The sequence below is a fragment of the Coenobita brevimanus genome, chromosome 45 (assembly GCF_032717465.1).
Source record: "Coenobita brevimanus isolate Jiangsu-jjx chromosome 45, ASM3271746v2, whole genome shotgun sequence".
Classification (NCBI taxonomy): Eukaryota; Metazoa; Arthropoda; class Malacostraca; order Decapoda; family Coenobitidae; genus Coenobita; species Coenobita brevimanus.
The window spans coordinates 40736305-40841151 of NC_136998.1; the positions used below are offsets into that span (position 1 = coordinate 40736305).

Consider the following 104847-nt stretch of genomic DNA (forward strand, 5'->3'; position numbering starts at 1 on the left):
AAGAGAGGAAAATGTGATAAGAAACAGAGGCTTGAGTGTTGCAGCTGTGCGAGGCTTACATGAAGGAGCGTTAGTGCCAACTCTAACATATGGGTGTGAGACTATGGTATGGCATGAAAAAGAAAAGTCAAGAGTGAGAGCAGTGGAGACGGGACTGCTGAGGAATGTATGTGGAGTACAGAGGGTGGATAGGATACGAACTAATGTGATTTGTGAAAGGTGTGGAGTGAGGAAGTCAGTGGACACCAGAATCGAAGAGTGTGTCCTGAGATGGTATGGTCATGTGGAAAGAATAGATAACAACAGAGTGGTGAAAAAAGCAAATTTGAAGGAGGAAGGAGGTGAGGTAGGTCAAGGAGAAGGTGGAGAGATATGGTGGATGAGTGTTTGAGGAAGTGAGATTTGGAAGTCGGTGAGGCTAGGGAACTGACAAGAGATCGAGCTGGCTGGATGAATGTTGTGAGGAGAAGTGTATGATCAGGGATTTTGGCACTGCTTGTGAGCATGGCAGTGTCTGGATTGACTCGATCAGATATGTTTGTGTGAAGCTGCAGAATGTGGTGAATGTTTTTGGTGTATCCGGTAGAGCCAGGATTCCAGGGGCTTGAATGACAAGTGAATGGAAGTGTGGCCTATTTGGATTGGGCAAGTTTGTGCTGTCTGGACATTGCTACTCCTCACCCTGCCCTTGGATGGGAAAGGAGGTCCAGATGATGATGATGATGATGATTATACTTTACCTTAGTACTGTATTATCATGTATGTTACTGATGTTAAGTATGTTGATATTCAAGCAACATAAATAGGATACATGGGAATGTTAAGGTGTAATATACAAAATAAATCACTCAATGTAGTGCTGCTCTCAGGTGTCAGCCCTTTCCTCTCTGCCATCCTTCTTTCCTTCCATCCTTGTCTCTCTTTCTTTCCTTCAGTCTTTCCTTGTCCTTCTGCCTATGGGCAACTACACTTCCTCTTCTGTCTTTCTTTCCTTCAGTCTTTCCTTGTCCTTCTGCCTACGGGCGACTTTACACTTCCTCTTCTGTCTTTCTTTCCTTCATTCTTTCCTCTTCCTCCTGCCTGTGGATGACCCTTCACTGAGTGACAAGCCAAATGGTTTCCTGTGCACCAGGAAACCATTTACGACACTGGGTGGTAACCATATAACCAAATTTTGGCACCTAGTGGTTTAGTGGGTAATTATTGCACGCCAGTCGGATTGAGCCGGTGAAGGTTTATATCCAAGGGGTGGTTGGGGTTTATTGCTCATGTAATGCCACTCAGGGATGAATGAGGCTGGTCACTCTCATCTTATATGTCAGGACCAACTGCCTCGCCCTGGGCTCCTACGCTCCTCATGGGGCAACATAGACTTGGATGATGGATGGATGAATCACCAAAAAAAAGTTGTGACAGATCCCTTCTGTGCCACTTGAGTATTGCCACTGGTGTTATGATATTGCCATTTTCTTGCTCAAATCCCTGGCTTGGCTGTCTCTGCAGAACCTCATCGCATATCTTTCAGAGGCAGACCAAGGATGATGTGGGATGAGGCCCTGCATGGACACCTTTGAACAAGGAAATGTCTTAAGCTCGTCATACACAGAGAGCTGCCACTGGGTAAAAGGACATACCAGTATACATACAAAGGTGCTCAGTGGTCTCTACAGGTAAACACTATTATAGTCTTGGGTTTCCTGTTACTGAATGGCTCTTTGGGCACTCACCATCCACTCACTCAATGTAGTGCTGCTCTTAGGTGACTGCCTTTCCTCTTGTCCTTCCTTCCTCTTCTGTCTGTCTGTCTTCTTCCTTCTGTCTATGGGTGACACTGCACCAAGTGACAAGTCAAGTGGTTTCCTGTACACCAGGAACCCATTTACTACGCTGGGTGGTAACCATTTAACCAGATTATGGCGCCTGGTGGTTTAGTGGGTGATTAAGGCATTCCAATCGGATTGAATCTGGGCAGGTTTATATCCAAGGGATGGTTGGGGTTTATTGCTCATGTAATGCCACTCAGGGATGAGTGAAGCTTGTCACTCATCTTAGATGTCAGGACCAACATGCCTAGCCCCAGGTTCCTACGCTCCTCATGGGGCAACACAGGATTGGATGATGGATTTTTTTTTTTTCTGCAGTAGTTATTATAGATTGTAAGTTAATCATGGTATGTGACTTACTAGTGAAGGGCATACTGTTCACACTTCTGCCACTGTCCCTCTTTACACACTTACTTTCACGGGCCGTATTCTTGGATAAGTTAGGCTTCTGAGTACCTCTTCCTTGTTTGTTTATTTTGTGTAATACAGCTTATTATTCTCATGTATATTGCATCCATTCTGTATTAATTTTGGTTGCTTAAATTACAGTCAAAAATGCATTACCATATGAAATAATGTCTGTAAGGATGAGGTACATTGAAGACTAACTGACAATAATGTGGGATTTGGTCTGAGATTAATCTTGTAAACGTACCGTATCCTGTCAGGTACCAGACAGGGTTTATTTTTACATTTTATACTGTAAGTGACCCTTAGTAAGTATACCTAAATATACAATTTTATATTGAACTTCACTTTTATTTCTCACATGTTGTGTGTGTGTGTGTGTGCACACGTGTGTGTGTGTGTGTGTGTGCACACGTGCATGCATGTGTGTGTGTGCGTGCACGTGTGTGAGCATGCGTGCATTTGTTTGTTTCTGAAGGAATAGCTTCTAGACAGGGAGGATTATGTACTTCACCAATCAAAGGTCTATGAACCATTACTGATTGGTTTTGGTATTTTATGAATTACAAAAAAAATTTTGTCCCTAAGTTCTAAACAAAGGTGTCTGGCTTCTCATATAAAGCATTTTGTCAGTTACCCAGTGTTTATTGTTTACAATGTTGACTAATAATACAGTAACCAGATTATTATTGTTACAAAGATTATTACACAACTCAGAGTTAATTTTTCCTAAGTTTCCTTCAATACAAAGAGCTCTTAAGAGAAAACACAGTGTAATTTCAATTGAACATTACCAGTAATAATGAATATTGTGTAAACTATCATTTCACTGCTTGAGGTTTTCCATGGCTGAATGAAATCCAGTACTGGCCAGAAAAAACTGTTTATGGTGCCTGAACCATACACAAGGTTTTAAAACTATGATTCAGTCCAGTGCTATTACGTTATTTTCAGTAATGCTACCATGAACACTGTTCCTAGTACACTTTTTAGGTACCTGGTACTGCCTAATACTTGTATTAATGTCCCGTACAGCTTTACGCATCTGGCATTCTTTATTTGAGCTACTTTGTTCCATCTTTCTAACTCCCCTTTACTCTGAAATTTAATACTTAAATCTTATATACCAAATCGAGCTGAGCTTTGCAGTCTCCTGGGAGTGCCAACATCAAACACCTGTTGTTTACGTGTTGACTCTTGCTGCCTCTGTTTCTCCTGTGCCCGAGCCTTGAGTGTGTCCTGGGCTCTGTCCATTTCTGCCTCCATTGCAGCCTTGTGTGCCAAGGCCTGCCGCCGTTTCTCCATGCGCGATGCTCCACCTTCATTGATGCTGTAGAATTTGTCCCCTACCTCAGCTAACCAGCCCCCCTCCACAGCTGTGACACACTGCATGTATTCTTTGCTGGTCATCACTAGTTCATGATACACAATATAGTCTGGAGTGTAACCCATGCCAAAGAGTGCAGAGGTGGGATGGAGGTGGCAAGGTGTCCCTGTACGTAAGTTGACATACTCTCCAATGCCTTTAAGCCTGCATGCCTGGTGGAAGTATGCAGCACAGATACATTTCCTCACCAGGTCCTCATCCATCCCACAACTGACCACCTCCAGCTTCTGTTGCTCCATGATGTCATGTAGCTGCTGTCGAACTTCACGTACCTTCTTCAGAGCCTTGAAATGCAAGAAATGCTTGTTGCACCAGTTCATTGAATATTTCTGCAAGCGCCACTGCCGGTAAATGTTGAGGTAAGTCAAGTGGTCAGACTCAGGTACCTGGAATTTTTCACGCATAGCATCAGCCTCTTCCTCCCGGCCTTTAGGACGATAAAATAATGATGGTACCGACAACATGGAAACGATAGTAAGTATCTCTTCAGAGCAGTGCATGTCCACCCCAGCAAGCAACATTTTTGAGAGAGCTGGATCAAGGGGAAACTCCACCATTGCTCGTCCCAGCTTGGTGAGAACCCCAGTGTTATCAAGTGCTCCCAGGGTCCACAACTGATACTGAGAGTTAAGCAAGTTGTCCTGAGGTGGAGGGTCCATGAAGTGGAACTTTAAAAGATCTTCCACTCCAAGAGATTTAAGGAGTAGTACGACGTTGGCCAAGTTGGTACGCTGTATCTCCGGAACAGTGGTAGCCAGGAGTTCATCTTTGTACTGACGCTCGGTGTAAAGACGATAGCACATGCCTGGGCCTGTGCGTCCAGCCCTACCTAGTCTCTGATTGGCATTAGCTTGGGACACTGGGTACACCTGCAGCCCATCCATACCCACACGTGGATTGAAAACCTTAAGCTTGCAGTACCCAGAGTCTACCACATACTTGATCCCATCTACAGTGAGTGAAGTTTCAGCAATGTTGGTGGCAACTACACATTTACGCAGGCCATCAGGGGCACGCTGAAATATCTTTGCCTGGAGATCTGATGGTAACTGAGAGTATATTGGTAGCACAGCCAACTGTGGGGCATTGTCGATCTCGTCCAATTTTTCAACTATGAGTTCACAAGTGACCTCGATATCCTCCTGCCCTGGCATGAAGACCAGAATATCCCCTTCATCAGCCTGTAAGTGGATCTGGAGTGCTTGCTTGACTGCTGCCTCTACATAATCCTCCACCACATTGCGAGAGAAAAAAGTCTCAACAGGGAAAGTGCGGCCGGGAATAGTAAAAACTGGTACCTCTCCAAAGAATGTTGCAAATTTCTGGGCATCCATGGTGGCTGAAGTAACTATGAGTTTAAGGTCCTGTCGCCGACCCACAACCTCCCGCAGCAGGCCAAAAAGAACATCAGTGCTGAGGGAACGTTCATGAGCTTCGTCCATAATGATGGCACTGTAATTGTCCAAGTCACTCTCTCGTAGTGACTCACGCAATAATATACCATCAGTCATGTATTTAATCAGTGTGTTTTCGCTAGTGCAATCCTCAAAGCGAATGGCATACCCAACCTCCTCGCCCAAGTGCGTGCCCATCTCATCAGACACACGTTTTGCTACAGACATGGCTGCCACTCTGCGAGGTTGAGTGCAACCAATCATTCCAAGTTTACTGTATCCTTCCTCATGTAGGTACTGAGTGAGTTGAGTTGTTTTGCCACTTCCTGTCTCCCCTACGATAATAACGACAGAATTCTCTCGGATGATTCTTAAAAGCTCTTCCCTCACTGCAAATACAGGTAGATACTGGCGCTGTTCCTTGATAGTTTTCTTCTTGGCAAAATCACTGCTGGCCTCTGTAGCTTCCTTCATGTGCTCAGCAAACTTCTGATCAGCCTTGTAGTCCGTCTCTCCCTCTTCAATTTTCCGATCATCTGTCACATCCTCTTTCTTGACACCTATGAGATTGCCAAGCTGAGTGCCTGCCAACTCCCACTCCTTCTTGGCTGCCTTACGACGCTCCCTTTGCTCTCGTCGCGCCTTGACCACCGATGAACCCTTCCTTGACACAATGGCCATGTCTGAGGTAGAGTCTTTAACAGGGATGACTGGTTCTGGCTGTTTGGTGAATACAATGCGCCCATCCAAGAATGGTGGGACTATGTTATGCACCAATATGTGGACACGATTTGTAAACTCCTCCTCAAAATCTTCATCGTGGTCAATTTTCTGGACTACTCCACTTGTAAGCATTCGGTTAGTTTCCCACAACTCATTGTCTTTGTGGATCTGCCTTTGTTTGGCACTCATTTTCCTCTTGTTCTTCTCCACTTTCTCTGTCTTCTTCCTCTCATACTCGGCTGAAACATTGGCAAAGGGGTTGTTGGTATCATCATAGCCCTGGTCCATGTCGTACCACTGGCGATCCAGTCTTTTCTCCTCTTCCTCCCACTTCTCCCTCTCTTCATCATTCTCAAATTCCCTCACCTCTCTGCCTTCCCTCTCAGACATCCAGGAATTGTATTTGTATGAGGGTGTTGGCAATGGAGTCTTGTCACTGTTAGGCCTCCTTCCCAGTGGTGATCTCTCTCTGCTCTCTCTAATTGACCTGTGACTGCTGCGTATTGACCAGTCATTGTCTCGAGACCGATGATGTGATGCATTTGGGGTTGGCATGTCCCAGGAGGATACCTTTGATGGGGTATCATCATCATCCCAGGAGCAGTGTGAGGGTGTGTCCCGAACCCCTGGGATCACGGGGGTCTCCGGGGCATCAGAAAACCTCGGGGTGCGGTTAGATCTCTCCGACCAGTCCCCTGTTGACAATTCAGACCTCTCTGGATAGCTTCCTCGTCTTTCGCTGTTTCTGTCACGCCTGTCGCTGTAATCTCTACTTCTTCTGTCACTGTAGTCTGTCTCTCGTCTACTGCCATAACTTTTGTCAGAACTTCTCTTGTAACTGTCCCTATATCTATCTCTCCTGTCTCTATACCCTCTGTCTCTACTGTGATTACTTTCATGCATTTTGTCTCTTCTTTTATCCTTTGTTGATGCACTGACATACTTATCTCTATTTTTCTTATGCTTTTCAATCAGTCTGTCTTTTGCTTCCTTACTCACACCACCAGTATAAGTTGGTGTTTCATCATATTTCGATCGATACTCCCTCTCCTTCCCTTTACTACCATCCTCCTTATGTCTGTTCCTGGATGAACTCTCATCATCACTGTCACTATCAGAGTCCATTTTCTTGTCCTTGGATTTTCCCTTTTCAGCGTTCTCATCCTCACGTATCTTTCTTTTAAGTGCTGCCAGTTTATCAAGTCCGAGCACTGAGCCTCTGACTGGAAGTGCTGGTTTCTTAAAAGTGGCATCATCATCCTTTTTCTTGCGAATGATGAGGCCACCTATGCCCCCACTCGTGCCCTCCAGTATGTGTGCCATGTTCACCTGAAACATATGGTAAAAAGAAAGTTTGCATTAATTTTCAATACACATGTATACAAACTGTGTTAGTACAATAACTAGCTTATGCTTGCTGTTCCTGTTGTGGCTCCACCTTAAACTGGACCACCCCTACAAAATTTGCTCCCCCAACTCAAACTAGGCTTAAAAGGTAAGTCTTACCATAGTTCAAGGACATAATATAATGAAAATCGGTAATGTTGGTTACATCTAATACTACATCCTTTTTTTTTTTAAGTTTTATGCTGTGTCCCCTTTTTTCGATAAGGGCTAAGACATTGCCTGTGACTTTGGTTTTGGAGCTTGTAGCACTTTCTGCCGTTTTCTCAGTCGCCTTGGACTGCACACCCGAGGTCGTCTGCTAGCTCCTGAGAACGATTTGGTTTTCTCAGTGGCGTTTCCGAGGCCTGTGACATGGCCATTATTGGAACAATCGGGTGGAAGCACCTGACTGTTAATCGGGCAGGGTACACCGTCCAAGCTGGGCAGGCTGTTGTAAAATTTACATTTATTCTTTAAAATAATATACAAAAATACATCTGGTATGTACAGTACTGGGTAAAGTCAGTACATAGTATTTCGATGTTTTGGTGCAGAGTATTGTTAAAAATTTGTACTGTCAAATGTTTTACAAGACTATGGTGCAGCCACAATAATACTAGCTATCGTCAACAAACCAGCTCCATCGTCTGCCTTGGCTGCAAGTCACCACTATAGGGGGTTGGAAAAAGTAATATGTACCAATTGTACATTCAGATATATGCTTAAAACAACACCAAAGCATGTTTCCTGCCTTAATTAAGATGCCTTAAACCATTGGTAATGTGGGTAAATGTTCCGTAAGTGAGTGACCTTGACTCCTCCTGCTGACCAATCATTCAAAACACTTTTAAAATGATTTTGGCCACGCAAAAAACTACCCAAAATATACCTATATTTATGCAAAATTAAATATGATTGGTCACTAATTGGTAGTAAAGTACTGCTAACTACCACAGGCGGGCCTGGTCAGTATTGCCAGCTCAGTACTGGTCACTCAGGCGGTAGGTTCCGAGGCTCGGGCGCTCCCACTCGAGAAATTCATTGACTGAGAAAACCAATCTCAGTTATCGGGTGCTGGCGTCCGAGGCTCGGGAGCGGGTGCCCGATTCGGGTGCTTAGGCGACTGAGAAAACAGCTGTTTATGCCCGGATGGCGGATGCCCTTCCTGTCTACCAATGACCCTTGAGTGGACTAGAACCTCCGACCCTTCGGTCAGAGCATTCAAACCCATTAGGCCTCGGCTGCTGATCATAATTTCTGTGTTGAAAAGTATATGTATAACCACAAACTAGAACTCCGTGTTCCTAAATATCAATTTCACAACCCCTGTACCACACCTGGCAAAAGAAACTGGTTGCAATACTCTCTGCGCTGAGGATAACCAAGAGATCGTGCGGGGACATGGATAACAAAGTTATAAAGCTCTGCTCAGAACATATACTCACCTTACGAACGCAGATAACTTAAAAATATTGTTGAAATTAAAGGAGAATCACAGAGCTCCATGTTCCATATAAACAAACGTATAAGTACAATGGTTCACATACAGTAGAAGATCTTGTGAATATCATTGACGTGTAATGCAGCTCAGTTTTGCAAAGCCATTCTAAAATCTATACCTATTTAGCTGTTAGAGTGAATCAAATTAATAAATATTTACAGTTATAATATATATTAATTACTCTAGTAGATAAGAACAAGTATCATTGTTTCGGTTACTTTTTAAGCACCATTTTGCATGATATTTAACCCTGCTCACGGTATATTATAATTTCATATAATCCCTTCAAGGATGAAAATCCAACATCTTATTATGGCGTTAGTATGAAATCCTTCCGAAATGATCACCTTGCCGGACTTTCCAGGTTCAAGTTAGATCGAGGTGTATAGCCAGTATAGTCTTTCCAACGGCACACATCTTCACTTTTCGTCTGTATGTTTCTGTTTTGTTTTCCTTCAGTTCTTTTTCTTTCTTCTTCCACATATCATACAGTTGTTCTTTTTTTTTTTCAATATTCTCTGCTTGAAATAATTGTCCAATCACCAGTTCTTTGTCGTCTGTTCTGGGTCTCTGTAGCTCTACTATACTGTTTCTCACTTCCTATGAACTAGGGTAAAATAGTATAAAATGGGGCAGGTTTTCTTCTAAGTTCTATCTGGCACAGCTTACTCGACTCTCTCGGCTCTCGAGAGTCGAGAGCGTAGCGGCCATGTTGTGTTGAGGGCTGGTTACGGCGTATCGCAGATTTCCCTCTTTCTTCTCGGAAACTACACTCTAAACACCCAGTTGTGCTCAGTTAGTCGTTAGGAACAGGTAAGTGGAAGGGATGTGCTTAATTATTTTGCCAAGGGGAGTGTGTTAGATTTAAGGGGATGTGAGTTACGGCCGCTTTGTTTGGACGCTAAGGTGGTACGTCAGCGTGAGGATGCCAAGGTCACAAAATATTTTAACTAATTGCCCGCAGACAGAGACCTGGCTGTGAATGTGAGGCCTGTCAGGATGAATTTTGTGTTTGTGTTTAAGGTTGATTGAGTTATTGGTAAAACGCGTGAAGAAGTTGCCTGACCATTTTTCTTTCAAATACGGTAGTTAGGCCTAACATACCGTAATGTGAAAGTTATTTTGCAGTTAGTTAAGTAAGCCTTTTCTGTGTGTATAGCAGTTTTATGTAACTACTTGGAAGGGTATCTGAGCACACACCAAAAATTTGGTACGGTATGTTGGTCTTGAATTGCAATTTCTAGCAGCCATGGGCAAAGCAAATTGCATCCCTGTTATATGTTGTTAGGCTTCCCTCTCTCCGTCCTGCACCATACTTGATGAAATAAACCTGTATTGACACAGGAAAATCAACTCACGTATTACCATCACTGTGCAGGTAATTAAACCTGGGACTTTGTGGCCACCCCTTATGGGCATCTTGCTGTAGATAGACTTGCAGGTGAGAGCCAGGCACTTTACCATGATCAGGTAATTACCATTAGTAAAGGTCATTAGGTACCCAGTGAGGGTAATGAGACTCTTTACCAAGGTCCCTCCTCCTAAGATGAGTCACTAAGCAGATAGGCTACTCATATGTATGGGCTTCAAACCATAGTTTTAATATGAAAATTTGTACTTGTTGACATCTAGCTCATGCTTCCATCCTTGGGCCAGTCTTGCAATGAAGGTATTGATATTGGAAGAACTAACAGTTTCTTGGATTAATTTGTTCCTTGATTGAGTGACTTAATCCTGGTGAGGGACACCTTTCATGTGGTGATACCAGCATAACCAGGTGGCTCTGTTGCCTTGGTATTCAAACTTCCCTCACTTCTCTCCCTATGCCCCTAAAGACAGATGGTGGACCACTGGAGAAAGATAATTAGCCTGCAGTCCACTGAGTTCACATTGATGAGCCTGGGGTTTAGTACTGCCATCATTACTACAACATATTATACTGTACTGCTACTCTACTACTACTGCTACTTTTACACTCACAATGTCAGTCATATTCCCCATTCTTTCTTTGCAGTCAAAGCACCTCAGACTAACACTTTCCAGCGCATCAACATCAACATCATTACATCCCACCTTAACTTCCGTGTTGGCCTGTCTGTCTCTCTTCGTAACTGTACATAGTCTTCTCACATGCTGTTATTGTTTCAGGTAATTCTCACATGCTGTTATTGTTTCAGATCAGCATGACCCAGTATTTACCGCCAAACCTGCTGGCGCTGTTTGCACCGCGGGATCCAATACCGTACCTGCCGCCAGTGGATAAGTTGACGTGGGAGAAACGCACAGATGGTTACGCGGGTGTGTCACAACTTATGACCAGGTTTGAGGTAGGGCATATAACAGAAGAATGGATTTTATGTATGGTCTTTTATGTTTATATGTACATGTAGGGACCATTATTTTATATTGAGACCATTAATTATGCTTCCATTTATACTGTTATTTACATTTAGAGACCATTATTTTTGCATATATTTAGAGACCATTATTTACATTTAGACTATTACAGTAAAACCTCAATATAACGGACTTCAGTACTATTACATTAAAACCTCAATATAACGGACTTCAATAGACCAGAATTCACGCTTATCGGAATCGAGAAGCTAACGGACTGAATTATTATATATTGGAAAAAGTCCAATAAAGCCAGAAGCAGTCTGGACTGCCTGACCACTTCAGCTATGTTCACCACATTGAGGTAAATAAAAGTCATGTTTATCAGTGTACAGTACAGTATTAGTATATTACACCATTTGATTATTGTAGTGAATGTATAATACAGTACAGTACTGCAGTGGTAGTGAAAACAGTTTAAAAACCATTGGTGTGATGCATACTAATGTCCTGGGATAGCAGGGAGAAGTCTGGATGTCGCTTTTATTGCAATTTTGTTTTTTTTGGAATGTCTTGGGCCCCAATTAGTCTGATATAGTGAGGTGTTACTGTATTTATATTTAGATTTAGAGATCATTGTTTACATTTACATTTACTTAGAGACCTAGCTCACCTGATTGACTTCCCTACTTTGTGGTGTTTGAGAGGGATGCCTACATGTGGTAGCATTGAGATAACTGGGTGGCTCTATTGCCTGGTTATATAAACATGTCTCATTTCCCTTATCCCCCCTCAAAAGAGGATGGTGGAGTACTGGAAGAGTGCTTCGTCCTTCAGTCCACTAGGTTCACTTTCAAATGAACCTGGGGGGTACAATTACTACTGATGGTACTACTACAGTTACTCCTTACTGGTACTTCATACAGGACCCCAAGGACACGCCTCCACCCACTCGAGTGGAGACGCGGGATGAGCGACTGGAACGTAAGCGTCGGGAGAAAGCCGAACAGATGCAATATAAGCTGGAGCAGGAAATAGCACTTTGGGACCCACACAACAACGAAGCCGGCACTACGGACCCGTATAAGACGCTGTTTGTATCACGTATCAACTATGACACATCGGAGTCTAAGCTTCGCAGGGAGTTTGAAATATATGGACCCATTAAGAAGGTCAGTTTGTAATGCATTTACCTAATCTGAAAGATCCCAAACCCCTTTCAGCTCAGTTGGTGGCCAGATGGAGTTGTAATCGGATTGGAGGATTGATTTAATTTCAGCCTTATAACCAAGGTTTATTGAATTTCATGCAGTCATGAAATGTTATTCAAATCGTGGGAGTGGCTTAGTTCTAACAGGTGGAAACAAACTGACCAGCAGGGGTTTTGTGCCTTTAAATGAAAAAGAATGTTTCATATAATACAAGTTTACTGAGGGTGTGCAGTAGAAATTTATTACAGCGTGAAAACTAGACAGGGAGTGTGAATAGTCCCTGTAAGGTCAATGTCAGGCATGGGGCGATTACAGGGGTATTGTAATCAATTACGATCACTTTGCAAACTTCAGATTGCGATTATGATTACAGTAAAAGTAAGAGTAATCGATTATGATTACCATTACATAAGAAATAATCATGATTACAATCATGTACTGTTATGCACTATATAATTATGAGCACGTTTCTTTTATACTTGACACTGATTAAGTAAATAGCTGAAGTTAGTTTTAAAAGCAAAAACGTCGACCAGTAATATAAAACTGATATTTTCTAGGGATATATATCTTATATGCAAATCATTTGAATAAGAATTGCCTGCTTAAGGAAGAACATAGGGTTAAGCTCTGCAGAACCTATGGCAACTGTTACTCTGGGGAAAAATATACTGTACAGTGCTATGTCAGTAAGTTGTTCATCATCATCATCATCATCATCCAGACCTCCTTTCCCACCTAAGGGCAGGGTGAGGAGTAGCAGTGTCCAGACAGCACAAACCTGCCCATTCCAAATAGGCCACACTTCCATTCACTCATCATTCCTGGCTCTGCCGGATTTTGACATCACAAAAGCGCCAGGCACACGCAAGGTGAAAGTCACTTGTCTCAGGCAAGATGGCGGCCCTGGCGTGCGGCGCATTGTAATGGTTCAGGTCCCGCCACCCCTTCAAAGCCCTGTCTTTTCAACTTGTTCATGTGTGCCCCCCTGTTATCGTCACCTCTCAGCCAAACATCATACTACAGTAGACATTGTGTAGCACCAGGCCAACTTTACACAAGTGTGATTACTGTACTGTATTGTGTTGTTGCAACGATTTACTGTACGCGAGTAACTCTGCCTGCACTGGTGTGATAGTGTTTCTTTTAGTGAATTACTGTACAGTACTGTGGATTTGTGTGCCCAGTGGCAACATCAGTGCCAGTGTAGGCCTCAGTGCTATGGGTGGTGCAGTTATGGGCCCCAGTGCTAAGGTTGGTGCAGGTATGGGTCCCAGTGCTATGGTTGGTGCAGGTATGGGCCCCAGTGCTATGGTTGGTGCAGGTATGGGTCACAGTGCTATGGTTGGTGCAGGTATGGGTCCCAGTGCTATGGTTGGTGCAGGTATGGGTCCCAGTGCTATGGTTGGTGCAGGTATGGGTCCCAGTGCTATGGTTGGTGCAGGTATGGGTCCCAGTGCTATGGTTGGTGCAGGTATGGGCCCCAGTGCTATGGTTGGTGCAGGTATGGGTCCCAGTGCTAAGGGTGGTGCAGGTATGGGCCCCAGTGCTATGGTTGGTGCAGGTATGGGTCCCAGTGCTAAGGGTGGTGCAGGTATGGGTCCCAGTGCTATGGTTGGTGCAGGTATGGGCCCCAGTGCTAAGGGTGGTGCAGGTATGGGCCTCAGTGCTATGGTTGGTGCAGGTATGGGCCCCAGTGCTATGGTTGGTGCAGGTATGGGCCCCAGTGCTAAGGTTGGTGCAGGTATGGGCTGGATTCCCCTCCCCCTAACCTGCTCCTGTGTGACTCAGAGGCTGACCACTAGTGCCTGTAAACACAGGCTGTCCCCCAGCCTCAGGGGGGACGACTTGGACCAACACAGGAAGGAATGAAGGTGGGTTGTCATTTATGGTTCAGTCTTAGATAGGTGACTTTGGGAAGTTGAGTTGACGTAACCCCCTTTTATAATGGGTTTCAATCTCCCAATTTACGATAAAATCGGTATATATACGATAAGGTATGACCTGACGTAACCCCATCGTAAGACGAGTAGTGACTGTACAGGGACATGGAGGGAGGGTAGGGGGGTAATACCCTCCCCCCCAGATGACAGGGGGGGGCATGGGGGGGATCCACATAGGAGGGGGGATGCATGAGGAAGGGGTGGGAGGGGTGATGGTGGTGGTGAGAATGGTGGGAGGTAGGGTAGTAACAAGGTACAGTGAACTTCTGATAATCTGGCATCAGATGGTTCAGAAAACCCGATGGTTTGGAATTTTCAGTCCAGGGTCAGTTTTAGCTTTTTGGGGTAAAAAAATTGAGAAAAATCAGGAAAAAATTGAAAAATAGCTGAAAGCAGTGAGCCGAACTATCCAGTTCCGCACCTGAAACAGCCTATATCTGCACTGCACTACAAAGGTATGTAAAGAAAGCTATCATTTTTTAGTTATTTTAATTTATTATTATTTTTTGGGTGTGTTTAGAACATTTTCAGGTACCTGTCTAATAGTTTGGAAAATCTGATTATCCGGAAAGTCCGTGGGCTACTGCATTCCGGATTAAAGGACTTTTACTGTACAGTAGTGGAGGAGAGCTACATGGCGAGAGGGAGATGGGGGGTACACCCCCCACCACCTTGTTACGGGCCTGGGTCCCCCCTCCGGTGTGTCCAACACTTAGTTCTGATTGGTTACAAACCATCTATGTCAGCTGGGGTGGAGCCAGCTGCCGCCAGTTTTTTGTGGATGTTGCACGATCGGTGTTGCTCTTCCTTTTAAGAAATTGCGCAGAAAGCTCGATAGATGAGCTTAGTACTTTAGGGGTTAACATAAATACATCTCAAGCTGGCACATTTGTAATCTCTCATTCCACTCTGTCACATTTCATTCCTCAACAAAGCAACTCCTTCCTTGCATCTTCCTGACCCATTCATGCCCAATCTTACACATTTCACACCCTCACACTTCTCCACATCACACCCCTTCATCTTTGTTTCACACAGTGTCATCATAGCATATCTCACACACCTGAACACATTCACCACTTCCACTCTCTTGCTTTTCTCATCCACATCTCTCACATTCCACATGGCCATGCGAATCTGCCCATTTGGTTGGGGGCCCAGGGCAGGTATTGTGCCCTCCAAGGCTCTCCGAAACGTTTGTCATGATTAAATGATTTTAGATAGGGGAATCTGGTGGACACTTAACTTGGCCAGACACCCCTGTCATATGGTTACCACCCAGCTTAGTACTGTAAATGGATTTCTCAGGAAACCATTTGTCTTGTTACTCAGTGTAGAGACCATAAGGCATCCCTACATTGAGTGAGTGGATGATGGGCACCCCACCTACATTTGATCTTTCTCCTCAATAGATTGTGATGATCCACAGCTTCAAGACAGGCAAGCCTCGAGGGTATGCGTTCATCGAGTATGAACATGAGCGAGACATGCACTGTGAGTACCCCACCTCTGCCCCTACCACACCCCAGACCCCTGTTGGCATGTAAACACTTGTTTGCATCTCATGTACATTTCCCCTTATTTACCTAAGTCTTCCATATTTTCATTTTGAGAGACCGAATGATGAGTGGGTGATTGTACAATATATTGAATGCATGAGTAAATAACTGAATGCAGTGAAGGTGTGAAAAACAGTGAATGCAGTGAAAGCATGAATAACAGTTGTTTGCATCTGACTGCTATGCATCCTCTACTTAATCCTGTGTATTTTTATTTTGGGATGCTTGGATGGTGAGTGCATGGACATATTTTGAAAGCTGGAATCAATGTAACTCTTATGATGTGGATGGACGTGCTGGATTTGTTGTGGTAGAATGGCTGTGAATCTGTATTTTCATTTTCTATTTTATTCAGCACTGACTTGTATATGAATTAGGTTGTCCTAATTCCTTAACCTATTCAGCCTGAGGATGTCATTAATGTTTTTACTGTCAGTCAGCACAGATTGTTTGACGCTATGATTCTTCTTGAGAAGTCCCCTTTTTGAGATTGGCTTTGGTACAGTTGATGTATTACTGTATATAGATTGGATGCTAAACCAGTTGACAAAAGCAGCTAATTTTACTTCCTAACAGTTGCTGCAAACTGTTGGGAGGTTGGTTAAAATGATAAAAAAAGTGATGTCATTGTGCTGAAAATGGTTAAGGAGTTTAGATGATATGTGAATGTGTGAGGGTCTTTTACGAGATATTTTCTGGCCTTGTGTTATTGAAGGCTTGTGTTCCTGAGTGCTCCACAGACTACCAGTCTCGCATCAGAGGTCACCAGCCGAGGTCATTGAGGTCAACCATGGTATATATTGTATCATATTATTTTGATGTGCCACATCTTTCACCTTTGGTCCATTCCTTCCTTCAAGAAAAAATTGTTTACAAGTGATGAAAGATGCGCTGTTTCTGATATGCCACCTCTTTCACCATTATTCCATTCCTTTCTTCTCTAAAAAGAAGACAAAGATTATTCCATTCCTTCTTCTCTTTAGAAACAGACAAAAGGAAATTGTTTACAGTATAATGTTGCATCTCTATTTTCCTTTTTCTTTCATGAGGTCCCACACTAATGCCTTTTGTTTCGTTCGCCCTGTACAGCCGATCTTCCGTGCTGGCTTTGTACGCGACCTATGAGCGCTCACTGGCTCTAGGTTTGTATGTGTGGTAAGCCCAACACACAGGAACAGGCAGATTTAGGGCCATGTTCTAAGTGGCAGAGGAGGCTTTGTAACATCTCATTCTTAAGACTGTCTCAGGCTAAGAGCTACACGAGCCATGCTGTGTTTGTATGCTGTGTGTCTTTGAATTACAGCTGAGTTTAATCAGTGGGGTAATTCGCACGAGCAGCTGTGCTATGTGGTGTAAATAGTATAGTGTCTGGTGTGAGTTACATCACTGAATAAGCTTGGCTGTAATCCAGAGACACATAGCACACTCATGTAGCTTGTACAGTTTTTGGTGTGTGATGGTCTGTAGTGGTTCATTTTGCATATTACACCTTAATAGTTTGCATCAGTAACATACAAAAAGATATTGAGGTGTACTGTGCAGAATAGATTGTTAAGGATGATGTGTTAGGAAACATCCAAAGCCACCTAGATTATGACCATGTAGCCCATATTCTCATCTGTAAAGTAGGCCCCGTAGCACCTCATCCTTGCTCCTGTGTTTCTCTGTATTGCATGTTAACATTCTCAAGTATGGTGCTTAAGCAGACATAATGACTAAAATATAAGTAGCATACAAGAGAATATAAATGTAATATGGAAAATAAATTGCTAAGGAAGAGGTGTTAGAAAGTCTTCAGAGTTGGTGAGAATATGACCCTCTTTCTTGAAGAAAAATGTGGCCAAGCCTCAAATTCATACAGACACTCTCCCAATAATTCATGACTCAGTTTAGTGCGCTCTTCAAGCCTTTTTTAAGCATCAGACTCACTGGGGTTCCATTTCTATAAACTAAAATAACAGAATCAGCTTAAGCTGGATAATCAGTTAGACCCTCAAGGATTTTTTAAAGTAATTTAAGGAGTGCCACTTTATGCATAATTGGCTGAAGAAAAGTGCTAGTAGGTTTGAATATCAGGGTGCGGGTACAAGGAGTGTTGGTTTGGGTGTGGTGGTGTGGTGTATTGTGGGGTAAGGTTGGGCAGAGAAGAGCAGTTTAGGGTAAGGCAGAATAGAGGAAGGCAGGGTAAGGTCTTCACTTAGATCAGGTAGCATTATTCAAGAGACAACTAGGGAAATTTGGGACAAATCTGAATGTGCTGTAAGCTGGACCTAACAGTAATAGTTGCAGTGTTTGGTTAATCAGGCATAGTATACATACAGCTCATGTGTTTTGGAAGCAGTTTAGGATAAGTGGTGCAGCCTAACTTCAAAGTTTTGGCTGACGTGATGTGATTGAAGAAAACTGGCAAGTTTTAAAAGAAATAAATTAACTATTGCTTTGGACGTATATAATGTAGGTATAGATTGTACATAATATAGTCTGCATCATCTGAATCCCCAGATGGGATGAATCCAGCTTAGAATGTAACAGTTATGGAGTGGAATTCACCTGGTGCAGAGTAGAGAGGTTGTTTCTTCAGTGTTTCACAAGGGTTGGCTTCTTCAGGGAAATGCCAACCTTAGTGGATTGAAGACACTGGGTCCATACTGTGCACTTTGTGTCTTTGTTTCCTGAGTACTTAGTTGTGAGGGTAGTTAGGGATGGCATTTGGCAGTGAGTGCAGCTGTAGAGGAGATGGGAGGTGAGAGTTGTGGATTGGTGTGGGTGCAGCACGTGTGAGGAGAGAGTTAAGAGGATGTTGGGTTGGTAAGTGTTGTGTCTGCCAAGAGGAGGAGCTTCAAGGTGTAAGTTACAACACCTGGTCAATGTTGCCATGCTTGGTGCATGTCAGATCCCATGGCCTAGCCCTGGTATTGCCAGATCATTATCTCCAACTGATGCCAGGGACGGAGGGACACACAACGTACAGGACCATATTCTTAAAACGGTTAGCTGAGGGGTGGGCTGTCCCACAGTTTTCAACAGTGCTTTTACCCATAAAATAGGGGATGAAACTTACTTTTCTTCTGTATTTCATTATTGATTGTGCTGTGGTGAGAGCATCTACTGTTGCCAAACAAATCATATTTAGTCCCAGCCAAGGGCCTTTGGTTGATACTCAGAATGGGATCCAGTCACAAAGTGCTGGATGCCATAACATGGTCCTCTTAATAGGAAGTTGTGCTGGAGTGTGACACCTATTGTATCACTAATATAATCAGGCAGTTCAGCTGCTGGTCATACATATGCATCTCAGCTCCCTCCCTATCTTTTGGAAGAAGGTGGATTGCAGGAGAAAGGGATTTCCTGCCACAGTCCACCATGTTCATGTCCATATGAGTCAAGGGCTATAACAGGAACAGATAATAAGGCAACATCATAGCCACCCAGGAGGGAAGGATGCAGCGTAAAATTGAGTCATCCTCTGCAACCTGAAATACAAGTTATCTAAGTCTTCCTCAAATTGCCCATGGAAAACCATTAATATTTGAGAGGAAGAGGGGCTGCCTTTGCCTTCATGCTATCAGTTTTGAGAATATATATTTAGAAGGGTTGGAAGGGTACTCCAAGATTGTTTGTAGTTTAAACTGGGAGTCATATTTGCATTGCCTTACACAGTAACCATTGACGGGTGTTTCAGCGTCATTAAAGGTAACGTCAGTAACACGGGTATGGTGGGGAGAGCATGGCAGTTGACGAAGAAATTGGACTATCAAGTATTATTCTACATCCACTCAATTCATTGTGGCTTATGATGACTGTGTGATGGTTTGTATGTAGGATCCATGGACGTTTATAAGTGTGAGTCTGCTCTTGAAACTAGACATGATCCCAGCTATGAAGTGCAAAGCTTGGTGGGTTGAACGGATGTAGAATATAATAGCGTATTGTCCAGTAGTGTGTGCCAGAGTTGTGTAGAGGTGTGGGTGGCCGTCTTGGGTGGGGTGAGGTGCGATGCAGCTGTAGGTAAGTGGGTTGGGTGGGAGAGTTAGGGTCGTATTCCAGGTGGCTGTGGAGATTCTGTGACACCTTTTCCGTAGTGATTTATTCTGCACATTACACTTGGCCTGGATGGAGCAGGGTGCCTTCACTTGGTGGAATTTATATAACTGCTTGCATCACTGCTTGGTTTTACAATTGTCAGCTCCCTCCTTATCACCTGAAAGTAGTCATGGACTGCAGAATGGCAGTTTCAGCCTGCAGTCTACCATGTTTACAGTGAACCTGAGGCATAATAAATGCCTTGGTATCCTTTTGTATGTAATTGATGGAAACTATTATAATGACAAATAATATACAGTACGAGAGAATGTAAGGGTGTAATTACAAAATACATAGCTAAGGAAAAAGTGCCACAAAGCCTCCTACACCATCTAGAATACAGGCCATTGTCTGCGTGTGTTAATGCTGGGGTAAGTGTGGTAGGTATGACCGTTAGTTACATTAACCAATACAGACATCAGAGTATTAGTTTTTATTGTAATTGGCAATTTATTTATTTCTTATTAATTTATGTAAAGTAAAGCAAATGAACTGGTTAGTGTAAAAAAACTTTTTGCTTTTGTTGGTTTTTATAAAAAAATTATAATGGGTAAGTTGGGTAAGTATTCCAACGCCCTTCGATGGAAATGTGTGGAAACCCCAACCTTCACCACCACTACCGGGCGCTCTAGCTTACTGTGTCACTGAAGGTATGCCCAGGTAACACGCTTTCTTTATACTTCATCTTATCTCAGTGCCAAACAAGTAACTGTCACGCACAAAAAGAATTTTTCAAACCATACAAAAAATCATTAGATTTTCAACTTTAACCTGTAGCAAATTTGGTTCCTGTGGAAACCTTGCGTACTACTCTCACATCAATTGTATGTCATTCAACGGGAACCCCCAAACTATTCCCCTCCCCTTCACCCCTTTTCCATCATGATCATATCATAATCATCATCATTAACCCTCATCACTCACCTTCACCACCTCACCTCATCTCACCTCACCAAGAGTTTGAGAATTGTGTGTCACCATTTCCTGGAAGCTGTCTGCAGGCGGCCACGAGGAGAGCTTCGATGGACACTTAAACTCCACACAAAGAATGGGTCTATTGTGTTGTTCCCCGTATTTACTTTTTTATTTTTGAGCATGATAATCCACCTGGGGCCAGATTCACCTATAGATTTACCATCTGCTCCTTCTTTTAACTTAGGTATATTTTTTGTATGGAAGCTGAGAAGAGTGTTGGGTCATCCCATGACTCTTGTTTTTCCTGCAAATCAAAATCTGTGTGGTCTTGTGGGATAAGTCATGCCCTCTGGATGTAACCCATAAAGGTGTACATCCAAGGGATGGTTGGGATATATTGCTCTCACAATACCCTTGCATTGAATATGTGGAGTAAGTAATGTAGCTCCTGGCCTGTGTGGTCCTGGTGGGACCAATAAGGACTGAATGATTGATAGATCGATACTTATGAGGGAATTGATGGTATATTTATTGGTCAACCTTTGCCCTGGGTTGGAAGGAGAGGGAGCCAGATATACCTGGGTAGGTGAATGAGTACAGAGTGGAGCCTAATGCTTTTTGCTCCTCCCACCCCCACACAGCCGCGTACAAACATGCAGATGGCAAGAAAATTGACAACCGTAGAGTCTTGGTGGATGTGGAGAGAGCCAGGACAGTGAAGGGATGGTTGCCACGACGACTGGGTGAGTTATTGATATTTGTATTATTATGAATTTATTATTATTATTATTATTATTATTATTATCATTAATGGGGCAATGTAGGATTGGATGATGAATGGATGGATTATTAATTATTATTATTATTGGTTTTGGAGAGGGGCCTGAACATGGTGGCACTGATTATAACCAGGCAACTGTCCTGCTTGGTTATCTAAAAATGTCCCTTAACACCCTCCCATTTCCATGAAAGGATAATACAGTACTGTAGTAGATTGCAGAGAATGACAGCTTTAGCCTGCATCTCACTGGGTTCACATCCTGGGGTTACAACAAATTTTTTTTAGATGTTTGTGCAGAAAATTGAATTGTTGGTAATACTTCGGAATATTTGTAAATGTTCAGGATATTGAAGTAAAAGAAACAAAAACTTGAAATGTTGAATGAGAATTGACAGGGAAGGTTTTATACTTATGGAGGTTTAATTGTTGATAGTGCATTAAATTAGTTTTTAAAAAAGTTTTCAGTGTTAAATTAGAGTGTTAAAAATGTTGTGTAGACTGAACTCACATGATGCCACCTATAAGCTTGCAACCATTCTGATACTCTGATGTGTTGTTGTTTACTGATGAGAGCAAAAGGTGTACTTATTCCATAGTACTGATTCAAGCAAAGTCTCACTCCAGTGTTTTTTCCACTCTTCATGCTGGGCTGCTTTGACTGCTTTGATTAGGTGAGTTAATGGAGTGATTTAGGGTGTTTGTAGGTGTGATGCTTGTGTTTTGACCTAGAAGAGAAACTTTCTGTTGTGTGTTGTCAGTATGTATATATTGTAGCAACAATGGCTTTCATCTCTCTCTCTCTCTCTCTATTTAGCTTTCTTGGTATATTACTATATTTGTGGGTGTCTTGATTGTCTGACTCGCCTGATTCTGTATCTCGTGAGGGTAGCTTTGATTTAAAAAAAAAAAATCTTCCCTGCCCATCACATGACGCTGCCCAATACCCTCTCCTTTTGTACACCAATTTCTTCTTCCTCACACCACTTCATTGCAACAAAGGATGATGGTGATAGACTAAACAGTAGGGTTAGAATGAGAGTTTGTTAGGAAATAAGGTTAGGGTTTGATAATATAATGAAATATAGTGTTGACCTAATGTTGCTTCGTTTAATTTTTGAAGGCTCCAACATGCTTGCATGCATTGGCCTTGGTCACCTAATGGCGACTGTCCATGCTGCTTGATCTCTGGCAGCCCTTATTCAGTCCGTTATCCCTTAGGTCACACTCAGTGACCTCATCCTAGGTCTTTTTCGGTCCACCTTTCACATTCCTACCCCTAACATTAACACTTCTCACTTTCTGAATTCAGTTATCATCCCCTATCTTCTCCACATGCCCAAACCATCTCAATCTACCTCTCCTCATCACAACACCAACACACTCCAGTCCCACCCTACCCCTCAACTTTCCATCGTAAACATAGCCCCCCAAGCCTCACACTCTGGGACGCGCTGCACATCCAGCTAATCATTGCCATTTCTGTACGTTTAAGCCTGCGAATATCCTCTTCCTTTACTACCCAGGTCTCACTGCCATACAGCATTACGCTGCTAACACATGCCACATACAAAGATCCCTTAGCATGGAGGGAGCGTCCTCTCAGTGTCAGGAGAGGCAACAGCTCCCTGAACTTCCAACCACTCCTCACTCCAGCCACAGAGCTCTAGCTCCTGCCCCATTTCCAGCACATAACATGTCTCCCAGATATCAAAAATCTTCCACACACTCAGGAAACTTACCAGCAAGTTCATTCCTTTCATACCTGACGATCTCCACATGTTCTCCCCGACACACCACACACATGAAATCAGCGTTATCTTGCAGTCTACCTCTAATACTACTACATCTCTCTCTCTCTCTCTCTCTCTCTCTCTCTCTCTTTTTTTTTTTTTTGAGGAAGGAGGAACCAAAGGCCACGAGCCTGCAATGACTGTTCCTTCCATGAGAAAAACAAAATACAAGAGAGAGCCAAATTCAAGATCCAGTCATTTTGAGATGCCTGGACACACTGCATTTGAAAGACTGGAGATCATAGGAAGCAGGAAATACAGACAGAGGTAGACAGTTCCAGAGTTGACCTGTTGCATAAATGAAGGACTGGGAGTAACGATTAACTCTTGCATTAGAGAGTTGGACAGAAAAGGGATGAAAGTTTGCTGCTAGACAGGTGCTACACGCCCGTCGTAAAGGTGGAGGAGTGCATGCAGACAGTTCAGAGGAGCAGTGACCATTGAAGTAGCGATATAAAAGAGATAAAGATGTAACAGTGCAGCGAAGAGACAGAGGTTGAAGGGAGTCAGTAAGAGGAGAAGATTTAATAAGATGAAAAGCCTTTGACTCCACCCTATTGAGAAGAGCTGTATGTGGGGAGCCTCCCCACACATGAGAGTTGTACTCCACACAGGGGCAGATAAAGCCCATGTATAGAGTCAACAATTGTGCAGGGGTGAAGAAGGAATGGAGTCGGCTTAGCACAGCTAATCTCTTGGAAGCAGATTTTACGAGAGATATAATATCACCTTTCCAAGACAAGTCCTGAGTGAATGAAACCCCAAGCAAGTTCAAGGATGATTCAGGATTAAGCTGAATATTATTAAACATTAGTGGGTACACCTGTGGAAGTTTCTGTCAGGTTGATAGGTGTAAGAACTGAGTCTTTGATGCATTAAAAACAACAATATTATTTTTACCCCAGTCAGAGATATGAGCCAAGTCAGACATTAGGTGTGCCATAGCCTCATCCCTTGTTTGTTGAAGTAACTGCTAAGATGGGCATTGAGGGAACTGAATGGAAAGGTGAAGGGTGGAATCATCAGCGTATGAGTGGATAGGGTTAGATGTACAGCTTAGAAGGTAATTGATGAATGAAAGGAAGAGAGTTAGTGATAGGACAGAGCTCTGAGGAACACCACTGTTGATAGATCTAGGAGAAGAACGCTGGCCGTCTACAACAGCGGCTATAGAATGACCAGAAAGGAAGCTAGAGATGAAGGCACAGATAGAAGGATAGAAACCGTAAGAGGGCAGTTTGGAAAGTAAAGACTTATGCCAGACTTGATAGAAAGCATTTGAGATGTCAAGTGCAATGGCAAAGCTTTCGCCAAAGTCCCGAAAGGAGGATGACCAGGAGTCTGAAAGGTGGGTGAGAAGATCGCCAGTGGAGCGTCCCTGATGGAACTCATACTGATGATCAGAAAGAAGATTGTGATGGGAAAGATGCTTTAAAATTTTTCCATTAAGAATTGACTCGAAAACTTTTGAGATACAGGATGTTAAAGTAATTGGACGATAGTTAGAGGGTTGGGAATGGTCACCCTTCTTTGGGACTGGCTGAATGAGAGCAAACTTCCAGCAAGAAGGAAAGGTACAAGTTGATAGACAAAGGCGAAACAGTTTACCTAGGCAGGGTGTAAGCACTGAAGCACAGTTCTTGAGAACAACAGGAGGGACCCCATCAGGCCCATATGCCTAGTTAGTACTGAGGCCTGTGATGGCAGAAAATACATCAGCTGAAGCAATTTTAATGTCAGCCATGAGGAAGTCAGAGGGGGGAAGTGTTGGAGGATCAGCACCGGAATCGTCTAAGGTGGAATTGGAGGAGAAAGTCTGAGCGAAGAGATCTGCTTTATCAGTTGAAGAAATAGCTACAGAACCATCAGAGTAGAAAAGAGGAGGGAAGGATGATGAGGTAAAGTTGTTAGAAAGGTTTTTGGCAAGGTGCCAGAAGGAGCGGGAAGAATTCGAGTTGGAGAGTTGAGAGCATTTACAGTAATATGGATGAAATTATTTTTAGCAGGGCGAAGAACAGGCTTAGCACGATTCCGGGCAGAAACGTGTAAAAGATGTGATTCAGTGGTGCGTTGGCTGTGGTACCTTTTATAGGCCCTCTCCTTGTTGCAGACAGCATTAGAACATGCATGAATAAACCAAAGCTTTCTTGCATTAGTCAAAGAATATCACAGACACTGCACAAGATGGAATTACTTTCCATGCCCTTGTGGCAAATTGCACATGGCCACTCTCCCTCCTCTTTGACAGTACCACCACCAGCCCTAGATACCATCACTTTTGTTTTTATCTGCATTTACTCATAAGCCCTTGTGCCCCATACCATCTCTCCACTTCCAAAATCTTTCCTTTGCCTCCCATTCATTCTCAGCAATAAACACCAAACCATCAGCATACAACATCTCCCATGAGAGTCCATTTCTGAAGTCAGGTGAGAGGGCTTGAAGTACCATGATAAACAGCAAGGGGCTCAAAACTGACCCTTGGTGCACACCAACATTCACGGAAAAGGATTTAGGATGTTTTAAGAAATGGGGTAAGGGTGAAGATGCAGAGACATAGTGTTGACAAGTTTGTGTTGGTGATGATGATCGTTTTGCAATATGGTTAGGATGGTGTTTTAGGAGGAAGTAAGGTTAGGCTGATAATATAGTAAGATGGGGCAGTTTTCCAAAGACAGAGTGGAAAATAAGGACAGGCTTTCAATTTTGAGCAGTTTTTTTCTGAAGCATTCGATGATGACAGAATATATCTGACATTTCTGTATAATTGCTAGCTGCAGCTTGTCATGTGGGTTGCAGGTTGATGACATCTAACAGTTGCCAGTGTTCCATAAATATGATGATGATGGAATGTGCCTGAATTTTCTGCATTGTTGCTGACTACAATAATATAGGATGCTGGCTGATCACAAACAGTTACAGGTGTTCTGTAAAAATAACCGTCAGACATTAAGGGCTTGCTTACATATTCTCGTCTTTACTTTTTATATTCTTTGGATGATAGTTTGGACAGTTTATTCATGATAATGACCACTGTTTCATTGACATGCGTAGGTGGTGGTCTTGGTGGTACGCGTCGAGGTGGTCCAGATGTCAACATCAAACACTCTGGCCGAGAGGATGACCGGCGCAGGGGAGGCAGTAGACACGAAGAGGACAAGTGGGTCTTACTGGCTGTTTAATTTTTATCTCAGCACCAGACAAAAGAGTGTTAGTGAGCGACCCTGAATAGGTAGACAGCAGCAGATGTGAATACAAACTGCATTGTCTTTCAAATGAATTAACATCAGTGTATCATCATCAGTGATTCAAAAGCAAAGAAGTGTAGTGCAGTAGGAAAAAAAATACAGAGATAAGTCGGTACACACTGAGGTTATGGGAAAATTGTGATACAGAGTTGGTATAGTGCAGATAGTGTTGTTGAGAGAGGGTTAATGGGTCTTAACATTTGAATCTGGCTGACATCCATTCTGATATACTTCTTCTGTTGCCAAATGGTTTTATTGAACTTGGTTTCTTGGATTTCAACCTGTGTTGTATGGTTATGTCAGACTCCACTAGTTTAAAATGCCTACCTTAAGCTGAATATAATTGTCAGAAAACAACAAGAATGAAATGAAAACAGACATCCCCAAGCTCAGTGGGTTAGTATAAAATGACTGCAGTAGTGCTACAGTCACTGATGAAAGATTCAAATAATAAAGATTGCTATGAAGTGTCACATGTACTGTGTTTGTGTCTTCAGTGACCGTGAACGTGTGGACCGCGACCGTGAGCGCCGGCACACCCGCAGCCGGGAGAGAGACCGTGAGTCCAGAGACCGCAGGAGGAGATCACGCAGGTTGGTACAGGTGGTCCTCAGTTTAAGTCAGGGATGTGATGGTTTAGTAGGTCAAGGCCTTCCAACTGGATGTGGCCCATAAAGGATTACACCTGAGGGATGGTTGGGGTTTATTGCATACATAGTAAGACAGGGTTGATGTTCCCAGACATATTTGCAATTGATTCCCAGTATTAAATGAGCACAGTTTTTGCAGGATGAACTAGAGAAATTCAAAGGATCTGCTCTCCCCATTTAAAGCTTTGGGGAAAAAGAACAAGATGACAGTGGAGATGGAATTTGAAGATGGAATTGCCTGTCTGTCTATGTGCCTGTTGTCAGATGCCTTAATCCCACAAGGGGTGGCCACAAACAAATCGTTCCATGTTGCCCTGTCCCTCACAATTTTGCTGCCAGTCCCCCAGCTCACCCTCCCCCCTCTAAAGTACCGGTACCACTTGACTCCATCCCTCCATCTCCTCCCCTCCACCGCACTCACATACACTCTCCACGTTAGTTTCTCGTTCTTCATCGTCTCCACATAGCCAGACCACCTCAGTGCATGGAATTGTGCATAACTTAAATTATTTGCTTTACAGTCGCGACCGCAAGCGCCGGAGGACACGGTCACGAGAGAGAGGCGCGCCAGAGGAAGGTGACGAACGTGAGAGGAGGCGGCACCGGTCCCGCTCCAGGGATCGCAAGCGACGCTCCAGGTCGCGTGACCGCAAACACCGCAGGGACAGGTCAGTATACAATTACTGAATGGAGATAAAAGAAATACAATGAGGGGGTTTGTATGTACCATTATACAAAGAATACATATAGTTAAGATGCTAAAGAAAGTGTGAAAGTGAGGTCAAGGATAGTGCTGATAGAGGTAGATCTTATAATTCGGGGAAAAAGAGAGTGGAGCATTATTTTGGTGAGAGAGAAGGAAGAGAAGGAGGTGTGTTTGAGAATGTGAGAAATGTACTTGAGGAATTTCCAGGAAAGAGTAAGATGTTCAAGTTGATGAGGATGAATAAATTGTCCTTCCATCAGCCAATCCTACATTGCCCCATGAGGAGCCTCAAATATTTTGCGTATTTTTTACGCTTTATGGCACGTTTTTTAAAATCATTACCTGTAATTTATTGGTGTCTGCATACAGATATGCACACCGCAGTTATTTTAGCTGTCTTTAGTCGAAACCCACTTGAAAAAGACATTTCATTTATGCCGACGCATGGAAGCATGTTGGAGCCTTCAAAACGAAACGAAATGAAAACTGGATTAGACAGCTCGGAGGGGAGGGGAGGGGAGGGAGAGGATTGGAGGTTTGAAGAGGGGAGAGAAGGGGAGGGTAATTTTTACTATTTATCATATTTTTATTGGGGGGTTCATGACCAATTTCCCTTGCTAGATTTGACAGCTCGGCGGGGAGGGGAGGGGGGAGGGGAAAGGGGAGGGGAGGTTAGGCGAGGGGATGGGAAGGGAAGGGGAGGGAGGGGATTGGAGGTATGAGGAGAGGAGAGGAGGGAAGGATAATTTTTATTTATCATTTATTTGGGGGGTTTGTCACTATTTTATTTTTCCTAAGCACACTACAATGGTTTAAAACATCTATACACCCCAAAGAAAATTGATTTTGGTGATTTTTGGAAGTATCGTTGCTAAGAAAACAGGTGCGAGCAGTGTATTTTCTTTCTCGCTGGGGCCGCGACGGGTAACTATTATCATCTTTGTTAGGCCATAGCTCAGTAACTGTCGGGTCTAGGAGGGTGGGGTTTGCATTTTCAGGTGTGTAAATTCAAGCTCTATTAATTGGGCATAAAACTTTTAACCTTTGAGGAAGTCGAAAAATTGGCCTGTTTTTGCGTCCTGGGGGGGCAGTCGAGGCTGGGGAATTGCATACCCTAGGGGTTAATTGTGCATCTGTTAAGGGGGGGGGGGAATTGATAGGATGATCAGTGGAGAGGACGTAGCAGCTATTCCACTCTAGGGGGCATGTGACTGCAAACACTGCAGGAACAGGTCAGTGGCTTAAATCAGGGTGTGGGTGGCTTGTGGGTCATTTATAACATTTTCCTTAGTGATTTATTCTGCATGTTAAACCTTAACATCCTTTTGTATACTATAGTATACGAGGGAGTATTAAGGTTCAGTATGTTGTTAAAATGATAGCAGTGCCATACAAGAGAATGTCAGTTTGTAATAAGTAAAATAAATGCTTAGGAGGAGGAACTACAAAGCTTTCTATGCCATTTAGAATACAGCTGTAGGAGACACAATGACATATCTCAATGTGGGCTTTTTGCATGATAATGTAAAATGCATTTGTAAAGGAAATATACCAAAAAAATATATGCAGAGAGTCAGGATTCCAGGGGCTTGAATGATGTGTGAGTGAGTTTGGCCCATTTCACTGGTCATGGTGTTTATAGTTTCTTATTTTTGTACTTTACTAATTTTCTGGATCCTACCTTGCCCTGACCATAGCAAGAGGGTGATGATGGATTGTGTCTTTTTGCAGAGACCGGGAGAGGAGAGAGAGAGGTCCTGGCGAGGAGGGTGAAGAGCCCATTAAGATCAAGGAAGAACCTGAGGATGGTAAGTGATTGCAGAGAAAGTATTTTATTTGTGCCACAAAAGGGAACTTCTGGACATTTAAATGTAATTGACCTAAGGGGACTTGCTGTACAAAAAGTCTTTGATTTGAATTTCTTTATATACTCTTGACATCACCAAGACACCCCTACTAATACCATTACACCTCTCCTGAAGAAGTTAGAATGTACTCAATATGGATGGTGGGCTTAAGGGTCAAGTAGTGACATATAAAGGTATAGACATTGGGTATTATGATATGTAAAGGTGTGTGGTGTATAGGAATACTGTAGTCAATAGCTAGAATCAGGCACATAAATATAAAATGATGGTTCCTGCTCTAAAGCACTGTTGCATTCTCTTGCAGATTATCCTGATTATGGCAGCTCTTACTACAACAATTTCCCAATGAAAACTGAAGAAGAACGTGCCAAGAATGGCATAAAGTATGAGGAGGAGGAAGAGCAGAACAACGAGATTGACTATTAAATGATTGTGTGTTGTAGTTGGGACACAACCTTGAAATACTGGGCAAATCTGCATCTTTCAATCATCTTTAGCTTGTTTTCTTTTTTTATCAGAAGGGGCACTGTAAGGTATAAGAACATAATCAGAGACTACATTCATTTTTCCACAGCTAGACACCAAGAACACTACTGTAGCTTTTGTCCTCTTCCTGTGGCAGAGTTTAACTATGCTAACTTATGGTTGTTTGAAAGGGGAGGAAAAAATTGAAACCTGCTTTGTACTCCAGAGAATCTTTCATATCAATATAAGAGAGGTGGAGGTCATTTGTACTGTTCACTGACTTAGCCAGGGCTGATGGGATGGCAGGAAAGTCACTATATAGAGCAGAGTTGAAGAACTTGGAGAATTAGAGAAAATTGTGTATATTATATGGTATTCCCAGGGGTACAGGGGTAACATTGTATTCTACAAATTCGATAAAGTTGGTGCATTGTCTAATAGGGACTTAAGCTGACATTTATTATTAATTTTACTATAATTTTATGGCACCTGGTGGTTTAGTGGGTAATTAAGGTGCTCCAGTTGGATTGAGCCAGTTCAGGTTTACATCCAAAGAGTGGTTAGGGTTTATTGCTCATGTAATGCTACTTTGGGATGGGTGAGGCTGGTCATGCTCATCTTAAATGTCAGGAGCAAGTTGCCTAGCCCCAGGCTCGTACGTTCCTCATGGGACATCACTGGATTAGATGATGAATGAATTATTATTGTTATTATTATTATTATATTATTATTATTATTATATTATTATTATCATTATATTATTATTATTATTATTATTATTATTAAGGGGGCTCTCACCATCCACTTGCGCAAAGTAATGCTGCCCTTGGGTGACTGTCCTTTCCTCTCTTCCCCCCTCCTTTCCTTCCTTCTTCTTCTGTCTTTCTTTCCTTCTTTCTTTCCTCTTCTGTTTGTGGGTGACTCTCTACTGAGTGACAAGCCAAATGGTTTCCTGTACACCAGGAAACCATTTACTACGCTGGGTAGTAACCATATAACCAGACTATGGATCCTGGTGATTTAGTGGGTAACTAAGGCACTCCAGCTGGATTGAGCCTGTGTAGTATTATATCCAAGGGGTGGTTGGGGTTTTTTGCTCATGTAATGCCACTCAGGGATGAGTGAGGTTAGTCACTCTCATCTTAAGTGGCAGGACCAACTTGTCTAGCCCTGGGCTTCTACTCTCCTCATGGGGCAATGCAGGATTAGATAATGAAGATTATTAGTATTATACATACATATGTGCATTACATCATCTAATCCAGTGTTGCCTCATGAGTGTAGGATCCAGGGGCTAGGCAAGTTGGTCCTGGGATTTAAGATGAGAGTTACCAGCCTCACTCATCTCTCAGTGGCATTATGTGACCAATAAACCCCAACCTCCCCTTGGATATAAACTGACACAGGCTCAATCCGGTTGGAGTGCCTAAATTACCCACTAAACCACTAGGCACTATAGTTTGGTTGTAAGGTTACCATCCAGTGTAGTAAATGGTTTCCTGGTGTACAGGAAACCATTTGGCTTGTCAGTCGCCCATTGACAGAAGGAAGAGAAAAGAAAGGAGGACATAAGAGGAAGGAAGGAAGAGAGGAAAGGGCAGTCACCCAAGAGCAGCACTACTGTACGTCGAGTGAGTGGATGGTGTGTGACCCCCACCTACCAATATTATTATTATTATTATTGGTAGGTGGGGGCACTCACCAACCACTCACTCAATGTAGTGCTGCTGTCAGGTGTCTGCCCTTTCCTCTCCTCTCTCCATTCCTTCCATCCTCTTCCGTCTTCCTTTACTTCATTCTTTTCTTGTCCTTCTGCCTACGGGTAACTTTACACTTCCTCTTCTGTCTTTCTTTCCTTCATTCTTTCCTTTTCCTTCTGCCTGTGGGTGACTCTACACTGAGTGACAAGCCAAATGGTTTCCTGTACACCAGGAAAGCATTTACTACGCTGGGTGGTAACTACCTCTATCTATAGCCCGACGCCCTAATCCCGCAAAGGGTGGCCACAGAGAAAACGCCTCCAAGTCGCTCTGTCACCCACCATTTGACTACCCTCCCCCCAACTCACCCCCCCCCCTCCCTCATATACCTCTCAACTCCATCCCTCCACCTCATCCTTGGTCTACCCCTCCCTCTCCCTCCCTCCACCTCACCTACATACACCCTCTTAGTTAGTCTTTCACTCTCCATTCTCTCCACATGTCCAAACCACCTCAGTGTATTTCTTCTACTCTTCTCAACCACATCTACCCCACAACGTTGCTTCACTTCTTCATTCGTCAACCTGTCCCTCCATGTCACTCCACATGCTCTCAAGTAACACATTTCCACTGCTCTCACTCTTGACTTGTTCCCCTCTTGCAAGGTCCACGCCTCGCTTCCATACGTCAGGGTAGGGATCACAATACTATCATGCAGGGACTTCTTAACTTCCATACTCACCTCCCTATTTCTCATCACTGCTTTCAGTGAACCAACAACCTTCCCTCCTGTACCCTTTCACGTACTTCATCCCCCAAAGTTCCATCCTTACTCATCACACTACCCAAGTACTTGAATGCACTCACATTCTCCATATCCTCACCATCCAACCTCACTGCACATTCTGTGACTTCATTCCTCTCAAACACCATAACTTTACTTTTGTTTACATTAACTTTCAGCGTCCTCCTCCTACACACTGTCCCAAATTCATTCACCAAACCTTGCAACTCCCATTCATCTTCTCTCAACAATACTGTATCATCAGCAAACAGCAACACCGGAGTCTTCCAAATCTCACCCTCATTCATTAGAGCCACCCCTACATCCACTGCCCTACCTTGCACCTCCTTCACAACCCCATCCATGTATATATTAAACAGCCATGGAGACATCACACAACCCTGTTTCAGTTCCACATTGAGATCAAAGAACTCACTCGGCTCACCATCCTCTCACACCGTATCCCTAGCTCCTTCGTACAACAATTTCCCCTCCACCCCATATATTCTTAATACCTTCCACATACCTTGCCTATCTACAGTATTCTGTCAAGCTTTCTCCAAGTCCATGAAGGCAGCATACGCTTTCCCTTCTCTAGATACTTCTCCACTAAACATCTTAGAACAAATATCTGATCTACACACCCTTTTCCCTTCCTAAATCCCCCTTGTTTTTCTCCAACTAGCTCCTCTGTCATATGCCTAACCCTATCAATGAGTATTCTACCATATATTTTACAAGTCACACTAAGAAGGCAAATACCCCTATGGTTACTACATACTTCTCTCTCCCCTTTTCCTTTGTATAAAGGAACAATTATACCTGATTTCCAGTCCTCTGGAACCCTTCCCTCTTCCCAAGCCAATCTACACAACTTCCATATCCATTCCACAGCAATCTCACCCCCATACCTCAGCATTTCACCACACACTTCATCAATTCCTGGGGCCTTTCCCATCTTGATTTTCTTCATTGCTTCCACTACTTCCGCCCTACTGATCTCTTCCTCTCTCCTCTCATCTCACGTTCTCCCAGCCATTCCCCAACCACTTATACTCGCACTGCACTCACTGTCTACATTCAACAAATCCTCAAAGTGCTCCTTCCCTCTCCTCAATTTCTCTCTCTTCACCAACAATCTGTTATTCCTATCTTTCACTACCCTACTATATCCCCTTTCACACTGCCTTACTTTCTTTACCTCCTTCCAAAACAATTTCTTACTCTCCCTCCATTTCACTCTCAAATTCTTCATCCACTTTCTTCTTACTCTCCTTCACCAATCTCTTAACCTCCCTTCTCCTGCTCACATATACCTCTCTCTTCTCTCTCTCATCTTCTCCCCTACCTCTACTTGCTAACCATTCACTATATGCCTTCTTCTTTTGTTCCACAGCTCATTTCACCTCATCATTCCACCATGCTGTCCCTTGCATCTCCTCCTCACTCCACAAACCACCTCACACGCTGCGCCTATCTCTTCCGTGAATATCTTACATAGGTCTTCCACCCCTTCCATCTGCTCTAGCTCATACCTTCCCAATCTTTCTTCCACTATACTCTTATACTCTGCCATTTTCTCACTATCTTGCAAATTCTCCACTCTTCTCACAGGAGCTGTTTCCTCCTGTCTTCCCTTTCGTCTCCTTAACCATTTTCTTTGCAGCTTTATCTTGGCCATCACTAAGTGATGGTCCGAGACTCCATTCCCCCACCCTCTCCACACTCTTGCATCCAACACTTGTCTTCTCATTCACTCATCCACACACATGTAGTCTATCATTGCCTTTCGTTCAACAAGTTCACCATCCATCCTCCTCATTACTCTCCCTGTATACTGTTGGATCATCTTATACCGAAAGTAGGTGTTGGCTGTTGTCAACCCCTTACCAGCACAGATGTCCACCAAAGCACTACCATTCCCATCTACTTCAGCTGGCAGACCCCACTGACCAACCACTCCATCCACTCGTACATTCCCAACTTTGCCATTCATGTCTCCAATCAAAAGCACTCTCTCGCTCCTCTCAAATTTGTCCATACATGCTTCTACACTTGCCCAAAACTCATCTTTCAGTCTTGCCACTCGGTCCCCTGTCAGAGCATACACACATACGAATCGCCCATGCTTGTATACCGACTTTCATTCTCACCCATACAATCCTTGCACCCACTGTTCCATTCTGTCTTATATTCTCCTTCCACTTCTTGCTTATCATCAGACATACTCCCTCTCTTGTCCTCTCATTCTCATTGACTCCCGCACATATACCTACACCATATTTCCATTCTCTCACCCTTTCACCTTTCCATTTAGCTTCAGTCAGTCCACATATATCCACTTTTGCATGGGTGGTAACCATATAACCAAATTTTGGCGCCTGGTGGTTTAGTGAGTAATTATTGCGATCCGATCGGATTGAGCCGGTAAAGGTTTATATCCAAGGGGTGGTTGGGGTTGATTACTCATGTAATGCCAATGAGGGATGGGTGAGGCTGGTCACTCTCATCTTAAATGTCGGGACCAACTGCTTAGCCCCGGACTCCTACGCTCCTCATGGGGCAATGTAGGATTGGATGATGGATGGATGGATGGATTATTATTATTATTATTATTATTATTATTATTATTATTATTATTATTATTTGTAATTTTTTGTTCTGCAGTATATCTGTAAATATATATGTATTTTTTTCTGCCTAATTTTTTAATGCATCATGCATTCTGTAGGTTGGGGAAAATCAGGTTGCACTGTAGGGTTTTAACTGTGCTGACTTTTAGGTTTGGAGCATTTGTATACCACTTCTTATTGATCCCATAATTGAGTGAGAAGAAAGAGGATGGGATGATGATGATGATGATCATCATCATCCTTACTCTTTAAAGAGAGTAAAATGGGATTAGCTGTTATTGTTTACCATCCTTAGGTGGGGAAAAAAGGTCAGGATGGTGGTGGTGATGACAACAGTGACATTTATTGATCACAGAATAAACAAAATGCCAGTGACTGATGAGAAGTCCAGATAAACCTGAAACGTAATGTATTTTAGCTCTTAATGAAGTACAATGCATTGTTTTTTTGTTATAAAAAAAAAGTAGGACTTGGGTAGATTGTGTATATGTTTCAAGAATAAATTTGTCCTTAAGTCCTGGTATAAATGATGTGTGTATACTTCGTGTTTATTCTAACCCCAGTCCAGTAAGTTGCGGACAGGTGTACTGGAACATTCTAGCCAAACAGTTGTGAAACCTTATCAGCCTCGCTTGATGATTGGGTTATGTTCATAGAAAGCCAATTAGATAATGGTTGAATGTAGGGGCCCTTGTGATTGTATAAGCTAAATCAGCCATTGCTTATCAAAAAATGGTGCTTTGTAGGGGATCACAATAATATGTACAAGTGAAATTGGTGATCATATATCTGTACTATTTTGAAAAAAGGGATGCTAAAATACTGATATTATATAAGTAAATGACCACCCAATGGTTGATCATATAACAAGGTTGTAGTGTGAAAAAGCTTGAGGGGTTCTGAAGATTGCTTCATTTTTGCAAAAGTTATTGTTCACTGCTTTATTAATCACAGTGAAATGTATCGGTTTTCATATCCACAGCTGCACGTGCATTTGCAAACCTCCCATGATATGACAGACAGTTGAAATTCCATTTTCTTTTAAGTGCAGGTAACTGTAGGATGTAATATAAGTGTTTGCTTATAGGAAATTAACCCTTTGAATCCAGGGGATACCCTTTTCAGCTTACTTGTGGCTTGTACCAGGTGAATTTATTCAGCCTAGGAAAGACCCCTTGCACTGAAAGGGTTGACTAAGCTATATGTAACCCTTTCAGATTCAAAAAGTCTGTCCAAATCAAAAACAGTTGTCTGGAAATTGCAAGAATGGGGAAAAAAAAAAAAAACAGGCTCAGTGGGTCAAGAAATAAAAAAAAAGGCTAATAAGGTTCAAAGCACTGGCATCACTTCTTGGCTGATCCACAAATGTGCAAGGGGAGAAACTGCTTAACAAGTGACGTCTAGCGTTGACATTGCTTGTGGCCATAAATAAAATGTGGTGTTATGGTGAAAAGAGTAACTTTCTGAATCCTACTTCACCATTTCTAAAGATGGTGATTCATGAAGCACCAGTAATCTCTGGGAAAGTTTGTTTGTATATTGTTGTACACTGTCCTTTTTAGCAGTTACCATATGTTGACACACAAAAATTTGTCAGCATATGTTGACACACAAAAATTTGTTTAATGCATAGACAGTATATGGCACTTTAACTTGGTATCACTGATATAACTGGATGGCTCCAATTCTGTGTTATACAAATTTTCATTCACTCCCTCTCTCCCCCCCAGAAGTGAATGTTGGACTTCAGGAGAAGGGTAGCTTCAGTCTACAGTTCACTTGGTTCACATTCAGATGAACCTGTATTTTAGGTGTTGTTCCGTACACTACCATTCTGCTACCTCAGCCACTGACACATCATTGTACTCATAGATACTATAAGGCTGTACAGCTTGTATGCCATCATATATTACACAACATTCTTGTCTTCTATGCTGTGGTTAAGGCTGCTTCTGGTGCCAGAGAGAGAATGTGGTGACACCAAAATACTGTAACCAGACAGTTCCATTACCCCACAAAAAAGATGGTAGGCTGTGAGAAAAGGGCCACTTCAGACTGCAGTCCACCACATTCACATTCAGGTGAGCAACAGCTGATGCACACACAGTCCATTTGCAGGTACTACTTAATTGGTTGCTGCCAGCAAAGGGATATGTACTTATTATGTTGAATATGCAGTAGCTGAAACAGCTTTACTATACTTAACACTGCAGGTGCTGACTGACCATGTAGAAAGGCCTTAAGGATTGCAGTCAGCTAAGCTCTTGATTGCATGCAGGTAATGTTGAACTGTGAACATAAATAGCTGTATTCTACATGACATAAGAGGCTTTGTAGCACCATTTCCTTAGTAACTTATTTAGCACATTACACATTAAGAAGCACTTAAAGAGACTAGGGCAGAGGAAAAAGGAGGAGGTAAATAATGATCAAGGAAGAAAAATTAATGCAAATTACCCCGAAAATTTGAAGTTATTCTGGAAAAAGGTGTGGAAATGTAGAAGTGACAATGGAAAGAAATGTTAAAACATGGAGGATGTAAGTGGTACATGATTAACCCATGGTGATGAAGTGGCTGGTGCAATGAAGGCCTTGATAAAAAACGGAGGCTTGAGTGTTGCAGCTGTGCGAGGCTTACATGAAGGAGTGTTAGTGCCGACTTTAACGTACGGTTGTGAGACCATGGAGTGGCATGAAAATGAAAAGTCAATAGTAAGAGCAGTGGAGATGGGACTGCTGAGGAATGTATGTGGAGTACAGAGAGTGGGTAGGATACGGGATAATATGTGATTTGTGAAAGATGCTGAGTGAGGAAGTCTGTGGACACCAGAATCGAAGAGAGTGTACTAAGATGGTTTGGTCATGTGGAGAGAACGGATGACAACAGAGTGATGAAAAAGGTATATCTGAGTGAATCTGAAGAAGGAAGTATGTGAGGTAGGCCAGGAGAAGGTGGAGGGATACGGTGGATAAGCGTGTGAGGAAGAGAGGTATGGAATTTGGTGAGGCTAAGGGACTGACAAGAGACCGAGCTGGCTGGGTGAATTCTGTGCGGAGAAGCGCATGACCATGGCTTTGACACCCAATTTTAACAATAGCATTTGCACTGACTCTATCAGATAGGTATATGTGAAGCTACAGAACATAGTGAAATATTTTTGGCTAATCTTATATAGCCAGGATTCCGTGGGCTTGAATGATGAGTGAATGGAAGCGTGGCCCATTGAATTGGGGAAACTTAGGCTGTCTGGATGTTTCTACTCCTCACCCTGCCCAAGGCCCTGTTAAAAAAATCTCCTGAACTAGGTAAAGTAAAAAATAGCAATGGTTAGAATGCCCCAGTTGGTGTAACTGACTTGTGTAAGTTTGATCCCTGTGAAGTGATGAAGTTTGTTGATCATATATTGCCATTAAGAGAAATTGGTCATTTCCCTTAAATAACCAAACTAGGGTAGCCCAACTTCAGGCCCTTACACCTAGGATTTTTTTTTTTTTTTTTTTTTTCCCTACACTCCAGGTGCTATAACAGGTTCGAGGACTTGAAAGGTGATTCATATGAGTGTGTTGTCTATTTAACTAGGCAAACTTTTGCTACTTCTTGTATTTTTTTTTTTTTTCCCTCCATGAACCTATCTCACCTCATCCTTAGGCATGAAAAGAGGTCTGGATGATGATTATGATATTACAGCCACAAACCTGGTCAACTGATACCTTGATGCTTTAATGCTACAGGGTATATCAATGTTTTAACTGGGCAAGAAAGCCTGTGAGAAGTGCATCTACAAGAAAATTCCTTAAAAATATGTGCAGATGACTATGTCTGTGAGACAGAGTCAGGATTCCAGGGATGTGAATAAGTGTGGCCCCATTTCACTGGGCATACTTCTAAGTAGTTCTCCCTCTCCTGCATAGCTTTCTGGATGTGAACACTTGAGAGAAAATTTCCAGATGATCATTTTTTTTTTTCCCCCTTATGGGATTTTTACTTGGCAGATCTCGCCTCTTCTGGAATGTCAAAAGACCACATAATCCTTAAATCTTGCTAAAAGATCATTACATCATATATAAACTTGTAGCTCAGTTGTGTATAATGCTAAGGAAATGCAACAATGAACTAGGCTGTATGATATACAGTATTGTTTACTGAAAAGCAACCATGAAATAAGCAGGAATGTAAGCAAATTACAAATGTATAGTACATGTATTGCACTCTTCCAAAGTAATAAACAGTGTGAAATTAAAGCTTGAAAATGTCTACAAATATGGTTCATATAAAAGAAAAAATATAACTGGCTGTGGTCCATAAAAGTTAAAGTCAAGGAGATGGTTGGGGTTTATTGCCCACATAATGCCACTTTGGTACTACCATCTGGGTGCTTGCCATGAGGGCCATATTCTACTGTAAGTGGCACAGAAGGCTTCGCAGCACCTCTTCTTTAGTGATCTATTTGTATATTATGCCTTAAGACCATTTATTATATACTGGTATCATTTTACTAATGAACACTATTTGCATCAATAACATGCAGGACGATACTGAGGGGTCATGTGCAAAATAAACTGCAATGGAAGAAGTGGTACAACACCTCCTAAGCCACTTAAAATGACACTAAAAGTCCGATTCTGCTTAAGAGGCCTTTTGATGTACAATAATAAGTTACTGCCATGCGAGAGTCTCAAAACATTACAGAAAACGTTACCACAAGCCTAAGGCCTGAGGCTTCCACCTTATTAGTGTCCAGCTAACTCTGTCCCCCAAACCTTCGTGCTCCTGGTGGGACAAGAATAAATGCAAAGGAATGAAAAATTACATTAAGTCACTGTATCCTTGACCTCTTTGGAATAGGTAATTTTTATTTTATTCTTGCTGCCACCAAATGATTCTACTGTATTTAGCTAAGGAAAGCACCAGTCATAAAGGGGTTGATGAAGGCTGCACCTTCCAGTCTGAAGTAAGCTGAACATAATCATACAGGTACTGAATCTGCAAGAAAAAAAAAAAGAGGAGAGGGAGTATTCATCATCTAATCCAGTGTTGTCCCATCAGAAGTGTAGGTGCCCAGGGCTAGGCATGTTGTTGGTCCTGACATTTAAGATGAAAGTGACCAGCCTCACTCATCCCTGAGTGGCATTATGCAAGCATTAAACCCCAACCACCAATCAACCTGCACTGGCTCAATCCGACTGGAGCACCTTAATTACCCACTAAACCACCAGGCAACATAATTGGTAATATGGTAACCACCCACGATAGTAAATGGGCTCCTGGTGTACAGGAAACCATTTGGATTGTCACTCAGTGTAGAGTCACCCATAGACAGATGGAAGAAGAAAGAATGAAGGAAGGAAAGAAAAAGAGAGGAAAGGGCAGGCCCCCGAGAGCAACACTACAATGAATGAGTGGATGGTGAGCATCCCCACCCTTCACCAAGTGTTTAAAGTTTCAGAATAAATAAAAGTTCTTTGCTGCTCAAGGCACTGGGAGGCCTGGTGGTTACAGTGCCCTCATCAAAGTAACAGCCTTGCATAAGTTTTGATCCCCATGATGTGATGGAGGTTTTTCAATCATCTATCCTTTTATGTGCAGGACTATAATAGCCTTGCCTTGAATCTCTACACCTCAAAGGGGATAATGCGATTGGCTGTTAACATTTTTATCACGTAGATCTTCTCACAGTTCAGTAGAAGTATACAGCAAAAACAGCAGCTGAACAGAAGAAAGTTTCCTGAAAAATAAAAGTGCAGTTTAACATTGTGGGTCACACTGTAACTGGCTTTGGATAATTTGTAACCCCACTTTAATGATTTGCACATCACACCTTAATATCCTTTAGTATATTTCTGACACAAAGTACGTCAATAACAAAAATATAGCTTTCAAGAGAATACTGACATGCAATATGGAAAATCAACTGCAAAGGAAGAGATACTATGAAGCCTCCATTATCATAAAAGTGCCATTCATTATGCATAGTTTAAATATAATTGTACAATTATTAGTAAATACAGCTTTTAATATATGTCAATGAATTGATCAGTGGTTGTATGTGAAGAACTGTACATCATCATCATCATCACTGCCAGACGCCATGTATCCCAAACGGGGTGGCCAACGGCTTAGAGTTAATTGTTTTACAGGGAGGGGCACTAATCCTCCACCGACCCCACTTGACACGTAGGGATGAAGTACTGTACATCTTTTTAAAAAATATGTGCTGCCAGGATTCTTCAGGCTTGAATGTTCAGCGAATGAGTGCGTGTCCCATTCCACTGGGCATGCACCGCAGTTGATCGCTGTTAAACTTTGTGCTTTCACTGTTTCTGGATCCTATCTCACTCTCTATTTAAGTGGGAATATGGGTGATGATGATGATAATAAATGGCAGATGCTTAATGATGATGATGATGATGATGATGATGGTAAAAGGACGCTTAATATACTCACGGCCAAAAATACATCTGATGCATAATTATCTGTATCAGCATCCCACAGGCAACGGGCCCCAATTTTAACCCCTTCTCCGCGCTGTTCACCAATCACCACATTCACCATAAACTTATAGCGGGGCAGGCTTAACTCTGGAGACAAAATACAGTAGACTTATTTCATGTAGGTCAATGAAGGAACAAACAATACAAACTACAACTACCACACATCCTCTCCACATCACTTCTTTGTGACTATAGTAGCACCATAATCTGGTGTTAATCTATTGCTACAACTCAGCATTTAACATGGAGAGATGGCAGTTTTAGGTCAGGCTGAAGTAAAAGGTGTATAGTACAGGACCCACCTATGCATTTGTTCCTTATCAGGTCTGAAATTGCCTGGGACATCTCATTCCCGGCTTCTGCGCTGTACACAAACCCTGTCAGCTTCTCCACCAGCACGCTGTGAATCAAATCACGTACCACCGAACTTCGAAACCTAAAAATAGGGATAGTAAGTCACTCTCGTTCTCTCTCTCTCTCTCTCTCTCTCCACATTTTTCATAACACTTATTTGTTAGTAGTAGCACCATATTATTGTGTTACTATAGTGTTCTACCTCAGTATTCAAGATGATGATATTGCAATTTCAGGCCAAGCCAGGGTGAGGATATACTGAGTCCATGGTAAACTGCAGACACATTACCTGTTCTAGTTCTTTAGACAAACCATGGCACTGACTCTGGCTGTATGCTTTCTGGTTGATCTGGCCTAGAGATCAAGCCTTACCCTGTCGTTCCATCCTTACTAACTAAACCAACTCTAACCTAACCTAACAATTCAGTCTAACCTAACCTGTTCTAATGAAATGACTTGGGGACTGATGGATTTTGCATACACTGTTAATGAAGTAACGGCATTTTTTTACTTTGCTAATTTTTCATGACAAACTCACTGAATTCACAAAATTAATCAAAGGAGAAATGATAAGTGGCATACAGCTCCCTTTACAAATAGGTATAAAAAAAAGGCTAAGGTGAATACCTCTTTTATTTCGGCCAAGTGAATATATTGCCGTAATTAAAGTGGGTGCTCATAATGACACGACTGGTTATTACGGACTTCAATATCTGAAATCAGTAGCCCTGCCTCAGGCCTCCACGCCCCTGATGGAGCGAGGGTGAGAGACCTCTAACCCCTCCTCAAATTTCCCCAGACTTACTTGTCCTTAAGATCAGGACGGATTTGGAAGTTTGCACTCTGGTCTGAAGCTGCTGCGGTAGCCATCATGGCATAACAGTGGAATAAACTTGTTTCGACTCAGTTATCAGCAGCGCTGTGACGTCCCTGTAGAGTAATAAAAGAATATTCTTTTGAAGGTGCTTAATCATCACACGAAAATGTAAGGTTTATTTTGGCGTCGAGAAGAGCCTCTTCGTTGCCATGGTAACCAGATTTACAGGATGAGTTCCGCTTTGGAGGAACCCCAAACATGCCAAAACGCCAACAGTATATTATAATATTAATCGAGAAGGTAAGTTATCAGACGACTGCTGGAAAGCAGCAAATATATGGAAGTTTTGCGATTTTGGGCTTTTAGTATCTACCAGACGCCTTTACGTCGCTTTCTTGACTAGTACAGATATGCGTCATGGTTATTCAGTTGCTCTAGAATACCTTATACTAATACGAAGCACAACTACTCTTACTGTATTAAAGAATAAAATTAAATTAAATAGGAAATGCCTAAACTATTGTTCAATAAACTAAAGCATAAGGGGGAGTACTTCAACGTTGATAATCGTTTCATTAGGTAATTTATTTTTCGCAATTATTCACATCATTAGTCACTCTAGCTTATTTAAGAAGTAATTTATAGAACCTGAGTAGAGATAGAAGAACAAATGATCATATTATGCTAACCAATTGCTTAAAAAATATTGTAAGTATGGACCCCGATAGCCATTAAATATTAACTTATTTTTCGTATTTATCTACTGTAATATTCGCCTAGTTTTGTTTGAAAATGTTTGACAGCTACATGAGGGAGGACAGAAGTATAAACAAGCTCTCTTATACAGAAGATCAACCTTAAGAAAGTTTGTAAATATAGATTCTTAGCATTGACAAGTGTTTTCGTCAGGAATGTATGAATCTTTTCTGTAGTACACGCCTATTGTGTTTTGGCCTCTCAGTATTTTTAATTCCAAAATGAACAATGAAGACAGGGAAGATTTGTACCAGCGGCCGGTGAGTTGAGTGTTATAAAGATGTTAAACTTGTAATGTGGTGTTGATATGTGAATACCGGTGTTAATGTATAGATAAATGAAGTTGGGTGTCATGTGAGCATGTCGCTATTGACATTATGGATTTAACTCCACCACTCCCATGATGTTTTCTCTTCATTATCTTCTCATACACATCAGACCATATTATTCAGCTGAGAGGATCGTTTTGATGCCCATTTTCAGTATATAATGGAATTTCTGGCTGAGTCCATTCAGCAGAAACTTTGTTAGTGATGCAGTGAGCCCTTTATTCTAGGACGGTTATGCTGCTAATCATGTTGTTGAGTAAACTGGTGGTTTAGGGGCATCACCAAAAGGGGCTTTATAAATGAGTTTATTGTCTGTTTGTTTTGTTTATTTTTCCCATTGTGTTTTCTGTGTGATCAGTTTCCGCTAACCATGTGTTCTAATGGTGAAGCTTGTTCCGATGAGGACTTTTGATGTAAGTTTACAGGTGCTCTCTCTCTTAAGGTAATGAAAACATTTTTCTACCTATAATATAGGCCGTATTTATCACAGCAATTTCCATTTCTTGTGCAGCATTTCCATTGCAAACTTATTGTAGATCAGTGTGAAGAAAACCTCAGACTTTTAAGAAACTGAATAATGTTCTCCCTACGTGTCAAGTGGGGTTGGTGGAGGATTAGTGCCCCTCCCTGTAAAACAATTAACTCTAAGCCCTTGGCCACCCTGTTTGGGATATATGGCATCTGGCAATGAATGAATGAATGAAGTCACTGATCCAAATACAGTTGGTTGTATATATTTGTTAAGTTTAGAACCAAGGAATGGCCAGATTAGGACCAGAGGAAATGACAATCTGGGATGGGTTAGGTCCCTGCAGGTTTGGTTGGTGTTGTTTTGGTTGTTGTTGTCTCGGGCTCGCGTGGACGTGAGCCCAGTGGACTCTAGGCTGAAGTTTCATGTCTTCTGCAGTCTTCCATCCTCCATTTCAGAGATGGTAAGGGAGTTGAGGGGCATGGTTAGCCTAACTGGGTAACAGTCACGTGAGGACCATGATACCATTGTGCTATGACCCCACCCTCATTACTGAGGGTGGGGTCATTGCACAAAAATGTACAGTTTGTAATAGAAATGGATGTCAAAATAAATGAGATCACACAAAAGACCATTAGGTTTATAACATGTGGATGTGCAACAGAATAAGGATTTGCCAAAAAATACTCCAGCCTTTCTGTATAGCTACAAGCTGTTTGTTGTTTACAGGATGGTGATGTTGACGTTGGCAGCAGTGGAGTATCCACACCAGCTGACATGGTTACCAACACCACTGCAACCACTGCCACGGTCACCACCATAGCCACAGCTGCCACCACCACCACCACACAGCAGTACACCCCCTCCGGCACACCACTACCACCACCCTCACCACGCACAGTAAGTAACCAGTAGTGTTTAGCGTCTTGGTTCTGTAGATTGGATCCCACGAAATGTAAAGTATATTTTGACTGCAGCTATTGAACTGATGTAGAATAAAAGTCCAAGCCAAAACTCTCACATTCTTATGAATCCCGTGACAGATCAGATTTCCCAACAATTTTCAACAACTATTGGGAGTAATGAGCTTGTTTAGGCATTTGGCTTAGCTGCCAGCCCATAGGATACCTCAGCTGTACAGTACCATGGCAAACTTCAGGATGGTAATTCCATAACCCCTTGATTGTGGGTGAGATCATGTGTAATATATTCTTGCTGTTGTTAGATGATATTAATCATGCTAGGAGGAGTCTGTTGTGTTGAAATAATTTATTTTTGTTGTAATGTTCTCCCTACGTGTCAAGTGGGGTTGGTGGAGGATTAGTGCCCCTTCCTGTAAAACAATTAACTCTAAGCCCTTGGCCACCCCGTTTGGGATACATGGCATCTGGCAATGAATGAATGAATGAATGTAACCCCTCCAGTTCAGGAAGCCCTCTCCTAAGTTAGTAAATGGTCAGGAGATTGCAAGAATGTCATGAAAAGTATCCCTGCATTCAGTGGGTTAAGAGGATGCTTGGTGTTGTGTACTCTGACTGATAGACCCAGACAGTGCAAATTTTTACTGCACATTCCCTCTGACAGGTGACAACGACAGATGGCATATCCCCACTGGAGGAGCACATGCGTCCACCCCCAGCATACTACTCAGACCCGCCTCGCAGTACACCCTTCAGTCCTCCACCTTCCTATGATGAGTGTCTCAATATGAATGGTAAAGATGGAATGATTCCTCTGCTGTGATGATAATTGTTTTCTTTAGTTAGGATGATGATGATGATGATTAAATAAGGTAAGGAAGATGATGGTGATGATATGACAGCATTAATGATGATTGTGATGATGAAGAAATAGTAGTCTTAGTGATAATTATGATAATACTACTTCCCCTCTCCCTACCCATCAGTACCACCACCGACTTATGACTCGCTCTTCGGTCGAGTGAGAGAGGTACAGAAAACATCAAACGGACTGGCAGACTACATTAAAAACCTCATCTTTCTCTTAGTTGGAACAAGTAAGTACTGTATACAGTAAAATAAAGAAATAAAGTCCTGAGTCACAGGGATGTACAGAATTTCTGTTGTGTTTTTGTTCATACCTCACTGAGATCCCAAACCCTTTTCAGATTGGTTGATGGCCAAGGTCTGTTTGTACAGGAGGAATGAAGAAAGGGAAATGCAGAATATGAATGTGTCCTGTTCAACCCACAGACACGAATCTTAAGTATGATAAGAAAATTATATCCCATTACTTCATGAATCCCTACCTCGTTTGTGCTAGCTAATCTGACTTACATAAAGCAAGGGACAAAGGTGTGCCTAATGTTTCACCTTTTCTGCTTGTCACTCTCCTTTGCAAGGTAATAATTCTAAGATGAGAGAAGCTTGATATGGTTCTCTGCCCCAAAATTTCACATCATCCGCTTGGCACTTTCCTTTGCATGCTGATATTCTCAAGAAGATACAGGCATGTTGTATTTTCCACCCATAGATGATTTTGATATGTCAAGATGGAAGGTAATGGTTATGCCTTAACCCTAGCTGCACTAATTCTTATCACCCTGGTTACCTTCCCTGAGTCATTGTTTTCAGATTTTTTTTTTTTTTTAAATATTAAGTTGATATTTTGTCATCAGATCAAGTGTTTCTGATCTTGAACTCTTCATCACCCTCGTCTTTTTGTAATTTACGCCTCTTGGGTGGATGAGAGGGCGGTGATAAGTCGCCAGCACTGCGTGAGGTAGACGGGCGTGAGTCCGCCATTACTGAGCTACAAACGAGAACAGAATTACTAAATATTCAGTATTTGGCAGCTGTGTTGTGGCAGGGTTTGGCAACTGCTCTGATGGCATAGAGGGAGATTCAGCGTTCCCATGGACCACTGATGCTTCCTCGTGCTTGAAATTATGGTGCAGAGACCCATCACCTTATATGAGGTGATATGCAGGCCACCCCTGACGGCGCTAATCGCCTCATATGAGGCGATCAGTGTGGCGGGGGTTAAGTATGAAGTAATGGGGTGAACTATTAATCATAGTTATTCCCCTGACCATGCTGATGATTACAAAACTACCTTTCCCCAACAGTTGGGTGCTCAGTGATGATCGGAGTAACCATCGTAATACCCATCTTCATGATAATTGTCGGCAGCCTTAAGATGAGTCAGTGTCCAGCAGAGCCATACATACCCATATACCTTGTGGTTGGAGGTTGGTACTGTACTGTATGTATATTTTTAACTGCCTGAATCAGATGACGTAACAGTACAGCATTTTCTTGGTATATTCTTGATAGTACAAAGCTTTGTTTTGCATTACTGTATGTGGTTTAACTTAACCCAAGCAAACACAGCCCAGCTGAGCATAACCTAACCTAACCTAACCAAACCAAACCTAACAAATCTAAACTAAACCAAGTGTAGCCTAACCTGATGTATTGTAACTTATTTAATCTCGCTTAATCATCCCTGCATAGGTACATTTGGTGTCGTGAAGAACCTGTTAAGCCTGAACTGGCCCCTGAGCTGGCAGTTGGGTGAGGAGGAGGTGGATCGGGGTGAGGCCAACACACCCTGGCATCGTAAACTCCAGTTCTCAGGCTCTATCAACTTTTTCCTTGCAGTGTGGTTCATTATGGGTTAGTGATTTCAGTGACTTTGTGTGTCTCTGTCCGTCTGTCTGGTTGGCTGGCTATTTTGTCTCTCTCTCTCTCTCTCTCTGTCTCTCTCTCTCTCTCTCTTTTTTTTTTTTGTCTATAGCCATTTCTGTCTGTCCTTGTCTCTCTTTAGAATACTGTATATCTATCTGTCTGTCCATCTGTATATCATCCAGTAATCTTTGGCTGTCAGTCTATGTGTGTGCCTATTTAGCTAGTATTTTTTGGTCAGAGCAACATATCTTGGCATTGTCAAATATCAGTACGTTTTTCAGGGTCGATCAGTTTTTCCTTGCTTAGTGGTTCATCTTAGGTCAGTAAGTTTGTGGTTTGTTATAATATAGTCATATATAGAGAAAAGAAAAAAGAAGCATGAGAAACCAAGAAAGATAGGTGAGCATAGTAAATGAATTTGTGAAAAAGTTGGTTAGGTGTAGTAGGTGACGAAGCAAAAGAGTTGTTGAAAGAAATGGATGGATGTATGCTTGTGTGTTTTGGAGTATACAAATGTATATCCAGAGTGTATTTCAGGATGTGTTTGGGTTTATCGAATCCACAAACCCTCGTATGACCACAACGCACCCTATTATTGCGACTACACGCTCTACCAGTTTGCGTTTTGGCTGGTGACGTCTGTTTACATCGCACTGGGCCTCCTTGTGTCCTGCATGTGTGGCCTTTCCGTTACCTCAGTGCTCTTGTCTTACCGCCCTCGTAATACTGCACATCAGGTACTGTATTGTATTTGTAGACTCTGTTAACTTAAGGTCAATGTACAGTAGAAGTCCTCTCATTTGGCATCTTCGGGACCAAGCAGGTGCCGAAAGAGCAAAAACTGCCAAGTGACTGGGAAAACCTGCCAGAAAGTTTCTAGCAGTCATGGTTGGTCTTCCCAATGCAATCACAGTGTCTTGCAAGTATTATTGGTCAACCCTAAGCACTAAATATTTAATAAACACCTCATATGTAATGTATTTAATGATACAGTACACATGAACTTACCTTTGCCTAGATGTATTTACATATGTACACACGAAAGCACTAGCTTTTCCCTCCCTAATAGCCGGAGTCACAGCCATTGAGTGAGCAGGTGATCAAACACCCCACACCCACTCCCCCTATCCCAACCCCCAAAGCTGATGTTACAATGTGCCATGATTGTTTTTATAGACAGGTGAACTGTTCAGATTTTCGTGGTAAATTGGACTTCAAAATGTGCTAGATATAGAAGAAAATCCACTATTTATTTGCGCTAAATTATGAAAAGTGCTAGATCAAACACCAGCAGCTCCAAATTGGCAACTATGGGTGCACGATACCAGCAGCGAGCTGTCGACCCCATCACAGGTGCCGGTCGGCTCAGCATATGTGCTGGAAGAGCAGATGAACTTTTGTAATGGAACTATTTATAAAACCCCCCCGAAAGAGTGGAACTACTGTAAGATCAGATGCCGAATGAGAGGACTTTTACTGTAGCATCACTTGGCTGGACCTATACTTGTATCTTTACATATCACTGTTAAACTGGAGAGGGATGCCTTCACATGATGACACTTTTATAAAATACCATAAGTTCGCTTGCCATTCCTCAACAGGAGGACAGTAGACTGCAGGAGAAGGGCAACTTCAGCCTACAGTCCACAGAGTTCATATCCAGGTGATCCTAAGGCCTTAGTGATAACAGCAACAATAGTAACTAAGCATTTCTCAACCAGATTTCTTGAATTTAAGTTTTATCAGTGTCACCAAATGAAGGCATCCCTCTCCAGCACCAGAGTGAATGCTGAAGTAAAAATGTGGCTTATCAGAATAATTGACTAAAATTTGTTAATAACCCCCAGGTCTAAGCCACTGCCGTCACCGTGTACCACCACCACAAGTCACCACCAGATGCTGCTACTGTCAGATATCGTAAAGTTCTTTGTAAGAAAAAATAATAATTTGGCAATGGGTAGAGGACAGTAGAAGAAACATCAGGGAGAAGGGTTAATGGAGACCGTTTCTGGAACTATCATCGTGTGACCTTTGTGGAGTGAATAAAATCTGATGTGACCAGATTAATATAAGAATATTGCCATGATAGTGCCATCTTTGAGTGTGTTTTGCTATTGTGTGTGATGCTGTAAATATAAAAAAAGAAAGGTACACAACTAAAGATAGGTGTGTGAAGGGTTAGGATAGTGATTGTGTAAATGTGTGTGTGGTGAGGTGTGTACAGTGGTACTGTTTATATTGCACAAGAGCTTAGAGTGTAGGAGTTTTGCACATTTGTAAGTTGTAGTGTTGTTCGTTGTTAGTTCCTCATTTGTTTTGAGTTTGTGAGTCATTAGAGTAGATCAATGCTAAAGTGGAGGTAAGGCATAGAGCCTTAGATTTTTTACATTTTCATGTTTCTGTCATAGCACCGAGTCGTAGTATTTCACCAACCCCAAGCAGAAATGTCAGAGTAGTGGGTAAGTATTAAGCTTCAGCCTGTAATCAAGTACAATTTTTAAAATGTGTTTTATGACATTGTTTGATTTCTATTGAGGGTTCTCTTTTTGAAATATTTGTTGCAAATTCTGAGCTGTCTGTTGCTGTACTTAGTAACTATCCTGCTTCCTAATGTAGTAAGTGAGTTGTTTATGACAGAAAAATTGTAGAGAACCCCCCCCCCTCCACAGTTCAGCCAGACAATGTAAAACATATTTTGAAAATTGTATTTGATTGTCGGCTGAAACTTAATGCAGTACTTCCTGAGTAGCGTTGTTAATTATAAGGTGTCATGTTTTGTTATTTTTTACATTTCTAGGATCCTGCCTACCATTTTGGTGGTGGGAAATACAGTTAGGATGAGGATACATTTCTAGGCATAAGGAAGTCTTTTTAACATCTTGCAATTTTCCACCCACAACATAAGCCTTTGAGTAGCCATGGTGAGTGGCAAGATGTCTGGTGGTTAGAGCATTCCAGTTGGAGTGGCAGCCCTGCATAGGTTTGATCCTTGAGAGGTGACTGGAGATTTTTCAGTCATGTAATACCACCAAGAGATGCAGGCAGGTCATCTGCTCTTAAATATACTGTGCTTAGTAGTCTAACCTCAAGTCCTACACCCCAGAGGTATGGGAAGTATGCTGGTCATCTGCCCTCAAGTATACTTGACTCCAATAGCCTAGCCCCAGGCTCCCTACACCTTGAAGGCATTGATGTATAATTGGCTGTTGTTTTTTTACATTTCTATACTCTAGAATCCTACCCTCCATTTTTGTGATGGGAAATAGGGTCAGGATAATGATGAGGATAAATTTCTATGCATTAAGCATTTTCTTTTTAGCATTGTAGAGTGTCTCACCCTAAACAAAACCCTTCAGATAGCTGCGGTGCAGTTAGTGATAAAGATTTGCATCATGTTTCACTCATACTCCTTTACACTGTCCTCAGCTGGCTAGTATTCTTTAACTGTGAGAGCCTTTGTCTGTTTCTGTGCTCAAATAGTTCACCTCTTCCACTTTCCATTATTCTTGCTGGTTAAAATTCCTAAGATGTGAGATGCTTGGGGTGTTTTTCAGCCTTAATATTACACCTCCTCTGCTTGTCACTTTCTCGCTAATATTCCTTAACTGAGAGTGGTTTGTTATGTTTCTTTGCCCTAGTATTTCACCTTTTCATCTTGTCACTTTCCTCAGCAGGTTAGTATTCTTAAGCTGAGAGAGGCTTGTATGTTTCTCTGCCTTAATATTTCACTTCTCCTACTTCTCGCTTTCCTCTGCTAGCTGATATCCTAAACTGTGAGAGGTATGGTATATTTTTCTGTCTGCACATGTTGCTCTTTTAGTAATGCATCAGGGAGGAAAGTGATGGACATGCCTAAGCGTGAAGGAGATGCAGTGGAAGAGGAGATAGACTTTTGCCCTTGACTGTGCATAAAACCTTGAGATTTTTTTAAATATGTAGATTTCTGGGTACAGCTGTGGCTCAGTGGGTTAGAGCGCTCCTCTCTGGCCGAAGGGTCGGAGGATCGAATCCAGCCAAGGGTCATTGGTAGACATCAGGAAGGGCATCCAGTCATAAAATGCTACACGCTCCAATCCAAAGTCCTCAACCCAGGGGCAGCGCCTTAGCCCTTCGGGGATACCTGGTGTGAAACCAAATTATTTTTTGTTTTATTATTCTGGGTACTGTAGAATTCTTTTTAATGTTCAAGAGTTCCATACCGATCAGCAGAATCCTTTGAGTATCATTGGTATAGAATAATGCCTGTTTTTTTCTTGTTAAATATCTGTACATTATAGCCTCTCAGAGTTTACAATCCATAAGCAGAGTTCTTCATGTTGTGCTGGTAAAGGAAAACCTCCACATGTTGTTATTTATACTTTTTAGCATCTTAGGGTTCTGTTCTCTGTGGTTTTTCAGATTTTTAGCACCTCTTCCATAGAAATTTGTTATGCACAGAACACCTTAATGTCCTCTTGTATATCATTGATGCAAACTATGCTGATAGGAAAGCAATATAAATAAAATAAAAAGAGGGATGTGTGTTTGTGTAAAGTGCCAGTTAAATCACTAAGGAAGAGGTGCTGTGAAGAGCCTCTGCCACTGATGATATACCCCTAGAGTTTCTAGCCCTAAGCAGAGTTCTCCAAGTAGCCAAAACATTTTCTTATCTGGTGGTGCTGCATTCCCAGCTGGAAGTACAAGGCAGCACTCACCTTTATCAGGGATCTCACTGCCTGTCCCCCACCACCCTCCTTCCTCACAGTGCAGAGTACATTTATGTGTAGTTGCCATCTTTCTATATGGGACAGTACGGATATGTGTATGTCCACCCTCATAGCTTATGGGGCAAAGTACAGGTGTGTTTATATGGGCCATCTTTCCTCTTGAGGCAGAGTATGTTTATGTCTGCCATCTTTAATTATGGAGAAGAATATATTCTGTATATTTATTTGTACTGTCTTTCATTATGGGGCATAGTAAATGTAGTGTTGTATGATTTTCTATTGATTATTTTTAAAAAATGGTAACAGCAGGTATGTGGTTAGGCCAGACATACTTGCTAGTTTTCTTTGTGTTTTATTAATAATAATAATAATAATACAGTATTTAAAAAAAGGAACGAGCCAAGTGGTTGAAGCCAGCAAAGAAATTTCTCTTCCCGTAGAAAAAATAAACAAGAGAACCAAAATCAAGTTGTGTTCATTTTGAGATAATTAGACAAATTGGATGCACAAGAATTAAGGTTGTAGGCAGAGAGAAATTCATATTGTGGAAGAGTGTTCCAGAGTTGGCCCATTGCTTACATGAAAGCTTGAGAATATAGGTTACTTCCTTTGTTGAAGAACTGGACAGAAAAAGGTGACAGTGCATTGATAGATGAATACTTCACACCCATTGTACTTGGGGAAGGTTATAGTAGACATTTCAGAAAAGCAGCGATCAGTGAAAAGCAGTAGTAGGAGGATAGAGCTGCAACAATGTGAAGAGAAAGAGGTTGTGGGGAGTCAGTAAGGTATCTTAATGATTTACTTGTTACCAATTGATTTGATAATCTGAGGTAGGCCACATTTTGCCCTTAGGCTGCTTGATGGATGCCCTGGCCTTAACCCTTTAATTGTAATGAATGCTTTCTTGGCCTTCTGTGAACTCTTTTTTAGATTTTTCACATTTTTACCTTGTAGAGTGACTAGGTACTCTTTACAGTACACAGGTCCCTTTTCTAGGATTTTGAATAGCTTCTGGGACATGGTGTGTAGTAGGTAGTATAGTTATGTGTAGAAGAAGAGCTGCATCTATATGTTTAAGTGAACTTCTTTGTTACTTCCTTGATGGTTTGTTTTTGGACTTTTCACATTAACTCCATCACCCTCCTGTGACTCCCATTCAGGTGAATAAAAGCATATAACATTAGCTAGAATAGAATACAAGAGTTGTCAACTGTGAGAGGGTACCAGTATTAATTTTATGGTTATGTACTCTCTCTCGGCTGAATAATGTTTGGCATTTGCTGGAATAAAGTACCAAAGTTGTCCTGATTTGGCTAATATAGGAAAAGGCCAACCATATCTGCTAGGGAAGAAGAGAATGAAGCAGTCCATTGGTGAGGGAAGAAGGAAAAGGAAGAGGGGTGTAAGAGAGAGAGAGGGGAGGGGTATGTGAGAAAACAGTGTACACTAGAGACATTTCTCCTGGTTATCCTTGTCAGTGGAGGGTTTGCAGTAGGGAGCAAGTGTCACAGATTATGATGATGGTGATGGTGATGAATATTCTCTGCAACCATCATCCACTCACTTGATGTAGTGCTGCCTACTTCCTTAGCCTTTATCATTCTTTTTCTGTGCCTGTCCTCCTCTCTTCCTATTTCTCGCATCTTTCCTGTCACTTCTTATGCCATTTCTTTCCTTTACAGGTGGCTTTACATTGAGTGACAAGCCAAATGGTTTCCTGTAAGCCAAGAAACCATTTACAACGCTGGGTGGTAACCATATAACCAAACCATACGTGCTCCCTACGTGTCAACAAGTGGGTTGGTGAAGGGTTGGTGCCCCTCCCTGTAAAACAACTAACTCAGTGTCAAATGGCCACCCCTTACGGGATTATGGTGTCTGGCAATAGAAAAATAGATGTTTCGGATGCAGCGGTTTTACATCTACTGTATACAGTTCATTAGATAGTGTTCTAGGCCATTTGGGTCAGCTTCTCTCATCATAATGGCAAATATTTAAGCACTTACTTATTTTTCTGTGTTGATAATTTATTTGCTTTCAGGATTTATGTGTTTGGGTTGATATTTATTAACAAGATTGATTTGTGTTGATAATTTGCTTGTTTGTAGGATTTATTTATTTTGGGTGATAATTTATTTGTTAACAGGATTTATTTGTCATGGTTATTTGCATGTTTTGCAGGATATACAGTATTTATTGGAGGTGGTAATTTATGTGTTTACAGGTTGAATTTGTTTTATAGACTAGTATTTATTAATTTATTTATAGTTATTTGTTTGTGGTAATATTCTGTATCCTACTAAGAACTTGTTTGTGAAGATGATGATGATGATAGGTGTGTATGTGTGTGTGTGTGTGTTCTTACCTAATTGTCTTACCTAATTGTATCTTTACAGGAACGAGTCAAGCTCGTACTGTCCCATGTCTTAAACCATATTTATCATACATATCCTTAAATATATGAATTGTTTTGGCACACACTATTTCATTCGGTAGTGCATTCCACTGATCAATTGCTCTATTTGGGAAACTAAATTTCCTTACGTCTTTATCGCCTCTCTTTTTATGCAGTCTTTTGCAGTGTCCTGTTGCTGATGTATCCCCATAGGTTATATAATCATTGATGTCTATTTTCTCCTTCCCTGATATGCATTTATATATCATAATCATTTCTCTTCTTTTCCTTCTCTCCTGTAGTGTTGGCAGATTCAGTTTTTCTAGTCTTTCTTCATAGCTTAGATCCCTTAAACTTGGTACCCATCTTGTAGCGGCCCTTTGAACTTTTTCAATCTTATCTATTTGTTTTTTGAGATGAGGACTCCAGACTACTGATGCATACTCGAGGGTTGGTCTAGTGAATGATTTTATTATCTTTCTTAGCATGTCTTCATTTATGTATGTGAATGCCTTCTTATATTTGCAAGCAGTGTATGCATGTTCCGTACCTTGTCACTGATGTGGACAGCATGTCTTCATTTATGTATGTGAATGCTATTCTCATATTTGCAAGCAGTGTATACATTTTCCGTACCTTCTCACTGATGTGGTCAGCCAGAGATAGTCTGTTATTGATAATCACACCTAGGTCCTTCTTTCTTTCTGATGTGTGTAGGGTTTTATTTCCCAACTTATGATCCCAATCAGGTCTTTTTCCACTTTTGCCAAACTTGATTACATGATACTTGTCCACATTGAATTCCATTTGCCATGTATTGCTCCATTCGTGATGTTTAATTCTTCTTGTAGCTCTTTACAAGAATCTGCATTAGTAATTGACCTTTGTATTTTTGCATCGTCGGGAGACATATTTAGATACCTTTCATTTCCAATATTGCTATTTATATCATTTATATACACTAAAAACATGATTGGTGCCAGCACTGAACCCTGTGGAACTCCGCTAGTCACTTCTCTCCATGATGAGTAATTTCCCCTTAATACTGTTCTCATTTCTCCTTTTTTTTTTTTTTTTTTAAATCTTGCATCCAACAATACAGTTTGCCTTGAATTCCTCCTCAATGGTACAGTTTCCATAAAAGCCTTTGGTGCGGTACTCTGTCAAGTGCTTTCTTAAAATCAAAATAGATACTGTCCACACATCCTTCTCTTTCCTGTATTGTTTCTGTTGCTCTGCCATAGTAGCTCAACAGATTAGTAACAAGATTTTCCTTTTCTGAAACCAAACTGTCTTTCTGTTATCATACTGTGTTCTAGATGATTTACCCAAGCTTTTCTTATCAGTTTTTCTAATACCTTGCTTACAATACTGGTTAGTGATACTGGTTGGTAGTTAAGTGGATTTTGTCTGTTTCCTTTCTTGAATAAGGGAACAATATTTGCTTTCTTCCAAATATCAGGTAGTTTCCCTTGACTCAAGGATTCCTTGAAAATTAAAAATAATGGTTTACTTAACTCCTTTGCACATTCTCGTAGTACCCAACATGAAATTTCATCAGGACCATTTGCTTTTCCTTTGTCTAATTTGCTTAACTCCTCCTGTATTACTTTTTCTGATATTTGTATATCTGGTACTTTGTGTTCCATATCATCCCTCTCAAAATTTTTTTCTTCTGTAAAAACTGACTGGAAATTCTTGTTTAGTGCTTCACAAATATCTTTCTCTTGTGTATAGGTAATCCCCTCATCTGTAATGGATTGTATTATATCTTTTACTTTGGTTTTGCTTCTGATGTAGCTGTAAAATAGCTTCGGTTGATCACTGCTTTTATTTATGATATCCTCCTCAAACTGTTTTTTTGCTTCCCTCCTTAGTCTTGTATAATCGTTTCTTGCCTGTTTATGGTTGTTATATGCCCTCTCACTGTTGTGTCTTCTGTATCTATTCCACAACAAATCTCTTTTTTCTTTTGTTTTTTTACATTCTGTATTGAACCATTTCTGTATTTTCTTTTCTGCTTCTTTGTGCTGTGGGATGTACTTCTGGACTCCTGTTTCATAAAATTCACAGAATTTTTTATATATAGCCTTTAAATCTTGTCCTCTAAGCTCATTTTCCCAATCAGTTTCTAAGAAGTACTTCTTTAGGTCATGATAGTTTCCCATTTTATAATTTTGCCCTTTTTGTAACTTTCATTGCTGTTAACTCTGTCATATGCAATCCTGAAGTTGCAACATAGTACTGCATGATCGCTTTTGCCAAATGGAGGGTGATACATTTAATTGTCAATATCGTTTTCTTGCCTAGTAAATATAAGATCTAGCACTGAGGGTGCATCGAGTCCTCTTTTTCTGGTGCTTTCTCTTACATGTTGCATTAGGAAAAACTCCTGCTGGAGATCCAGGAGCTTTTGATCCCAACAGCTTTCTTGGCTTATTATATTTAGAATATTCCAATTTATATTTGTATTAAAATCTCCAGTTGGTATAATTCTTTCCAATTTCTCTTCCATTCTATGTAGTAATGATCTTAAACTCTGAATTGTACACTCTGCCATATCCTCATATTCGCCTCTTTCCCATGTGTTTTATCTGGGTGGCATGTACAAATTGGCTACAATTACTTCCCCTTCAGATGTATTAATCTCTACTGCAATCAGTTCTACTTGTGAGGGTATATCTAGTTCTATTTCTTTGACTTTTAGATTTTTCTTTGTTAATATTATAATTCCTCCTCCTTTTTTTTAAGTTCTTATCTCATCTCCAAATATTATATTCTCATGTGATGTCCTTGGTGTTAATTTTGTTTCAGTTAGGCATATTATATGTGGTTCATTTTCTCTGATATAATCATTCATCTCTAATAATTTAGATACGATTCCATCCACATTTGAGTACATCAACTTATCATCTTATTTACATACTTGTCATTACTTTGTTTTACTCCCTTCCTCCTTTTTATTCCCTCCTGTTTGTGTACCACTTTCGAACCTGCAATCCTATCACTTTGTATAAAATTTTATTCTTCTCCTCTGATCTTCCCTTGTTCTTTATTTATGCTTCCTCCCTCTTCTCTTTTAGTAATTCCAGCTCTTCTTGAGTTAGACATTTTTTTTTATCCATACATTTTTGAAATCCTCTTTTTCCATGAGTTTCTTGACATTTTTTAGTAACTCCTCTACAGTGTTTACACTCTGGAAGGTTACCTTTAGGGGCCTTGACTTATTTCTCTCATATTTCCCTAACCTTTTGTGTTCCTCTGTGTCTTTACTACAGATTTCCTCTGATACTTCCTTCAATATGCTCATTACATTTGCCATCTCCTTTTGTCTCTTGAGATCTTGTTTCTTATTCATTGCTCTTCTATACCAGTGATTACTATAGATTTGTTGATATCTACTGAATCTCTGACCAATTTAGGATTGTTTTGGATTATTCTTTTCACATCCTTTTTAATGCTTTTTTCCTCCACCCTTGTTTCTAAGTCTTTCTTTACTTTCACCATTTCAGCATATGTGGTTTCCACATCATTTTTGTAGCTTTGCACAGCTTCATTCACCTGTGTTATCTTCTCCTCAATATCACTCCTCTGATCTATCAGATTGCTTGCTTGCTTATGTGTTTGTGTGTGTGTGTGTGTGTGTGTGTGTGTGTGTGTGTGTGTGTGTGTGTGTGTGTGTGTTTGTTTGTCCTCTTCTCTTTCTGGTTCTTGCTTATTCATTTGTACTGTAGGGAAACTGAGTTTTGATGATGATGATGATGATTTATTTCTCACATACGGTATTTGTCTTCTTATCAGCTTTCTAATGTTTGTGTCATGGATATATATTTTGTAATGTACAGTATTTCATATATCATATATATATATATATATATATATATATATATATATATATATATATTTTTATTTATTATGGTTGTAGTTTGATGTGCTAGGAGGTGAAAGTGAAGTCATAGGTATGTTTTTATTTTTCAATTTTTTAGGCATTTTGTATTCATGTAGTTTTTAATGTTTGTATTTTTGTTAAGAAAGGAGGCATATTGTCATTTTGTTTTCATATGACAGGACCATAACATTCCTACAATTTCGGTACTAAGAAGTGGTTGCATGAAATTCAGTAAGTCCAAAGTATGAGGTAGGAGTGTGTGCCCTTGGTTACTAGTCAAATGAATCCTCCAGTATTACTACACTTGGCTGTCAACAGAACTGGAAGTGGTTAGGATTCATTGTCAGGTTAGAACAGATGCACTGCTGGAGTATATGGTAAACAGTGCATTCCATTCTCACATGAACTGAGCATTTAACTCTCAAAGATGTCTCACTATACAGTAGTTTCAGGACTTCTTTGTGAAAGCATTGGTATATTTTCATTTTATCTGATTCATTGTAGTATAACTATAAATGAAACTGGAACTGAACTGTAGCAGAGGAACTGCAGTGACAATCAGCTGGTAAACAGTTTAAAAGAGGTTGTGTTAGGATAGTGTGATTACAACTCAGTTAACTGTGTTGTTAGAGTATCTGAGAGGGTCATATCTTATTTGTTTTTAATTTAATTTTTTTTTTTTTCTGTGTGTCTGACTCTGGGCATAGACTTGACAGCCAGCTCCCAAGGCCCAGTAGTCCTCCTACATTCCATGTGCCTCTACATGTTTCCACGTCGGCACTAACACCCACCGTCCATATTGAATACATGCTAGAGCTGGCTCATGCAGGACTGGTGTGTTGGTAAGCAGGGGTATTTTTATGACATGTCGGGGAGTCTTCTGGTAGATCAGTAAAGTCTGCATTTATGAAATTCAAATCCTTAAACTGTTCCCTGCCCCAGCGGGGATTGGGGCCTGGGTATGGTAGGACTGCAGGCCACCTCTCTACCAATTGAGCCGCCACCTTGGTAATGTTCACCCTAAATTTTTATTAATTAAATAATGATTGTACAGGTACATGCAAGAATACTGCTTATGAGCCAGTTATCAAGTAGGAAACAGGAGAGTACTATGGAGGAAACAGGCAAAGGGTATTCATTTGTTTATAGAAAATTAGCTTTTGCATTTAGCTGTTGGTGTCTGTACTTTGAATAAATTCCATTCATATGCTGTATGCTTGCTGTGCCATAACTTTTTTTTGATTGATGTCAAATACAGGTACATTTACCTTTGTTGCAGACCTAAATACTGTGACACATTATGTGTCCTGATAATTTTGAATTTCATAATTGTGTTCATTTCATTGTGATATTACATCAGAGGAATGTTTGTGATTGTGGTATTGTAGCTTTGTTATAACTTATATTCCTTGTTTCTTGTGTGAGGAATTGATGCAAGTGATGTACTGTACATTGAAGGATACTTTGCAGTCAAATGCTGCATTGCTTTTAATTTAGTGTGGTAGAAACTGATCACACTGTATTAATGTATGGCAAAAGAATTGCTCATTTACTTGTAGAATAATTGTACAGTAAATTATAGTGCGGGGTATGCTTAATTAGGTTTATCTGTGTATGGATTATCTGCTAACCCCTTCATTATGATAATATGTTAGTTTATTCTTGCAGACTCCAGATGACTTTATTCAGCTCATGAAGACTGTCTAAGATTGCCACCTCTCCATATGAATGCTGACTTGTATCAATAGGTTAACTCTAGAATGAACCTAGTCACAAGAAGTGCTATGGGAAGGAAGTAGAACTGTAGTCTTGTCTTTTCTGATACTGAACCACCATAATCAAGATGCAGTGGAGAAATATTTAGGCCAGGTTGATTGCACTCTCCAAAGCCAAATCAAATTATCAGTACATGGCAAAATTAAAACAGAAATGACAGGGTTGAAGGGATTAGCCACTTCACTCTTGGATGTATTTCTTATTGTTACTATTACTGGATGATTTTAATGAACTTTGGAGAGAACTTTCAAGCTAGGGGAGTTAGGTCAAAGCTTTCATCAACAGCTTCACAAATAAAGGTCTGTCCTTAAGTGGAATAAAATTATCTTGTGGTAACTAGTATAAAATAAGAAAACATGTCATCACATTGAAGGGGCCAAATACAAATGTGTTGCTTTAATTTGATGTTTTTTGTACCACATGGAGACATTAGAATGCACCACTGTTAACAGCAGGTATCCTGTTGATTCTCCTGCTTCTCTTTTCATGGATTTTGAAATCAGTCTGGTGAATCCATACAAACTGACACTGATTACCTTATTTGGCAACAGATCAGAGTCATGTGTGTCAGTTGCTTCTGATCCACCAGACTCATTTTCAGAGACAGTGGAGTTGCCATGGACTGTTTAGATTTGTTTTTACGTGATGGAACTGGTTACAGAGCCTTGCAGTCTGACCACACCTGGCTATCAGCTAGACTGAAAAAAGTTATGGATCTTTGTCACGTTAGTGTTAACACTGTATTAGGTTAGAGCACACACTGTTGATTAAAACGTTGAATGTTTAATCTCACGCAAGAGCCATTGGTTGACATTAGGAGCAGCTCTTAGTTACAGAGTGCTGTATGCTTATACAGAGTCCTCTAAACAGGGACATTGTCTCAGCTCCTTAAGAAGTGAAATGTTATTGTTGGAGACCAAGGTTCATATAGATATGAAGCTGGAGGACTGCAGGCTCAAGATGCCCTCCTGTAGTTCATCATCTATTTTTCAGGGGATAGGGAGTTGAGGAAGTTCAAGGTATAAATCTGCATTATGGAGAGAGAGAGAGAAGCAAGAGAGATGGCAGGACTCATGTTGCTAATAGTATTTAAGGGTTGTGAAGAGCATAAATAACTGTTTAGGTGCTACATGCAGTTGTGACTCAAACCCTCACTCATCTTTCAATGGTTGTGAGTAATAGTAATCTACATTCTTGAGATTAATCAGTATACCAGTCAGTACAGGAAATTCATAAACTCTACGTAATGCTTTGGCTTGTGTTATTAATGGTTTTGGAGGTTATTGTAATACAGTTTACTCAGCAACTTATTCTGCACATTACACCTTAGTATTCTCTTGTAAGTCACTGATACAAATTATGTCAGTATTGGAATAACAAATAATGTGAAAAGAAAATCAAGGTGAAATATGCATTATAAATTACTAAGAGAAAAATGGTACAACCCTTCAGTGCCAGTTAGTATGCATCCTTAATCTGTCATAAAATATACCATTCATTACAGGAAATTTATAAACCATATACAGTATAATGTTTTGACATATTATAACCCACTGTACGAGTTATATATACAAAAGCATACAATAACAGCAGCATTGTTTATAGTACAATATTGTATTGTGCATTTATGTCTGAGTGATTGGAGTGCTGTACAGTGGTCTTTAATCCTTTTACTCTAACCTGGCCTCAAATTGCCATCTGTCCACTCTGAAAGCCAAGTTGTAACAATATATCTACATTAGAATATGATGCTTGTCATAAAGAAGCACTGTGGAAAGGATATAGAGCCATAGCATTGTCTTTGTCTGCAACTGAGGTACAGAAAACAAGGTGGGCCAGGTTAGAATAATATCAGTATAGTGGTTATAACACCCAAGCCAAAGTAATGACCATACTTAGGTTTGATCCTCTGTAGGTGAGTGGAGGCTTTTTGATCACGGAAGTAGGCTGGTCATCTACAGTTTAATGTACTGGACTGTGTTAGCCTGGCCTTGAATCCCCTTACCTTACAGGGGTTGATTTGGGATTGGCTGTTACCATTTAATATTGTGCAGTACAGGGGGGTCTGGTTATACGAATGGTATATGTTAATGAAGGACTGCTTGGATAGCAAAAACTTGTATAATGGTGTACATAACTTATGGGAAAAATAGAGTTAGGTTAACTTTGTGCTCACATCACAGAATTTGGATCCAAATGTCCCATTTTCGTGTCATCAGTTTCTCGTGTAGCAGATGCCCTGTAACAGGACTTGCCTGTACTGTGTTATAAGTGCAGAGACCATAAAATACTGTACATTTGAAATCAGTGCATGGAGACTGATTTATACTGTTAGTAATGAATTGAAAAGGAAATAACCTTTTATATACCTTTCATATACCATAAACCATAAGAGTTTTGAGACTACTCTGAGCATATTAAAATGAAGAGAGGTGATGCAATGTGTATACTAGTCCAGGGGTGGGATTTACAAAGATATTTATGACTGATTTCCTATGATAACTATGATTTTTTATAATATACAGGAAAAATGAGGCAAGGAAAGACTCTGTATTCTAACTTCCTTGTCTGTCTTGCAGGAAACATGTTGTCAGTTATAATTTACCCCTTGTAACTAGGATATGTTTTTTAAGAGGAACTAGAGACTTGGGAAATCTGTGCATTCTCTTTTGCATATTTATACTGCCAATACAAATACCTTGAGGAACAATACAAGATACAACTCACAGAACAATTCACTGTGCCCACACTGTAATGTAGCCCCCAACACCACAACACACCTCACCATTTCAGTAACAGCAGCAGCAACCATTTCAACACAAAATGCAACTCTCACACAATCCACTATGCGCTTATTGTAATTCAACCCCCAACACCACAACATATGTACTCCATTCATGTCACTCACAGCACAGACAGTCGTTCAGCATACCCTCTGTGCGGGCACCCAGTTGGAGTAGTATGTTTCGTGCAGTCCACTGGGTTTACATTTACAAGAGCCTGGGACCGCAACAAAACTATAACTACAGCAACAGTAACAACAACAGTATTTACAAAAGGGAATTGATCATAAATTTGTCACTGAATCTCCTCCCACCTTTGCAAGTCCAACTCTTCAGTATAAAATGAATAAATACTCACACTTGACCCCTCACTTCATTTTCATATACTGTAATTATCGTGCTGAGACATGCAGAGATTTTATCCTCAATAAATATGTCCTAATAATTTGACTTTTTACAACCCTGTTGTGTTCAGTACAACTCTGGTGTTTTGTTCCAGCTTATGGCAGATTATTGTATTCAGCTGAGAGTGAGTTGTAGTGGCCTGAGAGTTGATATTGTTACCATTAATCCTTTCAGGCTTGAACAATTTCAGTTTTCTATTTCAGCCAATGTCAAATGGTTGTACTGGGTTGAAAGTGAGTCAGGAGCTTGAGATGAGCTGAAACTGTCACCATAACCTGCTCAAGGTCAGAACAAAGGGGCATTGTTCCAGGTAATTGCAGATTATTTTATTTAGGAGAGAGAGATACAGAGTTACTGAATGAATGTGGATGTGAAATACTATAATAAAAAAATCTTTATATTCTTAGTGGCTGTGTTGTTTGTAGCTGTTATGTTTACTGTTATTTTCAGGTATGTGTGTGATGGTTGCTGAGTATTCTGAAATAAAGCATTCCAAAAGACAAGCCAATGATATATATATATATATATATATATATATATATATATATATATATATATATATATATATATATATATATATATATATATATATATATAGTATATAAAGGCTTATGGAATGGAATCGCCCCATTTGAAAAGCCCGCCATACTCCCTTCTTTAAATTATATCATTTTTTTTTAATTTTGGTTTACGTAATTAAAAAAGTCATAGAAGATTTCTAGTTTTGCATAAAATTTGCTATTCTTGAGAACAAAGTAAGGTATATAATTGTTTTTGTGAAGTGTTTTACTGTCATTTGATTGTTTACTTGTATCAGCTGGAGAGAACCAAGATGGCGTCCCGAGTAGCTAGAAGTACCGTCCGGCAAGTAAAACCTATACTTTCTGTGGACACAGGCGAGGCCAGGAAACGTGTACTTAATCTATATAAGGCATGGTATCGTCAGATCCCATATATAGGTAAGAACTGCAATAGAATCTTGTACTTGTGGCTGACCATATCGCGAGGTGCCGTGGCAACGATTCGGTATTCTTGTGCTCATTGCCCATTGCGTTATTTATTGCCAGACATGAATATCTAATCCTGTGTACTTAGGTGCAATGGTGTAAGTGTTGGTGGTGTTTAGTACCGTAGGGAGTGGGTCGTTGCTGAATAAGGACCGAAACTCCCGGAAGTAACTCTTTACAGAGTGGGTTATATTTGACTTCAGGGCCTCTTGTAGGAGTGCTTACTTCTTCCTTCACCTTTATCATTCTTTTTCTGTGTCACCCCTACAATCTTCCTATTTCTCCCATCTCTTCTGTCACTTTTTATTACTCCTCTTTCCTACACTGAATGACGAACTACGGTAATGGTTTCCTGTAAGCCAGGAAACCATCTACGTTACAGTGCTGGGTAGTAACCATATAATCAACCCACGTGTGTTCCCTAGGGTACGTGTCAGCAAGTGGGTTGGCAGAAGGTTAGTGTCCCTGCCTCTAAAACCATCAACACAAAGACAAATGGCCACCCCTTAGAGGATTATGGTGTCTGGGTATAGACAGAGGCTACTTGTGGGCATACTAAAAGAAACTTTTCATTGGAGTTCTTGTGTCCCCAGTCCCAACTATTTACCAGATTCATCTGATTCATTGTCATGATTTCCCTCCTTACATGTGAGTTTCATGTCACATATTAATTCAGATGGGGGAGGGACCCCTAGCTTTTATGTACTGAATGTAGCCCAACCCTACTGTTGTAGAATTTGACTCTGTCAGTGGGATCTTTATTGTAGATGAGATATTTGTAGATGAGTAAAAACATGATGTTTAAAGGCAGCAAAATAATGTTATGGATGGCCAATAAGGAGTTGAACAGATCCTACAAAATTAGGCTGGATAGGACATCTGAGCTACAGCTACTGCAAATTGACTTAGGACCTCCCCCACGAGGTATTAAAAAACAAAGAAATCTTAGTATATCACAATGTTTGTTCATGAAATTCCATTTATTAATATGAAATCATGTTTCTCCTGTTTTTCAGGACTAGTTGGATGTGTTTTGGCATGGAACAGCTTAGATCTCTAAAGTATTCTAAGGACATTTCTTTGCACCAAACATTTGTCAGTTCAGTCTTGCGGTTGTTCAGATTGGGTGTCTTCTTCTCTGCCATGATTTTCTTCATCTTTGTACAGCAGTTTTCTATTGGATTTAGATCCGGACTGTTGCCAAGCCAGTTGAGAACCTCAATCCAATCATCCTGAAGCCATTTTGTCACCTTTCTTGACTTGTGACATGGAGCTGAATCGTGCATGAAAAAGTAACACCCATGAATAACAAAAAAGTTTAACAAAAGCAAAAAAGTTTAATAAATGATCTTTCAGACCTTGAATGTACTGTACTGGCCACCATTCATCATCAAGTTCTTAGGAAGAAAGTAGAGGCCTTCCCTTCCCATTTCACCTGTGAAACACCCCCATACCATTACTGATTGTGGGTGCTTAACAGTCGGCACCTTGTAAGCATATCGACTATGGAAGGCAGGGCGACAAACCTTGGCAGAATGCACCTGGAACACTTAAAATGTGCTTTCATTGGAAAGCATAACTCCTCTCCACTCATCCGATGTCCAGTGTGCATACTTCTTGGCAAACTGAATGCGCTACTTCTTCATGTGGTCAGTGAGAAGCGGTTTCTTGGCTGCTGTGTGGCTTGGCAAACTCAGCTGCTGCAAGTGGTATTGGATCTTTTGAATTGAGACGTCTTGTAACAGCTGGGGATGCATTCTCTTCAATTCTGCTGCTGTCGGTCGAGGATTCTTGATTACTTCCCTCTTCAGAAGCGTATCTGTACCTCTGGAAGTCGTCCTCTTGTTTCCACCGCCATGCTTGTGCTCTGGCACGACATCAGGTGGCAGGCCGCGCCCTGCAGCAAGAATCTTCATGACGGTCGACTTTGCATGTCCAGTATGTTGACAAATCGTGTTGATAGGGGCATTATCCTGCCTCCATGCAATGATATGGACCATCTCATCCGTTGAGCAGTACTTTCCAGGCATGACGACTCTAGGAAAATAACAGGGCAAACAGTAATGCCCATGAAAAAAGAAGGAGGTGCAAGCTCGGAGCGACGGGAACTTATACTCCCACTCTTGCTTCTGGGCAAGCACTGACATGCTGAGTGTTTCACCACCACCTACCAACACCAGAGGAGCTACCAATTACTTCTTGCCCTCCAAATTCGCTTGGTAGAGGTGGAAACATAAAGCAAAGACAGACAACTTTCCCATAGCAATTCTGTGTGTAGGTCCTAAGTCAGTTTGCGGTGGGTGTTGATATTCACCATTTTGAAAACTAAATACTGTAGTAGAAACAGGTATTGGTAGTTTGCAGATTTGCTTTCTCTTTTGTTATTTCTGTATTGTACCAAAACCCACCTTTAAGTGATGATGATGAACTAATCCTACCCATTATGTATTGCAGTGATGGACTACGACCTTCCTAAAAGTACAAAGGAATGTCGTCAGAAGTTGCGTGAACAGTTTGAGAAGAACCGCAACGTGCAGGACATCCGCATCATAGACATGCTTGTTATTAAGGTGAGAACCCCACCTCTTACTGATAACTTGTCATTTATTTATTTATTCGTACAGATTATCTGACAGGTACAGTCAAGTAGCCTAATGTGTGGATTAGAGACTGGTACCTACCTGTGGATTACTAATGAAGTTAAAAACCATTGGGAAAAAAGGATATTTAGTCTGGACCCTCATGAAACCCCCCTACAGCACCCTACCTGTACCCAACTAACCAACAGCAAACATAATCAGACATTCTTCTCTCCTTTCTCCACTCATCGAATAATGTCCAAACACTGCTGATAACTGCGAGGAGCCTTCCTCTTGGACCCCAACTGGGTCAAACGTCACCTTGGGGGGTTGGGGCCATCTATAAAAGAGCCCAGGGAGAGGTAACCTTGACAAAAAAAAGCCCAGGTAGCGCTCAGAACTCATGGGGGAACACACGTAATTGGCGGTTGGCAGGATAGGAGGTAAACAAAACATGGAGGCTGTAGTGTGCACACTTGCCACCAGGGTCAGGCTGTGATTGGCTGGTGGGTCTAGGTTGTCTGTGATTGGCTAGCAGCCGCAGAATACATCATGGGTGCCCAGATATTATAAATCTCCTCGGAAATGAGCCACTTTGGAACCTGGGAACCGCGTTTTTCCAGTTTTTTCTGTGAAATTAGAAAATAGGGACTGGTTGGGCAAAGTACCACAGATTACAAATCTGTGGCTTACAGATACGCGAATTAGGCGACTTGATTATATATGTGAAGTGCATTTAAGAAAAATACAAAAAACAGAAGCTATTATTATTATTATTATTATTATTATTATTATTATTATTGGTGGTAGGTGGTGGCGACCATCATCCACTCACTTGATGTAGTGCTGCCTACTTCTTCCTTATCCTTTATCATTCTTCTTCTGTGCCAGCCCTCGTCTCTTCGTATATCTCCCATCTTTCTTGTCACTTCTTATTGCTCTTCTTTCCTTTACAGGTGGCTTTACATTGATTGACAAGCCAAATGGTTTCCTGTAAGCCAAGAAACTGTTTACAACGCTGGGTGGTAACCATATAACCAAACCATACGTGCTTCCTACATGTCAACAAGTGGGTTGGTGGAGGGATAGTGTCCCTTCCCATAAAACCAATAACTCAAATTTAAATGGCCACCCCTTAAGGGATTATGGCATCTGGCAATAGATAGATAGATATATTATTATTATTATTATTATCTATCTATCTATCTATCTATCTATTGCCAGACGCCTCAATCCCGTTTGGGGTGGCCACAAACAAATCGCCTCCAAGTCGCCCTGTCCCCCGCCATTTCACTCCCCTGCTCCCAACTCACACCCCCCTCTTTCATATACCTCTCCACCCCATCTCTCCATCTCATCCTCGGCCTCCTCCTCCCTCTTTCCCCCTCCACCTCACTCACATACACTCTCTTCGTCAGTCTTTCACCCTCCATCCTCTCCACATGGCCAAACCACCTCAGTGTGTTCCTCATAACGCTTCCTATCACATCCACATCAACACCACAACGCTCCTTTATATCCTCATTCGTCAGCCTGTCTCTCCACGTGACTCCACAGGCTCCTCTTTAATAACTCATTTCCACTGCTCTCACTCTTGACTTGTGTCCTTCCAACAACATCCAAGCTTCACTTCCATACGTTAGAGTTGGTATCACAATACTGTCATGTAGTAACTTTTTCACTTCCATGCTCACTTCCCTGTTTCTTATCACTGCTTTCAAGGAACCAGCAACCTTTCTTCCCTGCTGTACCCTTTCAAGCACTTCACCCTCCAAACCTCCATCCTTACTCATCACACTACCCAAGTACTTAAACGTACTCACATTTTCCAATTCCTCACCATCCAGCCTCGCTGTACATTCACTGACTTCACCTCTCTCAAACACCATCACTTTACTCTTCCCTATATTCACCTTTAGATTCCGTTTCTTACACACTCTCTCAAACTCATCCACCAAGCCTTGCAGCTCCCCTTCGTCTTCACTCAACAACACAGTATCATCTGCAAACAACAGTACAGGGAGTTTCCAAACACTATCCTCTCTCACTACCATTTGTTGCCATAACACGTGTCATATAACATCGTCCTTTGTGTCAGATTGTACAGCACATTATTTTGAAGATAGTTTTGGGAGCTACTGTACGTACATGAGTGTGTGGCTCATTTTCAGTTGGACATGCTAGTAATACTTCTCCCTCTTTTGTGCTTTTAGTTTGTTTGTCTTCTGGATCCAGTACCACTCCATTCCTATATTTTATTTTACAGTACAGAACTGATATATTTGATCTCTTTCTTAGGGCCAAATGGAGCTGAAGGAGACAGTAGAGATATGGAAGCAGAAACATGGCCTGATGGCTTACTGGCGGGACACCGTTGAACCCCGGCCAAAGGATTTCCTCAGTAAATTCCTTGATGGTCACGACTAAAAAGCACAGTTGGTAGGAGATCTACGAAAGGAAGGAAGGAGGAGATACAGTCAGGTGGAGGAAGGAGGGAGCTATTTAGGATGAGGTGTGCATCATATGGTTTATGTACATCAGGCAACAGTTGTGGTAAGAGTTATAAACAGTTGTAGTAGAAACAGTTAAATTATCATAAACTGTACATTCTTTAGCCCCAGGAGTTTCATGAAAGAGGGAGGCAGGTAGGATGAGTTGCATAAATTAGGTAATACAGTATATGTGGTAAGGTAACAAGCCATCAGTAGACTAAGTAACATCAGCAGCTTTTGAATGGTGAGATGAGCTTTGGGTAATGAGGAAGGAAGTAAAATGAGAGCTTGTGTATCAGATGGCTTGTTAAATCAGGCATCAGCTATGGTAAGGCTGGTGAGTTGTTTATAGAGTGGATATTATTACTAAACACTCCATTAGTGTTTACCATTTCCATCAAGACCCACAAAGATGATCATTGCAATTCACATATAATTGTGGTAAATGGGAGTTGATAGTTAACTAATCTGATGTAAAATAATAATATGGGTGGTGATATATGGGGTTACTGTATTAGCAAGTGTCTAAGTCTGATAAACTCTGTGGCAAGTTTATAAAGTATATGCCTCTGGGTGCATTGTGTATTGAACATGTAATTTACCTACTGTATACAGTTTGCAGTAGTATCATTTGACCATTATATCTTCTGAAAAATAATATATACTAGGGCATGTTAGAGAGATCATTGGTAGAACACTATAGCTACTATTGAATCATTGAAAAGGCCTTGGATGTTTACATACTGTAGCTTACAGCCGTTGGTTTGAAAATGTGATCAGGAAATATCATAATGACTACAGTGTTGAAGTTACTGCTTAGTTGTAACTTATATTGTAAGTCATCCCAGAATTAGTAAGGTAAGATGATCATGCCCATTCTATGTGTATATACTGTATTTGTGAATTTCATTGTAGAAATTTGTATTAAATGTTTCAAAAATGTCTTTGTAGTTTATATGCAGGACAGTTCCTTTGTAGACTAACATATTTTGACACCTTCAGTCTGGTGGTGCACTGTATAGCTTATTCTTACTGTCTCCAGATTATTACATTCAGGTTAGGAGAGGCCACTAGTAAGGAAGGGGTTAATAAAGGATGTACCAGTATCTAAATTATTCTTGTTGTTGTTATGAACCCAGCCTAATCTGGGTTCACACTGGATATGAACCCAGTGAATCACAGGCTGAATTTGGCCTTGTACAGTCCACCACCCTCCTTTGGGGAGTTGGGAGGGAGTGAAAGTACCCCTTTCCAGCACCTACTTCATTCTTGCTATCCTCAGATGATTTTATTCAAGTCAGGAGAGCCCTGTACCGGTGAAGGAGTTATTGAAGGATATATACAGTACAGTATAACCCTTCCAGTTCGGAAAACCTCCCCCAAGTTGAGTAATATGATTAGGATGTAACAGGAATAAATTTACAAAATGCACCACCAAACTGAAGGGGTTGAATTGGGAGAGTTTTAGGTATACTGTATGTAGGCTAACCTCTTCATTAGGATGATTTCCTTTTTTAGTGAATATTTCCAGTCTCCAGATTGGATGATATTCTTTCTATTCTTGTTTGTATCAATCTGTCCATACCTATCTGCCTCTATTTGCATATCTCTGTCTACCAACTGTATCTATTTATCTATCATTTTGTTTATAACCAGGTGCGTTAATTGTTGGAGAGGGCGGTCTCAGCAGATTGCTTCCTTGTTTCCCTGTCCTTTGCTGTCAAGCAGCCTTCCCTCCAATTCTCACCAACCTCATTCATATACCTCCCCACCCCAGCCCTTCATTCTATACACTCCCCTCCCTCCCTTTACCTCGGTCTCATACATTCTCAGTAAGCCACACATTATCCATTCTTTCCTTATGACCAGGCCATCTTTCTTTGGGGGAGGGAAAGTAAGATGTCCAGTTTTCAGATTGAACAGCATATTTGTATTTTACTCTTGCTTCTATCATGTGATTTTAGCCAATTTAGGAGTTTCCATTAGTAGTGAAGGCAGTTAATGATGGCTGTCTGTAATCCTTCCAGTTTGAGAAATCTCCTCTAACCTGAACCTAAATAAAACTGTCAGGATGTAGCAAGAGCAAGACAACATACACTTGGTTGGACCATATGGAGAGAATGGAGGATAATAGTTATGTGAAAAGACCAGTAGGTACGGTTGTGGAAGGTTGAATACAAAGAGGTAAAACTACGACATACAGTGAGGTTGTACATAAGAACGTCGGTATTAAGGGATTGAACAGGGATGCTGGGAGAGATTGTGTAGCATGGAGAGCTGTCATCAGGGGAAAAGGGCTGATACATGCAAGCATGTACTGTATATAGTTACAGAACCATTAACATATGAAAATAAGCATGCTACCACAGGATTTTGCAGCTTAGGTTAGGACCCATATAGTCAGGGAGTTATTTGTTTGAATACAGTGTTGGGACCCATATAGTCAGGGAGTTATTTGTTTGAATTCAGTGTTAGGACCCATATAGTCAGGGAGTTATTTGTTTGAGTACAGTGTTAGGACCCATATAGTCAGGGAGTTTTTTGAATACAGTGTTAGGACCCATATAGTCTGGGAGTTATTTGTTTGAATACAGTGTTAGGACCCATATTGTCAGAGAGTTATTTGAATACAGTGTTAGGACCCATATAGTCAGGGAGTTATTTGTCTGAGTACAGTGTTAGGACCCATATAGTCAGGGAGTTATTTGTCTGAGTACAGTGTTAGGACCCATATAGTCAGGGAGTTATTTGTCTGAGTACAGTGTTAGGACCCATATAGTCAGGGAGTTACTTGTCTGAATACAGCGTTATGAATTTACCTCTACCAACAAAATTGGACGAAGATTGTGTATTCACCCATGTCTGTTTGTTTATCTGTTTGTGCACAAGGTATCTCTAAAACTGTTACTGGATTTCAGTGAAATCTGGTCGATAGAGGGGCAGTGGGTCAAGGAAGAGTTGATAAGATTTCAAAGTGGATCCAGATTAAGGTGCAGGAAAAATTAATAAATTTTATTGGCGATGGCTATATGAGTGCTTTCTGGTATATTTTGTGCTTGCAGTATCCCATTGGTATTATTGGAATAAGGTGTTGCAGTAAACACTTTAACATTACTTTCTGTTTGTGGCAGCAGCTGTGTGTACCATTTAACCAGTCATGTTAAATCACTACTTTTTGGTCACATTGAGGTGTTATTAGTGATCAACAGCTGTGTGTGTTGGGGGGGGGGAGTTGAGGGTGGAATAGGTGAGAAGACATATTTGATTTTATCAGTGGTTGTTGCTGGTGAGCATATGATATTTGATTTTATCAGTGGTTGTTGCCTTTGCGCATAAAATGATTCTGTATATGATTTTATCAGTAGTTGTTAATGGTGAGCATAAAATGATATTTCATTTTTCAGTGGTTGTTGCTGGTGAACATAAAATGATATTTGATTTTATGCTGTTTTTCGGTATATTGTGTATATATTGTACTATTAACTTATTCCATGACTGTTGGTACACTTTGGAGTATATTCTGGTTACTGCCAGATGATGGTCAGGTAGAAAATTGTAACCCCTGTCAAGTAAAGTTTGATTATATTAGTTGTACGTAAGAAGGTCACATATGTCCTCAATTTGAATATGGTATTGCAGTACATGTAGTACCATAGCAACACAACTGCTATGAACTATATTTTAGCATGATAAGTACATAATTAGTGTTGTATCAGTATATTCTATCTGTCTATCTATTGCCAGACTCCTTAATCCCATAAGGGGTGACCACAGACAAATTGCCTCCATGTTGTTCTGTCCCCTGCCATTTCACTGCCCTCCCCCCAGCTCACACCTCCCTCTCTCATATACCTCTCCACCTCATCCCTCTACCTCATCCTTGGCCTCCCCTCCCTCCTCCCCCTCCACTTCACTCACATACACTCTACTGCTTTGTCTATCTATCTGTCTATTGCCAGATGCCTTAATCCCTTACCCAGGGTGGCCACAAACAAATCGCCTCCACGTCACCCTGTTCCCCACCATTTCACTGTCCTGCTCCCAATTCATACCCCCCTCTCTCATATACCTCTCCACTCCATCCCTCCATCTCATCCTTGGCCTTCCCCTCCCTCTCTCCCCCTCCACCACACTCACATACACTCTCCTCGTCAGGCTCTCACCCTCCATCCTCTCTACATGGCCAAACCACCTCAGTGTGTTTCTCCTAATCAGTATATTGATATACTATATAACTGCTGTATTTTGACAAACTGTTTTCCTGTAGGTTTTGGCATAACATTCCTCTTTTCTAATCTAAAGAGGTGTATGTTAGCAAATAGTGGTAGAGTGTATCACTTCCCCATGTCAAGCAGCCTTCTCACAAATATACTGTACACCTTATTGAGTATTGGTAGATGGTAGTTCTGCAGCAAATGCATTGGTTTTACATTAATGACAGTGCTGTTAAGTTTGATTAATGAGTTATTACTGTTACTAAGTAAAATGCACTGCAGTCAGTTGGTACACCCATGAGCCTTGATTTCTGCTCACCCTCAGTCTTTACCTCTAGCAGCAGAGAAGTCATAGTCATGGCTTTATACTGAATAAAGACATGTTGTCCTGTGTTTGGATGGTAGAAGCCTTGTTAGATTGCATTAGAAATAGTTTGCGATGGCACTGTTCCTTATACTGTGTGGGAAAGGCTGGTTAGAAACTTTGGTAGACTAAACAAATAACAGTTTACAAAGACACTATTGTACTGTGGTCTAGAAAACCTGCAGGCTTCCAGCAGCCAGTCATTATTTAATGTGAAACCCTAGCTAGGACCTCCTTTCACTATGCAACAGGGGTACAGGGTTAGATGATTTGGCTTGCATGTGTACCATCTTTTCTCATTGCTTCTCTTGGTATGACCGTATTTGGCTTGCGTGTGTACTGTCTTTTCTCTTTGCTTCTCTTGGTATGACCTTATTTGTTCGTTTGTCCGCAGTCTAGGGTTGCTACTGTATTTTATTCAGAATAGAAGAGTATTGTAGAGAAGATGGATAACTGGTAGATAGATAGATAGATACATATACTTGGTACCTGTCTGTTCCCCTCTTTAGATTACAATAATGCATGCAATAGTAGTGTAGTAGTAGGTAGGGTATTTTGTAGTTTAAGTTTCTCTCTCTCTCTATCTATCCAGTTATCTGTCTATATTATCTATCCATTATTTACTTTTATCTCTATGTAAATCCATCCACCCTTTTGCAGCTTATTTATCTCACTAAAAGAAACTGACAGTGCTGGAGGGCTATATCCATTCACTAGCACATCTTCGTGACTGGCATAATTTTAGTGATAATATACTTGACAAATTGGTGTTGAAGATGGAGAGATGACAGTATTAAGCTAAGTTAAAGTGAAGAATAGTTTGTGTTTTTATGCATCTCACACACACACACACACACACACACACACACACACACACACACACACACACACACACTTTATCATTCTTTTTCTGTGCCTCCCCTCCTCTCTTCCTATTTCTCGCATCTTTCCTGTCACTTCTTATTGCTTTTCTTTCCTTTACAGGTGGCTTTACATTGAGTGACAAGCCAAATGGTTTCCTGTAAGCCAAGAAACCATTTACAACGCTGGGTGGTAACCATATAACCAAACCATACGTGCTCCCTACGTGTGAACAAGTGGGTTAGTGGAGGGTTAGTGCCCCTCCCCTTAAAACAAATAACTAAAAGTCAGATGGCCACCCCTTAAGGGATTATGGTGTCTGGCAATAGATAGATAGATAGATGCATGATTTTGAAGATGACTGATGTGTAGCCTACAGTTTTCATTCGAGTGCAGTTATGTGTGTATGTGTGTGTGTGTGTGTGTGTGTGTGTGTGTGTGTGAGAGAGAGAGAGAGAGAGAGAGAGAGAGAAAGAGAGAGAGAGAGAGAGAGAGAGAGAGAGTTTGGTTTTGAAAGGGGCATACGGTTCTCATAGTGCTAAAAGAACACTTGGCCGTTCAGTTTTATTATTATTATTTTTTTTAATGTCTTTGTCATGTTCCTCCCAAATGCCCTCTTTATAATGCTGTTGGTTGTCAGTGTGTGTGAGACGTATACATTGCCTATGTATTGACATATATGCATATGCATGTGCATGAGAGAATGCATGTGTGTATGGGCAGGTATATTTATTAACGCATATAGGTGTATGGAAGAGTCTATGTAGGATGTGTATTGACATGTATATACAGTATACAGTATGTACCAGTATGTGTCTGGCTGTATATATTAGACTGTATGCCTATGATTTTGTGTGTATTTCAGTGTGTGTGTGAGACTGGATGTGTATGTGTACTGAATGTGTATGTGTATGGGTAAAAGACTGAAATGTTTGAATATGTGTGTGTGTGTGTGTGTGTGTGTGTGTGTGTGTGTGTACATAAGCATGTAGGTTTGCGTAAGAGTTGTGTCAGTTGGAGGGCATAAGTGGTGAAGGTTATAGAAGGAGAGATGGGGTGCTGGTGCCCCTGGCTTTACTGAGAGAGAGAGAGAGAATCTGTCCCATCGCTGCCAAACTGTAAACTTATTCTCTGACCGTTTGCTTTCTGTAAGCATCAAAGACTATTATACGAGCCTATATATATATATATATATATATATATATATATATATATATATATATATATATATATATATATATATATATATATATATATATATATATGCAGAGACATCACTTCACCGTGAAGATATGTATGCAAACTAACCACAGGAGAAATGAAAGGAGCGACAGTGAGTACTTTCGTATATTACATCTTCAGAGTGAGACAGAAACGTAAAGGGTAGAGGTCTTTTATGCACACCCGCAGCAGGTAGTGGCACACAACAAATTCAGGTCATCCATTGTTCTGTGTGCCACTACCTGCTGTGGGTGTGCATAAAAGACCTCTACCCTTTACGTTTCGGTCTCACTCTGTCTGAAGATGTAATATACGAAAGTACTCACTGTCGCTCCTTTCATTTCTCCTGTGGTTAGTTTGCATATATATATATATATATATATATATATATATATATATATATATATATATATATATATATATATATATATATATGTATATATATATATATCGATTATATTTTTAAACTTGTCTATATCACAAATGTTTATATATCGTTATTTTTGTTATTCCATATTTATGTTTCTATTTTTTAATCAGCACATCCCATTAGATCACAGGGTTGCTATGTGTGGGATATGTTCCTGGGAAGGCACTTAGCGTACCTTCCTCCTGTTGGCAAGTCGCGAAACCAATAGGTTCGATCGATGTAGTTCCCCCTTTCATTAACTTTCGAAAATGCCTAATTCCGTTCATTTTAAAGGAGCCTTGGGGCCAATACGATATATTTTTGTTCCTGTCAGAAATTTAGATAACCAGCTTAAATAAGTTTGTAAAGTACTAACATACGTGTCCTCTAAGCCAAGAAATGGGATGCTATGCGACAAAATATATGACTATTTGCCCTTTACGTCGCCACTACAATGACATTTTGTTTATTTTTCCTACCTAGACACACACACACACACACACACACACACACACACACACACACACACACACACACACACACACACACACACACACACACACACACACACACACACACACACACACACACACACACACACACACACACCTTCGGTAGCTAGGATGATAAATTCTCAAACTGGCTGTCTCCCTTGCCACCATTTGTACCCGATTGCCAGAGAGAGAGAGAGAGAGAGAGTCGGGGCTATATAGTGAGAAATAAGGAGGAAATGGCGGAAAAAGAGGGAGAGAAGAAAAAGGGTAAGGGAGCTCAGTGGGAAGGGATGGAAAGGAGGAAAGAAGACGAATAGAGTGAAAATGAAAGAGAAAGAAAAAGGAGAGTAAGTTTATTCTATTTTTTAGGGGGAGGGGGCTGGGGACTCTCATTACCTCCTTTGTGGACATAACCAAGACATCATCGGTGTCTTGTGTTGCTGGTGTGAATGTGGATGTGGGCGTGGGTTAGTCATGACGCTCTGACACATCGTCCAGCATACAACACCCCCATTGCTTTACTCTTATTTACATTTACTTTTAAACCATGGCGCGCACAGACAAGACCCACAAAACTATGCACCAGTCTACAAAGCTCCTGTTCTCTGTTATTCTCCCTTAACAACCATCACTTTACGTTAACCTTCTTTAACTTCCTTATTTCCCCGCTCACAGACAACATCGTCAACCATCATTTTTCCTCATTTCAGACCACCACACTCACTGCGACCCACAAAACTATTCAAAAGTCTACCTACATAATTCCTGTACACTGCCAGCAAGCAACACTGCCACGTCTGTACATCAGGTAGGCAGTATTCAACTCTTTCTCGTCACAACCTTCACTTTCCTTTTTCATAACTCATGCTTTAGCCTGGCGAGTATTTTTTGTTTCTTCTCTTTTGTCTGGATATTGAAAAAAAAAAATCCATGGTTTATCGTGGGTATTTTTTGCGTTTACCTTGACTTAATGCTGTTGGTTGGGTGACTTATTCTAGTTTTGCTACCACCACACGGTTTATTTCGACATGGGAAGGACCCTGTCGTAGTGAAAGGGTTTATTAAGGCTGTATCTAACCCCTGCAGTTCCAAAATGAGAGGATAGAGAGTGAGAGACTGACTAGAAGAGTGTATGTGAATGAGGCGAAGAGGGGGGAGAGGAAGAGGGAGACCAAAGATGAGATGGAGGGATAGAGTAGAAAACTATATGAGACTGGGAGGGTGTAAGTTGGGGGACAGCAGCGACAGGACAGGTGACAGGGCGACATGGAGGCGATTTGTTTGTGGCTACCCCTTACGCGATTAAGACGTCTGGCAATAGGTAGATAGACAGATAGATGGCGAGAATAACTTGAGAAAAGATAGCCGGGTTCCATGAGGTGAGCCTCGGGTGAGAGAGAACAGAAGAACCCAGAGAGAGAGAGAGTATTGTTCGTCTTGTGTGCGTGTAAGAAAAGGAAATTGTTTTTATTTTGTTTTGTTTTTTTTCTCTCTGGCTTTCATACTTTCCTTGTGTTTCAAAATCTCTTCCATCCCGTTAATACGTGGAATGAGGGTTGGGATCTTGATGATGATGATGACGATGGTGTTGGTGATGATGGTGGTGGTGGTAGTGCTGGTGATGGTGATGATGATGGTGGCGGTGTTGGTGATGATGATGGTGGTGGTGTTGGTGATGATGATGATGATGGTGGTGGTGATGGTTTTGGTGATGATGATGGTGATGGTGGTGGTGTTGGTGATGATGATGGTGTTGGTGGTGGTGATGATGATGATGATGATGATGGTGGTGGTGGCGTTGGTGATGATGATGGTGGTGGTGGTGGTGATGATGATGGTGATGATGGTGGTGATGGTGTTGGTGATGATGATGATGGTGATGGTGTTGGTGATGATGATGATGGTGGTGGTGTTGGTGATGATGATGATGGTGGTGGTGTTGGTGGTGGTGGTGATGATGATGATGATGATGATGATGATGATGATGATGGTGATGATGTGATGATGATGATGGTGGTGGTGGTGTTGGTGATGATGATGGTGATGGTGGTGGTGTTGGTGATGATGATGATGGTGATGGTGGTGGTGTTGGTGATGATGATGGTGATGATGATGTGATGATGATGATGTTGTGGTGGTGTTCGTGATGACGATGATGATAATGATGATGTACTTAATATTTTTGTACCGATATGTAAGAAATGGTTTTGTTTCTTATTATATGTAATTTGATACAGCACAATGGTGTATTATGTAAGCAACTAGTGAGAGGAGAGGATTGAAGAGATTATTGAGAGCAGACAATGACCCCAGAGAGAGAGAGAGAGAGAGGCTGAAAAGAAGATATACAGCGAGAGAGAAGAGGGACAGGGAGGAAGAGTAAGAGAGAGGGGGAGGAGGAGTAGAGGGAGGGGAGGAAGGCAACAGAGAGAGGAGGAAAGAGAAAAACAAGAGGAAGTCTAAATGGAAGATCTCTGAACAGAAAGATATAATACTGCCAAGGGAGAAGGAGGAGGAGGAGGAGGAGGAGAAGAAAGGAGGAGGAAGGAGAGGGAAAGAAAGTAGGAGGTAGGGAGGGAGAAGAAGGGAAGAAAGCGGAGGAGGAGGGTAAGGATAAATACAGCCTTCGTTTTTCTCTTCTGCAGGACAGATATTCAGAATTAGAATAAACTCGTCTGGAGGCAGCAAGAAGTAAAACATAAAAGAAAGATAAATAAGAATAAATAAGGTTACAGCACTAAAGGGGTTACTGAAGATGTTTGTAACCACGCCAGTACATAGGGTGTCTACAGCTTAACATCGTGTGCAGTCTGTAAGGTGAGGGAAAGAGGCCATCATAGTGAAAGAAGTTAAAGGTGAACAGCGCCAAAGCGTGAATGGATATACGGGAGAGGTGGGTGAGAAAGAGAGAGGGGGGGGAGGGGTGATGGAGGGGTGTGGGAGGGAAGAGGTGCCTGAGGAAGGGAAGGAAGGGGTGTAAAGGGGTGTGGGTGGGAAGGATGGGGTGAGAGAGAGGCGTGGGAGGGAAAGGAGGGGTGTAGGAGGGGAGGATGGGGTGTGAGAGGAGTGAGAGAGGGAAAGATGAGGTATGGGAGGGGTGAAGGAGGAAAGGAGGGGTATGTAAGGGAGAGCAGCGTTTGGGAAGGTAGGGAAAAGTGAGAGAGAACAAAAGGGATGAATGGATGGGTGTGGAAAAGACTGGTTGGGTGAGGGAGGGACGTGAGAGAGGGGAGGGATGAGGGAGAGAGATTGGGAAGGGTGAGGGGGGAAGGGATGAGTGAGAGAGGGGAGGGGGCGTGGCTAGGCAGGTGGAGGGGGCGGAGAACCCTTACTGGAGTCACCTTCACATGTCCTCTCACTGCCCTCAGCTCTCCGTAGGCTCGTAGTCCCTCGCCAGTACAATAACACTGCCATGGATTTACTAAGCAAACTTATACTCACCTTCCCCTTCGAACAATGATTTCTTTTTGTAGGATAAACATTGAAAGTGGAGGTTAGTAGAATAGTCTCGCCTCTCGTTCATCCTATAAAAACAAGAAGCCGAGTTACGAGAGGCAGTTTTAAGTTTCTTCGTGTATCTTAAACATGATGGTCTCCGGGATGAACATTGATAGACGCAATTACGGGTCGTTCTCTCTCCTGACTGTGGTTTGTATCTGCTGGAAAAACAAGGGAACAGGGTGCTTCTGGTGTCTCATATCCTTGTCCTTCCTGCAAAAACGAACACTTTTTGTTCCAGGCTGAAGTCATTCCAAAAACGGCTTTGAGCTCCCCGTACCGCAAAGTGAACCACCTGTTTAGGGAAATTGGGGAAATATGGAGTAAAGAGGGGAATAGGGTGTGTAAAGAAGAGAGGGGAAACGCCACGCCAGCCTGGAGGGAGAGGGTAAGGGGGATGGGAGGGAAAAGGGAGAGGGAAGAGGGAGGGAGGGGAGAGCTGAGCCCTGTCGTCCACTAGGCGCCGCCGCCACTTCCCCGTCAGTTCATCTCCAGAGGCCGGTGGGGTTGTACTCTCGCTCCCTCTAACCTCCCGCAACCATGGAGGACGCCGAGAAGAAGAAATGCTCAGGTAAGAGACGAGTTTGAAGCTGTAAATACTCGTATATGTGTGTTTCAAATGTCGTGGCAGAACGGTCATGGAGACCCGAGGAATACTGACAGTTTTCTCGAGTGTGTGCGACTCTGCGAAAACGTTGCATCGGGATTTTGCAAAGACGCCGAGATGAATCATATTTTGGAGTCTGGGCGCGGCCTGGTGGCGAGAACGGACATTGCAGAGAAAACAGTGATAAAAAAACACACACACAAATAATGGCTGTAGGTAAAAATACAATTAAGTTAAACCCCTTCAACTCATTAAAGCATACGCTGATTTTGAGGATTAGTCGATCTTTGTGGGGTATTGTAATTTTTGGGGATTGGGCGTGAAAGTAGGACAGGACATTGCGATAATAATTTCGTCTAGTTTGGGGATATATACAATATTTTTAGAGATTAGGTACGAAGGGATATGATCGGGTTATAATAATATAAATAATAGTAATGATAATAATAATAACAACTTCATTCGTGGAACACAGTGTATGCGTAAATTTCATGCATGTCAGTGTTCCGGATTGTGTGAAAGTGGGGTGCGTTCGTGATGATAATAATAATAATAATAGTAATAATAATAATAATAAAATAATGATAATAAAAATAATAATAGTAATATAATAATAATAATAATAATAATAATAATAATAATAATGGTAGTAGTAGTAGTAGTAGCAGCAGCAGCAGCATTAGTAGTAGTAGCAGTAGTAGTACTAGTATAATAATAATAATAATAATAATAATAATAATAATAATAACTAGAAAGCACCCAGAGAGCGCATACCTCCGTCAATGCCGTTGCCATTACAAAGGATCCGAATCCGGATTCGCCCCCAAATTTAATCAATTCTTGTTTGCTCCATGGCCCAGCTTTCCACGAAATTTCGTTGAAATTCATTGAAGGCATTGGAGATATTGTGCTGGATACACCGGATCCGGATCCGACCCCAAATTTAATAATTTCTCCCTTGACTCTTGGCCCACACTCCCACAAAATTTCATCAATATCTGTCTGTTAGCAACTTTTGAGTTACGTTGCTAACAGACAGACAAACAAACAAATCAACGCCGGCAAAAACATAACCTCCTTGGCGGAGGTAATAATAATAATAATAATAATGATAATAATGCCCTTAGATAAGTGGAATTCATTACCGGTATGTAACACGTTCATACAGCAGTTAAGTTGCATAAGTGGATTTTTCTGGATACGTTACTTTTCTTGACGGGGTACGAGGGTGTAGGATAGGGGACGAAAAGTGACATTTACATGGTACTAAATTTATCTCTGGATTTGACGTCGACCTTGTTTTACCGAATTTACTTTATATGAGAGAGAGTATAGGTTGAGAGGAGGGCAGCGAAATGGCAGGGGACAGGGCGACATGGAAGCAATTTGTCTGGCCACCCCATACGGGATTAAGGCGTCTGGCTATAGGTAGATAGGTAGACAGACATTCAATAGGTACCCATTTTGTTGCTGTGGATACATTTGACTCCTTCTGTCCGATGGGTTGTTGGAGAATCAGCCTTCACGCGGTGGCACCGATATAGTTTGGATTAGCTACTTATACTGACGTCCCTTAACTGCCTCTCTGTCTGCTGAAAGGGTGGTGGTTGAGTGCAATAAAGGGGTCTGTAGAACATGCCAGTGGTGTATAATCTGCCATTACTACCACCAGATCATTTTATTCAACTTTAGAGAGACTTAGAACTGGAGGAGTTCGATATAGGCATCATTAACCCCATCATTAACAGAGGTCTTCGCTAACCAAAATAAATATGTATGGAGGCAGCAAGATGAAGGCGCTACAGTACGACCTATCCCATTAAAAGCTCGACGGCCCTCATTAGGTAAATAATATCGCCTTTAGCAGATAATTTGGTTTAGCAGAATAATGCCAAGTAGTTTGATGTCCAGCTGAATAAAACTGTGTCGGTAGCCGGTGTATGTTGTTGTTGTTGTTGCTGTGACCCCAAGCACTTTCTGGACGTGAACTCATTTCACCGTAGATCCAAGCTGACCGGCAACCCACCACCATCCTCCTTTTGGGGGAACAGGGAGTGGATTGAAGGACTAGCACTTTCACTGTTTGTCACATTTTTATTGTCCAACCTGACAGGTTACGATTCTCATCACCTTAAATCCTAGCAGTGAAAGGATTGTTGCTGTTGTTGTTGTGATGGTGGTGGTGGTGGTGGTGGTGGCGGCCCCGGCTCGTTTGGGCGTGAACCCGGTGGAGTGCAGGATAAAGTTGACCTCCTTCTGCATTCCATCGTCCTTTTTGGGGATAGGGAGGGTGTTGAGGTAGGGAGGGTGTTGAGGGATGTTTGTATGACCGGGCAGTGGATCCGCCTGGTTATATCGGTGTCACCACCCGAAGGTGTCAGCAGCCCCATCCTAGCAGTGAAAGGGTTGGTAGGAGGTAGTGAAATATTGTAACAGTAACTGTAGTTGTGACTCTCTCTCTCTCTCTCTCTCTCTCTCTCTCTCTCTCTCTCTTTGGTGGGGTGGGGAATAGTGAGGAAGATAAGGTTTGCATAGTGAAGCCTCTCCACGGCCCAGTTATATCAATGCCACCACGTGAAGGCATCCAAAGCGCCGAAATACCGCAATACAGTATAATTGGCCTTTTGACGAGCAGGAAGTTGCCTGGAAAACATCGGCCATTTACCTTTAAAGGAATTGCCGATAATGATCACGAATCCATAGTGACGTCTCTGTGATAGTGGTATTATTATTATTATTATTATTATTATTATTATTATTATTATTGTTTTGATGACTGCTGTTTTAGCCCCGCCAGTCGTGACGTATTATTATTATTATTAGGCCTATTATTGCTGCCGGTTTAGTGGGTAATTAAGGCGCTCTAATCGGATTGAGCCGGTGCAGGTTTATATATAAGGGGTGGTTGGGGTTTATTGCTCACTTAATGCAACTCAGGGATGAGTGAGGCGGAACACTCAAATGTCAGGACCAACTTGTTTAGCCCCGGGCTCCTACACTCACTGGATTAGCTAATGGATGGATGGATGGGTTATTATTATTATTGTTATTATTATTATTATTATTATGTTTTACCCCGTACCCATGTCACGCGATAGATTTAGTAATTAATGCCATCGATATATGATTCTGAAGCAATGGGATTTGACGGTATGTATCAGTTAAGCAATGTCCTGTTATTGATAAGCAAGATACTATATAACGCTGAAATATTGAAATGTTTGAGAATTTTTATACATATACAGGTATGTGTAGGTATCTGGGCGGTTCATATATAACGCTTCCCTTCCACTGCGTCGGCCGATCTCTTGTATGTAGCGAGAACGGCTGCGTCAACTTTAGCGGTGTCTGTCCCTCGTCATTTATTCGTTTCCTGCTATCATTGTCTGTCCTGCATCATTTATTCGTTTCCTACTACCATTGTTTATCCTGCATCATTTATTCGTTTCCAATCAACAACTGCCACACCCACGCCCACACCAGCAGATTGAGCCGTACCCGCAACACAAGATACCGCCGTGGGAGTTTGGGCGTTGTTATAGCCTCTCTCTCTCTCTCTCTCTCTCTCTCTCTCTCTCTCTCTCTCTCTCTCTCTCTCATTTAAATTTCACTGCCTTGTGCGAATTCCAAGTTGAACCATTAAAAACAAAGAAGCATTAATCCAGTTTGCAAATACACAACCGAATGTTTGACTAATCTGAAATATGCGAATGTTTATCGACTCTGATTTTGAATTTATAAATAGGGATAACTGTTATTTATTTATTTCTCTATTAATAATCGTAAGTTAAGGCCTTTTGTACAGTATATATTTGTATGTTTGTAATTCGAACATTTGTCTTGCACGCTAACTAGAGGAGGAAAGAAAACCCGATGCAAATAAAGGAGACTCGGACAAAGCAGCGGACAAAAAAGACAGTAAACCAACGGACAAAACGGACACTAAACCAACGGACAAAAAAGACACTAAACCAACGGACAAAAAAGACAGTAAACCAACGGACAAAACGGACACTAAACCAACGGACAAAAAAGACAGTAAACCAACGGACAAAACGGACACTAAACCAACGGACAAAAAAGACAGTAAACCAACGGACAAAACGGACAGTAAACCAACGGACAAAAAAGACACTAAACCAACGGACAAAACGGACAGTAAACCAACGGACAAAAAAGACACTAAACCAACGGACAAAACGGACACTAAACCAACGGACAAAAAGGACAGTAAACCAACGGACAAAACTGACACTAAACCAACAGACAAAAAAGACAGCAAAGCGGACAGTAAGACAACGGACAAAACTGACAAACCAGCCGACAAAGCTGACAGTAAGCCAACGGACAAAAAAGACAGCAAACCAGCGGACAAAACCGACAAACCAGCGGATAAAACTGACAAACCGGCTGATAAAACGGACAGTAAGACAACGGACAAAACTGACAAACCAACGGACAAAAAGGACAGTAAACCCACGGACAGTAAACCAACGGACAAAACGGACAGTAAACCAACGGACAGTAAACCAACGGACAGTAAACCAACGGACAAAACGGACAGTAAACCAACGGACACTAAGAAACCAGAGGACAAACCCGTTACCGCTAAACCAACGGACAGTGCTGACAAACCAAAAACGGACAAAACAGACAGCAAACCAACGGAGAGCAGCAATAAACCAACGGACCAAAAAACAGACACCGCGACCAAGCCAGCGGACAAAACAGACGCCAAACCAACGGACAATAAGAAACCAACGGACAACAACGGTAAACCAACGGACAAAACCGACACTAAACCAACGGAAACACCCAAAGACCGAACCGAACTCTCCACCAATGACGTCAACATCAAAGCCAGTCTAGCCCAGGCCGAAGATGATGAAAGACCGAATGAGGATAACAGAACAGGTAAAGAACGAAAGCAGAACAGGTAAAGAACACGACCAGAACAAGAGAGAGAATCGTTGTGTATGTTTGCACGTTTATTAAAAAACAACAACAACAGCAACTCCTTTTAGTGCCATGACGTAACTTGATTTTTTTTTATTCTTGCTGTCTCGTCATTGTTGACAGATTCTCTCTCTCTCTCTCTCTCTCTCTCTCTCTCTCTCTCTCTCTCTCTCAGCCATCCTAGGTCATACTTTTGGAATTGGAGAGATTGCCAAGTCTTCATTAATGTTTCTCTCTCTCACTCTCTCTCTCTCTCTCTCTCTCTCTCTCTCTCTCTCTCTCTCAGCCATCCTAGGTCATACTTTTGGAATTGGAGAGATTGCCAAGTCTTCATTAATGTTTCTCTCTCTCTCTCTCTCTCTCTCTCTCTCTCTCTCAAAACAGCAAAAATAATCTCTCAACAGCAAGAACAGAAAATATTATGGCGTCTTGGTACTCAGAGGGTTAAGACTTGCCAGGAAATTATTACGCCTATGAGATGTTTGGCGTATTTTGTAGTTTAGCGTATTTTTTTGCCATGTATTTTTGTGTATATACGAATTTTGTCTCGGTCGTATTACTGGCTCTGAAATTCCCTAACGTCTCCTCCTTAGCGACTTACTTTGCCTGCTGACACCTTAATGTTGCCTTGAATATCGTTGTAATGTCGATGTACTTTGCATCAGTAACATACAAGATAATGTTAGGGTTTAACGGGCAAAATAAACCGCAAAGGAAGAGATGTTTAGAATCTTCAAAACTAGAAATGCGACCTATTTTGACCGTAACAAGAAGCCCACCGGTGACCTCAGCCCTGCATGCCGGCCCCCCCCCAAAAAAAAAAAAAAAAAAAATACGTGCTGCATGTGCATGAAATCAGATCATCTCTATATTGATGTTACCTAAGACTAAACCACCTGTTGTATGGACTTAAGATAACCCTTTGATAGTGGCAAACGGTTCTTGAATTTGGCTTTTTTTTTATATTTATTTTTGGAGGGAACAGTTATTGCGGCCTTCTCGCCTTTGATTGTTTCTTACATAAAATGAAATTCAACGAAAGGAATAAAAATGGTGTGTTTGAGAGAGAGAGAGAGAGAGAGAGAGAGAGAGAGAGAGAGAGAGAGAGAGAGAGAGAGAGAGAGAGAGAGGGAGAGAGAGAGAGAGAGAGGTAGGTGCGTTCGGGAAGGTTGGCTTGTACAGACGATCAATACCTTCATCCCTATTTACAAACTGTCCTAAATATCCTGCTGTATTACCGTGAATGCATGACCATGTATGTGTAGTTTGAGTCTTATAAGGTACAACGGCTATCAGTTTGAATTTAGTGGGGAAATTTGAACGACTGATTTTTCCAGTTTTGTGCGCATAATAGCCTTATCTCTGTTTACCAGCTGTTTAGACTCTCAGTTTACTGTGAGTGCATGTCAGTATCCAAGCAGATTAAAATGATTCGCTTTGCAACAGCTGTCACGTTGACTTTAACAAGCGGTCAGCATGATTGATTTTTCATGGATCTCCTGCGCATAACCGCCATATTTTTGTTTAATAAGCTTTCTGGATAACCTTCAGTTCAACGATAATGCCTGTCAGTGTTAGTGCAAATTTATATCATACAGTTTGCAACAGATGTCAGTGGAAGTTACAAGAGAGAAGTGAACGATTGATTTTCCCGTACCTCCCATGCGCACAGCCACCCCATTTGTTTACCACCAGTTTTGACTATTAAGTAAAGGTATAATGCATATTAGTAGCCTTGCAAATTCAGATTATACACTCTACAACGGCTGCCAGTTGAAATTAAAGGGAAGATACAAGGTCGATTGATTTTCCTGCACCTCCCATGCGCATAACCACCTTCAACTGTTGTAACCGTCCTTCCCACGACTTTCCCGCGCAGAGGAAGATGGTGTCCGCGTCCTTCTTCAAAATTCTCGGCTACTGCTATGTCGGTGGGCCAGGTGGGTGAAGGACTGTGAGGTAGGGACGGGGGAAGTGGAAGGGCGAGGTGTTAATGGGGAGACAAAGATCGGGTGACATGTTTTCAAAGCGTTTTACAGATAGCATATGGTCTGGACCCCCTGGACAGGTAACTCCAGGTGTCCTTACTGATTAGCCTCTCTTTTCGTTTGTTATTTGTGTTTGGTTGATGATATGGTGAAACCTTATAGTGTTTTGGTGATATTTGATTTTCGACATGTTTCCCCAGCTAAACTGCCGTAAACATATGCTGTGGACCCCCTGTACAGGTAACGACAGGTGTTATTACGGATTAGATGTTGTTCCCTTGTGTCATTAAGGAATATTTGTTGTATATTCTGGAACTGTTTGGTGTTTTTGTGTTGTGTGTGATTGTATGTGCATGTTTTCAAACCGATTTACCCCTATCCTGTGTTTTTGACCTCTTGTACAGGTAATTCAAGGTGTTACTAATTGGTTTTTATTTTTGTGTACCATATGGAGGGGATGGAGAGTGAGAGACAAACCTGGGAGGGGGAGACCGAGGATGATACGAAGGGATGGAATGGAGAAGTATATGAGAGAGGGGGGTGTAAGTTGAGGGGAGGGCAGGGAAATGGTTGGGGACAGGGCGACATGGAGGCGATTTGCTCGTGGCCACCTCTTACGGGATTCAGACGTCTGGCTACAGGTATATAAGAACATAAGAAGAGAGGATAACTGCAGTAGGCCGGTTGGCCCATGCTAGGCAGCTCCTAGAAGAGTAACTGAACTACTAGAATGAGATAAGGATAGCAAAGAAGAATGAATACTCTCTTGAGGATATTGTGACTTATTTAATTATTTATATATTTTCTCAAGGGAGTTTCGATTCGTGTAACATTTTATCAAACCAAATTACCGGTAGCGTATGTTTAGCATCCCACGTATCGGAAACGTCAGGTGTTGTGCTGATTTGTGTGTGTGTGTGTGTGTGTGTGTGTGTGTGTGTGTGTGTGTGTGTGTGTGTGTGTCCTAGAGATGTTACTGATTGAGTATACATCCATATATCTATCTATTTCCAGCTCTGTCTATCTATCTGTCTATCTGTTTATCTCTCCAAATGTGAATACAATTTTCTCTTATGTAGGGAGAATAAAAAAACTTAATGAGAGGGTAGGACTATGGTACACACACACACACACACACACACACACACACACACACACACACACACACACACACACACACACACACACACACACACACACACACGAGAGAGAGAGAGAGAGAGAGAGAGAGAGAGAGAGAAAATTAGTGGTCATTAAAATGCATTCCAGCCTTATGTGGGACCCAAGTAATGGTTCTGTGAATTAGTGTGTTGCGGGGCAGCTGTGTGAATTGCTGAGAATATGCTAACCTTACCAACCCAAACCCGGATTCTCTCTCTCTCTCTCTCTCTCTCTCTCTCTCTCTCTCTCTCTCTCTCTCTCTCTCTCTCTCTCTCTCTCGGTCAAGTTAAAACTGGATTGAACTGGAGGGATTAGATTTAGCTCTCATTAACCCCTTCACTGCTGTCCTCCTTTCCCTGTTGACTTGGCCCGGAGAGAGAGAGAGAGAGAGAGAGAGAGAGAGAGAGAGAGAGAGAGAGAGAGATTTAGCTATCATTCACCCCTTCACTGCTATAGTCTTTTCACGGTGCGTAAGATTACCGAAACGGAGCGAGATTTCCGAATCGGAACTTGATATTTCCGAATCGGAGTATAGCCTTTGAAACGGGTGGGGCTGTAACTACATGTATTAGGTCCTGTGTGTTTGTTACTTATATGTGTGTACTTGTTTGCAGTGGGATGCATTTCCCTTTATTTATTATCATGGGGCTGTAACACGCTGACCAAATTTAGCCTTTTCAGGCTAAATTTAACCTTTTTTGGTTGATTTTCCTGGATTTAGCCTTAAATTTTGCCTCTTAGAAATTTTAGCCGTTTTTTAGCCGTATTAAGAGAAAATTGGCATTTTCTAGACTTTATTTTTTTATTTTTCTTAGTAATTATGCACATGACTGGCTCAGAAGGTGAAAAACACATGATCAGAGTAAGGAAGTGATTTCACACTCAGGTGTGAAAAGCCTGAGATTCCCCGGAGGGCTTAACCCTAATGCTTCATTGACCTCTAATCCCTAAATCACCTGCCATCTCCTGGGAGCATGCTTAATGCTTCCAGCCTGTCACAGAACTTGGGATACAATGGGTCACGGCCACGGGTGACAGAATAATAATAATAATAATAATAATAATAGTAATAATAATAATAATATAAATGCAGATAAGAACTGACAGGTGTTTGTATAATGAAACCAAGTAAGCTAAAAAGGTGTGAGAAATCGAATAAGCAGCTGCAGTGCTGAAATGTTGCCAGATGTGATCGCAAGGAAGAGAAGAAAAGAAGGAAAATGACTGAAATTAAGATTTATTTCAGTTTAGTGTACATTATCGGATGCAGTTGAAATGCTTGTTGTATATATGGATCCAAATCTCATTAATCAGTGCTCACTGATGAAAAACTCCAGATTTCAAACTTAGCTATATCCCAGACTCCGTGTTTGAAAATACAAGACCAAACATGCGACGAAATTACTAAAATCCAACCAGTTAAAGTCATTGATAAGAAAGATATCTGATAGATATTTCATAACAAAAAACAAACAACAAATGGCACTAGTAGCTCCGATTCGGAAATCTCGCTCCAATTCGGAAATCTTGCTCCGATTCGGAATTCTCGTTCCGATTCGAAATTCTTACATACCCCTCTCTTCACTGTGACTTGACCCAGATTTTCGTCCTTTTGTAGATGATTTCACGTAGCTCAGTGGCAGAATAAGATAATGCTATGGCTCTACAATCTTTCCGTAGCACTTCTTCGTGACTGGCATCATGTTATTGTGATATTCTTTACAACCCATTATTCAAGATGCAGAACAGCCAGTTTTAGGCCAAGTTGGAGAAAATAAAAACGAAGAAGAGATACAAAGATTATTATTATTATTATTATTGTTATTATTATGGGTGCAGTGAAATTGAGTTATTTGAGAGGAGCATATTAGTCACATGGAGAGACAGACTGACAAATGAGGAAGTGAAGGAGCGTTGTGGTGTGGATGTGTATGGGATAGCGTTAGGAGAAACACACTGAGGTGGTTTGGCCATGTGGAGAGGATGGAGAGCGAGAGACTGACGAGGAGAGTGTATGTGAGTGAGGTGGAGGGGGGTAGAGAGAGGGGGAGGCCAAGGATGAGATGGAGGGATGGAGTGGAGAGGTATATGAGAGAGGGGGGTGTGAGCTGGGAGCAGGGCAGTGAAATGGCGGGGGACAGAGCGACATGGAGATTATTTTTTTGTGGCCACCCCTTACGGGATGAAGACGTCTGACAATAGATAGATACAATAGATAGATAGATTATTATTATTATTATTATTATTAGTTGCTGAGGCGTGTGTGTGTAAAATTAGAGAGCAGATCTTGTTAACAAAAGGTCGGGTTAATAGCAGGCGTGGTGGTTAAGTGGATAATAGCTCTGGCACTCCTAGCACACAAAGCTTTAGCATCATCATCATCATCATCATCATCATCATCATCGTCATTATCATCGCCTTCGCCGTCTTCATCGTCTTCATTTTCATCATCATCATCATCATCGCCTTCGTCGCCTTCATTTTCTTCATCATCATCATCATCACCATCCTAGACTCATTTTTCACCCATGTTGAGTGTAATATTGAAATATAGTCGAAATATTTTACACACTCACATGCCAGTAGGACAGTTTAAAATCTTGTAAAGAAAATGAATAGGAGGGTACAGAGTTGACAGGGTGGGAGTGTAAGTGGGAGTTGTGTGTGTGTGTGTGTGTGTGTGTGTGTGTGAGAGAGAGAGAGAGAGAGAGAGAGAGCTTTTGGACTATAGTTTTGGTAACTGTGATGGTGGTTGTGGCTAGGGTGGTGATTATTACTTAGCCCTTGACCCCGAGAGAGAGAGAGAGAGAGAGAGAGAGAGAGAGAGAGAGTAATACATGGTGAGAGCTAAGTTGTAATTGTGTTTGCGTGCGTATGCTTGTGCGTGCGCGCGTGTATCCGTGTGTACTGTACGTGCATAAATACACCGTGTCCTCTCTGCACACACACACACACACACACACACACACACACACACACACACACACACACACACACACACACACACACACACACACACACACACACACACACACACCGGCAGTAGCACATTTATCACCGTAATTACTGCTACCACACTCATTCAGTTTAGAGGAAGGCCTTTGTTAATATGGCTTGAGGCTTATCTGGACGTGAACCCAGTCGACTGCAGGCTGAAGATTCCCATTACTTACAGTCAGCCATCCTCCTTTCTGGGCCTAGGGAAGGGGTGAGGGATCATTGTATGGTAGTGTATATATCGGTGCCACCACGTGAAGGCGCCTCATAAACCCCAACCTTATGAGTAAAGAGGACATTGAAGGCAGCTGTATATCCAACCACTTCATTATGGAAAGCCTCGAATGAGCTGAAGATACTGTTTCGAGGTAGCAAGAATAAGCCAATAAAATATGTAATGGTGTGTGTGTGTGTGTGTGTGTGTGTGTGTGTGTGTGTGTGTGTGTGTGTGGCAACTGAACACGCCTGCAATCACTGGAATTTGTTTATCAGTCACCATGGATATCAGGCGTGTTAATCCAGGCACTTTTGACCGCTGAGTTGAGATAATGTGATGCTAAGTCTGCCTTGCCTAACCTATCAACTCCCAGGCGTGAGGTCAGCGGCAAGGTGTGGTAATCCTGCCTTAGTTGACCCAGGATTGCCGGGATGAAACTACCTCTAGATAACCTTATTTAGATAGATAGATAGGTAGGTAGGTAGGTAGAGAGAGAGAGAGAGAGAGGAGGGGGTAACCGGTTTGAGACAGTGAACATTATTTATTTTGCCTGTGTGTATACTGAGAGAGAGAGAGAGAGAGAGAGAGAGGTAATAATGATCTGTGAGTCTGTTGCTGCAATAACAGGATATATTTTAGGAGTTAAACCTCAATAGAATAATGAGAGAGAGAGAGAGAGAGAGAGAGAGAGAGAGAGAGAGAGAGAGAGAGAGAGAGAGAGAGAGAGAGAGAGAGTACATAATGTGGTCTGAAGTTACTTATTCTGTTGTTGTGGATGCTGGAGGAGGGGATAAGAGAGAATTGCGTAGAAGTTGTGTGTGTATGTGTGTGTGTGTGTGTGTGTGTGTGTGTGTGTGTGTGTGTGTGTGTGTGTGTGTGTGTGTGTTTGAAGGGGGGGGTAGTTGCTAGGCGGGCGTGGACTTTGCAAGATCGTAACTCAAGGTTGAATTTTGAGGGCGTGGGGGTTGGGGGGAGGGGAGAGAGAGAGAGAGAGAGAGAGGGTAAATGCATCAAGTTTTTTCCTGACTTGTTTACCGACCATGACAAAGGGTGTGTGTGTGAGAGAGAGAGAGAGAGAGAGAGAGAAGAAGAAGAAGAAGAAGAAGAAGGGTGAATGAGAAGACAGGAAGGGAGGAAGATCGAAAATGAGGAGGAGAGGTGAGAGAAGAGGGGGGGGGGAAGGAGAGAGAAAGGGGGACGAGGTACAAAGGAGTACAAAGGAAAGCAAACAGCAACAGACCTTATGATCCTTTCGAGGCTTTTTGTTACAGAGTAGACTATGACTACGAGATCTAACGCTACATGCTGAAGGATAAGGAGAGTAAAGCAAGAAGGCTTGAAGAAGAGGGAGAAAGAAAGGAGGAGGGGGTAGGGAAGAAGAAGAGGGAAGGGAGAGAGAGAGAGAGAGAGAGAGAGAGAGAGAGAGAGAGAGAGAGAGAGAGAGAGAGGTTGGGTCCGATAGTGGTTTTAAAAGGGTAGGATAAGAGAATGTCAAGATAAGACAATGCATGAGAGAGAGAGAGAGAGAGAGAGAGAGAGAGAGAATGTTAGGACAGGTAGGGAGGTAGAGGAAGAGAGGGAGAAGAAAGGAAAGGTAAGAAAGAAAGAATTGGGGAAAGGAAGAGGGAAAGAGAGAAAGGAAAGTTATGCGGAAAGAGGAGGAAAGGGAGGAATTAGGGAAGAGAGAGAAAAGAGGAAGGAAGGGAGTGGGAGGGAGGAGGAGAGAGACAAGGGGAAGAGGAAGCAGCATTTAAAGAGACCCTAGATGTAATATGAGACGGAGGGAGGGAGAGAGGGGAGGAGGAAAGGGGAAGAGGGGAGAGGAATGTAGGGAAAAGTGGGAGGGAGAGTGGCGGAAGGGAAAAGATGAGAGAGAGAGAGAGAGAGAGAGAATCCCATGTTTTTTTACTGTGGTTCTAAATATTAAGGAATGCTATTAGTATCAAGACTCCGTTGCCAATGTGACACTTAGTTTGGTTACACGTGTATAGAAGAGGGTACGATTTATTGATGGCAACGGGAGGAGGAGGAGGAGGAGGTGGAGGTGGTGGTGATGGTGGAGGAGGGGGAGGAGGAGGAGGAGGAGGAGGAGAAGGACATACAAGACGGATGCTGGTGGAGAACAAAGTGGAAGAGGAAGAATAAGGAGGAGGAGGAGGGGCCTGGCACTTTTATTATAGTATTCAGGAAGACAAATCCAATGCTGTGAGAGTTGAAATAAAACGTAAGTCACAGAAACGTTTAGTATAAGAAGTACCATATTGAGAAACGTTGGAGATGAAATGTTCAAGAGATAAAACGTAGGAAGTATAAACGCTAAGGTATTGTTGGGAAGGAAGTGTGTGGTTGAGACAAGTAACTAGACATTAAGAGGACAAACCCACACACTATAAAGTGGTTATTACACCGTGCCATCCCGCCCTACCACACCTCTTCTTCTTCCCCATCTTATCCCTGTTTGGGGCCAGCCACTCTCATGTTTCGTCTCTGTGAATTATATAAAGCATCTTCATCAGTTAAAGCTTTCACATAATCCAGTTCTGTTTTATTCCTCCACCTCATCCATTGTCTCCCCTATGGACTCATATCCAAAGTATCCTCCACTTTTCATATGTCCACGTATATTTCATCCATCCACTCCATCCATCGCCTTACCTATGCACTGCTGTCCAATAAATCCATCAACAGTGCCAGCTTCTATCTTTCCACCTTATCCATTGCCTCCCCCATTAAGTCTTATCCAGTGCATCCTTCTTCGTCATTCCCAGCTTACCATGTCCAATTCCCATCTCTCCACCTCATCTCCTCGCTGCATCTCCTTCCTTAATCATCACCTCATCCTTACCACATGTCCGAGTCATCTCAGTTTAGCATTTGCCTTCTCACTGGTGGCACCATCTCCTGCTGTTTCGGATATCATCTTGGCTGTTCTCTCAATGAAATTCTCGTGATCCAGTGAATTATTCTTATTTTTATTCAGTCCAAAATAACCTCATCATTTCTTCGTTCGTACGCTTGTGCTCCATACAGCAGCCTTGTTCGTATCACTGTCTTGCACACTTGCATTCTTAGCTTCGTATTAATCTTTCTGTACTTCTTTCCATTTAGCTCCTGCCTCATCCTTCCCACACACCTACACACTGTCATCGGCTAACAGTCCACAACAGAACTACTGTGTTAAAAGTATTGTCTATTGGATATTCATTTTTACTATAACATGGTCTGAAATTGCCATCTGACCATCTTGAATGCTTAATTGTAACAGTAGCCCTAGCTTACGATGGTAGTCACGAAGAAGTGCAATGGAAAGAATAGAGAGCCATTGTACTGTCTCTTTTCTGTTACTTTAAGAGGACGAAAGTGTAGATCAGTTTAGAGTGAAAAGAGAAGAGTTGTATATGTGAAAAGAAAGCACACTGTACTAACGGTAGGATAGGGTTATGTAAGGAACCTGTTGCTAGTGGAGAGAGAGAGAGAGAGAGAGAGAGAGAGAGAGAGAGAGAGAGAGCTTGTTGCTAATGGGGAGGGAGGGCAGGGGTAGAATAGGGTGTTTATTAGAGAGAGAGAGAGAGAGAGAGAGCATGTTGTTAATAGGGAGGGAGGGCAAGGGTAGAATGGGGTATTTATTAGAGAGAGAGAGAGAGAGAGAGAGAGAGAGAGAGAGAGAGAGAGAGAGAGAGAGAGAGAATTGTATATATGTAATTTCTGAATATTAAAAGTAAAACATAAAGTAAGGGATAAAAAAAAGAGAGAATTAAAGCGAGCGACTTGAGTGAGCTAAATTAAGGCCAATGTGCTAAACTAAGAAAGTGAGCGAGTGTAGAATGAGCGAGACTAAATTGAAGTGAGTTGACCTGGACTTGGAGAGAGAGAGAGAGAGAGAGAGAGAGAGAGAGAGAGAGAGAGAGAGAGAGAGTGACGCAAATTTAAATAGGGAAGGAGCGGGAAGGAGAGAGAGAGAGAGAGAGAGTATGGAGGGAAGAAGGAGACGCGTTACATAACAGGAGGAGGAGGAGGAGGGGAAGGAAAGGCATATAGCCAGAAGGAAGGGAGGAGGGAGGAGATCGGGGAAGGGAGGGAGAGAAGAAGGCAGGGGAAAGGGAGGGAGCAGGTATAGGGCGGTAGACTGTATTGACTCACCCCTTCACTACGATTCCCTATTCTGTATATGACCCTCTCTACCTCCAGTGTGAGATTTTGTGAGATGCGGAAGGGCAGGGGAGAGTGTATGGTTGGAGGCAGGGTGGGAGGGGAGGGAGAGCCCAGAGAGATAAATGGGGGAGGGAGAGGACGGGTGAGTGGTGGGAAGGGAGAGGGGGAAATAGGAATAGAAATGGGGAGTGAGTGGATTTCGATGGGAGGGAGGGGGGGATGGTAGGGGAGGGAAGAAGAGGAGAGAGGATGGGTATGGGAAGGGGAAAGAGTGCATAGAGGAGATGGGAGGGGGGAATAAATGGAGGAGGAGGAGGAGAAGAAGGAGGGGAGTGGGAGGTATATGGAAGGGGGTGAGAGGGATAAGTCGGCCAGGAGCTTGTTTGGAGGTTATGAGGTGGGGGAGGTAGAGGGGGGAGAGTGTAAGGGAATGTGGAGGAGGAACAAATATTGCGGTAAGGAGGGGGAAGGAAGAGAGGAGGCGGAGGAAATTTGGAGGGGAAGCAGGAGTGGAAAAATCAGGAAGGGAAGGAAGATAAAGAAGAAAGGAGAGAGGGATGGGAGGAAACGAAGAAAGGAGAGAGAGGAAGGGAAATGAAAGATGTGTAAGGCACTGGAGAGGGAAAAAAAGAGGAAGAAGAGTGAAAAGGAGGAAAGGAAAATGGAGGAGGGAAGGAAGAGGAAGGGGGAGAGATGGGAGAGGAGAGAGGAGGGGAGAAGAGAGGAAGAGAGTGAAGGAAAGGAGAAGGAAAATGCATAGAGGAGGAGCAAGGGGAGAGAAGAGAGGGGAGGCACAGAAGATGGGAGGGGAGGGGAACAGAATGGAGGGGAGGGGAGAAGGGAGGGGCAGTGGAGGGAAGGGGAAGTAAAATTAGAGACAAGGAGTAAACTAAGGAGAGAGGGGAGGGAGGATAGTGGGGAGGGGGCGAAATAATGTAATATGGAAAAGAGGAGAGAGAGAGAGAGAGAGAGAGAGCAAGGGGGAGGGAGGAGGAAAGGGAGGGACGGGAGGTAGGTGCCAGAACAAATCCCACACTGAGAGGTGTCAAGAAGGGGAGGAGGAGGGGGAGGAGAGGGTTAGAGGGAAGGGAGGAGGGAGGAATGGGGGTGAACACGTGACGAAGGGGTGATGTGAGTAGATGGGGCAGGGGGAGGGGTAACATAGATAGTATCCGGGAGTGTTTTAAAGGGGGAGGGGGTGAAGGGTGGTGCAATATGAGAGAGAGAGGGGAGGGGTGTGAGCCAGCAAGAGTGGGAAATGCTAACATCAGGCCAGAGAGAGAGAGAGAGAGAGAGGACATGAAAAAGTATAAGCCTCCCGGGGGAAAAAAAAAACTGACCTCAATGTAAACAGATGATGCAAGCGTCCTACTGGCTGATGTAAACCTCTCTCTCTCTCTCTCTCGTAAATTATCTTTCATTGTCTTTGCCGTTGTGCTAAACACTTTTTACTATTAATAATCTCACTATTATGAATGCTTTTTATAGTATTACCGGTACTGTGACTGCAGTGACTACTGTGACGAACTACTACTACTACTACTACTACTACTACTACTAGTACTACTACTACTACTACTCTACTACTACTACTACTACTACCACCACCACTGTTTCTGTTACTACCACCACCATCCTTTAATAAAACCCACTAAATATTAAAGAGCATTGTGCCCCTGCATGCTAAGTTAAAATCCTTGTCTTGCAAATTTTAACCTAGCCTTTCCAAAAGTATCTAAATCTAATTCTGGTTTACATGTTAAGTCTAAGGTTGGTGGGAAGTATGATGATGATGATGATGATGATGATGATGATGATGATGTGTGTTTTGTAAGTAGGTTGGCCGTAGTTTGTGTGTGTGTGTGTGTGTGTGTGTGTGTGTGTGTGTGTGTGTGTCTAAGTTTTAAGTGTATAAGTAGAGGGTTTTGTGTGTCTGTGGTGTTAGTAATGTTAAACCACTTCAATTCAATGATTTACTCATTTTATATCCATGCTACCAATAAGTGGGTGCAGGAGAGGGACGCCTTCACGTGGTGGCACTAATCTGGCCGGGTGGTGAAGCTGCCCTAGTATACAAACATCCGCCTCTCTCTCTCTCTCTCTCTCTCTCTCTCTCTCTCTCTCTCTCTCTCTCTCTCTCTCAGTCCTGCAGTCCACTGGCTTCACGTTCAGAAGAGCATAATCACCAAGAAGAGACTGTTTTGATGGTGCTGCGTCGAAACCATTGCAGCCAGATTTTAAAAGTTTCCCTCTATGAAACTCACAGAACGTATGACACTATAACAAAGCCACTTAGAATATCAAACTGAGCATAAAAACAATCCCCATGTATACCTGTATACCACTCGTAGACCTGCTGTACCGTAATTTGTCTAAGTGTTTGTATGTAACTTGTCTGTAAGTAATTTGTCGGTTTGTAATTTGTCTGTGTGTTTTGTCTTTGTAATTTGTATGTGTGTAAATAATTTGTCTCTTCGTAATTTGCTTGTGTTTGTAAGTAATTTGTCTGTTTTTGTAATTTGTATGTGTGTAAGTAATGTTGTCTCTGTAATTTGGCTGTGTTTGTAATTTGTCTGTGTGTTTGTAAATAATTTGTAAATCTGTGTCGTAGTGAAGTGTTTTGGTCGGGTTTGTGTTGATCTGACGTGAAATCCAATGAGAGGCGGGAATGAATCTCCTTGATTACTAGTCAAATCAACCCCCCCCCCATTCTGACTACACTTGGGTCTAGGGCGTCATATCAAAACAAACCGATTTGGGTGAGTTATTGGTATTGGACTAAGAAATTTGTATGTTTGTGTTTGTAATGAGTTTGTTTCTCGCCCTAACATGCCTCAGAGGAGACCATACCCTTGAAGAATAAGGAAGGTGGGTTGATGTGAGGGATGGTAGTAGTAGTAGTAGTAGTTTAGTTGTTGTTGTTGTTGTAGTAGTAGTAGTATAGTTGTTGTTGTTGTTGTTGTTGGTATCATAGTAGTAATATTTTTGTTGTCATAGTAGTAGTAGTAGTAGTAGTAGTAGTAGTAAAAGTAGTAGTAGTAGTAAAAGTAGTAGTAGTAGTAAAAGTAGTAGTAGTAGTAGTAAAAGTAGTAGTAGTAGTAGTAGTAATAGTAGTAAAAGTAGTAGTAGTAGTAGTATAGTAGTTATTGTTGTAGCAGTAGTATAGTTGTAGTTGTTGTTGTTCATATAATAGTAGTAATGTTTTTTTTTGGTCATAGTAGTAGTAGTAATAGTAATAGTAGTAGTAGTATTAGGTAGTAGTAAAAGTAGTAACAGTAGTAGTAGTAGTAGTAGTGGTAGTAGTAGTAGTATAAGGCTTTCTATTTTATGAAGACAGTTTGGGTGGGTCCTCCTAAGACCTCACACCGCCAGCTCTGTTGCCCATCGCTGCCACCCACGGGCTTCTCTCCCCTCCCTTTCTCTCTCTCTTATTTTTATTTATATTAACTACTTCTAATATTATTTTCTTTATTTTTTTCTCTTGTTTTGAATTTTGATGGGCAGGCTTTCATGGTGGGAGACTGACCAAGTATGACCCGCACACACAAGGCTCTCTCTCGTGTCACTGCACTTGACAACGTTGCAAAAGCAACTCTGACAAGTCATATGGGATTTATATTATCAATCAATCAAGCAATCATTTCCTGTGGCACCCCACGGGATGCATAGGACCTCGGTGAACTCTCTTCACCAATATTTGTCTCTTGCCATTTCCTTCAGGTCCCACCAACACTCCTCTCCTGCTTCTCTTTTCATTGTCCTCAACCAGGTTTCCCTCGGCCTACCTCTACCTCTTCTTCCTCTAGCAGTCCACTCTGGCACATCCTGTATTAAACTGCCTTCTTTTCTGTATATGTGCCCCAGCCACTTCCAGCGAGACAGTCTAACATGTTCATTAACTAGTTCCACTCTCGTAATATCCCTTACTCTTTCATTTGTAATCCTGTCTTGCCACTTTACTCCAAGAATCTTTCTCAGTATTTTATTCTCAACTCCTAATACTTTCTGATCTGTTGCAGTTGTGCTGTACCATGACTCATGCCCATAAATTAAAATTGGTCTAACCATGGACTTGTAAATTTTCACTTTAGTATGTTTTTTTTTAATTACATCTATACAGTGTATTTAAAATTCATTCATAAGTAGTTACTAACTTAAAATAGGAGAGAGAGAGAGAGGGAGGGAGAGATGAGCAGGCGTAATTATACGTGTGTGACGGCGGTGATGTGGCATCAGAGCTAGTGGTGTGAGGTCTTAGGCAGCCCCACCCAAACTGCCTTCATAAAATGGTACTGTAGTAAGTAGTAGTAGTAGTAGTAGTAGTTGTTATTGTTCTTCTTTTTCAGTATACAAGTTAATTAATAAATCATATATACAAAGAAGCACTGCTGTCTCATTCATAATATACTGTACAGGTTATTGAAGGAACAGTCAATTTCCTATATATCGTGTCAGTATACATATCACATTTTATTTCCACTAATATTGCATTAACTTCACAAACTCATCTAACTTCATATAGCTTTACCAACTCATTACTAACTCAATTTTGCTGCTATGCTAACTTTTTGCTAACTTTTCGCTGTGATGTCACCTCTTCTAACGTTCTGACTCTTCCCCTAACGCTCTCAGAGGACAAGGAAGCCGGGGAGAAGAAAGGTGAGTGAGTGTACGTGTGTGTGTGTGTGTGTGTGTGTGTGTGTGTGTGTGTGTGTGTGTGTGTGTGTGTGTGTGTGTGTGTGTGTGTGTGTGTGTGTGTGTACTGATAACCGTTTCTCTTCGTTCGATTTCATTTAGGACGGACAACTTTCTTCTTTCAGTCGTTCTTGTCCGTTCTTCATCCTTCGCACACTTGCATCCGTTCTCTTTCGTCAGTTCACGTTCGTCCACTTAGTCATGCGTATTCCTACATTCGCTCACTTTCCTCCTTTCACGTTCACTTACACGTACAGCATCGTATCCAGTCGCCCTTTCGTCCGTGTAGGGTTGGCGTGCTTGTCCGTGTATCAAAGTTCAGTTCAGGTGGAGGAAATAGTTAATCGAGCCTCATTTGGCCAGCATGCAGGGTTAATTGGCTTGTTAGGGAGGTGTAAGTGGGGGAGGCTGGCCAGAGAGGGCTAGGATAGGGGATGGGATGAGAGAGAGAGAGAGAGAGAGAAATAGATGCTTATTATTCAAGTATTATATTGTTATGTTATGCATCACAGTAAAAACCTTACGGAAATCCTCTCTCTCTCTCTCTCTCTCTCTCTCTCTCTCTCTCTCTCTCACCGTTTGGCCTTGCAAGAATATACAGAAGCATTTACTGGCTTCTTCGCCCTTGTTGATTTAAAGGTAAAGATTTAAGCGGCAAATAAATGAGGGAGATTGAGGAAGTATTTAACCCCCTCACGGTCAGAACAACTCCGACATTTAGTTACAGTTAAAGCCAGATGGTTAGATTTAGCTGAGTGGGTCATAGGAGCCTGAGAGAGGAACCAAGGAAGAAAACGGTAATAATAATAATAATAATAATAATAATAATAATAATAATAATAATATTGATCATGATTCAACCACTATTTCTTCTACTGCTGCTACTCCTACTCCTACCCCCACTGCTACCCCCACTGCTACCCCCACTGCTACGCCTGCAACTACCAGTAATAATAATAATAATAATAATAATAATAATAATAATAATAATATTATTATTATTATTATTATGATAACTAGAACACCGTAAAATCGTCAAAGGACTGTTGATTAAAAAAAACTTCCCACAGCCACAGCCTGGCCCTGTAGGCCAACTAGAAGCCGAGCTATAAAGGGATCTTGAGGTGAAGGTCACTGGTCTTCTGCATGTCACCGTAGGTCATCAAGATCTATAAGTCCACCAGGTGTAGTGGCTCCAGCTTTTTTCTTTCACGTAAAACCAGGTGCCTTCTGTCTTCCGGAGTGGTCCAGATTTTAGGACCATTGGCGGCCCCAGAGAAAAATGGTCTGATCTGGACTATATTGAGCACTGCATTCTGGCCGTGTCCCAGGTGTATGCCATAACAATTGCAGTCCTCTAACTTAAGTGGTTCGTGAGTTTTATTTTATTTTATTATTTTTCTGCGTATCCTATTCGGGTCTCGGTAGTCGGGTCAGGACGATGTTTGGTCAGAAAAGCGGCCCAGCCGATACTATAATATGCAAAGAAGGAAGGCTGCAGCTCAGACGGTAGGCGAAAGACAGTAATTTAGATCGTCCCTATAATAATAATAATAATAATAATAATAATAATAATAATAATGTTGACAAATACAAGAAAACTTACTGCAGGCACGTGTGAAGTTTTAATAGTAATAATTTTAGGCCAGGTTAGAGCAAAAAGAGTACAGTATTACAGATGATAATATAAACTGTAAATCATTGTATCTTGTAAACTCATTACAAAAACATTATGCATAAAGGAAGAGAGAGAGAGAGAGAGAGAGAGAGAGAGTTGTGGTGTGTAGGTTTATGAGAAGTCATGTGTTCATTAATATTGTATGTGCTAGTGGTGTTTGCGTGTGTGTGTGTGTGTGTGTGTGTGTGTGTGTGTGTGTGTGTGTGTGTGTGTGTGTGTGTGTGTGTGTATGTGTGTGAGTGTGTGTGTGTGTGAGAGAGAGAGGTAGCAACAGAGGGGCAATGATGTGTGTGTGTGTGTGTGTGTGTGTGTGTGTGTGTGTGTGTGTGTGTGTGTGTGTGTATGTGTGTGTGTGTGAGAGAGAGAGAGGTAGCAACAGAGGGGCAATGATGTGTGTGTGTGTGTGTGTGTGAGAGAGAGAGGTAGCAACAGAGGGGCAATGATGTGTGTGTGTGTGTGTGTGTGTGTGTGTGTGTGTGTGTGTGTGTGTGTGTGTGTGTGTGTGTGTGTGTGTTGAGCAAGCCTTCCACAACTACTTTTGATTGCCTCTGCTTGCCTACCCATCAACACCATGGGGGCGGCCTGAGTGACAGGGGAGAGAGTGAGAAAGTGAGAGAGTGAGAAAGTGAACTAGAGCCAATGACCTCCTTTATCATGTCTGTCTTTCGCCTTATTCTCTTTAACATGATGGGATCTCTCTCTCTGTGTGTGTGTGTGTGTGTGTGTGTGTGTGTGTGTGTGTGTGTGTGTGTGTGTGTGTGTGTGTGTGTGTGTGTGTGTGCGTGCGTGCGTGCCATACCCATCACATCTCTGCATTGGAGGAGAGAGAGAGAGGGTGTTGTCTCTCCTAGTTAACTCTCCATCACTTTAACACCATAGGGGTAAGTAAAGGGGCGGAGAGAGAGAGAGAGCGAGTGTGCGTGAGAAAGTGAGATTGAGAGAGTAATGTTACACAGTGAACTCTCTCTCTCTCTCTCTCTCTCCCTCGTCAAATTTACGTCTTTGAGTTGAGATATTTTTTGAGTTTCTTTTTTGCCATTAATAGGAGAGAGAGAGAGAGAGAGAGAGAGAGAGAGAGAGAGAGAGAAATATCACACTTTAAGCTTGTTTACACTAAAAATATGTATTGCTGCGAGAG

The 104847-nt window shown here is 41.7% G+C and overlaps 6 protein-coding genes across 6 annotated transcripts in view; 4 read left to right on the forward strand and 2 right to left on the reverse strand.

The window, feature by feature from the left end:
• Positions 1-2869: 2869 nt before the first annotated feature.
• On the reverse strand, positions 2870-8618 carry Prp16 (ATP-dependent RNA helicase l(1)G0007). The gene is made up of 2 exons (XM_080271308.1): positions 8567-8618; positions 2870-7064 (listed from the first exon to the last, which is right to left on the reverse strand). The coding sequence occupies exon 2, from the start codon at positions 7056-7058 to the stop codon at positions 3351-3353; it is 3708 nt and encodes a 1235-aa protein (XP_080127434.1). The 5' UTR covers positions 7059-7064; positions 8567-8618; the 3' UTR covers positions 2870-3350.
• Positions 8619-9324: 706 nt separating this feature from the next.
• Positions 9325-30852, forward strand: snRNP-U1-70K (small ribonucleoprotein particle U1 subunit 70K). The gene is made up of 10 exons (XM_080271252.1): positions 9325-9435; positions 10800-10949; positions 11886-12131; positions 15526-15607; positions 21312-21413; positions 26296-26401; positions 26987-27082; positions 27661-27807; positions 29577-29653; positions 30018-30852. The coding sequence occupies exons 2-10, from the start codon at positions 10806-10808 to the stop codon at positions 30137-30139; spliced, it is 1122 nt and encodes a 373-aa protein (XP_080127378.1). The 5' UTR covers positions 9325-9435; positions 10800-10805; the 3' UTR covers positions 30140-30852.
• A 9775-nt stretch (positions 30853-40627) lies between these two features.
• On the reverse strand, positions 40628-43102 carry LOC145398364 (dynein light chain Tctex-type protein 2B-like). The gene is made up of 4 exons (XM_080271253.1): positions 42947-43102; positions 42090-42223; positions 41741-41874; positions 40628-41021 (listed from the first exon to the last, which is right to left on the reverse strand). Exons 1-4 carry the CDS (start codon positions 43012-43014, stop codon positions 40974-40976), a joined length of 384 nt encoding a protein of 127 aa, XP_080127379.1. The 5' UTR covers positions 43015-43102; the 3' UTR covers positions 40628-40973.
• Positions 43103-43935: 833 nt separating this feature from the next.
• Positions 43936-49829, forward strand: LOC145398516 (uncharacterized). Its single transcript, XM_080271390.1, has 8 exons — positions 43936-43974; positions 45242-45412; positions 46097-46226; positions 46419-46529; positions 47601-47723; positions 47989-48150; positions 48700-48899; positions 49764-49829. The coding sequence occupies exons 1-8, from the start codon at positions 43936-43938 to the stop codon at positions 49827-49829; spliced, it is 1002 nt and encodes a 333-aa protein (XP_080127516.1).
• A 15117-nt stretch (positions 49830-64946) lies between these two features.
• On the forward strand, positions 64947-71139 carry ND-B14 (NADH dehydrogenase (ubiquinone) B14 subunit). The gene is made up of 3 exons (XM_080271254.1): positions 64947-65078; positions 67581-67696; positions 70004-71139. The coding sequence occupies exons 1-3, from the start codon at positions 64952-64954 to the stop codon at positions 70130-70132; spliced, it is 372 nt and encodes a 123-aa protein (XP_080127380.1). The 5' UTR covers positions 64947-64951; the 3' UTR covers positions 70133-71139.
• A 10613-nt stretch (positions 71140-81752) lies between these two features.
• The window catches only part of MFS3 (major facilitator superfamily transporter 3), a 64565-nt gene continuing 41470 nt past the window's right edge, over positions 81753-104847 (forward strand). The window contains exon 1 of the mRNA XM_080271309.1: positions 81753-81829. Coding sequence (XP_080127435.1) covers positions 81799-81829 — 31 coding nt within the window. The 5' untranslated portion in view covers positions 81753-81798. The remainder of the gene's footprint in view (positions 81830-104847) is intronic.

Excerpts from the sequence above, each read along its gene's own strand:
- Prp16 (XM_080271308.1), bottom strand. The coding sequence starts at position 7,058 with ATGGCACACATACTGGAGGGCACGAGTGGGGGCATAGGTGGCCTCATC.
- snRNP-U1-70K (XM_080271252.1), top strand. The coding sequence starts at position 10,806 with ATGACCCAGTATTTACCGCCAAACCTGCTGGCGCTGTTTGCACCGCGG. Across the intron at positions 21,414-26,295 it reads ATGGTTGCCACGACGACTGG|GTGGTGGTCTTGGTGGTACG; the intron begins GTGAGTTATTGA and ends TGACATGCGTAG. Across the intron at positions 26,402-26,986 it reads AGTAGACACGAAGAGGACAA|TGACCGTGAACGTGTGGACC; the intron begins GTGGGTCTTACT and ends TTGTGTCTTCAG.
- LOC145398364 (XM_080271253.1), bottom strand. The coding sequence starts at position 43,014 with ATGATGGCTACCGCAGCAGCTTCAGACCAGAGTGCAAACTTCCAAATC. Across the intron at positions 42,224-42,946 it reads CGTCCTGATCTTAAGGACAA|GTTTCGAAGTTCGGTGGTAC; the intron begins GTAAGTCTGGGG and ends CCCTATTTTTAG. Across the intron at positions 41,022-41,740 it reads CATCAGATGTATTTTTGGCC|GAAACTTTCTTCTGTTCAGC; the intron begins GTGAGTATATTA and ends TTTATTTTTCAG.
- LOC145398516 (XM_080271390.1), top strand. The coding sequence starts at position 43,936 with ATGAACAATGAAGACAGGGAAGATTTGTACCAGCGGCCG. Across the intron at positions 43,975-45,241 it reads AAGATTTGTACCAGCGGCCG|GATGGTGATGTTGACGTTGG; the intron begins GTGAGTTGAGTG and ends TGTTGTTTACAG. Across the intron at positions 47,724-47,988 it reads CATATACCTTGTGGTTGGAG|GTACATTTGGTGTCGTGAAG; the intron begins GTTGGTACTGTA and ends ATCCCTGCATAG.
- ND-B14 (XM_080271254.1), top strand. The coding sequence starts at position 64,952 with ATGGCGTCCCGAGTAGCTAGAAGTACCGTCCGGCAAGTAAAACCTATA. Across the intron at positions 65,079-67,580 it reads TCGTCAGATCCCATATATAG|TGATGGACTACGACCTTCCT; the intron begins GTAAGAACTGCA and ends TATGTATTGCAG. Across the intron at positions 67,697-70,003 it reads TAGACATGCTTGTTATTAAG|GGCCAAATGGAGCTGAAGGA; the intron begins GTGAGAACCCCA and ends TCTCTTTCTTAG.